Raw genomic sequence first — 144,179 nt, forward strand, 5'->3', positions numbered from 1 at the left:
AGAAAACAATTTGGTGAAGCGCTCCGTCATACTGAAGCTGCCCTGTGCCAAACTGTAAACAGCATTGACAGGAACTGAAGTGACAGTTTGGAGGTTATTTCCATAGTATGCGAGTGACACCTCCATCAGGGCGACAGAATCATTTACTCCCTCTCCTGATGAAGAAACAGGCCACCTGCCTATATATATAAATTAGGCCCTTATTCAGAAAAATATTCTACAAAATATGTTTCCTATCAGAATTTTTACTTACTGTTAGATCTGTTATTCTTGGTGTGGTATTGCCCCAGAATTTGTGCCTTCACCCCCTATTTTTGCTGAAAATGTTTATGTTCGCCTAAGCACAGTTTACTCCTGCTAACCAGTGGAAATTTGGTTTTGCTCTCTTCGTTAGACATGGTAAACTTAGTATACACCTAATTGGCACAATAAAGTACTTCTACGTTCCAAATATATATGCTACTACATGTACCCAGGGCCTGCAATTAAAATGCTACTAGTGGGCTTTCGCACTCATTGTGCCACCGACTAAAGAAGGCCTGACACTCCAACCTGCAATGCAACTTTAAACTGAAATTTTGACCTGTCCAAATAAACTTTTTGCCAGGTCTAAACTAGGCCTGGGCGAAAATTTCGTTCAGTTCGTGGAAATTGCGATAATTTGACATTTTCGCGTTCCGCGGAGAGCGCAAAAATGTCAAAATTTTCGGTTTCCACAGCTTGGCGATAATTTGTTTTTTGCTCGCGCTGTAAAATAATACATTCTCGCGCGCGCGCGATCGCCTTACCTGAATCCCTGCGTTCGCCGACAAGTTTTCTTGATCCGGTCGCGTTCTCCATGAGATGCATTGTTTTTAGCCATTTGCGCTGTCTCGCGACAGTTTGCGCCCGCAGTGACGTCATGCGTCGCGCGATCACGTCTTTCTTCTCGCGATCATGCACCGCGAGACAACTCAAAACAAGATGGCCGCGCCCGCAAGCAACCACATGGGTAAGTTGGCGACCCGCAACCATGCAGAAAATCTCGCGAACATGCGGGAAAAAAACTTCCGCATCTTCGCGATATTTCCGCTTGTTTGCGATAATTTTAAACATTTTCGCGATAATTTGCGAAAGTTAAATTCACAAATTCCGCCCACCCCTAGTCTAAACCTTTCATTTTAATACTTTTAATACCTATGTCACCCCTAAGGTAGGGCATAACAGTTCATGGGGCAGGGTGCATTGTATTTATAAATTAGGGCATATGTTCCTAAGTTCACATGTCCTTGCAGTGAATAACTCCTAAAGTTGTTTGTCACTGTTCCAAGGTTATCTCTCTCCTAGGCTAAAACTGTTATATATTTATACATATTATGTTAATTGATAACTTCAGTTTGGGAATGGCTATAGAAATGCTTCTTCTACTCACTTGAATTTTACATTTGAAATGCTCTTCAATTGTAATACCTGATTTTTAAGTTACCATTCTAAAAATGCATCTTTTATAAAGTTGCACGTTTTCTACCTAAACAAAATGTGCCTTTCTGCCAGTGTCCAGAGTCACATTACTGTAAATGGCTCTCCAGTGGTTTGTTGTGTATACCTTCCAGAAATGGAAGGCTTTGACAGGGTGACTGGGGAGGAGTTGTGCCCAGCCCTGATTACACTTCATAGGACCCTGCCTGCAGCACACACAAAGAAACCTGACACCTGCCTGCCCTTTCCTTTGCCACCCTAGACCATTTGGAGTGAAACACATGAGAAGGGGAACAACTGACCAGAACCAGTTTAGGAGTAGGCTAGGTGTTGCCCACACCACTCAAGGGCTGGTTCTAGGTATAAATGTGGCACCTTCAGAGTCCGTGGAATATTCATATATAAGGACTGCCTTGCTGACTGAAGAAGGAAGACTGGACCTACTTGCCTTGAACCCAGGATCCCGAGAAGTAACTCAGTTGCCTGACCTCCTGTTTGAGCTACAGGGACACAACAAGCTTTCAGAAGATTTCCTTGCACCTTCACAGCTGACCAGCACCACTTGTTCCTACTTGGGCCAAGCTGCAGGTCTCTGCTAGAGTGAGTCCTGATTCCCAAGAGGTGCCCCCAGGTACTGGGGTCATGGCTGGCATCAACTTGCACTCTTCTTGTCTCTAAACTATGATAAACGTGAAATTCTAGAGATTGTGGGCTCAATGTGACCGCGAGCAGAGCCTCCACACCAAGAGACCATCTGCATAAGGTATGACTGTTGCGCCTCCGACCAACGTAAAGCTCAATTGACACCCTGTTCTTTCCGCCAAAACAGCAACCACCTGTGTCAACCGCACATGGTCCTTGCTCTGATAATGGACTTGGACCCCGGCGCATGCTGACAAAAAGCTCCCGCAGAGGCTCTCCATGTGGACTTCAACTATTAGATGGTAAAACTCATCACCAAGACTAACCTGATCCCTGTATCGGACTTGTGCTCCACCGTGGTTGGCCTGAATTTGTGACTTTGACCCGTCCAGAGTGACCAGATACCCATGAGTAGCACTTTGTGCTTTTGGCATTATTGTCACTGAGAACATTGGACAGTAATAACTTCAATTCTAATGATTGGATTTTTTTCATTTTGTTGTTATTGTGCGTATTACATTTTACTCAATTTGTATTGTATAATGCTTTCACTTTATTACTGTTTGAGTGCTGCATAAATACTTTACACACTGCCTGTAAGTTAAGTCTGACTGCTTTTGTGCCTTGCTACTAGAGGGTTAAGCACGGCTTAATTTAGAGAATTTTGTGGTTCACCCTGACAAGGACTGTGTTCATGAAAAGAGTGGGTCTTCTACCTTTCTGACCTAATAACCCAGTTACTTACATCAACAGATAAAACTATGCAAAGGTGATGAACATTACAACGTTATGTAGTTGTAATGTCTTTGCCTTTGCAAAGCTTTGTTGACAGAAATAGAATTTTCTCCCCTATAGTTTCCACTTCCGAAGCAGAGACACTTAGAATAATGCAGAAGAAAAGAAAGTATTAAAAGCAAGTTTTGGCTATAAAATATGCTTATAGACATTGAGCGTGAATATACTGTTTATTACACTACCAAATGTAATACCATATTGTGATGTGCATGTGTGGTGCTTTCAGAACTTCGGAGAAGAGTTCTTCCATGAACCATGGCCTGAATTTCCAACAACATGCAGTTTATATCACCAAGAGTTGGACGTGGGATCACTTTCGAGGAGGGAGAGCATGCTGTCATTTATAAATTATGTGAAAGAGTAGGGTGACCACCTCCCCCCATTTCTATGGACACTGTTTCCAGTTCTGAATTAATTTATGATAATGCATTCTGTGTGTTGTAGTCTGGTCGACTTCTAAATAACTAATTAGACTAACACACCTGAAATCAGTGATGTGTTGGTGAAATGTTTAGAACTAGAGACAGAGCATGTGATGACCTGGAGTGAGGTGGTCACCATATGTGACTCTGTGTGATCTTAGTGTCACTGCTTAGCAGTCAGAGCACAGTAAACAGGCAAAGGATTTATTTGAGTGCACGTCACAATCGACATCATACCTACAAAGCCTAGTACTTCTGGAGTTACATTTATTAATAATTTTAAATTCGAACGATTCAATATAGCCATGTGATTTTGAAATTTCCCACTCAGGATCAAGACGGATACAATATTAAACGGTATACTTTATCGGAGAAATGGAAATCCACTTGACCTGTTCTGCAGGAGCCTTATGTTCTAGGCTGGTGGTCCTTCATTGTTTACTTTCACCTTCATACTTCGCAGTCGAGTAACTCTTGCGCTGGACTTGCACTGGACGAGGTAGGCAACATTTGTGGATTTGAAGGTGAAATCCCCATTTAGTATATAGAGGATTCGTTTTTGCCTTCTGTGATGGATGTTCGAATATGCTGCCCCATTAGCCTCCAACCCACCTGATTACGAGTGCCCTGGGCTATTGTTACAGTCGGCCCAGTGTATTCTGATCAATGCACAGACTCCTATTTGCACAAGAATTGGAATTACAGGTTTTGTAGTAATTACAGCATTCTCTATATTTTTCTGAAAGGTACATTTCAGCAGGTGAAGTCTGTTGATTTTTATTGAGGAAAGCTTCTGGAAATTAAGGTATTTGCGTATTTTGGTATATAAAGCACCAAAATACGCAATCTATGTCCCATTTTTAAAGGCAGAGCTTGAAAAAGGAGTTAAGAGCACTCTTATTAAATTTCAATCCCTGTGGTATAGGATTTCAAAACGCGTGATAATTATCACATCCATGACGGGTCAAACCGAATGAGGGCCCTGGCGTCAGATGTGCTAATTATCGCACCTGCTAAAACATAAAACCAAGGGGTATATTCACAAGAACGTGTGCTAAACATCACCAAAAAATGCAACTTTACACATTGCAGCCTATCGTGGGAAAATGACCCTGTGTCAGCATGGAATTCACAACAAGGCGGTACCATGCGATAGTCTGCCTAAACCGCGGACAATTTCCGCGATACAACCACCTCGATGGAGATAAAAAGACAAACTACAACACCAAAAAACCTGCAATGGGCCAAAGCGCAATGAGCAAATCAGCAATAAGCAGCGCCAGACCTGCACCACACACCAGGCCGGCGGGAGAAATCACCATAAAAGTAGAAAAAACACAAACTGACCAACACCCAAGCACCATGGAGGCAGCTGGAGCAGGTGCAGAGGATGAGCGCAACCCCACAAGCACCCTGGATGACCAGCCCAAGACCTCGGGGACAGGGAAGGGAAAGGAAAAGAAGAAGAGGAAAACAAAGCTCAGTCCGCAAGCGAACAGGATCATAGTCACGGAGGTGATGGAACACCATCAACAACTGTTCGTCACCTCCAATGTGTCATTGGGCACCAAAACTGGTATATGGCGGGACATAGTGGACAAGGTGAATGCCGTCGGAGAGCACAAGAGGACAATGGACGAGGGCAAGAGGTGATCGAATGACATCAAGCGGAAGACCAAGGAGAAACTCGCAGCCAACCAGAAGGCAGCAATACAGACTGGAGGTGGGGGCCCAGCGCCACAGCTCGAGCTGGATGAGATGGAGGAGCTGGTGTCGACAGTCATCAGTGTGGATACTGTGGCCGGGTGGGGGGATGGGTGGAGATGGCCACGATGGCACACATGCACAATCAAGCAGAGCACAGTGCACACCCTCAATGACTCTGGGTCATCGCCCAGATCCATAGACTGTCACAATGTACAATGTCATGCTGTCTGAATGTCAACATGTCCCATGAGGCTACATACATGTGGACACATTGGAATACATCATCTCCCCTTCACATTTCAGGGCCAGCGTCAACACCCCCTGCAGAGCAATCCCAGCCACTCTTCACTGATGATGAGAAGGACAACCCCAGCATCGACACCCACGCCCTCCTAGACATCATTGACATCATCCGCGACTCACCTCCAGGATCAGGGCTGACCAGCTGCATCGAGGAGACCCCACCCACCACCCACACCACCTAGCAGGAGGCACCCACCGCCCCGCCAGTCTCCCAAGACCCCCAGGATCAACACATGGTCTTCCAACGCCGTGTCCTGGAGGCCCAGAGGGAGACTGCTGAGCAGGTGCGGGTGGGGTTCGACCTCATGGCTACCAAACTGGACGCCATCCATGGGTGTCTAGACCCGATCCATGGCCTCCAACGAGCCCTGACTGACATCTCTGGAGTCCTGACGCAGAGAGAAGAACACCTATCCGCTCAGACGGGGTCCAGCGATAGCAGCCGTGAGCTGGCACACATGCAGAGGTTCATTGAGGACATGGTGCATATGGAGGCGGAAAGGATGGCAGCCACCGCTGTACATCAGCAAAATGTAGCTGGGATCTACCATGCCCTGCAGATCATCATCATGGCATTGCTGCCACAAGGCATGGCGCAGATGAATGCTGCTGCCCCCAAACCATCCACATCTCCGCCCCCTGATGTGTCAGTGCCCCACAGTGCGGCAGGCGTATCCACTCCGGGTCCTGATGTGTCACTGCCACACAGTGCAGCCGACAACCCTCCTCTGGCCCCTGATGTGTTAGTGGCACACAGTGCCCAGACGGTACTACAACACCCACAGGTGGGGCAGAGCACACATCCAGGGACGAGGACATGTATGGGCTTGTGATCAGGAGGCACTAGCTTTCATTTCCGCCACCTGAACTTGTTCCTGCTTGGTGCCGCACATGGCCCCATGACCTTCCACTGACCCCCGATACCCTCAAAGGCAATCACCTTGGACAGCGACATGGACTGCCATATCCTATTTGATGACCAATGACACGGTGACCAGACTGCGGACTATACCCTTCCTCTTCAGCAGTACTTGTCATCCCCGGATGGACTCTGGCTGGCCCTCCAGGGGCCCATATTGTGTAGTGTGCTCGGAATTGCCCTGCACCGCTCCAGCTGCAGGACTGCACTGGATGTGCAATAAACATCCAGTGACGCACTGCTGTGTTATGTCTTTCATCATTCATGTATGAATGATGAATGTGTGGGATGCCAGTCAGAGGGTGCTACATTGCATATTGTGTACCGGGTCCCGTGAAACTACAACAGAGACACACGCATCAGTCACTTCCATGTCCGGACATGGACTGAACCGCGCCCATATCCCATGAGTCACTGTTGCAAGCCCTGCGCTGGTCCGGCATACGGCAGGCCGGACCACTCCTCTTGCGCTCCGAGGGGGGCCCTCATTGCTACCCATCGCAGGCGTACTCGCTGGTGGTGTGCAGGTCACTGGTCTAGTTTTCAGCATGTCACAGCCACTCCCTGAGGGCAGGTTTTCATGCACACCACACCCATCCGGCAAAGGCGTCACAGGCCATGTGACTCCGCCAACATAAGGGGCCGATGACGTCACATTCCCCTCTGTCGGTGGTGATTGGCTAACGGATGCTCCATGGTTCTCAATCATAAAGGGCCCATGAGTTGTTGCGCACAGGGTTAGTGGCACGCGAGGCCTTGCGGCCGTCACAGGCCTACCACCACGTGGTGCTGATTGGGGTTGCACAGGGTTAGTGGCACCTGGAGCATTGCGTCCGGCACAGGCACCCCACCACGGGACGGTGACTTTGGGTGCACTGAGTTAGGGGCACCTTGAGCTGCTGAGCAGGTGTGCAGCCTGCGATGATGCCCCGTCCCGGCAGTCTGGACAGCTCAGGTTTTGTGTGCCCTGCTGGACCGCAGTATAGGCCAGAGCCAGTGGGCAGCGCGGGCCTAGCACCATGTGGCGTCGCTTCCGGGATCACAGAGTTGGTGGCACCTATTGGGCTGAGCGGGTGTGCAGCCTGCGATGAGGCCGGGTGCACTGGTATGTCCTCTGTCATGGAGTAATCAAGACCCAGCACCAAACCTGGGACCTGGTGGCCTGCGGAGTGGGGCAGCATGGTGTGGAGTGTGCCATGTCCGTGGGCCCCGGGCTTGTGGCTTGCAGCGGCATGTGGTGGGACTTCCTGTCTGCACGCTGGTGGCGGAAGGTGAGCAGTGCGGCTTGGGTGTGCATGGGTGGGCATGCTCCGATGGGCGGCGGGAGGGGCTGGGGTGCCTCTGTCTGGGTGTGGATGGGCGGGCAGGTGATGTTGTCTTGTGCAATTGTGTGTACTTTGTCAATCATGTATCTGGACTCTGTTTCAGATGACGGGTCTGTCTCAGATGTGTGACCTAATGAACTGCACTACATGCCGGCAAGTGGTCAGGAGACACACCGGTGGCAGCAGGTGAGCAGTGTGGCCTGGGTGCGCAGGGGCGGCACTCTCTCACTTTCTCTCCCCCTCTCTTCTTCTCTCTCTCTCTCCCCCTCTCTTCTTCTCTCTCTCTCTCCCCCTCTCTTCTTCTTTCTCTCTCCCCCTCTCTTCTTCTCTCTCTCCCCCTCTCTTCTCTCTCTCTCTCTCTCTTCTTCTCTCTCCCCCTCTCTTCTTCTCTCTCTCTCCGCCTCTCGTCTTCTCTCTCTCTCTCTCCCCCTCTCTTCTTCTCTCTCGCTCTCTCTCTCTCTCTCTCTCTCTCTCTCTCTCTTCCTCTCTCTCCCCTTTGCTCTCTCTCTGTCCTTTGATGTGCGCAGGACACACCTTCTCATCATGATTTTTGTCTTGCAGGCTGTGACCTACGGATTGGCCCGAAGGGAGCCGCAATGTGTCTTCATTTCATTTCAGTGTTCATTTTAATAAAGTTTGATTTGTTGCTTCGGAAATGAATGTGTGATGCTCATTTTTGTGACGACACATGCATGTCACCAGTTGTGATTCTGTGTCATCATGCGGATTATTTTGTATGCATTTGGGTGTAGCTGATGTGGCATGTCTTTGGTCGGGGGTGCTGGGGATGGGGGGTCCTGTGGGTGGTTGTGGCAGGTGTTGTTTTCCTTTCGGCCCTCCGGGACGCATTTTCAGTTGCCCGGGTGCATTTGTTGTTCTTCAGGTGTGGCTCTGGGCTGGTCTCTCTTTTGTGGTCCAGGCTGTGGTCTGACTTAGCACCAGGTCAGAGCAGGTGTTATTTTCCTGGTGCTAACCCGCCTTATCGCCTATTTCATGTTCTTATCGCAGTTCTGGCTGTTCGTTGTGAATGTTGTGGAGTGGTGTTGTCATGGCTTTTGGCACTGGAACGCCTACTCTGCATCTCATTAGCGATGGTTGCGGGGGTCATCGGCGCGATGTTTTTTGCGGCTGCTATCGCAGGTAAACTGGTGCTGTGGGCTGTTAACACCAGCTTGTGATTGGGTGATACGTTTATCGCAACTTTTCGCTGTGATAAAGTGCCATTGACTCAACGATAGATCCTTGTGAATATGGCCCCAAGTTATTTGGAGTTTATTGGGTAAGACAATTATTGTTTATTTTGCCCTTCAAATGGGACATGCCATGCAGATACTGGTGAACACTACATCAAAATCTGCATGTCCTGGAATTCATCGGACATGTTTGACCTGACAAATTTGGTGGAGGGGGGAAACTTTAATGCATCACTTATAATTGCAATCCCTGTACAAGCAGGTACTTGCACAAGTTTCGCAATTTAACAGGGCCCATGTAATCAGCCAAACATGTGGGAAGGAAATACATTTCTAGGTATTTGTTAATTTCTAGTATGGGGAATTAAACATACCAATGATTTCTGAATACGTGTAAGGTGAATTTGAAATTAGAATTCATCAGAAATGGATGGTTATATCATGTTAAAAGATACACATACTGTGGAAATGAAGCCTTTTTTACGATAGGTAGATTAAAACTGCGTTTACCGAGATTCATTACTGAACATGGTGGTGTTTGATGAGAATGTCTGTATGTATTCATAAAATGAATTCCAAGAAAGAGAATTCGAGTAAATTCAGCTTTTTGCTAAAAATACCATCTGCTTCTAAAACGTGCACCATATTGAATGTACACACTTAGCTACAATAAAGGCAGTGTATATTATGTGAGGAGAATGGTGTTGTACTTTCTAACTGTGGCAGAACCAAGCAATGTCTAAGAACCTCTATAGAAATGCGGAGCACTTCTCTATGCTATAATTACCATTTTCAGGAAACTCTGTCCTGATCATTATACTTTTTATACAATATAGTTAGAAGAAAGAACGCCTTTGTCATTTTCTCTTTCAAGCATGTTCAGCTATATATAGCCTTCAATTATCCTTCACATTACACATTAAAAGTGTGTTTAAAAGAATTTTTATGAGATGAAGAAAAGGTCCTCTAGCATGTAAAAAGGCAACATGGCAATGAGCTGTGTGTAAAATGAAAGACGTCAGAAACACGTGCTGGAGCAGTGCTTACGTCGGGAGTTGCCTGAGCCCTCTCTCTGGCATTTTTAAGTCACCATTTTTGGTCTGGCCTAGAGACAGCTTGAGCTGCCAGCAAGAATGTTCACATAAAGAGATATACATTAAGAAACCAAATATCACATTGGGGAGAATTATGCCACCCACATTCAAGCATTGCTTCCAGTGTCATTGAAAATTGGAATCACCCACGTCAGCAAGCAAAAAGTGAGCCTTGGGCCTTCTTTTTTCAACCATTGGCATTATGTCAATGTCATTCACAGGTAAGACATTCTGGGCCTCATTTATGAGGCCCGTTGCGCCATCGGAACGTCACTTTTTGTGACGTTCCGTGGCGCAGAAGCCTGCGTGATATTTATCAGGCAGCACTGAGCCACTTTTTGTGGCTTAATGCTGCCTCATAAATATCAGTCCCTTTAACGCAGTGTTATGCGTTAAAGAGGCCTGCAATGGGTGTTGCTGGGGGCGTTCCGAGCAACATCCATGGCCTTTGACACTGCCCCAGATTTACGAGAAATCGTAAATCTGAGGCAGAGCCAAAAGCTTTCGCCTTCCCAGGGGAGGCGTAAGGGAGGCGCAACGGGGAGAAATATCTTTATTTCTCCTCGTTTTTCCTTTTTCTATGTGTGCTGCATTCTGCAGCACCCATACAAAGAGGAAAAACCTCTTGTGATTATTTTTGTACAGAAAGGTTTCCCTTCCTGTACAAAAATATTCATCCCCGCAACGCAGGCACCCTTGCACCATGGTGCAGAGGTGCCTGCGTTGGCGCAGGCAGCCCATTGTGCGCCGGCGCATGGGAAAAGGACAGGAATGCGCCGCATTTTATAGATACGGCGCATCCCTGCCCTTTTCTTTTGCCGTAGGGAAGCGCAGCAGGAAGGCCTGCTGCGCTTCCCTACGGCAATACCTCATAAATCTGCTCCTCTGTGTTTGGAGGGACAGCCGATGGTCAGTTCTGGTAGTTTGCTTATTTACCTGTGAGTGGGCCTCGGAAAGTAGGGCGTTGCAAAATGTTAAGGCCCGTCGTACACTCTCCCTAGAACACCACTAAGAAAACTGTAGAGTGAGGCAGAAAAGAAATGGATTAATAGAAGTAAAATGATCCAGCTGTTTAGGACGAGGAACCCACACCCACCAATAGTGCCATCCTTCATCAATAGGTCCCCTCCTCATTTGGAACAGGCATCACACCTGTGCAAAGTGTAGGAGCTCTCAGTGAGGTATTTTAATGACAGTCTAGGTGGGCTGTGGCTAATATATGATCATTCAGTATAATTATGTGAGGGTAATCCAATCAGCCCTGTATTCACGTTGCACCAGCAATATTAAAAAATAAAGGCATTTGGAATCAGGGGGGAAAATAATCGATGCCTATTTCAGCTGCTTAACATGTTTTGCCACAACCATGAGTCAAGAAGTGGTTTGGGGCTTTATTCAGGACCAGACGAACCCTAATGTCAGGCAACACATTATGTTAAGTAGTCACAGTGTGTTGTGGAGGGGTTAGTCAGGTTTCTTTCCAAGTATAGTCAGGATATGAAAGAGGCATATAATTGTGATTCAAATTACCATTTGCAAAATATATCCAAAAGGTAGTGGAAAACATGACATTGTTATTCAGAGACTTTCTGTAATCCTAGAATCAGCAAGGAAAACTAACACAACAAAGTCACATAAGGGAGACGATGTTGTCTTTCCAAAGAAATAGCATGCACCCAAGTATTCCACAGCAAACAACACATGGCTTGAAGAAAACATACTTTTGCGGGTTAAAAACTAATATAGACCTGTCTCACAACTACCCTTATGAGTCTTTAGGCCTCATAAGGGTAGTTGTGACACTTCCTTGTAGTCCAACACTGCAGAAAAATATAAAAGTATGGTTTTCACGGTGAAAAAGTTGAGAATGGTCTAGTAGGATTTGATTTCAATCAGTTATCCTCAAAAACACCTCAAGTGGTGCTCACAGGAAAGATAGACCCCTAGAAATGCAAACTAATAAAGAAAATCGGTATGTGGGTGTAATATCTACTATACGCCCCCGGAGAGGGCTTCTAAGGTAAGAGCTGGGTTTTCCAATCTCACATTCCTAAATAAGGTTTGCTCATATTCGAGCAGGCAATGTTTACCTAGACATGTGCATCACCTAAGATGTAATTGGCACTGCTTTCCTTTTTGACCAGTCAACCTATATCCAAAGTAGGTTAGATTACCACATGTAAAGTGCATTCTATTAAAAGCACCCCTAGATCATGATTGAATAAGCTAAGGGTCCATGTGTAAAGACAGTAGTCAATCAAAGTGACACGCACTACAGGTGTTGGCATGTTAAAGGTTGTGGGTATGTAATGAAGATGCTGATGGTCCCCGTACTAGAAGGGATGCTGTATGTCAGAGATGCCACCTGTGAACTAAATCCTAATGGCCATGATGCTAGTCTCCATAAAAATCCAACCCCACGATTAGAGTTACTTATATCACAGTGCATAGGGAATTTTATGGAAATGCCAGGTGTCCCTGCACTAGGCAGGAAGAGTATACTTACTTCAGCAAAATCTGGTGCATCTGTACCTAATTCTGCCTTCTCCCTCCTTGTTCATCATTTAATGTCACCCCTTACTGCTGTAAATGGGCATGTAGCCCACAGCAACACATGCGTGTAATGTCATAGACACGCTCGCAAAACGTGACATGCAAAATTACATCAGTCAAAAACACCCATAGATGTAGCATATGTACATAGGTGATATTTCATCTTCCTACATAAGGAATACCGCGGAGTGGATCATTTGACTTTCTATTCATCCTCTTCTTCTCAGGCTAACTCTACTGTTCTGTTTTTGAAGGGGTGAGCACCCTCAGTAAAATGAGTCTGGAGACAGCAAACACCAGGCTCATCACAAAGAGGGGTGAGCACCCTCAGTACAATGAGTCTGGAGACAGCAAACACCAGGCTCATCACAAAGAGGGGTGAGCACCCTCAGTAAAATGAGTCTGGAGACAGCAAACACCAGGCTCATCACAAAGAGGGGTGAGCACCCTCAGTACAATGAGTCTGGAGACAGCAAACACCAGGCTCATCACAAAGAGGGGTGAGCACCCTCAGTACAATGAGTCTGGAGACAGCAAACACCAGGCTCATCACAAAGAGGGGTGAGCACCCTCAGTACAATGAGTCTGGAGACAGCAAACACCATGCTCATCACAAAGAGGGGTGAGCACCCTCAGTACAATGAGTCTGGAGACAGCAAACACCAGGCTCATCACAAAGAGGGGTGAGCACCCTCAGTACAATGAGTCTGGAGACAGCAAACACCAGGCTCATCACAAAGAGGGGTGAGCACCCTCAGTAAAATGAGTCTGGAGACAGCAAACACCAGGCTCATCACAAAGAGCCTCTCCAATGAGCTGCTGTGTGTGGGATGCGGGAACAAACTAATTGTGTACGTACATTTCATTGTTGTGACATTATCGCACAGGTATTTCCTAAGTGGGCTACAATTTCATTGCTCAACATTTGTAATTTCATTATACATAATTTAATTTAATGAAAAAGTATAAAAGAAATGTAATATGGGTAATATTTTTTAGGAAAGGGTTGGGGTAGGGATAAGGGGTTTGGGAAAGTGGATAAGTGTAAGAGGTTGGAGGTTTAGGGTAAGGGAAATGGATGTAAGTGATCAAGTGTAGTGGGTTAAGGGTAAGGCAAATGGAGGAAGGAAGCAAATGTAAGCTGTAAGGGCTAAAGATATGAAGGTAAGGAGGTAAGAGGGTAAGGTGGTATGGTTAAGGGTAAGGTATTAGGGATAGGGGTTTAAGCTTAAAGGGTTAAGGGTAAGGGTTTAAGGGTCAGAGGTAAATGGTGTAACTTTTAGCGGTAAGTACAACAGGTTATGGGTAACGGGATTAATGGTACGAATAAAGAGTGGAGGGGCAGTGGGTAGGAGATAAGGGGATAAGTATTAAGGGAACAGATAAGGGATTGATGGAAATAGTAAAGAAGAAGAGTGTGAGTTGAAAGGATAAGTGTAGGGGGTTATGGGTGTAAAGATGAAGGTTAGGGTTAGGGTAAGGGATTAAGGTTAAAGGACTAAAGGTAAAGGGTTAAGGATTGGGGTAAGTGATTAAGGGTACAAAGGTACGGGTGTAGTTTTGAGTGGCTAAGTGTAAGAGGTATTGGTAAGGTTAACGGTTTGAGCCTCAAGGCTACAAGTATAAGGGATTAAGGCTATGGATCTGAGGGGTAATAGGTGAAATGTGTAAATATAATATGGTAAGAGGTTAAGGGAAAAGCAGGTTTTAAAAATCTTTAGGGGTTAAGGGTAATAGAACAAAGGGTTAAGGGTATAATGTGTAAAGGGTTTAGTTTGAATGTGTTACGGTTAAGGGGTAAGTACTTAAGTGTGTACTGGTAAGGAGATAAGAAGTCAATGGTAAAGTACATGGGTTTAGGGGTTAAAGGTAAGAGTATGAGCTAAGGTAACTAGATCAGGGATTAAGGGTGTAAATATAAGATGATAAAGGTTAGTGGATAAGGGTACAGGTGAAAGGGCAAGTTGTAAGGGAAGGGTAGTGATTAGAGGTTAAAGGTGTCAAGGTAATCTTCTATGAGAGAGGTTATAGATTTATGGGTAAGGTTAATCGGTTAATGATAAGGGGTAATAGCTAATAGTTTAAGAGTAGGAAATCAAGGGGTTAGATGTAAGGGGCAATAGGTTAAGGGTGTAAATTTAAGGAGTAAGTGTAAGAGGTTATGAGTGAGAGGTTAATGGTAAGGTTGAGAGTTTAAGTGTTTAAGGGGAAAAGGTTTAAAGGTGTGATAGCAAGGGGATAGAGGTTGCATATGAAGGCAAGGAGGTAAAGGCTGAAGGTTGAAGGCAAAGGTGCAGGGGACAAGGGGTTAAACGTGAAAGGTAAGGGTATACATGTAAAGGGCTGAGTAATTAAGTTTGTAAAGGCAAAGGTGTTTAGGCTATGGGTAAGTTGATGGTCAAGGGGTTGGAGTGAGGGTAAATGTTTTATGGTAAAGGATTACACGTAAGAGGTTAAAGGGCAAGGCAGTAAGAGATTAAGGTTATAAAGATGAGTGATTAAGAGTAATGGGTTAAGAGTAAGAGGAGTTAGGTAAGGTTACTCATTTCCATGCAGGAGCGGACTGCGCATCTAGAGCATGGGTCCTCCACTGGAGGCCTGTTTCTTGAGATGCTCATCATTCCCAGCTCTCAAAAGATTGCAGCATGGTTCGGTTGCTGGAAACAGCATTCAGCCATTACACCTACAGGCAAGACTATGTTAGTTTATGTTAAACAGCTGTGCTACACCAAGACTTCGATGCACTAAATGGTGCACAGGGGCTGTATAATTAAAGCAGCTATGCAGCTTTCAGAGGTGCAGTTTATGATGGCAGCATGCATGTGCAATGTGCTTCCATGCACTTCTGCTTGCCTCTGCTTCTGGTGTTCTTCTAGGTGAGTGATCTGAGTATCAGGACTAGGTGATGATCGAGACATGCGATATACCATACCCACAAACCACAGCACAAAAAACGAATCAGCTTTTCTTGTGTATAAAATGCAACGAATGATAATATTTGAAGTACCAACTTTTTTTTGCAAAAATGTATTATCCTCTTCAGACTTGTATTTCGGTGTGAACTTGTATTGCTTCGAAGAAGTCTTCTACAACGACATTACATTAAGCTAAAGCTTCTGGTCAGTTTGATGCCTTTTATGCATGGGATGTGAAGCATTCACTCGTGCTGTCTTGATGTGATGATGTGGCAGAGGGCACAGCTGGTACTCAGTTCTCCCTTCTCCCTCCCAGATCCGGCTCCTCCTGAGCCCTCCTTCTGCAGGTCTTGGAGGCTGACTCCGTCTGACACCCATGGGCTTTACTGCTACTGGTAGACGCACCTGCCGACTCTTGCTGCCATTGCTGGTAGCCACAGACATTCTACTGATACAGGGACGTGTAGTGTGCACAATACAGTGAAATGCAGCAATGCAACAATATTACGCAATGCAACACCAGCTCTGTTAGAATACTTATTTTGGAGTAATATTGGAAATTAATGTAATTTTTGTATTCTCTCCTGCTATGTGATGCGTCAGATTGTAGGATTGGTGTAATCTGCCTACATCCACTCATCTATTCATACACTTCCCAATCATTTCACAATTCATCCACATACTTACATGTTCGTCAATGAAAATACCCATTGTGGCACTGGCTGACTCGTGAATTATCTAGGCACTCAGTCAAACAATCCATCCATCCTTCCTTCCTTCCTTCCTTCCTTCCTTCCTTCCTTCCTTCCTTCCTTCCTTCCTTCCTTCCTTCCTTCCTTCCTTCCTTCCTTCCTTCCTTCCTTCCTTCCTTCCTTCCTTCCTTCCTTCCTTCCTTCCTTCCTTCCTTCCTTCCTTCCTTCCTTCCTTCCTTCCTTCCTTCCTTCCTTCCTTCCTTCCTTCCTTCCTTCCTTCCTTCCTTCCTTCCTTCCTTCCTTCCTCCCTCCCTCCCTCCCTTCCTTCCTTCCTTCCTCGAGTCACGCATCCAGCATTTGAGAAATCATCACATCCCTTACCTCACCTTTCAGCACTATCTAAACCGCTGTATGTGCCATTGCAGTTCGTATCTTCAGAATTTTTCAGAGCCCCTGCTCTGGGACACATTCCTTTACCGGCTCAGAACCAGACCCTCCCTTGAAAACAACTCTGTGTGTCTGCCCACTGCTTCTGACCTTATGTGGTCGCCTGCAATAACAAAGGCATTGTTTATTTTGTACACATTTCTGCAGGCCTTAGTGACTCCTGTACTGCAAAGTGTAAGTCTGGGTCTCTTTATCGAACCATGACAAAACATCAAAGGCGCTGTTTGTATCTACTGTCTTATCTTTCATCTCATATCGCCGCTATGCATACCTCTCTAATAGAAGGAGTACTTATTGACAATTTCAGAGGAAATGTGTAAGTGAGAAAATGTGGTCACTTTTCACACTGTCAAATTAGCCTCTTTTATCTGACTCTCAGTGTATGATGGGCTAGATTCAAAAGGAAGAAGTTGTCTCATGGCAGAAAAGTAAGAGAGCCTTTCTGTCTCGACAGTTCATAAGGAGGCATTCCTGGCTTCACCATTGGTCCTACCGTAGAGTGGGTCTACAAATATTTTTTTTATTCTGCCTTTAATAATATTTCCTCAAAGTTCTTTTTAAGTGTAAACCACGCACAAATTAGATATGTTTTGTAAGAAATTGATCGCTTCATTGCATGCTACGTATGACTATTATCAAAACAATCCCTGTATTGAGACTTTATGCCCATTAATTGAATGCTGTAATATAAAAAACACTCATCTAAATCTTAAATTTTTTACTTATGACGTCATCTAAGCAGAAATTCTCACCTCTTGATAAGGGTGATATTATTTACGAGATGCACCGCAACCTCTTTTCACTCTGTCCTATGACACATCAGTCTCTGGTAGGTGTTTCAATAACACTTCCATCATCAAGGGGTTAGAGTCTCTTGCATTGTCCTAAGTTTGGTATATCCCCAATTGTCCCTTCTGAGTCAACAATTCTCAGCAGGACTGAAAAATACTTACTTTACCTTAGTATCTTTCAAGGTGATATGGAACTTACATAATGATGAGAAACCTTATTCCCTATTGCGGATTTTTTTTTTGTGTGAACTGTGCCTTACCATTGATCAGTAATGGGGTATATTGTATTCATGCACTGCACTCGCTCTTAATAGCCCATCATTTATCAGACCTACCTGACTTATCACCAGTCAACACCGGGCATCCACTTGAGACATTGGCACTAATTAGGATCCTGTCGGCCCACCCAAAAGTCTTTGCTTATGGGCTCTACCTCCTATTAGCTGCTATACGCTACTTTTGCTGAGCATGATTATTTGCATCAATATTGTGGTTTGAAGAGTAAAGAGTTGCATAAAATGCTAAAAGCCGAAATAACCCTTGTGAGAGTCGCAAGGAGAAAACACACTGCATCACATACTGAATGTATTCCAGAAAAGTTAGTTCCATCCTTATGTTTAATGGCAAGCACTTTTCCTATATTCCCATGCTCATATTTATTGGGTTTAGTGAACATGATTTCTGAGGAAAGTTATTAAGATGCTTGGTCTTTCATACAAGTTCCACACTTTAGGAGCTCACAGAAAAGAAGCCAGTCTCTAGTGTCCATGCACCAATATTAGCAGCATCGGCATTTTCATGATGGTGGAGCTCTTCTCAAAAGCTTTCATTCTCTGCTTATTTTGATTTCCCATATCGGCCATTGTGAACCCTCAAATATGGGCCTTCAGTACATCCCTCACCACAACAAGGATTATTGTGAGAAATCGATCGAGTACTTTAAACTATGCTGACCCTATACGTTGGGTCATTTCACAATGAACACTGAAAATTCCATCATCAAGGAGGAATACCTAAATCAGCAAGACCAATATCTCCTGTAATCAGTGCATAGCTAGAAATAATAATGGGAGGAATTGAGGTGGTCAGAACAGAGCAAATAGCCAATATGAATATGTAGGTGATGGAGGCAGGAAAATAAGGTATATTTCAAATAATTGCCAAACTGTCAGAGATTGATCAGTCCTTGAGTATCCATTAGAGCTCTAATAGTTTGCCTAATATGAAACATTCTACCCCTCGCTTTAATGTTTTGCCTATAGAAGGGTAAAGTGGACAGCCTATAGAGGGGTAAAGTGGACAGTTAAAGTCTTGAACGATAACAATGAGATCAAACCCCATCGCAAGCACCTCAAACTGCTTCAAGAATATGGAAGGCTCACCGGAATAAGGCAATAGAATTAAGCTAATAAGAATCGTTAATGAGACACTCAAATATGAAAAATAATGCATCTTCCATGAGTTGTTTAATTGTTCTGGAAATCAGCATCTGGGTTGTACCTACTTATTTCAGTTGTAAGTTTCAAACTTTTTATTAAAGTCCTTCATCTTCCACCACACAGTCTTCAATTTGAGGGTAGCTGAAAACTAGTAAATAAGATTCTGGCTTAACTTCTCATTTTAAAAATGTACTCCCACCAGAAATTGAAAAAGGAAAAGAAAAACTGTTGGTTTTTTCTTTTTCAATATCTTTTAACAGTGTGTGACTATAGGTAACCCTTCCCTCCTGTTTTGAAGGCTCATGGGGCATTATCTGGGCGATATAAGAGTACGTGAAGAGCCTAAACTTTGGAGGCTTCTTTATCTGTCACTAAACTGTTTTTGAAGGAGAGATATATTTAACAGATACTCTCAGTTATACTTATCATATGGATACGCACACCACGTGGTCCTTAAATATAGAGTGTGTGCTTTATGTTTTGTGTGTGTATGTTTTTGTATTGTCCATCTCGCCTGGCATAACACAGCACTGACTACCAATTACAATGGATAAAAATAAGAAAAATATATCACAGAAATATATCACTTTTCTTTACAGGTCAACATCACATATGGTGAAGTTTTTAACTCTATTTTCATTCTTCCAGAACCCATTCAGCAATATACCTACTGGGGTATAGTATACTGTGTATGTTAAATTTATGTGCACCACTTAGTTAGGATTATATGTAAATACACAGTTGTTTTGATTTGAGTGTAGAAGGGATCTCTTCTAGGTCCTGATGAGAAGCCAGGGGAGGGCTTCAAAACATGTCAACACAGGAGTCACTGCTCATTAAAGCATAGTATCTCCATCTCATTCCCCACTTTTAACGATACCAGCTCAAAGAAACATTAACATTTATTTTTTCCACTGAGCCAGGTATTTTTAAATTTTTCACCATTAACTCACTTCTGACCCTTCCACTCACACTTCTACACCACACATAGTATTGTTTTTCATAACCAGTGCTCCCACGTAGTCGTAGGTCACAGCACACCCGTCCCGCAGCAGGGCAGGAAGACGCAGATGATGAAGCATGCCACCAAGGGTCCTTTTGGTGGGTGAGGGGTATTTAAAACAAAGCTGTGTGCTTTCCACCATTGTAGGAGACACACGTAGTCTGGAGGAACACTTCTATACTTTCCCATAAGGGTGGATCCCTTTGTTTTTTGACAATATAACTTGAGGAGGACCTATCAACCTCTTCTGCTCTTTTGAGCATTACCTCGTCACTCCCTTCTTGTGTTACGGTGGTAAGCTCCATATAGGCAGACATCCCTGGCAGAGCCTCTAGGAAAGGAGGGAAGAAAACAAAGGTATGTAGGGGAGACACATAGTTTCAGTGGCTTGGTTCAGATTAAACCTTCTCTGCATCTCATCTGGTAACCTGTGAACCCATGAGATATATGGGCCAGATTGAGTATCATAGAGTAATATAGTATGATACCTTTAAATCTTACAGTCAGAGTTCACTTACCAGTGTAAGCTCAAATGGAGCTATGTAGACCAGAAAAGAGTATTGTGACACCTTGCATAATCAGAGTACAGCTGGAAAACTCATAGGAGAAAGGGGATATGCACATTTTAAACACAGCCAACACACTACTTGAACATAGTGTCAGGCTCAGGAGAACCAGGCTTGGCTAATGACCTTTAGTTCTATGTGAGTGGATGGCCAAGGTCCTCATGGTGTCCATCTGCCCGAGCTATGGGTGACCCTTCCGGTGGCCATGATGTCACCAATGCTAGAAAGAGCCTGAGCAGATGGTGCCTTCCAGAAAAAGCCCCTGTTTGGAGGAAAAAGTCAACCTGCCAAAACTGCTCAATTGGTTTTAGTGCTGTAGATGAAAATGGAACATGGGTGATAGCTGAAGCAGGTGCTGGACAGGGAACAATTAGAAACTGCAGGACTATAACCAGGACTCAGGAAACAGCTAGGCAATGAAGAAACTCTCAATAAAACTCACAAAGCATTGTAATGCAAGGCAGTTCTGATCTCCCTATATACATAAAATTGCAGTAAATTACATCAAAAAAGGCAAAACTATGATTGTTTGTGAAGATACCTTTGAGAGACTATGCATAGCTGCCATATTGGACTGGGCAGATACACACTCCTCCTTAGGAATTCTGGAAGAAAGAAACACTGAGAACATGGAGGTATGCAAGGACTCACCTAGGATTAAGCCCTCCAGGGTCAGAGTGAGGACGCGAGGACAACACCGGTGAACCAGTCGCCATGAGGAAAGAAAACAAGAAGAGCATGACGGCCTTCCAGAGTTCCCCACACCGCTTCTACGCGAGTAGCGTCACATGCCCGCCGAGCCTGCATTTGAAGTTGGTGTTGGGTTTGATCGTGTCACCACAGTATGCCTCCCCTGAAGCCCCAGGCTTCTCAGAAAAGAACCAAAAAAAGCCCCAGCCAGGAGTTGGGAATGATCTGAGGACAAATCCTTCCACGATCTTTCACTGGGAGGATAGCCTTTCCAGTGAATCAGGAACTAGAGACTATTTGTAAAAAAACAAAGTCACAAATCCCTGGACCTCAAACTCAGCCAAAACCAGAGAAGGCCTGGAAAAAATACCATGGAAAGGATCCTCCTTAAATGGTTTAAGTTGGGAAAGTGAAACTCCGAATGGACCTTCCAATGCAGTTTTAGTTGGATGTGAAAGTATACTATATTTATGACTTTAAGAATCTTAAAAGGGCCAAAAAACCGAAGTTTGCATTCATAGTGAGAGGGATGTGACAACCAAAATGTATTCCCAACCTGATAATCTGCTGCGGAAATGCAGAGTGTGTCAGAAAATGACTTCATCTTCGAATTAGTCTTGTGAAGATTGAGTGAAATCTTACGTTTGATTGTCTGTAACCACCTAAAGCAGCTGAAAGCAGCAGAAAACAGGACAGGGTCCTTCAAAGTAGAGGGAAAGAACATAGAATGCAAACAATGAAGACAAACACATGAAGACATCTTAGTGGCTCGACGGACTGAGTTGTTATAAGATAAAAATGCTGGGAGTAAGAAAGATGACCAGTCAGTCTATGTAGAAATACAAAAACATTGGTGATACTGCCCTTACCCCTGGTAGACACCTTCAGTCTGGTCATTGGACTGAGGATTAAAGTCAGATGACAAGGCAACTTCAATTGGAAGGGATTCACATATTGACTTCCAGCTATGGGAAAAAAAACTCTGCACCTCAATCAAATACAATAACCTGGCGAAGCACTTGTAAATGAGAAATCTCTTGCAAGAATATGCGTCCCAAGTCTCTGGCACTGGGCAATTTTTTAAGGTGGTAAAATATGCCATTTTAGAGCAGGAATCAACTGTCACCATGATGACTTGATTTTCGCCAGATGGGGGTAGGGCTACAATGAAGTCAGTAGAGATTAAATTGACTATGACCTAAGTGACGTATTAAACGTTATTAAAAATCCTTAGCATTTAGTGCAGAAAATACTCATCTATGGCATAGAAAGTTAAAATGTCACCTGGACCGCATCACTTATTGTGCCTCCCACTAGTGTGAGAAGGGAAAACATGGCCCTTGGACTACTATTGTAGCCCAATTGCTGTAGTGTAAAACCTGCAGTGTGATCTGTTTAAATAAACCTGTTCTTTTTTTTTTTTTACATATTTTATTGAGTTTCATAATGCAACAAAGGCCATTATCAAGTATATATCTGTTAACAACACATGAATCACGCATTTTTTTCATAAATCAGTACATCATATGATTATTTATAAATGCCTTATGGGCACCATACATTTGTGACAGCGATAACAGGTGTAGCGTTACATACATTGTATTATATTATCGGCATTAATAAGGCCCTCCCACCCTCCTCCCTCAACTAATAACAATGTGATAGCATCCCACCCCCACCCACTCACCCTCCGGACTCGTGTCATGTGCTGACGCTAGTTTCCTGGTTCATGTCCCCGACCTATGTAATCCAGTAACTTGAATGAGGAATTCGTAAACTCCCACCTTCGTTATTCCGACTCTGTAGTCGGATCACTCCTTATCTGCACCCATAGAGGCATTAAGCAGTGCATTGATATGTAATCCATTTTAATTCGTGGGAAGGTCCGTGGCTATAAATCCCTTCAGTAACGCATTCCATTCCAGCGAGATAGGATTCTTTCTTAAACCCCTGTTTTCTTCCCTTTTAACCTCCGTACCTTCAGCTCTACCCCATCTGAAAACTTCCTCATGCCAGGCCTGTATTGTAGGGGCTTTTGCAGCCTTCCATCTCATCCTGATTGCTCTTTTGACCAGGATTAGTGCCATGTTGACAACCATTATTCTTATGTTTGGGGCCTAGTCCCAATATACAATATTCAAAGGTATCTCTATTCCTCCCCGGGGCTATGTCATGCAATATTTTGTGCACCGTTGCCCAAAAGTGGGATAATCGTGGGCAGACCCATATCATACATTCGGAGGCAGCGAGCCTCGTCGTCTGCTACGGGAGATTCCGGTTTACGCGAGCAGATTTAACCAAAAGAAATTTTACCCTCGAACGCGGGCCACTTAAGGGAGCGAGAGAAGTAATCTCTTTCAAATCAATATATTCTAAGCTACTTTTATCTTTGCTCTCCGAATTTGGTTCTGTGAAACCCGATCATTGACCTAAATAAATGGCACTGTTGACACACCAGTTGGTACTTGAATGTGTCACGACTTCCGGATGATCCCTGACTCCCTGCTGTTGATACCATTTTGTGACTGATCCTGAATGCTTTGGGATTACATTTATTCTGAAGTCACCTTTTGGAATCTACAAATGATACTGACGAGATATAAAAGAAAACTTTAATCAATTTAATGCCTGCCTATCTTGACATAGCCTAACATATCAAACGATATTGAGTTGTCACCGATTGGATATGACATCAGCGCCCTGAGGAAGGAAGACTCCGAAACGCGCGTCGGCGCATTCTGTGTCATTTTTATGTTTTCCTAAGTCTTTTGTAAATTGTATCTTCTGTTCTGTATAGCATTTTGTGTCATTTTTATGTTTTCCCAAACTTTTGGTAAATTGTATTTTCTGTTTTGTATAACTGCACTGAATTGTCTACCTATGTGTATATAATAATGATTGTTTTGAGTTTTTTATGTTATGCGTAGTCCCTTTGACAATTGTATCGCTTCGTCTTCCCTAGTTTGACTATGTTCTTGAATGGAAAAATGAAATGAGCTATATAAAAAGAAAAAATTGACATCCAATTCTATATATTTTTATAATAAAATACAAAAAAAGAATGTTTTAGTAGACTTTCTGTTCTCTGTGGGATAGGTTGATTATTTCTCCTATAGGGGTTTGTGTGTAGTTGCTTGAATTGTATTTACCCTGGGACTCTGCCCCGCTATACTTTTTTGAGTACAGGGACCCTCTTTAGTATATATTGTCCAGACCCATATCATATGCAATAAGCCAGCATTTGATGTGTGACAGCGAGGGCATGAATCCTTCATGTCCAGAAGCATTCCGGGTAGTTTATGGGGGGTCAAATAGGCTCGATGCACCACCTTTTATTGGTTACATTTAAATGTAGTGATTTCGAGATACCTTCTTTGGGTACTCTAGTATTACTCCCCACTCCTTATCCGTCAGTTCTCGTCCTATGTCCCCATTCCATTTGTCTTTAAGGACCTGCAGAGAGGTGGTAGCATGCGTTCGTATCCCCCTGTACAACCATTTAGTAAGGTGTCTCCCAGTGCCCATTACATATAACATGTGTACTAACTCGTGTATTGGAGGTTCATTTCCGTCCAGTGCCCAAGTATTCCTAATACGTCTACTAAGGCTTGCGTGGAGCAGATACAACGTGTTGGGGACACCTTGCTCTCTTACAAATGAGTCATGATTCATTAGCGTGTTATCTGCAAATAGCATCCCCACAGTAGTTACTCCATCATCCATCCATTTGGATATACATCTGCTGGTAATTATCCTAGTCGGTGTGGGGAGCCCCAGTAGTGGTATATTGGGAGTGTTGGGGCGCAGCCTGTTTGTGTAACAGATCGCCTTTCTCCAGTATGTCAAGGCCACCTTTAATAGCGATGATGTTGTCGTTGGGGGCCTACTATTTGGTAACAACAGCTTATGTAATTCTCCTCTGTCCCACTCTAGTGTGGTCATCCCTATTTCTTGCAGGTGGCGGCCTGCTATCCAATACGACAGCCATTGTATTTGACTAGCGTAACAGTAGGCTTTAAAATCTGGGACACCCAGCCCTCCTTTATCCGTGACCAACTGGAGTTTGGACAATCCTATACGTCTGCGCCCCTGCCCCCAGATCAACTCTACCAATAATGTATCTATCTGCTTGAACACTTGTGCGGGTATGAAGATTGGTAAATTTGTAAAAAAATATAATAGTGTTCGGAGCATGACCGTTTTAGAGATGGCTACTGTACCTGTTACCGATAGTGGTAGGGAGGTCCAAAACGCTATCTAAGTTTTTAGTGATGTAAGCGCCCTGGTCAAGTTACCATCCAATAGATCTTTAGCTTCCCTATAAATGTGTATCCCTAAGTATCGGAACGTGACTGCAGCCGTGGGGAACATCCAGTTGCCAAAGCGGAGGGGGTGTATTTGTGTTGTATCCGTAAAGTAACATCCATACGATTTGGATTCATTGATCGATAACCCTGATAGTGTTTGGAATGTATGGAATATTGTGGGAATAGGCTTATTATCTCCCTGAAGGTTGTTAAGTATGATATAATCTGCATATGCAGAGATAACATGTGTGTTAGCCCCATCATTGATCCCTTTGTCTACTGCTACTGTCCGTAGTTTAATGGCCAGCGGTTCTAATGCTAGTATGAAGAGCAAGGGCGATAATGGGCATCCTTGCCTAGTACCTCTCGCTATTCTGTACTGTTGGGAGACGTGGGCTCCCGTGTGGGCACGCACTGTTATATTAGTGTATAGGAGATTTACCCATCTCACATATTCATTCGGGATACCAAACCTCTCAAGGGTTCGCAGCATAAATTCCAGTGGAGAAAGTCAAAAGCATGTCTTAGGTCAAGGGACACGCACCCCATCTTGGCGTTATCACTGGACGCTCCTGTCAATACTTGGTGTAACCTTTTAATGTTGAGGGCTGTACTCCGTCTAGGTACAAACCCGCACTGGTCTATAGGTATCAAATTTGGTACGTATGGAAGAACCCTATTTGTTAGAATTTTACTTAGTATTTTATAGTCCGTATTTAGTAGTGAGAGAGGGCGGTAACCTGCCATGTCTCTGGGGTCCCTTCCTGGTTTCGGAAGGAATGCCACTAGTGCTTGTAGCATGGTAGGCGGAAGGGAGCCGGATTCCAATGAAACTTCCAATTATGCTGAATATGCTTCGTAAAACTCTACCAGCAGTCCGTCTATGCCAGGTGTTTTGTTACAGGGGAGATCTTTGATGGCTGCTCTAATTTCAGCTTTCGTTTTAGGTTTAGCTAAATCTTTTTAATGGTCAGCCGTCAGTTGGGGAAATCTGAGTCCGTCCATAAAGGATTCGTACTCTTCATCTAGGAGCTCCGCAGAAGGTGCTTATAGTGTCTTGTAATAGCTCTTAAATGCTGTGTTTATGTCAAATTGCGAGTGTACTGATGTTCCCTCTTGGGTAACCACCTCTGCAATAGGAGTCGCTTTTGGCGCATTCCTCGTAATCCTTGCTAGGAGAGTTCCCACCCTGTCCACTTCAGCATGCTGCTTCTGTGTGTACGTGTGGTAGTCTATAATGCGGAGCTGCTCAAGGAGTTTTGCGTGTCGTATGTAAGCCTCTTGCAGTTCCTGTTTGTGTGTATCGCCCAGAGCTGCTTCCTGTTCTAGCTTACTCAATCGGTCTTCTAATTCTCGAAGCTCTATGTCCAGGGTCAAACTAGACCCCACTCTTGTGCTAATCGCTACCCCTCATATCACTTTTTTAAAGACCTCCTTCTCCAGTTGCCGTGAACTAGCAGTTCCCATGTTTTCCGTGAAATAATTAGTGATGGTAGTGGACAGTGTGTCGTGGAAAATAGGGTCCCCAAGTAGCAAAGGCTGCAACTTCCAGGTCGGACCGGTGTGGGGATTTTCCCCCAAGAGAAAGTAACCTCTAAAGGGTTGTGATCAGACAATGTTTTACCCAAATAAGTAGTGTTGACCACATTTGGTAGCAAATGTATTGAGCAAAATACTCTGTCAATGCGTGTGTGTAACCTGTGTGGTGGGGAATAAAATGTATGTATTCTTTACTGACCGGATTACGTTCCCGCCACACATCACACATGATCCAGCCCTCTGCCCAGCCCTTCAGAGCCTCCGCCTGTTTTTTACATCTCGTTCCCTGTAGTAGTGGGTATGAGTGATCCAGGTCCACATCCAGTACTGTATTGAAGTCCCCTCCCAGGAACCAAGGATATGCATCCCATCCCATTAGTGCAATATTAAGTATTCCAAGAATTTATCTTGCTTTGTGTTGGGGGCATAAATGCTACCCAGCACTATGCGTTCTCTGTCCAGGGTACCATGTAGTAAAACATATCTGCCATTAGAGTCTATTCTTTGCTCAAGTAATACGAAAGGGGTGCCACTTCTAATCCAGATTGCAGCCCCACAGGCGAATGCAGAGTAAGATGCATTCAACAATTGACCTCTCCACTTCTTCCTCAATTTAAGAGCCTCGGAAGGGGTGAGGTGAGACTCCTGCAAGAAGGCAATGTGGGTTTTTCTCCTATTAAGTTGGGCATATATTCTATGTCTCTTATGCACCGATCCTAGGCCTCTAACGTTCCAGGACATGCATGTGTATTTACCAGACGTAGCCATGTAGTATTGGATGATCTGACCTTCGGAGCACCCCCACCCCCAAGTTGTGACTAGGTAAGCACACAATCATGAATGAGTCTGCTTCTATACTAACCCTGAAAACACCCAATACCCCCATGTAACAATAGATGACCAAACAAGAATAACATGTTCAACGTGAACCTTATGCATATGATAACATAGTACAGTTGCCAAGGGGGAGGTGGCAACCGCCAATCTGTGAATGTGCATTTCAGAATACACTTGTCCTAAATAAAGAAAAAACATTGCTATTTGACAAGCCCGGGCACCATCATGTGACAATTATAAACTACATTGTGACCATCCGTAAACATGTGCAATATTTCTAATCTCATCTGCGCTGCCAGGACCGCTGCACTCATTAAGCTCATTAAACTGGTGTTTCAGCACACTTATTCGTTTGCAGTCTGTGGGGTAATGGAAGGGAATAGCGCCAAACTGTTCTCAGAGTCTGATCGATTCAGCTATGGAGTTCTCATCTTGTTCGTCCAGCGCCGCCGCTGCCAGTATAGCTGATTTTAGACTTTCCGATATCTGCTCTGGAGAAGGGTTCGGTTTTGGAGTAGCGCAAGCCTTCCGGTCTCTACCCGTCACGTTTCTCCCAGTCCTCCGGGGGTTACCTTGTTTTTGCTGGTGCGCTTGTGATGAGCCCTGTGATAGGGTGTCTTCCCCCCATTCGCTTCTTCTGGAATGTCGAAAAAGAGTGCCTTCTGCTCATAGAGAACCTTCAAATGGGCAGGGAACAAGAGAGCATAATTTAAATAATGAGCTTGAAGTTTCTTTTTTACATTCTGGAATGTGGCTCTCTGTTTCTGAAGTCCGGACACAGTGAGACATGTTTATTTTAAAATTGAATTGGTGAGTTTTCTCTTGCAGCGCGAAGTAGCGTATCACGGTCTTTGTAATTCAATATGCTCGTTATTATCAGTCTAGGTGGTGTACCAGGGACAGGAGGCCGAGTCGGTATTTTAACCGCTCTCTCTACACTGTACAGGTCCGTGAGGCCCACTGGTGCAATGTGTTCGTGCAACCAACACTCTGTAAACTGAGTAGGGTTTGGGCCTTCGCTTTGTTCTGGTATTCCAATAATTCTCACGTTATTGCGTCAGTACCGACCCTCCGCATCATCGACTCAGTCCTGCAGTCCCGCTAGTTGGCGCTGTAGCTGCTCAATTTGAGTTGTATTCACTTTGTGCTGTGGTACTATTTCAATTGGCCACATCTTATTACTCTTTACAGTCTCCGCCATTTTAATCTGATCGGCTTTCAGTAGCGTAAAGCTCGTGGTGAGGGCGCTTACCTGTTGTTCTATTGCTGTACGGGAATCACGCACTTCTTTTAGAATTAAATCCAATTTATCCATTGGGGTTCCCTGTGCTGTTGGCGGGACAAAGTCCTTTTCAGAGCACTGTGTCAGTTTATTTTGCATTGTGGTTTCAGGTCCTCCTGACATGAGGTGTTCTGGTTGCTTACCCCTGGTGCATCCCCTTCCTCACTCCACCTTAAGCCTTGATCTGATCAGGCACAGGGCAATTCACTGCGTGTTGCTCTTAACTTGTGTCCACTATCTCTAAAAGACAGGCCCTCCACATATCAGTGATCCATACTCCAGCACGCTTCTTTGTAAGAGGCAATGTTTGCACGCAGGCCCCACCTTTTTATGTTTCTGGCAGTCAGGATGACTCAGGCCGTGGTTTAGTCCAGGCTGTGTAGTGCTCAGCGTGTCTGCAATAAGATGTATATAGGCAGGCCTGTAGCATATAGCAGTGATAGGGGCTCACTCTAGTACTTTCTAACGTAGTACTGCTGTAATATGGAGCTGCACTATTTGTCTGCTCAACAGTGTGAATGGTTGCTCCGGCAATCACTATCTTCTCCTCCATGTGCAGCCTTAGTATTGCAGTCGGCAAGTAATACTTGCCGCAGCTGCTCCGGTCTCCCCACCGCTTTGAAAGGTGGGCCCCTCTGCGGTAGTCTCACTCGTGGCTCGTAGTCTGTCGCTGCCTCTCCCCCATCCCGGACAGCGGCTATTGTGGTTTTGTTGCATGCCCCAGCACCTCTGAGAGCCTTTGCATGCTATTAAAAGCTCAGATGGCCAAGCAAGGACAGGATTATTGAGGGGATTCAGGGCCTGGCTCAGAGCTCAGCTATCCTGCGTCCACCATGCTTGGCGGTTGGCCACGCCCCCTAAATAAACCTGTTCTAACAGATAAAAAACACTCTTTTAAATATTAGTAAGTCACCCTAGTGTAAGCCTTGTACTTCACAAGAAAGGGTGAATAGTAGCACAGCATTTAAATGTTTGGCATGTGGAAAATTGATATGTTACTGTGCTACGTCCTACTGTGACAAGGTCCAAATTGCAATTTTTACTATACATGCACAGCTATTGTCAGTAGAAAACCAGAGTGCAGATTAAAATATGAATTCTTGTAACTTTGGAAAGTGACCAGGTGGAAAAGTGAGAGACTATTTTTAATAGTTATTAAACATCCAATTCAAGGGTGTAATCAGAATTTTAATAAATATTAAGAACAAGTATGTTTTAGAAGGTTAGCCTTTAACTGCCTGAGTTTTCAGGAGGCCAGTTTGCCTCAGATCTTCAGCTAGTGCTCAACCTGAGTGAGGTGGGTAAATTTCTCTCAGGAGCTGAGGTTATTCACAATGGACATCTATGACTCCTCTGAGCTCAATCGAAAATGACTCCTGTTGACACCCTAGTGTCCAGTCCTACATGGTAGGCCTGTCTGAAGCACATGTTAAAGCGTGCCCTCTTCAAAGAGAGCAAGACAGGTTTTTAGGACAATTCTTTAGTATTCCCTGCTTGGTTGCTGAAGGACCAGATTTTGTCCAACCAGACATCTGTCTCTGGGTTTTGGTGTGGGTACAGTGCCTACTTCAAACTGGATTTTAGTATTAAATCTAAAAGGACACTAATTTTAATATACTACACTCCCCACTCACAAACCCTATCTCAGAGCCCAATCTTATTGTGGCCAGAGACCTTTGCCATCTTGGATTTGCCATGATACATTGCGGTTTAGGTCTTTTTTGCAGCTGAGAAAAGAGGAACTAGTGCAAAGGTAGGTAAGTCAGGGCCTGGAAACCTTAACTGCACTGATCAGAGAGGAACTAGTAGTGTCATATGGTTTACCCCAACCACATTGGGAGAAACATACAAGTTGGACCCTCATCCAGCCTTCTCCCAAACTCTGCTGGGCTTGTGCAAGGATGGCAGGAACTCTGAAACTGCTGCACTCAGCATCTGTGACATTTGAGAAGGACCTAAAGAATTTGGACCCCTTCTACTTAAAATGCAAAGACAGAAATGTCTCCAAGAATCATAAGGCTGATCTCCTGGATGGCTCGTGGAAAATGAATGAGCCAAAGAGGACAGTGAAGATTCCCAGCTGACAAGTGGAAAATGACCCTGGACTAGACTTTGCTATTGCCCTTTTCCCCGACACCCTGAGAGTCTCAAAGTTCTCCCCTGAGGCCCTGGTGACCTTAGATGTGTACTCCTTTGGTTGTTTGGGCACTTCAGAGCTTTAAGAAGACCATCAGTGAAAAATATTCAACTGGCAGTTCCATGGCATCAGATGAAATTTCAGGTTGTTCAATGATGAGAAGAGTTTTTCCTTAAAAAAACAGCAAAGCCCCTTTCCAGATTGGGACTTAGAAACGTTTTTTAAACTTCCCTACTTAAAGGCCCTAGAGGGGCTGATCTACTTATACCTGACCAGGACCCCACTGCGGTCGACCTCAAATTGCACTTAGGTCCCAGTCTACCACGAAAATTGGCCAGAGTTTACGTGTTGCACTGCTTGGTGCTATCTTCTCCTAAACGTTTAAAGAAAATTATCTCTCCTGTTCCCCTTATTGGATTTTTGTCATTTTGGTGTGATTTTGTTCAACAAATGTTATGCTATTTCTTTGAACTGGATCGGATTTGTATTGTTTTCTGATTTCAACTTTTTAATTGTTTTTGGTACTTCTACATGCTTTACACATTTTCTCTAAGTTAAGTCTGTCTATCCTGTGCCAGAGCCACCATGCTTTTATCTCAGGTTTAAATTACTGAAACTTTTTATTGGACCTAACGTGATAATATTTTATTACTTGTGGTGGACACCAATACACCCCAACTAATAAACAAGAGTGGGTGTAGTTTGCGCAGTTTTGCTACGCGGAACTTCACAAAGTGACAAAAAAAGTCATGAAGTTCCGCAAGTGGCGGAGTGCAGTGCGAACTGCAGTTTGCACTGATATTCTTGCCGCTTGGGTGGAAATTCTACCTGAGCGGCACCTCGCGCTCGCTAAGTTAATGTTCATGAGCGCGAGTGGGGAAAAAACTCTGCTGCTCTACGTGGTGCAGAGTTTTCTGCACTCCGCGAGCTCCGTGGAGCACAGAGTGCAGAAAACTCCACAAACTCTGCAAACAGAGCGGAGTTCAATGCTCAGGCCTATTAATAAACCACTTTTTTACAGTTTTTATTGGTCATCTGCCTTTTATGTAAATTCTCTTGTTATTATGTATCTATTTGTATAGTGAGGTCATTTGAGCACTGAGCAATTGAAATTTCCCAAATTGTGACACAGATTTACTAACATTTTGCATCGGGTTCGGTCACTTTCATGACACTGCTCTGATGCAAAATGTTAGATTTGGTCTATTGGGTGGAGCATTGGCATTCCCATTCACGCATACATTTTGAGGCATACCCATATTTATTAAAATCTGTAAATCTGGGTTTGATCCAAACTAGTGCGTCTACCTGAGGCTGTCATAACAAGGAGAAATATCTTTATTTCTTCTTGTGACTTCCTCTTTCTATGCATGATGCATTATGCATAACGCATAAAAAGAAGACATTGCCTCTTAGGACTGTTTTTGTACTGGAAAGTATCCCTTCCTGTACATCAACAATCCTGCCTGTAACTCAGGCACCCTTGCACCATGGCATGTGGGTGCCTACCTTTGAGTTAGACAGTATAATTCGCACCAGTGCAAGGAGGAAACACACAAGTGTGTCATATATTTGAGTAAATATGACACATTTATGCTTTCTTCGTTTAAACAACTAAATGTGTACTGATTCTTTAAATGAAAACAGCTACTGTAAACAAAAAAGCATTTATTGTTGTTGTTATGAAATGATAAAAATCAGTACAATTGGTTAATTGTGTTTAATTAGAGCACAGTCACATCGTCATCAGATTATGGGTGATGGGCAAGTTTTCTGAAGGTCTATAAGATCAGCCCTATTTACATATGTAGAGGCTTTTCCTGGCATTCCCAAACAGGAAGAGATTTTGTCAGAACATCTGTTCTAAATAGGGAAGAAGGTTTAAGAATCTTTCACTAATGGACCAATGTAAGTTGTGCTGTTGGCAAAAGGTTTCCACTGCTGGAGCCAGGCTCCACTGTTGGAATCTTGGCAGGGTACACCAACTCAGAGGGTCTTTACTGCACCTGTCAAGGGGTGGTGGAAGACATTACAATTCAGAGGTTATCTCTGCTTGACAGAAGCTATCGCCGTGGTAGTTTTTGTGAAGTTTGTGCACGGAAACTGCCTTATAGACAGCCATTCACCAAACATTTAATTTTTCAGAAAAAATCTCTCATAGCTAAAAAATATAAAAAATGAATACCCTCAATGCTCAAACTGATTCTAAAATGGCCTTGGTCAGAGGAAGAGGATAACAATCCCAGATTCTTATTTTTTTTTAATCTATTAATTATCACAGGGACTCAATTCTTTAGATTTTTGGGAACAAAAACAGGGATGCCCCTGCAGATGAGGTGGGCCGAGTAACTAACCCATTTATAAGAGTTTTCTTTAATTATTGCCTTAGGACCCCCTTCTTGTGCTCTGACAAAGAATACATCCATCCAAAGGAAATAATCATTCTAGGAACAATGGGAATCAAGCAGTCAAATTCCCTGTACTTGGTAAGAGACAGAGTAGTTGGGTTTTGTAAAACATTCAGAAAATATTTGTAGTGTTTAGGTACAGCAGAGGTTGTGGTATTCATGGAACAGTTTCTGGCTCTGCTGCAGGCTTTATTATTTCTTCTCCATAAGGAGACCAATGAGAACCTTCAGAATAATAGTTGTCTTTAAAAAACTGGGAAGACAAGGATGGAGTTTGAGTTTATTAGCTTCTATACAGATGCCATTGCTACAACACTGAAACCCCAAAAATCATTGCATAAGTGGGAGAGGCAACCAAATCAAAGGTGACCATCTCCTTGTGATAACTCAGTGAGAATTTAAGTGGAGCTATCATAAGGTCTACATCTCAACAAATAATATAGATCCATTTACTATCTAAACTTGTTCTGGTATAGTTTTCTTCTGAGTTGGAATTTGCAAATTTTGAATACCATTTAAATTATTATACATGCCCACGGCTCTTGAATCAAGAAGAACAGAAACAGCCTCTCCTAAAATCAAGCAGAAGTGTATCTGAAGAATGAATAAATGGATGATGAATTCCTCTAAAGAGCTAGATTACCCTAAATTATGGATGTTGGTATTACCCATCTTGTCTACCCTTGCAAAGGAAGGGACTTGACGTTTCACAGAACATTTGAAGGCCTGATTAAACTATCTCAAATGAGGTGGCCTTGGATCTGACAGTATAAACGAAGACCAGGCTCATGTCTTTGATCTTTCCCAGACTCAGATAAAGGACCCATGGTAAACCAAATGCACACAGGTTCCTACTGAGATGTTAAACTCGGTCATGGACACTTCCACAGCCCTAACCCCGCCTCACATCCACCCGGTATATGCCTCTTTGTGTTCTGCTATTTCAACCCCCTCTCCTGATAGTCTTCCAGGCAGATCACACTATGACGACTCAGATTACTGTAACCTTCCAAGCCCCATCCCTAGCCCAAACCCCCTCCCCCTCCCCTACGCCTAGTCCAAACAATAAGCGCACTATCCACACCAGACCCCAGACTCAATAAAATCTTACCTTCACTGCAACAATTCAAAGATGACCTCCAAATTCTACGGGACTTGATTTTACATCAACCTATGATTAGACAACATGATAAGGACTCTAGTATCAACCTCCACAGTAACCGCTCCCCATACCCCCACCAGTTAATTTTACGATCCCCGAGGCATCCCCTCCCAAGATGGAGAACAGTACCTTACCCCAATGCGACAACCCGACCGGTCCGAAGGAAGAATCCTCTATCGTCCAACGATATACACTTCCTACTCCGCTCTTATGATCTCCTTTATCCCACCTATAACACAGAGTACTCAAACAAGACTCATAAACATTCCCTATTCCAAACCATCCCCTCTAATTCACACAGAGCTCCAAAACACAAAACTAGCGGTATAACCAAAGACAATCTGACGTGAGTCCCCCTCACACAGGAACCTATAACCCCGTCAAGTCATGTCTCAAATGTATACTTCTAAACTGTAGATCTTCCTCAAGACATGCGGCTGATATAGCTGATCTCATACATACTCACTCAATCACGAACCTGACCTCCTAATTCTGACCGAAACATGGTTAAATGAGTCGTCTACGCCTATCCTTGACATACTGGTTCCCCCAAACCATGACATCACCAAATTAGATAGATTCGATAGACCAGGAGGCGGTATTGCCTGCAAACATTGGAACAGTCTCTCAGTGAACAGCTTACATTCACTGGCATTATCCTCATGTGAATACCTCTGTATAGAGATCTCAAGTAACAACAAACCAGTCTCTTCACTGCACACATTCTACCACCTTCCAGGTGTAAACGTCACCTTCATCAAACAATTCATGGATATTGTGACTACAAATACTGAACAACAAAATACCCAAATATACCTTGGAGATCTCAACCTCCATTGGAATGACCTTAATGATTCTGCAGTAATAGTCTCAAAGCATTCCTCTCGGACCTTGACCTTACCCAAATCTGCAACAGCCCCACACATATCAAGGGCTCAATCCTAGATTTGGTTATTTTGAATGCTGAATCCATTCATTGAAACGATCCTCCCCGGTGATTGGTCTGACCACTATTCCATTACATTCTTCATTAATGAATTAGTGAAATTATACCCAGCACCACCTAAAGACCTAAAATATGGAAGAGGAACCTAAAAAATGCCAGCACTGACTTACTCACATCCTCTAGTGCTAACCTCTTGCTTCCCCCTGAAGGCCTATCTGATGTTCAAGCTCTGACAAACAACTACTTTAACTCTATGACCACAGTATTAGACACAGCCGCTCCGTTACAACTGAAGAGGCTCTCCACAAAATATTCAAAACCATGGTACCACGGTAGACTCAATGAGGAAAGACGATCCCTAAGACTAATTGAACACGATGGAGATCATCATCTTCCCTTGACCACCTTAAGCTGTTAAGAGCCACCAGAAACTCCTACTATAGAAAGATCAGACGATCAAAAGCAGACATTTTCAGAAACCAATTAGACCAAGCCAAGAATCGACCCAAAAAACTATGTGTACTAGTGAGAACACAATCTAATGGCTTATCTCACCCCTTCCTCCCGCAAGCTAGACCAGGCGCACTACCCAGCTGCGAAGAATTTGTCTCCTTCACTAAGAAGACAGAAAACATGAAGATCGACTTAATGCCTTAGTAACTCATACTGACACTCATAGAGGACATTTCCTCTCCGCCTCCAGCAAGCCTAATCGTATGCACACCTAAGTTTGCCCTCAAAAACAACGCCGCATGGTCCTCCTTCAAAACTTACAGTGAAGATGCAATATTAAAAGAGCTCATGGCTTTGAACCCCTCCAACCACTTCACAGATCCTCTTCCCACAAATTACCTAAAAGACTTCATACCGCTGCTACTGCCACTTTGGACCAAGATTATCAATACCTCTCTACTTCAAGGAATCATTCCAGAAATCCTTAAATCAGGGCAGGTGTCCCCCATCATAAAGAAACAAACGGCAGACCTTTCGGACTTAAATTATTACCGCCCGATCTCCAACATCCCAACTCTGGCTAAACTCTTAGAAAAATGTGTACACATCTAGCTGGGCAACCACACAGACAATTCCAACCTGTTCAACCAATACCAATCCAGCTTTCGTGCAGGGCACAGTACAGTACTGAATCGGCCATGACCCACATAGTAGATGACGCACTTAAAATCCTAGACCAAAATGAAGCCTGTCTGCTAATCCTGCTCGACCTATCTTCGTCTTTTGACTCCGTCAAACATGACAATCTGCTAGACCTTCTGAAGTATAGAATGGACTTATCAGGGTCAGTACTAAATTGGTTCACCTCTTTCCTCCAAAACAGATCCCAAAGATTCAAGGTTAATCAATCCTTGTCCATGGCCGTTCCAGTCACATTAGGAGTCCCGTAGGGTTAATCCCTCTCACCTACACTTTTCAACCCATTCATGGAACCTCTCACCAGAATTCTCAGCTCCCCAAACATCCATTATCATATGTACGCAGACGATACACAGCTATACTTAAAGATCAATTCTCTGGAAAACATACAACCGTTCCTTCTCTGGAATCGCTCCTAGGGTATAAAATGCACTGCCCCCAGAAACCAGAGTGAATCCCTCTACTGCCTCTTTAAAAAAAGAAGTAAAATCTCTTCTCATGACTAATTTCTCATGAACAATGTACTTATCCCTCATAACGGCTGCTTGTATTGTAGGACATAACTATGACATACAGTGTTCTTTTGTTCAACTACCTTCCCATGTAAATCGCTCTGATACCCGCAAGGGTCATTTTCGCGCTATATAAAACCTTCAAAATAAAATAAATAGGGTCATATGTTGGCTTGACTCATTGGAAGGCCCGAGACTGATAACGAGGTTCTGCATTTATGCCACTTTGATCTTTAGTCTTGAAGCATATGTTTGATCATCAAGGCTTAATCTAAAAATTCGAAAATTGTAGAAGGGATACTGGTTTGAGCAAGCTCATCCTTGGTTTCTTTAACCTCTCTGAAATTAGGTTATTTAGGATGACTCAGTTCCAATAGTTTCTGCAGCCTAGTTTCAAAATTGGGTAATGTCAGTCGGGCCATCCAGGGTTCCATCGGAAATATCACAGAGAGTTTCTTAGGCAAAAAAATGCGATCAATCCTTTCAACCATCCTTCCGAATTTCTGAAGTTTGTTATTTAAAGAGTGAATTTTTTATTACATTAGTGATATGATTTACTGTTTATAAATCAATAGCATGTATCTGTGATAAATGAAGGAATATCCATATATCTACCAACAGAGGCCCAACCCCAAAACTGGCCCATCACAAAGAACAAAGATGTTACACCATCCTCTTTCTATGCATCTTTTTATTTTTATGGAAGCTATATATAAAAGAGGTACAGAACACTCTTTCTTCACTGATAGCCAAACCATGGGAAGGAAAAATAGGACACAGGAGTTTTTTTCACAAAATGAAACTGTCATTTGCTGACTTTAGAGGTCATTGTTCATTAGAAGGTTTATGCTGTGCTTGACCATTTGATTGAATTAGTTCCCCTTATTTATCACAAGTCACCACTCAGTAACAAGGCCAAAATGTCAGTGTCCTTGATTGTCAGTATGTGCGTTGCACACTCAATTTTTGTTTGTTACATTTGTTGGCACATCAGATACAATACGTCTGCGAGTTGCTTTTCATCATAGCAGACATTGCATTATGTAACCCTGAATCGAGTATGTAGAGTTCATCTTCATATTCAGAAGGAGTATCACTCACTACACTTCAGATATCTGAAAAGTCACCCTCATCTGCTAGAGCATCTTTGGAGCCTGGCAATTTTTTCAGGATAACATATTTATTAATTTTGAATATCCTCCAAATTTTGAGGTGAGAGACAAGTCCATCCGGCCATGACAAAGGCTCTGGATGCACTGAAAACCCACTCAGAGGATACACTGATTGTGAGAAGGTGGCCTGATATCTGCTGTCCACTAGTTCTAGTGGGCACCTTGTATCAGTCCAAACAACCCCTTATGGTGATAGGTTAAAGGCAACCTTTATTGAAATCTATCCTAGTGGTAGATATAGAGAGCAGCCTTCGGGCTACGTCTTGAAGGAATGTAAAGCAGCTTGATTTACCAGTCTATAATCTCATGAATGATCAAATGAAAGGACAACCACACCAGGTATATATTTTAAATATATGTATTTAGGTTAACACACACCCCTCTAGTCTCTTTATGAGACTGGAGTTCGAAGTACTTAAGTTACAAAATAGCAATCATCAGTAATAGCACAAATACACGTTTGGGCCCTAGGGGCGTATCAAACCATATACCAAAAAAAGTGGTATAAGAACCACGACTGGAATAGACACTAGGTCGATAGCCTGTAGAATCGCTGGGACCCCAAGGAACCACCCAAGGTAGTGACACAGGGGACCCACGGGGACTGTATGCAGTGTGAAAACACAACCACGGGTTCCCGTTATCTTCTATGGGCAATGTCGCGGTTGGAAATTTAAAGATTAGGGACACTTCTAATCGAGTCAGGACCAAACCCTTTTGGACTTAAGAAGTTCTAGGGCTAGCACCCACGAGAGCACCGGAATACTCGAGTTACCTCACCCAGGGAAGCCGGGTGCATAGGTGTCTTTTGGTGTTTGGTCGCGTCATCGATTTCAATGGGAGCCTGCAAAGAACTGCTGTTGCCGTGAAGAGGAGAAGTGTCCGAAGAGACCCAAGCCTGGATCTAGGAGGGAAGGAACCTGAAAGCAGAGGGGACAGAGTCTGGGTCAATTGCCAGTAACTGAGGGCAGGATGGACCAATGCTCACAGATGTCGGGTGCTTCAGGTGAGTTAATGGGTGTCTTGACTCTTCAGCCATGAGGTCCAGGAGGCGTCAACGAAGTCCACTAGCCGGATTCGAGCTGTCCCATAAAGTCTGTCGAGTGCTGCAGTGTCAGCAACCAGAATGGACCCAACAAGCCTTGGCAACGGCAAGTCATTGGAATTTAGAGAAAGGACTGCGGTGCAGACCAGCAAGGTCTGAGGGACTCACTCAGCAAGGGTAAGTCAGGGCACATCTGGAGCAACCAGGTAAGCCCAATTAGAAAAGGAGTTGCCTTCATGGGGACCTGCCAGCCAACGGGCTAGTGATCGCGAAGGAGCCTCAAGCGGTCGCACTTGAAGCTGGCCCATGGGTCACTCGTGGAGTGGAGGCCAACAATCTTCGGTGCCGGAGGTGCTCAAGGCTGGGGCTACTCGGAGCCCAAAGCACAACTTTGAGGAGGACCAGGAAGATAGTGTTGCTGCAAAAGTTCACGGTGTCCAGGGGCCATGGTTCCACATCACCCACGATAGCCACGGGCCTCAGCTTTGCTGTGGACTCAGGGTAGCCTCAGGAAAGTCTGGCAATCCACCACTGGGGATGCAGAGACTTCGGCATCCGGCAGGAGCTTCAGAATTGCAGACCGGTCAGTTGCTTCTTTGGTGCCTGCCAAGCAGGGGAGTCACTCCTTGACCCCAAGGGAGATCTCTTCAGTCTTCTAGTCAGGATAGAACGTCGAAGGTCCAGGATGTACATTGCAGAGTTTCATCCAGGGTAATCTAAAGTCCTAGGGACTGGATTCCTATACTTATAGTAAGTTTAGGGGATGCACTAACTCTAAGGCCCCACCTATGGGTGGGCTTGGAAAGAGGGGTGGTTACACCCATTTCCTTTGTCCAGTTTCATGCCAGAGCAGGGGTAGGTAGCCCCTGCAACCGGTTTGAACTGGACTATGCACAGGGACAGCAAACGTGCCCCCAGTGCAGGACTTCAAAGCACCAGAGAGTGCTCCCGCCCAGCCCCAATGCACATCTGCCTGTCTGGGGAGGTGGTTACACCTCCCTTCATCAGGAAACCTATTGTCCAGGCCTCCCCTGCCAGAGTTTCGGTCAGCAGCAGGAGGCCAGACCTGTGTCTGTGGCAGAGGCATCCATTTTGTGATGCCATGCCTCAGAAAAGTCCTACCGGGTTTGACCAATGTGAACATGTCTTTCCCTCTAGAAGGGTGGAATGCTACCCCCGCCGCCAGAACTGGCGGGGGGGGGGGTAGTATTCCAAAGCGTTTGACACCAAACACGACATGTTTTGATGCAGCCATTCCAAAGTTAGCATTTACCGCGAGGTTATAATGCACTTAAGAATATATGGTATGGCTGTATCACAGAACAGCCATAAGGAAGGATTTCCGAAAGCTGCAGATGGGCTCAGCTCATGCTTGGGCACCCTCTCACATAAAACCAAGCATTTTGCCTTCAGGATTTTCAAGGCCTGCCATAGGAGTGGCTTATAGGTTTATATGTGTCTGTATAAGGGTAGTGATATAGACAGCCTATACCACAGTAAGGGGTGCAAGCACACCCTTACCCAGGCTGCAGTAGCAGACCTGGGGTGCCATTTTGGAGTGCTTCACAGGGGTGGCATAATACATGCTTCAGCCCCTGGTAGGCCTCTGAGGTACCTATGCCCTAGGTACGTAGTATACCATATACAAGGGGCTTATAAGGCACTCCAGAAACCAATTAGATATGTACCTAATGTACATCGAAACCATTTTAGAGAGGAAGCAACTAGGCTGTGGTCCTGATTAGCACGGCCACAGCCAGACTAAGGTAGAAAAACAGTGAAACACCAGCAAAAAGTGGGGGTACCCATGTGAAGCAGATCCTACTCTCCTACACTGATTATTGGACATACTAGATATTTTACTTCCAGCCTCATTAGTTCTGAACACTTTTCACTTTTTCCATGCCAGTAGACAAATGGCTCTTCAACAAATGGAAATTATTTTGGGCATGCAAGTACCAAGCACTCCAAAAATATATTTCCTATTGTGATACTTGATATTTGCTACTTTTGAGCTTCCTTCATGTGCTTAGGTGATTTAATTCCAGGAACTGCCAAAAACGAACCCAACACAAAGGATGGTTCTAGTGATGCTACTAGTGACTGTTTTATCGCAAAAGGTGTGATTTATTATAGTGTGTGTGGTGGGTCCTACTTATTCTGCATGCTGCTGGAGCCACCAGCATGCACTCAAGAAGTTGGTGAAGACAGCACTTTAGTTCTTTTTCACCCTCAAAGTTGCAATGTTTAATCTTCTAGTTGAACACCTTTCTTGGCCATCAAATTTTTAGACTTGGTAACATCCACCGCTCCAAAAGTAATAAAAGTCGACAGATGAGGAATTAAGCTGTTAATTATTTCTTAACATTGACAAATGTTCCTTCCACCTTCCTCAAATGGACCAACAACAAGTGCAACAATGAGATAGCTTGGCTCATGGTGCAATCTTCCTTGCTGACTTCCTGGATCGAAATCTCAAAAAGTGTGAGCATTTTAAAAAAGGAACACAGATCATTTATAGACTTGCACTGCTCACACATGCATTGCAGCATGTACAAGGTGGAGTTCCAATGGGTGCAAACCTCTTGTTTTAGAGTTTTACAGAGATATGGATAATGAACCAAATGATCCTTATGCACTTGCTGGCTTGAAGTGAATGTCTGAAATGCGTGCAAATCATCCTTCAGGTGAAAAGTAAGTTGTGAATGATTTCTTCCCTCTTGAGGAAGTCCTGTACCATCAGGTTGGTACAATGGGCTAAAAAGAGCAATCTGAAGTATCTTCAATCTACCATGACTTTGACAATGACATTTCAGTGGCGATGATTTCAATCATGAGACCCCTGGGTTGAAGCCATTTGTAGACTTTAATATTGGATGTTTCCAGGAGGTTGTCAGAGGTGAGGGCTTTGTCAATGGAGAACATTGTAACTTTTTATGCTACCCAACACCTTTGAAAGCATCAGCACTGAAGAAACATGTTAATCACATGTAAACGGTTGCTTAACAACTGGTCCATGCACTTATCGTAAGATGGCTGCAATGCACACTACTCTCCTTCATTGCTTTAGCAACTAATCACAGCACTTCCACCACAAATTCCAGAAACTCCTTTCATTCTACCAAAGAAAAGAGGAGGAGGTCAAATGCCAACATTTTGGGCAGTTGCCTATTGTAAAAATGGACCAGTGTAATAGGTTCAATGGTACAGTATTTTCTTGATGAACATAGAAGTCATTGTGCTTGTTTTTTTATGGTGAAGTTGATGATAATCTCAACATAAGAGACTTCTGAGGGTGGTAGGATGCTTGCACTCTTTAGAGTGACAGTGATAATATCCCTCACTTCCTTCTGCCAAGCAAAGGTTATTGCTATTGATATACACATGCTATGAGGGATATGGCTGCTTGTCTTTGCCACATATTTTTCCTTGTAATAATGTACTTCTCTAAGTTTGGGTTCTTCTGTCTCAGGGACACCACTATTTTTAGGTGCTATTCTCATAAGACTATATGTCTGTTTTACAAGTGGGCCTCTTGGTCCAAGTTGCAAGATTCCCACCTGGGGTCCCACAATTCACTGATTTGCAGCAAACTCTGAAATTTCCAATGTATAATATGTTATGTTATGCAGATTTGTAATGTGCAATCTCCACCGGCAGACACATATACCTCATTCAGCCTAATTTTAAAGAAGCCAAAGTCTGAAGATCTTGAGAAGGATTTGCTTAGGCCAGTCTGGGACGCTGGTGGGGTTTGTTGATGCTGTTTTTTGGTGGCACACTAAAGTATACAAAAAGGTGACTGATGGAATGCATGAATTAATATCAGCCACTGGAAATTATTTGGGCAACATCCCACTCTATCGTTGTTTCGCTCACCATGCCACATTTGGACCCAGCCACATGCAAATCAGTCTTGACCCTGCTCCAGTAGGAACAGTGCAGCCCAAACTGCAGGCAAGGTCCTCCCTGAACAGGGACACCTTGATGGGGAGCTGAAAGCCACTGGAACAGCGACAAGGGCTGCTCCAATATTGACTTATACAACTTTGTATGGGGTTATGAGTCATACTTTGCATTTTGCAGTTTCAGTGTTATATCCTCATAGTGTTATTGTATGTTGCCCAGTCTAGCTGTCTCCTAGCTGCTCAGCCAGAGTGAGAGATGGTATTGGAATGTTAGTGTGAGTGTGATGTATGGAATGCTTGGTTGCAGCGGCGTCACTACGGGGGTGCGGGGGGTGCGGACCGCACCGGGTGACACCCTCACATGGGGTGACACCAAGGGGCGTAACACAGGCCCCCCGCAGCCCCCGTAGTGCATGCTCCAGGGGGCCCCCTCATTACATTGCTCGGGTCGGGAGTCGGGCCGGACGTAGTATAGAGTCGAACAGTTCAGTTAAAATGCCTCTGCAGAGGCATGTTAACTGAACTGTTAGCGCCGTTTTCTATTTAGAGGGTGTTTGCGTCACTGTTGTCCTCTGCAAATTGGCTGACTGAAGCAGCGGTAGCTGCGCGTGCCGTGGCAGAACTGTTCATTGACGTCACAAGAGGGGCCCAATGGCTACTCCTGAGACAGGCACGAGCGTGCGCACTCTGCGCAGGTTTAATATTAAGTTGGCTGCTGGACTGGGAGGCAATAATGGCAGCGCTGATCACGGTGCATCTGGGCCCAGCAGAACTAGAGCCCTCGGGCTCATCATTAATTCTGTTGTGTTGGCGCTGGGGCCGTATCTGCAGACTTACACGTGCCACTAGCTGCCAACTCTACAGGTAGCATGGTTTGGCAGCACCCATCGGGTCGGAACTTAACGGACACTAGGCACCGCGCTGGTATTAAGGTGATTTAAGTAGATACATCTTAATTTGCAAAGCTGTTGCTCTGCTCTCTATATTTTTTAATAGCTTGTTTAACTGAAAATATTGCTATATTGTGTGCTAAAGCTCTGTGTTAAATGAAATGTTATCCTCTGATACTGGGTTGAACTATAATTAGTGTCTAACGCCCTTAATCTATTGACTTTTTTCCAAATTCGGTCCGAGCGAACATTTTCTGTGTAGAAACGCACAAATTCTGACAGTACCGGCTTCTTTCGCCTCCTGCTCCTGCCTCCGATTAGCTTTATATTTTCTAGTTTCAGCTTTTTCCTCGGGACACTGTTCCCCTTTTACGGCCTGTTAGCCTTTGGAATATTCCCTATGGTTGACTTCAGAGCCATATTTAAATATCCATTTATTCAGTAGATTTTTACTTGATTTTTTTACGTGGCTCGACCTCTAGAAGGTAACTATGGATGGCTGTACTTTGTCAATGGAGCACGAATACAATCAATTAAGAGCTAATACGTTGTTAATGACTACAAGTAGTGTTCGCCGTGTTTGCAAGTATTTTAGTTTTAAAAGCACCTGCTGCCGCCTTCCTTTCCTCCATAAATAATCATACAAGAATAAAAATGTCACGCTAACTCTGTGATTAATGTTCTTGCTGGAATGTGCTAATTTTGTCTAGTGGAAGTTCTGACTGATTATAAAGCAAAGGGTTAATATGCTTGCTGCTAAGTACGTGCTCCATGCAGATCAGGAGTGCATATAATGTAAATAGGTCAGTGCTTTGTTCCAAAGATACTTTTTAGGTCTCGCAGACCTGCGTTGCTTTGCATATATATTTTAAGATCGTCTTAAGAGTTTCTCGTTGGGGGGCGTGGCTTCGGCGTCTTCGGTGATGGCCGCCGATTTCGGGAGCTCCGCAGTACCGTGACACAGTTCACCCTCTCCAGGATATTTTCGCTCCTTTTCGGAGCGCGGAAAGGACATATATCAGCGTCGGAAGTGTATCCTGATGCAGCGCAATATTTTTTCCACCGTTTGGTGAGCTCCTAACAGGTTTTTCTCCTCAAAACGGCTGAAATGCATTCACGGCCGCCATTTTGTTTTCATTTTTCAGGCGTTTTTCACATTTCCTGATATTTTACCTCAGAAGTTGCATATTATCGCCTGAAATGTCTACTTATCCAGAATTTTTTCTACTGCCTCATTGATTTCCAGTGGTAGGATGTGCTTGGGTCTTCGTATTTGATCATTCCAGCTGTGTTATTTATTTACCTCAAGTTATTTTGCTCCGCGTCTGGTTCTGGTCTTGTGGGCTAATACTCCTTTTACCAGATTCCATACCTCTACCAACTTGCCGTGTGTTACAATACTCTCTGGGTCTGACTCTTTTGAAGCCGTCATCAGCATTTCTGCGTCTAACACATTTCTATACTATGGCGGCAACTCGGACCAGCCGTAAAGAGGCGCCACAGCCCGCTGGTGCCTCTTTAGAGGACTTCAACCCTTTTACTATATTGCCAGAAACTACAGATGAAGCTCTCAGCGACCCTATGGCCATAAAAAACGCCTCTTCGTCTACGACTCGTTTGGGCTCCAAACAGGGGTCTAAAATTCCATCTTCTGCTCCCCTCACCCCTAGGAAGAGAGGGATAGCGAATCCTCCATCTCCCACTGGCTCTTCTACACCTCTTTCAATGGAACTTCTTCTTGAGGAGATTCGTGCCCTCAAACCCTATATGGAGGAAACCAACACCCGTTTGCTGAGATTAGAAGATAACTGGTCTCACACTGAACAGCGGGTGGAGGGTCTGGAGAAACGTGTTGATGCTGTTAAGGTGTTTGCTGACAAGGTTCCTCTTATCCATAAAGATGTTGAACGTCTTCAGCAGCAAGTTGAACAATTGGAAAATCGTAATAGGCGTAACAACCTGCGAATTTATGGTTTGGCGGAAGGTCTGGAGGGTTCTAACGCCATATCCTATTTTCAGTCATTCCTTCCGACTCTTCTTGGCCTTCCGGAATCTCCTCCATTAAATATTCAGCGTGCACATCGTTTGGGCCAGAGTCCCCGTTCTTCATCTCCATCAACAAAACCCAGAGGAGTAATATTGTACTTTCTGGAATATACGGATTTACTTAAGGTTTTACAAGCAGCCAAACAACGGGGAAAAATTTCCTGGAACGGTTCCAACCTCTTCTTCGCTCAGGATTATGCCAAAATAACTGCTGACCGTCGAAAAAAGTTTTTAGATATGAGACCAGCTCTACGCAGTTTGAATGCACGTTACGGCTTATTCCATCCCTCTTAACAACAGAACCACCAACTATGAGGATCCAGCTGTCCTGCAACAATTTTTGGACTCTTGTAAAGGAATTTCCATGGATATCTCTAACCCATGATATGTCGTGTAGTGTTTGTTGTGTTTTTACCCGTTAATGTACACTTCGTGTGTATCAGTCATTTCGTAAGTTTTTGATGTCATTATCACTTATCACATTAATTGTTATTTTATTTTATTTCTTCTTTGCCAGGTTGTGGTTTCCGTGCCCCCCTACATAATATTCTACGTTTCGCCTGGATGGTGTTTCTCTGTGTACTTCGCGTCCTGCGTCCTCCCGTCTGACGTGTGGCCTTCCCCTTATGGCTCCACCTACCCCGTTACTCTTGTTCTTTTGTGGTATGTTTTTCTGTTATTGTACTGTTTTATTAATTGTGAGCTTTAATTTGTTCCTCTGTTCTCTATTTCTTTCTCTCTTTCCCTCCTTTCTCCTCATTCCTCTGTTCTTCTCTATCTTTGGTTGTCCTTTTATATTTCTTATATGTCTACAATGTTTCTCTTATTCTCACTCTCTTTTTTCTACACTGTTTCCTGATCTTCTCTGTTTCTCACTGCTATTTTTCCACAATAAGAAGTTGCTTTCTTGTTTTGTTGTGTTTTTTGAACACTTTGGTCTTTATGCACAATATATTCTTTTACGAACCATTTTGAATATGTTTAATTAAGATCTATTATGTCGTTAAACATTATATCTTGGAATGTTAAAGGCTTGGGTTCTCCTATCAAACGCCAACGAGTTTTATCTCATATTGCAAACTTAAAAGGTGATATTGTTCTTCTACAAGAAATTCATATTCCAGACACTGAGGTAACTAAATTGAGACGATGTTGGGTGGGCAATGTTTTCGCATCACCAGGTTCTGGAAAACGCAATGGCGTTGCTATTCTCTGTCATAAACGCTTAGATGTTCAGCTCATAAGTCAAGATAATGATTCAGAGGGTAGATGGGTTGTGGTCTCTTTACTGATTAACAAGATTCCTTTCACCATTTTTAATGTTTATGCCCCCACTTCCCCAGATAAATTGTTTTGGCCTCAAATTCTCTCCCGTTTAATGCAATGTACTGATGATTATTTAATTTTTGGGGGGGTATGCAATATGATTGTGGATCCCTTTATTGACAGGAATTCCAGCTCCAGGTTTGTCCCGTCTTCTATGCATTCTCAATTTATGTCTGCTATTTCTCAAAGAGCTCTTGTAGACTCCTGGAGGCTTTGTCACCCCACACTACAAGAGTATACTTACTACTCTCCTGCCCACTCCTCCCAATCCCGAATAGATAATCTTTTTATTTCTAAACCTCTTCTTCAACACATTTCTCATTCGGACATAGGTTCTATCCTACTCTCTGATCATGCTCCAGTTTCCTTGAATTTAGATTTACTTCCTCCCACTAAAGGAAATAGACGCTGGAGATTCAATAACTCTCTTCTTTTAGATCCTAAGTTCCCGCCAGCCTTTCTCGAATTCGCTTCTTTATTCTTTAAAGAAAATGAATCCCCTCAATTATCTCCTCAACTTGTATGGGATTCCTTTAAGGCTGCTTCTAGGGATTTTATTATATCCTTTGTTGGTCGAAAAAAACGTGCAGCTTTTCTTTCCTCTCAAGCACTTACTTCCCAAATCAAAAATCTGGAACATCTTTATTACTCATCGAAAAGTCAGTCTACCTTGAAAGAATTAATTAATGCTAAACTCTCTTTCAATAAGATTTCTACTGATTCTGCAAATTTATATTTACTCAAGTCTAGTGCTAAATTTTATAGTGCGCAGAACAAATCTGGCAACCTTCTTATATCTCAAGATCAAAAAGGAACGTACTAAAATCAATTCTATTGTATCCTCTACTAATGCTGTGCTTCATAAAGACGAAGACATTCTTTTGGAGTTTTCTAATTTCTATAAATCCCTATACACCCCTGAATCTACTCCTCTTTTATCTGATATTGATCAATATTTAGCTTCCATTCCTCCACCTCCTTCTTTAGATATTGATTTCTCTGTTTTAGAGTCTGATATCCAGACCAAGGATATTCTTACTGCTATTCAGTCACTTAAAAAGGGAAAGGTGCCAGGTCCTGATGGTTTTACCATAGAATTTTATATCCACTTTTCCAAATTACTTATCCCTAAATTACTCAATTTATTCTTGTTTTTTATATCTTCCCGAAAATCGGAAGGTTCTTTTCAAGAGGCTTTGATTTGCCTTCTTCCAAAAGAGGGTAAAGACCATACATTATGTAAGAACTATAGACCCATCTCTTTAATCAATCTAGATTATAAGATCTTTGCAAAGATCCTTGCACTTCGTTTGGATAATATTTTACCTCATTTAATTGGCAAAGAACAATGTGGCTTCATTAAAGGTCGTCATCTCTCAGACAACACCAGCCTCTTTTTCAATGTCCTTAGTAAATCTCAATCCCATAAGTCTTCGTTAGCAGCTGTAGCTGTGGATGCTGAAAAAGCTTTTGATAGGGTTAATTGGCAGTTTATTTTTTCGACTCTTACTTGGTTTGGTTTTGGCCCTAAATTTTTATCCTATATTTCTTTACTTTATTCTTTTCCGAGATCGTTTATTTTAGCTAATGGCCTTGTTTCTTCCTCTTTCCCACTTCTCCGTGGTGTCAGACAAGGGTGTCCTCTTTCTCCCCTTTTATTTATTTTGACGTTAGAACCCTTTTTATCTAAAATCCGGATGAACGAAAATATTACTGGCTTCCCCTATAGGGACAAGCACTTAAAGATCTCGGCGTACGCTGATGATATTCTTTTATTTCTTTCTAACCCTCAGACCTCTCTACCGGCTTTTCTTTCAGAAGTTTCTTCTTTTTCTTCTGTTTCAGGTTATAAACTTAATGTGGATAAATGTGAAATTCTTCCATTAAATAAATATTGTTTTCATGCTGATTTTGTATCTTCTTCTTTCCACTGGAACTCTTCCAAAATTAAATATTTAGGTTTATGGTTCACCCTTTCTATTAAGGAAACTGTATCGCTCAATCTTAAAAACCTCCAATCGACTTTAATTAGTTCCACAACGAGATGGCATCCCTTGTTTTTATCTTGGTGGGGTAGATTGGATTCTATAAAAATGATGTTGGTCCCTATCATCTTATTTTTCTTATCTAATCTGCCTGTTAACATCCCTAAATCTTGTTACAAACAAATATATACTATTTTATCAACATTTTTGTGGCAGAACAAAAAGTCTAGGATGTCCTTTTCCAAACTTAAACAGCCTAAAAATTTGGGTGGGGTTAATTTCCCTGATTTTGCATTATACCATACTTCTTTCTTTCTTAAGAATTCTTCTTCCCTACTATCTCAAAATACGACTGATTTGTTATCATTGCCTCTGTGGGTAGATATTGAATCCTCTTTCATTTACCCTTTCTCATTTGATGATTTTTTATCCATATCGAATACTCCTCAGAAATTCTCCTTTCCTATTCTTAAACATATTCGTAAAACTCTTCATCCTCTTATGCTAGATGGTTTCGATGATCGTACCTATTTCTTACAATCACCGATTTGGTATAATACCCGTATTAAGATCAAGAATCGGACCCTTTTTTGGAAGGAATGGTTCAATCTTGGTCTTAAATGGACTCATCAACTTTTCATAGGTGATACTTGCATTCCTTTCCGTATATTGCAACAACGCTTCTCTCTTCCCTCCTCATTTCTTTCTAAATACAAATTACTGTCCTCAGCTGCCCAAAGTTCCTATGATAAGCTTCCGGCTTCCTCCACACAGATTTTTTCTTCTCCTGTTACGATTTCTTTTTTGAAATCGAACCCCTCAGCCTCTCAAATTTACAATAAATTGAGACACACTAATCAAACTCGAGACAAATCTGCAGTTGAAACTAATTGGGAATCCGACTTATGCACTTCCTTTTCCACGTCAGTATGGGATAACATCTGGATTAAGATAAGGAAATCTTCTAGAGCAGCAAATACTACACAAACATTATTTTTTATATACAATAGACTATTGATTACTCCAGTCAAATTACATCAGATTAACCCTAGCTCTCCCTCTACATGTTGGTCATGCCCAGCTCCTGTTGCGGACCTCAAACATATGTTGTTTACTTGCCCAGTCATTCATCAATTTTGGATTAAAGTTTGGCAACAAATTAACAAAATATTTCACACTCATATCCCCTTTTCCTTCTCTCACATTTTTCTAGGTAGTGTTGCAGAAGTTGGGCCCTCATCCACTTCCCTTAATACTCTTATTATTGACTTACTCATTGCTGTTGCCTTTCAACAAATCACTAAGTCGTGGAAAAATGCTTCTAATGTCTCTTTTCAAGCCTGGTGGTATGGCGTTTGTTATAACCATAGGTTAGATCGAGCTTATGTTTACCCGATTACTCTGGCTATTAAACGTGACTTGTTATGGCTTCCTGTTACCAACTTTTTAGATCTATCTGCTCAATCATTGCCATCCCATGTTACTGCCATAGAAGAAGTTTCCAAGCCTCCTTAAATTAAGTTTAATTCTATTAAGGTAACTTAAATGTTGTTCTATTTTATATATACTCTCAATATATAAGTGAATTTGTGGTAGTGAGTTCATTACAATGTACCTGTTATACTTGGTGTATAATATTGTTCTATGGTATTGTTATAGGAATTATATATATTTTTCCTTTTCTCTCCTTCCCCCCCCTCTTCTCCCCTCTTTTCTTTTTCTCTCCCCTTAGTATATATAGTTTATTTTCTATTGATATTAATTCTATATGCTAGATTGTATTATTGATGTATCTATTGCTTATTTTCAATATACTTTCTTTAAACTCAAAAAAAGAGTTTCTCGTTGCTCAAATGGGTGTCGTTTCTGATAATTGTATGTTTCCCTTGTCTTCATTGCTTGATTTTGCTCGTGAGAAAGTGTCACTTATAGTCATTTAAATGTCACTCATAATTCCACTGAAATTTTGACAATGTCACACATAGCAATCTGAAACCTTGACAGTTATGCAGAGAGCTCCTGATTGAGTTGGGAGGCGGCGGTTTCTGGGAGTGGGCAGAGGGGCTCCGCCCTTCCAATTAATTAATGTACGATATGTATGGTAATTATAAAAGCAATTACCATCCTATTTTAAAGTATATCAAAAGCTTTGTTGGACGTCAGGCTAAGTCATCACAGCGCGACGTCTTGGAAAGGGAGGGGTTGCAGCATTTGGAAAATGGCCTGATGTCAGAGCGGTCATGTGCTCTAAACAGTTACACGGCACATGCTTCTGTGCCTTGTGTTTTCTGTTTAGAGCTGTAATTGAGAGACGATTTCTGGAGTTGCAGCTGGGCCTCGTTGAAAGGAAGTACCGTGGACTGTTCTGATGAGACACCAACACCTGGCAACATGACTACAAGTGACGGGTGACTGCTTTTAGTCCTCCTTGGGTAATGGAGTGTCTGCATCACTTTCCCTCCCTAAACCCCTTCCTGTCTTCCTTTACCCTACTGCCCTTGGCCTGGCCTCTCTCCTTTAACCTCTATTTCCTCTCGAGTAGCAGCAGTGGGGACGATTCATTTCACTACTTTAAATTAAGTGCTTTAACTGAAGTGTCATTGAGCACGTCTCCTGCGCTGTAACCCCAAAGCCTGGCAGACAGTGTGCCTAAATTCTGCCTGAAAGAAATGCAAATGTAGCCTACTAGTTAATCTCCAAAGGGGAAGGGAAACATCTGAAAATGTAAAGGATGCTTGGGAGTTAGTAAGTGTACTGGCTTTAGTTGATCAAAGGTTTGTGATGGCAAATTCTTTTTGAGTGGTAGTGCAAAGAGTTAACAAGTGAGCTGTGCAGTGAGTGTTTGTATTAGCATAGTGTTGAAGGGATAGTAATGTAAAAAAAAAATTACGTACAGTCTCAGTATTATTAAAATATATATTTTGGAAACACCATTTTATCCTAACCTTTTAAGCATTTTGTAGCAGTATATATTCTATTGCGTGTACTGCAAGTTTAAAAAAGTGAATTACATAATCTCAGTGCTTTCTGTCACAGACTGACCTTGTGGCACTAGAAATGCACAAGTAACTATTCTCCACTGCACTAAGATGTAATTCTGTGGCTCTCTGCTTACACACAGACCTCTGCAGTGTATTAACTAATAGACTTTGATAATGTACTACAGTGCATTTGCCACTATCATTTAAAAAAAAAAAAAAAATCATTTAAGTTGCAAGTTATTTTATGTGTAGCTACCTGACGGTAAAGCTATCATAATATTTTGGCTTTTTTAGCCACACCTGTTGTACTTCTGGTATTTTGAACGAACATATTTAAAAGGGCACGCATACGTAATAATGAAGAAAATTGAGTTTTGGTAAAATAAAATATTGGCCTAAGATCACACCATTTAAGTGGGGTAGCCGTGATTTATCAATATTTTCTGGTTTCGCTTTGTACAAATCGGCCACTAAAAGAGTATCTATTTGTCATTCATTACGTTAAGGCTTTGTTTTCAACCTCTTTTTGCAGTTTTTATATACCGCAAACTCGACCCGAAGTAATAGAGCGCTTTATGAGCATCAGTTACATTACACAAGGTCACATTTATTTTTTATAGTCACATGTGAAATTAACTGATATGCCCAGAAATGCAGACAATTCAAGTAAGAATTAAACCTGGTTCCCCAGTTCCTAAATAGGCAGCCCTGGCCGTAACATCACATCCTGGGTGCAGAAAGGTTGGAGTCTGAAGCCAGTATTAGAACTCTGGGCCTGATTCAGACAGGGCCTCCACACTGTATGGGGCTTTGGAGCTCGAATTTGGAACTGTAAGGCACATCGAAGGTTCACAACTAAAAGTCTTTGTAAATATAGGACCTACATTTACAAACGTTACTAAGGATTCTGTATGGTCCCGGTATTTGCCAACTGTGTCCACTGGCAGACTTGGAGCGGAGGAGGTCCATGCGGTAAGTCGTGAGGGGGTGACACCATGAGTTACCCGCACCAGGTGACACCAACCCTAGTGACGCCACTGCTTGGTTGCCTGTGTGGATGAGTGGTGACAGTTGGAAATGGACTGAACAGCAGGCAGGCTGCTCCTGGTGGGACTGGAGTAGGGGCTGGTGCAATGGATTCACCTGGTTTTAAGACTGATGTATATAGCAACTTGGAACTAATAAAGAAACCTACAAAACTCTTCCTGGCTACCAGTACTAAGATACAACATTCTGCTATTATTAAAATATAAGAGTAGAATGTATGGGCTGGTGAAATTTTCCAAAGGTTATTTAATCTCAAGCATCATGCATATGCCATCCAAATCATTGCAGTAGGATGTAATACACTAACAAAAATACTGACACATCTTTCATGTTTGTGAGGGGGTTCAAAATCCAACTAAATAGAATTCAGGACATTCAATTTTATAAATTGTTGTGAATAGAAGCAACATAAATCACATTTTGCACTAAAGCTTGGGCTTGATTTTTGTAGATGGGTTACTTTTTCACAACATGACCTGTATATTATAAGACAATGCATTTCTAATAAGGGAGACAAAGTATCTATCGCACCTTCAAAATTCAAAATCAGGGCATAAAGTAGGTCCTTTGTTTATGCTTAGCAGCAATTCCAATGCCAAATGTGACAGATATTCAATCCTTTCATGTGAATTTACATATAAGGCACTCATAAGTTCAATAAGGCAGACAGCTCATTTGTGACACAGTAACAATATCTTTAAAATACAAATGCAGCATGGTGATCTAAGTGTATTTATAACTTTGCAAGATGTCATATGTGGTACAGAAGGATTATGCCAGCTAATCTAATTCCGACCTGGCCTTTCATCAAGTAGTTCCTCAGACTAGGGGTGGGCGGAATTTGCGAAATTCACTTTCGCAAATTATCGCGAAAATGTTAAAAATCTCTGCAAACACGTGGAAATATCGCGAAGATGCGGAAGTTTTTTTCCCGCCCGTTCGCGGTATTTTCTGCGTGGTCGCGGCTCGCCAACTTACCTATGCGGTTGCTCGCGGGCGCGGCCATCTTGTTTTCACTTGTCTCGCGGTGCATGATCGCGAGAAGAAAGACGTGATCGCGTGTCGAATGACGTTACTGCGGGCGCGAACTGTCGCGAGACAGCGCAAATGGTTACCAACAATCCAACACCTCGTGGAGAACGCGACCAGATCGGGAAAACTTGTCGGCGAACGCGGGGATTCAGGTAAGGCGATCGTGCGCACGCGAGAATGTATTATTTTACAGCGCGAGCAAGCAAAAACGTCCGGAAAAATGCGGATTGCCAAAATTTTGATATTTTCGCGCTCTCCGCGGAACGCAAACATGTCAAATTATCGCAATTTCCGCGAGCGGAACGGATTTTTAGCCCAGGCCTACCTCAGACTCATAGTCCTATATCACACAGAAAAAGTGGCCAAAATGTCCATTAGCATATTAATCATAATGCTTTGGGAGATTTGTAATTAACTGTATAATATATCACTTGGATAAGTCCTCTTGGCCATGGCGTCAGCTTCTAAGTTGTCAAAGGCATTCAGGAGCATGCCAAGTGTCTGAACAAATGGTTGTTAAAAAAAGAGTTGGCCTTGGCCTTCACATAAAGCTCTTTTTTATTTCTGAAAATGTCTATATAGTCATTGAAGTTTGAAAACAGATATATCTGGATGTAAATGTCCAATGAGTATGCACCATAAATGCAATGTTACAAACAGTGCCAACAGAGGCTTCCCTCTTGTCGTGCTCTTACCACTATCTAGGGCTAGATTACCTGTCCCACCAGAAGGGGGCCCCTGAGGGGAACAATCAACTTGGATGGGAAGATGCAATGGACTGCGTAAGACTGCTGGCACTGTTCAAAGTCATAAGCTCTGGTTATTAACCTGCCCCCCTGCTTCTAGCCCCCACGTGATTGTTTTGTCAGGAATTCCAATGGTGCATGAGGGCCAGAAACACAAATGCATGAGGACCTCACCAACAAATGTTTACATTGATTAATCAGAAATAAAAACTTTTATACCAAAATGGCACATAATATACTCTTTACATGTAGGGTTGGGTGGATTGGGCCAGGCTGGGCAGCTCACCCCTGGGATTTGTTATCATTGATTTTAAAGATCCTTATCTGGTTTGAACGGTGATGAGTGATAAGGTGCAGATGCAGGGAGGAGTGTCAAAAATTGTTCTTTTGCCCTTGGGTTACTTTTCTAAACCAGGATTACTCACCAGGCAGGCTCATTCCCTGCTGCTGTTAGGGCTTGAGTCTAGTTCAAAACATCCCTCAAATGGCTTGCAATGTCACAATGGGTTTTAGGATATACCAGTCCATAATCGCTTTGCTACGTTGGAGGAAGTTGATTGACTAATCCACGATGAGGGGTTAGAGTGTACCTACCCTTTTGCAGGGCTAAGGCCCCACTGTCTTGGTATAATGGAGGGTGGAAGTAAGACAAACATACCCAACCCATCGTTTAATAAGAGGGCCATAGACAACCAATGTGCTCATGAGCGGTTCTTTGACTCAGAATAGGTCTTCCTTACTAACAAACAGTTGCTCCACAAACTGACAACCTTATTTTTTTGGTTTAAACATGTTTTTATTGATTTTAGTTTACCAAGTACAACAGGTGGTATATATATGCAGATTTACAGCCATACAGAAGGTCATTTGCCTTTAGCGGGGCATGTGTTTCCCTTCGGGTTGGCATGCATACGGGTATATCTGACATGTTAAGGGCATCGCTCACGCAGGAGCGAGATTAGTGCATGTTACGGATTATATACAGTACAGCTCAGCAGTAGAGTGTTAAACATTCCACAGTATAGAAAGTCTTTCCCTATTCATTCATCTTGGGCGTCTAAACAGATGGCATTTGTAAGAACAAAGAAAACCATAACAACAGCAGCATTACCCGGTGTATATACATTTATCCCCCTCACCCCGCCTACACACCCCCCTCCCAGCATCCACCATCCACTTAGTGATTGTGCCTGTGCACCAGCTACAACAATTTCTGCTTGTAGTCACAACCAATGGGTAGAGCCAGCTGGAATATCACGGCAGTGCGCTAGTGGGAGACACGTCCCCCCTCGCATGTCCAGCACCAGTTCTCTCGGGACGCCCCCCTGGCCCCTCCACCTCCATCTGTTGCAGCACGCCGAGCATTCTTTCCCAATGGATCACTATGGGTTCTTTCCGCAGCCCCAGCGTTTCTTGCCTCAGGATGGCGAGTCCCTCCACCTTAGCCCATGCCAGAAGCAAAAAGCGCAAGGCCCGCGCATGCGGTGGGTCTTGCGCCTTCCACTGCCTTGTTATGAGACGCTTAACAAGCACTAGTCCCAGATCTAGGAACCAGGACGTCACCTTTTCAGCGGGGGTTCTCTTGAAGTGATGCAGCAGATGCACCAGCCACGCCAGTGGCACAGTGTGACCTGTGCAGACCTGTAACAGTCTATTAATTGTGTGCCAGTATGCAGCGAGCCTAGGGCAAGTCCATAACATGTGCAACAACTCCGCCCCTTGTTCACGACACCTGGGACACATTGCATCATTGCGATTAAAATACCTGTTGATTAGCGCAGGCGTGAGATATGCCCTATGAACTATGAACAACTGTATTTGGCAGAACCTCATATTTCTGGGAACACGCACCGGACTCTTGAGTATCCTCTCCCACTCCTTACCCGCTAGTTGCCGCCCCAAATCTATTTCCCATTTGTGGCGGAGTGGGTCCAGGTTAAATGCCGTGTGGGTGTGAAGCGACTCCGCGAACCAGCGGATAAGGTGCCGACCTCTCCCCATAACGTGCAGATACAGTGTGGTGAGGTGCTGATTGGGCTCCGTGGTCATATCCCCCCATTTGGCGGTCAGTTTCACCACTAAAGAGCGGTGCGCAAGGAACTGCCCTGGTGGAAGTCCCTCTTCTGCCACCAAGAATTCATATGGCATGAGCGTGCCATCCCGATATAGATCTTCGAGGGTTAGTATATCAGCTGCACGTCATTCTGCAATTGTAGTAGACAAAAGCACCCCAGCCCCGCTAGGGGACCCCTCCAGTGGCACCGCAGGCGCAAATGGAACAACAGCCCTGGTGAGATACAGAACCCTGCAGTAACATTTGTACACCACTGCTAATAGGAGCGGCGTCGGCGACTTAGCTGTGGCAGCAGAATGGAAAAGTCTGGTTATTTGTTCCAGCGAGTAGGGCAGCAGCGCAGTTGCCGTGTCTCCCAGACCCGGGTCCGCCAGCCAGCGGGCTATCCATTGTAGTTGTGCTGCAAGGTAGTAGTGTTCGAAACAGGGCGCAGATAGGCCTCCCTGATAAGCTGGCAGATACAGCTTCGCCTGTGCCAGTCTATGCCGAGCGTTGCCCCAGATAAAGTTTCTCAGCAATTTAGTGAGTGCGGTGAAAAAGGTTGCAGGTACATACAAAGGCAAATTAGCAAAGTAGTACAGGAGTCGGGGAAGCATGACCATTTTGGCTAGCGCTACCCTACCAGTGATTGTCAGCGGTAGTGTGCTCCAGAAGCGTACCTGCAATTTGATCGCCATTACAGCCTTTCCCAGGTTTCCATTGAACAGGTCTTTGGGCTGGTGGTATATCTGTATCCCCAGGTAGCGGCAGGTGCACTCTCTCCACTGCACTCGCGTACCACCAAGAGTGTACCCCAGGTCAAGGTTGCCCTCCCCAAACGCATAGATGCAGGACTTGCCAGCATTCACTTGGAGTCCCGAAACAGTAGCAAAAGTCTGCAGTATGTGCGCCAGCCGATCAGGTATGTTCCCTATGTCCCTCACATAAACCAGCAGTTTGCCAGCATACAGCGACACTTGATGCACTGCATCCCCCAGTGGTATTTCTTCCCCCAATGTTGCATGTATCGCCACCGCTAAAGGCTCTATCACCAGCGCAAATAGCAGAGGGGATAAGGGACACCCCTGTCTGGTGCCCCGGCACACTGGTATAGCATCGGATACATATGGGCCCAGCCGTACTCAGACTGTGGGGTTTTTGTACAAGAGATCGACCATCTGGAGGAACCCCGCACCCAGGACGTATTTCAGCAGCACCACCGATAGGTAGCTCAATTCTAAGCAATCAAATGCTTTTTCTAGGACTACGATGAGACACGCAAACTGCCACCCTTATGACAATATCTACAGATGTACTATCAGCCATTTCTGAGATGGATGTGTTATTGTCTAGTGAAGAGAATTCGTCTGAGGTTGCAAGCATTCACTCAGCTTTCTTTGAGACTATGAGGCAGCACTTCACAGCCCCGCCTGTGAAATCGAAAAACAAGCCATTTGATCCCTCTAACTAGTCCAATAAAAGTTACAGGAAAGCTAGGTCTGAATAAAAAAAGCCATTAAGCAAAAATAACTAGGCACAATAAGCACCCTGAGGTAAGCTTGCAGGGAAACCCAGTACCAGGCCAGGAGACTCTGAGAGGAAAAAAGATGGCAAGACTTAAAAGATGCCTGCAAAGGGAAAAATTCAAATACATTCTGGGATTTGGTTAGTGGTGTGGGTAATAAGGCTGTACTTCAAAGCAGATAACACAATTGCACTGACTGCCTGGATCAACCACTTCAAAACCCTTTACTCGAATGATTCCCAGACAGAGCCAATGGCTTCTTTACCAATAATCATCCCTATTAGCCAACAAAACATGTTTGACTAGGGCAAGATCCGCACCTCTATCGATACATTTGTGTGCAACAAAGCATCAGGCCCATCTGCATCCCAGGAGACTTATTCAAATAAGAATTGGGCAAAATCCATTTTAGTGTTGGCACACCATATTGCCAGGGGTGTGCCTATCCCTGCCTCATAGAAGTTTGCCAATTAACATAAACGGGGCCAGGGACTCTCCCACCAATATAGGCCTATCAGCCTAATTGATGCAATACAAAAAGCATTTTGCTGTGCATTTCTTGCCAAAGTTCAAGATTGGATCAAGGAACAGGACATTCTATCACCATATCAAGCAGGCTTTAGGGCCAAAACAAGCACCTGGCCACGCCTTTCGTTGTATGCTTATATACTGGAAAACTGTTTTAATTTGAAAGAGCAGTCTCTATGTTGTGTTTATTCACCTAAAGGGTGCCTTTGACCTAGTCCCGTGCCAAATATTTTGGTGTGTGTTACATGACATGGGAATGCCATGTGACATACTCTAAAATTATTTGCCTGCATGAAGGCAACCATGGCAGTCATTCGGTGGGGTGAGCAGGGACAAAAACGGTCACAAAAGGTGTCCTTCAGGGCTGTGTGTTAGCACCTACATTGTTTTCCTTGTTCCTTAACGATATAGTTAATTCTCTCTCTATTGGCAAACACAAAATATCTATGATCCTCTTTGCGGACGATACACTATTGGTAGCAAAAACACCTGGAGGACGACAGTTTCTACTTAATCGCTTTGAAGAATTTTGTCAGGTTCATGCGTTAGTGATTAATACCTCCAAGACGAAGTTCATGACTATAAATCTGCACAGGTCTTACAGAGGGGAGCTTCTTCTGGGGTCGAGGTCCGTGAGAGAGTGGAGACCTTTGATTACCTAGTTATTAAATTAGCAAAAAACATGTCATGGCAACCCGATGTCGATAAAATGGGCATTAAGCATAGGCAAATTGTTGGAGCACTGATAACTGAGCATAAAGCTTCCTCGCAAACCAGTAGCAACCGCACTTCAGATATGCAACATGAATGCTGTAGGGTCAGCATGGTAAGGGACAGAGTTTTGGGGCTTTTCAAGCATTGCAGAATTGACTTGGTCAAAACACAAATTCCGAAATCTTGTCCATCTGCTGCCCAGTACCCCGCTGTTCCCTCTGAAACTTGGGAGGGTATATTCTCAAGAACGTGTGATAACCATTCCAAAAGTTACTTAACGCAGCCTCCAACATCGCAGTCTATCGCCGGAAACTTACGCCGTGTTAACCAAGTATTCACAACACGGGGTGCCATGCGAAAGTCACCAGATTACGCGTCAAATGGTTGTGTTAAAATCAACGCCATGCCGCAAAAATGCGAAACACGAACGCAAAAAAAGATGCGATGAGGCCAAGCGCGATCCAAAAAAATGCAAAAACCAGCGGCAGGCATGCAAATCCAACGCGTCTGGTGGGAAAATGCACTATAAAAGCAGAACAAGAAAAACACACCAGAAACAATCCAAAGTGCGTAGCAATATGAATGCACCCTGACCAAGCGCAGAGGCCAACGCAAACCCCACAAGCCCCACAGACCACCAGCAAGGTACAACGAGGCCGGGGAAGGCCAGGGAGAAGAGGGAGAGGAAGACGGGGTGCAGCCCGCAGGAAAACAAGACCAGCGTTACTGAGATGACAGAACACTACCATCAACAGACCCACAATCAGACTACCTGGAATGCAGCCGGAGTGTTGAGGAGGCCAATGGAGGAGGCCAAGAGGCACAGGCATGACATGAAAACTCAAACCAGGCACCAAGACGCCGCCAACAGGAAGGCAGCAACGGCGACAGGAGGTGGGAGTCCTGTGCCAAAAGAGGAGCAAGAGGAAATGGAGGCCAGTCATCAGTGTGGAGACGGTGCAAGGAGGTGGGAGTAAGGACACAGCCGAGAGGACCTGACAACAGTGTCTAAGTCCCATCAGGGACCACGTACACCCCACAAGGAGACCCACACGGCGACAAAAAAACATGCAGATGCACATTTCCAGCACAGAACCACGCCCAGGGGCACGCTCATATCAGTCACACACCCATGTTGGCTCTGTGTACAACGGCCCAGTACACCCCTCTTATCGTATAAAAGTGGCTGACGACAAAGCGACACGTCCAAGCTCCGACCTGCAGCCTGCGGTGACATGTCTGCGTCCACTGTACACAGCACAATGCAATGTCGTAGGGCCCTCATGCATACAACAAGACCACAGGGTCACACACATATATCATGTAGAACTGGCTACGGGCATGTGCGCCCGGCCCCTTTATTGGCAGGGCCACATGTACAGTGCTGGCAACAACTTGAACAGTGGACACCAGTGCAATGGAAACAGAAAACACCTGCATAATAAGAGTCAACTGCTGAGTAACATGGAGGGAGCCGGAGCAAGGACAGAGGTCACCCAACATGCCAACAGAAGTGTCCGTGAGTTGCAGTGCACTGAGGTTGGGGCACCAGAGATGAGCACACTCATGTGAAGAAATTGCTAGAATTGTGTCCCTTCGGGTTGTTCCTGGTGCAGCTGCAGGGGGGGTGTCACACCTGCATTATCTTCCTCATCGTTGTCCCTGGTCTCCCACACTGCCTGAGGCGGCATTGCTGCGTGAGCTCTCCACAGCACATAACCAAAACAGTAATGGAAGATGATCCGTGGTGCACTGAGTTAGTGCCACCTGGAGTGCTGAGCAGGGGAACAGGCAGGAGATGGCATCCACAACATGTGCGAGCAAATCCATCAATCTACCAGTATGACCGTTTTGGCACTGGTAGTTGGCGTTTTGAGTTGGTCCTTGCCGTGGTGGCATGTGCCTCCTGCAGTGATGCCATGCCCGGGCCGGTCAAGACTCGATTTGACATGTGGGTCCTGGTGTGCCACAGTTGAGGCCGAAAGCAGCGGACAGCGCAGGGCCACAAACACATGGCGTTGATGACCCGAAGGCCATTGCCTCAGAGGCCAGCCAAGATTTCAGAAGAAGGGGTCCTGGACCTGACCAGCACAGTGTTAGTGGCCCCAGATGCACAGCGGCCGGCAGAGGAACCCCGCCATGGGACAGTGTCTTGTGGTGCAGTCAGATGGGCCACGCGAGCTGAGCGGGTCCTCATCAATGTCCGAGGTGTATGTGGCGGAGGGTTGCGGGGAACAGTGGAAGGTGTCCTCCAGGGCATGATGCAGAGGTTTGATGTTATCCGGAAGCAGCAAATGGGGGAGTAGAATGCGACAGCCTCGCTGCCAACACCAATTGGACATCAGCCACATGAGGATGAAAACTAACCCCTAGTCCATGGACTCAGCCGCCACCAAAGTTCAACCAGAGAGTGTCCATGAATGTTGGGGAACAGACTAAGTGGCACCGGTGGTGGGAGGGTATGCAGTCTGCGCTGATGCCGGTACAGTGATATGAACTCCGCCATTACTAAATCAAGTTTCTGTGACCTACTGGATCGCAGTGTAGGCCAGAGACTGCGGTCAGCAGTGACCCACAGCCACATGTCGTTGGCTCGTGATGCACAGAGTTAGTGACACCAGGGCAGTTGTCGGTAGTGTTCGATCACCTCCGTAATGATGATCCTATTCCCTCCGGACTGCAACACGTCATCCTCTTACGCCTCTCCTTGCATGCAATGGTATGTGTTCTGGCTTTGAATGATCGATGTCCAGTTCCAATTCAGTGACCTACTTGTGTGCAGCGTAGGCTGAGGGGAGTAGACTGCTTAGGCCCACAGACACGTGAGGTTGTACTGCTATGCACAGACTTGGTGGCACCACATCGAAGGGAGTATAGTGACATACACTCTGCCTTAAATTTGAATTTGAATACGGATTTATAAAGCGCGTAGCTACCCTGGGGCGTCCCAGCGCTGTCAGTCGACCTATTGTTCCGGAGGGGGGGAAGAGGAGGTGAAGAATTATGGGAAGAGCCATGTTTTAAGTTGCCTACGGAAGGCAATTTGGTTGTGTTCTCTTCGGATGGAAAGTGGAAGGGAGTTCCACAGTTTTGGAGCATTGTAGGAGAACAATCGCCCCCCAGAGCGGGCCTTTTTTATTCTGGGGACGCTGGCCAGGGAGAGGGAGTCTGATCTGAGTTGTCTGTTAGACTGATGGGGTTTGACGAGGCTTCTCAGGATCGGCGGGCCTCTGCCTTGCATTATTTTGTGTGAAATGCAAAGGGTCTTAAAGGTGATCCTTTCCTTAATCTGGAGCCAGTGTAGGCTTTTGAGGGCCGGTTTGGCGGAGCATCTGGATGTGGTCCCGGTTAGGAGTCTGGCAGCCGCGTTTTGGGCGTATTGCAGTCTGTTAATGACCGATGCAGGGGCCCCTAGATAAAGGGCGTTTCCGTAATCTAGTCTGGAGTTCACCAGCCCCTGCATGAGCAATTTCCTGGACTGGAAGGGGATCAAGTGGAGGTTTAAATAGTGTTCACTGTCATGGTGTAATCAAGACTCAGTTCCAAATGTGTGACCTACTTGTCCGTAGTCTAGGCCGAAGGCAGTAGTCAGCAGGGGACACCAGACATGTGTCGTAGAAATGCCATGCACAGAGTTTGTGGCACCACATCAAAGGGAGTACACTGACATAGGACCTGCAATGAACATATGTAGTCTGTCATCGTGTAATCAAGACTCAGTTCCAAATGTGTGACCTACTTGACCGTAGTGTAGGCCAGGTGCAGCAGTAGAGTACGTCAACGAGAAAGGAGTAAAGTGGGCTTGTGTCGTGGAGGCCGTGATGGTCTGAGAGGTTGCCAGGGTCGCGGGCCTCGGGCTTGGAGCTTGCGCCGGCACATGGTGGGCCCCCCTTGCAACACACCGGTGTCGACAGGTGATCAGTGTGGCCTGACTGCGCAGGGGCATGCCTGACGAGTTTGGGGTCCAGCGGGCCGGGGTACGGCAGGCGCACAGGATCACAGGCAACTCCGCTCAGGAGGACGGTGTAGGCCTCGTGGCGGGGTGAAAGGCACCGCCCTGGCAGAGACATTGGGCATACCGGAAGAGGACCATGTCTAGGGCTACGTGCTTTTTATTCACACCCCTACGCTGGCCTGGCGTATGCCGGGCCATCCCACGCTTATGCGGGGGACTTAACAGGCAACATTTCCGTGTACACCCCACTGGCTGGGGTGACATGGTTGCATCCACTGTACACTACACTCCATACACCAGCGGTGTATGCCGCCATGGATATGGGTGTGTTCTGCATACTGCGATCTGTCCAGCACATCACCGCCACTGTGCTGGTTTGGGGGAATGCTGGATTTTGGGCGTATGCGAGTGTTTGGGGATATTAGAGTATTTGGGGATATGGCCAGTTTTATGGGTTTTATGTGCCAGGGCCCTGTGAATGGTGGAAGGATGGTGTTAAAGGGAGAAATTGGGGTGGGAAGTGGAATGAAGTCAAGGCTTACTATGGGGTCAGGTGGTGGAATGGGGTCAGTGCCTTGGATGTGGGACGGGTAGAATGGTAACAGGAGGGAATAGGGGCAGATAGAGGCATAGGGGCAAGTGGAGCGAAGCACTGGCAGCACTAGAAGACAGAAAGTTGTGCTGCACACATGGATAGAGCAAATTGCCTGCTAAGATTGTTTATTTGCAGGAAGGTGTCCCTACCTGCACATAAACAATCGCCTCTGTAGCAAAGGCACCCTAGCAAAATGGCGCTAGGGTGCCTGCGTTGGCTCTACGCAGCTTTTTTAGAACCAGCGCTAGGGGAAATGCAAGGGAGTGCCATATTTTGATAAATATGGTGCTTCCCTGTGCTTAAAAATTGTCAGAGTGCGGCGTTCCTAATTTTGGAATAACACCTCGCTCCGACATTTGATTGTAAACATCCCCCTTTGTTGTTGCACATCCTCCCCCACCCTGCTGCTAAATAGTGCCCCAGGCCTTGGAGTAGCAGGGTCATGTTCTTTGAGTAGGTTTTGTCTTTTCTGTGGGAATGTTTTATCTATGTATTTTTATTTATTAGTGTCTATTTATTTCCCTCCAACACAGCGGTGGAGGATGAACCGACATGTGTCTGTCACCAGAAAGTATAATCTAAATACGGTGGATGGTTTATTGGCTTTCCATTGGTTCATTTGCCATGGTTAGAGTAGAACTTTGTTGACAGGGAAAGACAAATGTGGTGGAGTCGGGGACCTGCTGACGAACTTTCGCCCTTCACCTAGCGATGCTCTAAATCAGAGAGAGACAGACCTCCATGGCTCCAGACGGGTAGACAGACATGTATTTGACTGCCTGTAGGTATCATCCAAACTCTAAATCAGACACTAGCCTTCTGTTACTGAATATTAATCAACCTTTCTCTTTCCAGCTTCTTGTTATTCCTGCCACATCATCTCCAATTAACAAGCATTTACACCTTTTACATTCCGCCAATAAGTCCCTGACTCCCAGCTATGCCAATTGCCAATAGGTATTTTTTTTAAATCTACCAATGAAATAGACTAACAGCTCAACTGCTGCATCCTTTATTCTATGTATTCTTTTTATTCAAATCAGGATTTGATTGACAGGCGTGGCATCAATAAATTAGAATCTTGGACCGTTCAAACATCGACACGATATTAATAAAGGTTATATTTCTATTTTTCTGCTGTGTGCTCATTTCATGTAATTATTTAGCTTCTCCAGCAGGTCTCTGAGCATTGCACCAGTCGCCAAAGCAACATTAACAATTTAAGCGCAGGGTCCTCCATTCTAATAAAATTCTAATTCGTTATAAATGAAGTTGTTGTACTATACACAGCTTGCATCAGAGATGTCAGAGGAAATGAAGTCAATCGAAGGAAACGCAATTAGGATTGTGACACAGATATGCAATCTAAAATGTAAAACACTCCCCTGCTGTTAAAACAAAATGCTACTCATTTTGAAATCTGAAGCAAACTGATTGGACTAACTTTCTGGGCTGGAACATGATGTCTGTGGAATTGCTTTGTTCCAATGAACTATCCAGCTGTCTACTGGGGCTAATGAAATGGGAATATTCTTTATGTTCATTAAGTATTAGTCACTTGTTCACTTTACCAGTATTTGGAAGAATGTGTGCTGGGGTACTGGAGGTGTATTACTATTAGAATAATGTACACATTTATTCATAACAGATCTAAAGTGAGAGGTACTATATACTGCTCCCACTGCTGCTGCACAGATTGAGCCTGTTGCAAAGACTGGCATTTCCTCTTCAGAACCGCCACTGCACGAAGCATCCTTAGTGCAAGACATTGCATCTCTCGTCAACGGCAGCCTTGATGATGATGCCAGACTCTGCATCATAGCCTCGCAGCTCCTCAGAAACTGACTACACAACACATCCTTGACACCAAACTTCACATCGCATGTCTTGAATGACGGATCCTTGGTGACGCTGCAGGACCTAGCATCACAGCCTCACTGCACCTCGGAACCTACTCAGCAATTAAGTTAAGTGACGCACCTTCGACGCAGATCCTAACAACGCTGTGGAAACCAGGATGTAAGGCAGTTTGTTCAGCAAGCCTCACTGCTTTGCTGTAGCTAGCCAATGCTGCATTGTGGTTGGGCTTAACTTGTGACTTTGTCTGGTCCGAAGCGTCCAGTTATCCACAGTTGGTGCTTTGTGCTTTCCTTCACTATTTTTACTAAAATCTTTAAAGTTGCATATCTCCTGTTCTAGTGATTGAATATTTGTTGTTCTGATCTTGGGATTCTTTTTGTGTGGTGTTTTCACTTTATTACTGTTTGAAGTGCTCTGTCAGCCTCTGTGGACCCTACGGAACTGAGACATCTTCTCTGTTGCATAGTGCAAGCCCGGTCACAACCGTAGCATCGCTGCTGCTGCACAGATCGAACCCATCATAAAGACTATCATTGCCTCCACAGCCTGCAGCCTCTTCAGAATCGCCACTGCAAGACGCATCCTCAGTAGAAGTCCTCACATCTCTCATCAACAGCTGGCTTGATGATGATGTCAGACTCCGCATCACAGACTTGCAGCTCTTCAGAAACCGACAGCATAACGCATCGTCTCTGCCAGAATTCACATCTCAAGCCCTCATCAGCAGATCCTCGGCGCCAACGTAGGACCTCGCATTACAGCCTCACTGCACCTCGGCACCAACTCAACGCTTCAGCTACTTGACGCATCTTCGATGAAGATACTCGCAATGCTGTGCAAGCCAGGATTTAGGGTACTTTGTTCAGCAGGCCTAATTGGGTCCCTGTGCCTGCCCATACTCCATTGCAGTCGACTTGGAATTGTGACTTTGTCCCAATCCGAAGCAACCAGGTATCCATAGTTGATGCTTTATGCTTTAGGTCACTATATATACTGAAATCATTAAAGTTGCATATCTCCAGTTCTACTGATTAAATATTCGCTGTTTTGATCTTGCTTCATTTATTTAAAATTACTCTAATCTTTTTAATATGGTGCAGGATTCTTTTGGCGTCACACAAATACTTTACACATTGCCTCTGAATTAAGCCTGACTGTTCTTTGCCAAAATGTGAGTAAGGGTTAATTTGGAGTTTGCTTGTGTCTTACCCTGACAAGTTTAATGGATTGTGGTTGCTGCTTTACCAGGGCTCACACCCCAGTCAGCTAACAAGCCAATTTGTGATATTGTTGATCAGCAGTGAAGATTAGGGCATGTGTTTGTAAAGTGCCATACCGTGATTTTGTGTACACTACCATCACATATCTAAGACCAATTCAAGGGTAAATTCTCCTGGGTTGGCCTTTTTTCTTTTTTCAATATCCTCTCCCTGACTGTTGTGTCTGAAACCATACCTGCAAGAATGGAGTTTGAGCTGGCCAGCATGGATGCCTACACCGTGTCCCAGTTCGAGGAGTTCTGCAAGGAGAGTGGACTTCCAGCTAACAGCACCACCTGGAAAGTGGAGTTGCAAAAGGTGCTGAGGGCCTGGGTGGAAGTCCACCAGTCATTGGTTGAAGCTGTAGAGGGAGATGATGAGAAGGAAGGGCAGGGAGAGGACCGTCCTGTGATACCAACTGAAGTTGAAGGGGATGACTTGACCTCTGAAGTGTATCTCTCGGCAAGGTGAGAGAAAAGTGTATCTTCCTGAGGCATGTTGCTGGAGAAGCCAGTGAACAGGAAGGTGGGGAAGGAATTGCTACTACAGATGGCCTAGTTGAGAATAGAATAGAAGAACCTGGCCATTGAAGCACAGGAAAAGAAACTGGCCAGGAAGACTGAGAGAGAAGACTTAGAGAAGTAAAATATATGATTGGCTCATGAACTGAGTCTCAGGGAGCTTGACATCAAGGCCAGGCAGGCATGGTCTAGCAGTGATGGTGGCAGCATTTCTACAGTACCGTCTGGAGACAAAAGTTCAGGTGTCTGTGGGGATGACATTGACAAGTGGTTTGAAGTGCATGAAGTTCCTTTGCAGGTGCATAGGATCCCTGAGGCGGATTAGGGGGCTAGCCTCTGGAGGCACATCCCTAGTAAGAGGTAGTGTTTCTTACTGGCCCCCAAAAAAGGGAGAAAGGGTGAGGAATCACCCCATGAAGAAAAACCTAGCCATAAATTAGGGCCTTACCCCAGAAAAGTACATGCAGAAGATTAAAGACAGCCAGAAGCTGCCCCAAAACTCCTGGGCAGATTATGTGGACCTATTTAGCAAGGCACTGGATAGTTGGGTGAAGGGCAGTGAAGTAAAGGATTATCAGGGGTTGTACTATTTGATTGTGAGAGACACATGGTCAGCCTTTGATTTGCAGATCTGCATTAGCACCATATTGACAGTAAGCTCCCTGACCCCAGGGAACTTGCTAAGGAGGCAGAATACTGGATCAGCACCAGGATCCACAAGAAAGTATCTGGGGAGTTCATCACAAGAGTGGGCACAGTCCTCACCAGAAAAAAGAGGGGGCACAAGCATAAAAGCAAGGAGTTCCCTAAAGGACCCCAACCAGCTCTAAGGTTTAGTACTCCTAATTTGCGCCTGATCAGAGGCAGAAATGGTTCCCTGTTAGTAAATCCTCAAGGAGGGAGCCCCCTATGCACTATGAATGTCAACACGATGCCAAGTGTCCCATGTGAGCACAACCCTTCACTAGTGGGCAGACACCGGGTTTGGTTAGTGGAAAGCTTGGGGAGGATATTGACCCAGATAGTGTGGGGGATAGCATACAGGTTACTCTAGTGTGAATCTGGGTTACCCTGGATGATGGAGAGATGGTGCAGAGAGCTCACATGCCTAGTAACACTGAGAAATACAGGCAGTGGGTCATCATTAATTGGCATAGGATGGAGTCAAGTGATGACTTCAAAAAGGTAGTCCCTAATGCATTTCACCAGGTTATTGTAGCCGACAACCATGACAGCCACTACCCAATGGCTCTGGTTTCCCTTGAGTGAGTGGGTTCCAGGTTCCTTGAGTGTAGATGTGAGTCCATCCATGGCTTTGTATTGTCGGCTTTGCAATAACCTCGAGCACAACACCTGGAAGGAAGTTGAGCTCAGTTGGCACTTGGAGATGTTAGGGTTGCCTGAGTGGGTGTGCCTGACCACATGGTCCATGGCCGCCCAAGAGGGTAGTCAGGAGGACCAAGAGCCTAGAAGGAGGACCCAGGTCACTGCCAAAAAGAGGACAGGCAAGGGGCATAGGAAACCCACCCCTGAAACTCGCATCGGTCCAGGAGGAGGCTGAGACTGAGCATAGGACACTTCCTACAGAGTAGGACACTGCCACTGTAGGGAACCTACCTCAACTGACCAACTGGCAGAAGGAATGGGGTTCCATCAAGGAGGAGTTCTGCAAGGCACATATTTAGTGTCCTACCTTTCAGAGCCTACAATGGCAGCCTGAGGCCCAGGCAGCTGGTGATCACCTGATTTACTAGGAGAATGGTCTCCTGTATAGTGAGTCTAAGCTTCCTGAGCCCTGAGCCCAGTGCAACCCATATGTTGGTGGTCCCCCAGTCCCACAGGGCCTTGCTACTGGCTCCTGATGTTCCCTTTGCAGATCATCTAGGGCTTAACAAGACCTTTGAAAGACTTGTCATCGACTTCTATTGGCCCTGAATAAAAATTAACTCAGATGCGTTCGGCAGGCCATGCCCTACCTGCCAGGCACTGGCAAGTCGGGAGGGAAGTGCAAGGCTCCCCTGCAATCCTTCACTGTCATTGGCACTCCCTTTGAATGGGTGGGCATCTACCTTGTTGGGCCTCTGGAACATAAGACTTCTCCTCGCAATAGGTTCATCTTGGTTTTCATGGACTATGCCACTCGATACCCAGAGGCTATATCTCTGAGGTTAGTGACTGCACCCACAGTGACTAGGGCACTGATTGGGATCTTTATCTTTATGGCGTTCCCAAAGGTGGTGGCATCTGAATGTGGTACCACTTTCATGTCAGCCTTCCTGAAGGCTATGTAGAAGGAGTGTGGACCCCAAACTAACAGGTATGTTGAGAGGTTCAACAAGACCCTCAATTGCATGATCATGGGCATATCAGAGCCCTTTAGGCAGAAGTGGGATGTCCTCTTGCCTTGCCTTTTGTTTGCCTGCAGATAGGTACCACACAAGGGGTTTGGCTTCAGCCCCTTTGAGCTTCTGTACGGGAACCTGTGAGAGGATCTCTCAGTCTGGTGAAGGAGGGTTGGAAGCAAGCTCCCAGGAAGGCACCAAAGGATGTGGTTAGCTACATTCTGGAACTCCATACCCAGATAAAATGCTTTTGGAAGAAAGCTCAAGAGAATCTAGAAGACAATCAAGAGGTTATGAAAAGGTGGTATGACCAGAAGGCCACTCTGGTCGAATTTCAGCCTGGTCAAAAAGTGTGAGTGATGACAAAAAGTGTGAGTGATGGAGCCCTTGGAGCCCTGAGACCTGCAGGACCTCTGATCTGGGCTCTATGAGGTGAAAAAGTACAACAGTGAGGTCACCTACCAGGTGGCCCTCAAAACCCCCAGTAAATTGTTTTAGTGATTGCACATCAATCGCCTCAAACCCCACTTCAATAGAGGGTATCAGCCTCTCCCCTACACTAACACTAGATCAAGAGAGAGACTGCCGCCAGTTGTTGGAGCAGTTTGCCTCTCTCTTCTCCCTTACTTCTATATTAATACTAGGCCAGCATGCCCCTGAAGAGTAGGATCTACAGACTATTTTATAAGGTGACAGCTAGCATTACGGAGAAAGTCTCCAAAATGCTCAATTAGGGGCTATTGAACCCTCACACAGCCCTTGGTCCAACCCAGTGGTGTTTGTCCCCAAGGCTGCTCCCCCAGGTGCCACCCCAGATTTTAGGTTCTGTGTAGATTACCAGGGGCTCAATGCAGTCACCAAGACTAATGTACAGCCCAAACCCAGAGCTGATGGACTCATAGATCAGTTAGGAGCTGCCAAGTTCCTCTGCACATTTTATTTAACATCTGGGTACTGGCAGATTGCATTGACCAAGAGGGCCAAAGAGATGTCTATATTCTCTATCCCAGAAATACACTTACAGTACTTGGTAATGCCCTTTGGGTTGAAGTACGCCCCTGTCACCTTCCAGAGGTTGGCCAATAAGGTCCTGGCTGGATTGGAGAACTTCAGTGCCACCTATCTAGATGACATTGCAGTCTTAATTTCTAACTGGGAGGACCACCTGTGCTACCTCAGGGAAGTGCTGCAGGCCTTGCAGATGACAGGCCTGACCATCAACACTAGTAAGTGGCAGATAGGGCAGGGTTCAGTGGTTTACTTGGCACACCAAGTGGGAAGAGGCAAGGTGCAGCTTTTTCAGCCCAAGAATAAAACCATCTTTTCTTGGGAGACTCTCAAGAACCAGACATAGAGCCTTCTTAGACTTCACTTGTTATTTCAGGGGATTCGCCAAGGGTAATGACACTGATGTTGTGCCATTGACAGAGTTGACTTTTAAGAAGCACCCCAGACAGGTGATCTGGACAGAGGCATGCCAGAATGCATTTGATACCCCAAAGGAGGCCATGTGCACAGGGCTCGTATTGACTTCTCCAAATAATTCACAAGCCTCAGAGCATGGAATAGGGGCTGTGCTGTCACAGCTGAATGAGGAAGGCATGGATCAACCAGAAGCCTTCATCATAAGAGGTTACTTCCCTGGGAACAGAGGTGGAGTGCAATAGAAAGGGAAACCGTTGGAGCAGTCTGGGCACTGGAGAAGTTGAGACTTTTTGGTGCTACCGTCCGGGTTCAAACAGACCACAGGTCCCTCAGATGGCTATTGCAGATGAGGGGTGAAAATCCCAAAGTGTAGAGATGGTCCATCTCCCTACAAGGAATAGACTTTATGGTGGAACTTCATTCTGGAACAAACAACATCAATGGTGATGGTCTCTCTTGAAGTGAAGAGGACTCCCTAGGGGGTGGGTAGTTCTCCTTACATTCAGCTGAGGGGCACAAGTGTTAGACCTGGCATCTGTGGTTTAGTTTATCCACTAACGTTTTCCTTTAACCCTCTTGTTTGCTGACTCCATTTTTGATGACTTTAGGACTCTAAGCACTTCACCACTGCTAAGCAGTCCTATAGTGGTTGTGCTCTCCCATTTACACATCGCAGAATTGGGTTAGACCCAATTGGCACATTTAATGTTCATGTAAGTCCCCAGTAAAGTGGCATTACCTGTGCCCAGGGACCGTAAATCAAACACTCATGGGCGTGCAGCACTGATTGTGCCTCCCACTTAAGTAGTGCGTTAAACATCTTACAGGCCTGCCATTGTTGCCTCCGTGCAGTTTTAAACTGCCATTTCAAACTGGCAAAATACATGTTTGCCAGACCCAAACTGGCGCAAGGATTCTGTTTAGAAACATAACTGTGCCTGGAATCATAGCACATCAGTATGTATGGACCTAGTCACCATACCATCGCAGAACCTATGGGACAAATCCAGACTAACTCATAGTGCTTCACCTGACCTCCTAGCCTTCCAGAGTGACAGGTAAGTTAGCACCCCAGAACACAACACTCTTAACCCGCTCAGGGGTTGCAGTATCATGTCATCACCTTCTTCTCTCACTCATATGTGCCCACAATAAGCAGAAAAGAGACAGAGAAAGATTACAATATTTATTGAAACTATTGTGGTCTATCATGACACAACTGTGCTGCAATTAGAAAACATATGCAAGTCAGTAATGTGATTGGCATGATTAATAGACTGTACACAATAAAAAGCTCTTCATAGCAAATTACAAATCTGCCTATGCCTATCCTCACTTTGGAAACAAAGTGATGTATTAGAGATCTCTGGGATTAGTGCCATACCCCTTACCTGACAGTCACAATCAGTTAGTATACATCTCAGATGCACAGCTCTCTCATCTCAGGACCTTTTCTCTGCAAGCATTACTCCTTTCTATCTTCAGAGCGACAAGTCTCAGCTTAAATGATAAGAATTGACTTGTTCGAAAACAGCATCTGGATTTCTCTATTTGATCTAGGTGTTAGTGTCCGACAACAGAGAAAAACAAGACAGAATGTTGTTTGACCTTGAATGAAATGTTCAGACTGAATACCAGCAGAAGAACTGAATAATAGAACATGTGCAGCCTATTTCAAAAATAACAGTGTGGCAGAAAATCAAGCGTGTTACTTTGTATCACGTTCAAAGCAAAAATGGCCTACTACATGTGAAATTAGGCTAAAGTAGAGGAGAAATTACAGTGGGCCTTACAAAGAACCCATGACACTCCCCCCTTTGGTTGGGATAGTTGTGCACTGACTAAAATGATAAAGGGTTAAGGCACAAGAGGTGCTGAAAGAGGCAAAAGGGGTGCAGAAAGAGGCAAGAGAAGTGCAGAAAGAAGCAACAAAGGTGCCGAAAGAGTCCAAACAAGTGCCGAAGCAGGCAAGAAAGGTACAAAAAGGGGGAACAGGGGTGCAGGGTACAGAAAGAGGCATACAGAAATTTGCAAGAGAGGTGCAATAAGAAGCAAGAGCAGTGCAGAAAGAAGCACAAGAAGTGCAGAAAGAAGCAAGAGAAGTGGACCAAAAAGGAAGAGGGGTGCAGAAATAGGCAAGACGGATGCAGAAATTTCCAAAAGAGGTGTAGTGCCGAAATAACCAACAGAGGTACAAAAAGAGTCTTATGACATATTGATACAATGTGATAATGCCCTGCTCAACTTGTTCATGTAAATCAATAAACTATGTTTACAAAAATGACATATTGATCCATGCAGTACCATTTGCTTCTTTAGAATCTTAGGGTTCACCACTGGCATGCTTGCTGCAGGGAGTGGAGACATATGCTGTGTGGGCACATATGCGCTGTGAAATGCCAGTCTGTCTTCAGGTCCCTCTGACCCATGTCGTGAGCCTTGTAAACCATTGCAGAAGCCTGTCCTGCGGTAATGTCACTTGCAAAGCATCTACATGCATTGTACCTATGAGCTCGGGGACAAGATGGCATGACTTCCAAAATGTTTAGAGTTAGGTACAAAACAAGCAGGAGAATTAATAAAAATATATCTAATGAGAATAAAACAGGAACATATAGAAAAGGCAAGGGGGTATGAGGAGGCTGACAGTTGGAGTGTTTGAAAAAAGGCAAGTAAAGTAGAAAACAGAGAAGATAAACACATAGAAAATGGGAAAAGATGGGCAGAGGGGCAGGAGGGGAAAAGAGACCGATTGGTCAACTGTCACTAAAGGAAGGCAGAAAAGATTAAGATAGAAAATGAGAAAAGACACACAGAAACAAAGGTAACAAGGGAAACATGCTGATAAAAAATTAAAATCACAACAAAGAGACGGTTACAGTGAGCTATGGCTAAAGTGGAGGCAGGCAGATAGAAAAAAAGGCAAAAGGATGAACAAATATTCAGACGGACAGGTGCCACGCAGCAAAGAGACACAGGAAGGCAGATAAAAGGTAGAGAAAAGCTAGCTATGGAAAAAGTAAAAGCAAACAGAGAATGACAACAAGGGAGGCAGACAGTTAAAGAATGGATACACACAAGTAAACCAAGAGGGGAAAATGAAGAAAGGCAGGATAAGGGACAGATACAATAATATTAAAAAAATAGGCAGTTAAAAAAGCCAACAAAGTAGGTTTAACCAGGCAGACAGACAAATGAAAAAAATTATGAAAGACAGACTGTAAAGTAAAACAACCATTAAGCAGTAGGACAGAGAATGGGCATGCGGCACACAGACGTGAAAGGGTAAAAAACAAATTTGGCAAAAGACAAATGGAATGACAAGCGGATGGGAACTCAGACAAAAAATGGCAACCACACATTCGGGCATCCATGCACAGCTTGAGCATAGGAGAGTCGGGCAGACAGAAGGAAATCAAAAAAAGCAGATAGAAAATGTCGAAAAGACAAGCGCTACTGATGCTGTGCAGTGGATGATGAAAGGGGGAAGATAGAACAGATGAAAGACTTAAAAAGCAGAAGACAGGCTTCTAGATAGAGGGGAGGGCAAATAGAAAAATACATAGATTGAAAAACATTTGCAGCTAGTCGATGGCAGACGGACAGATACTTTCATAAAAGGGTAATGGAGTGAAACCGAAAGCTAGAAAAAACGTACATTTTGCAAAGAATGAACGAGTTGTGTGTAAAACACCAAATGCACACTCTACTCTCAATTCACTATGGAGGCAGAAATTTAGAATACAAAACTTTATCGAAAATAATTAAAAGCCCCTGTTGAAAAAAATGCTGTATAGCAAAAAGTGTGGGTGTTTCTTTTGCCTTCTGCTTCTTTGATGCAGGCATGGTGTGCCTTCTGTTCCATGCACATACTGACCCCGGATATTTTTTAGCTTCTGCCACAAAAAGAATGCAAAAGTTCTTAATGTGCGTAATATCTATATAGTTGCACATATATGTAGGCCATGGTTTCTTCGAAATGATTAACAATCTTAGCATACAAAGGGTTCTATGGAACTGTATGGTATACTGATAGATGTAATGTCCTTCCGAGCAGCTGTTATTGTGTGGCGTGAGACGATGCGCCGATAGTGCAGGTGTATTGCCATGTGACACGTATCACATGGTGCGTGCCAACGAAGGGGGCAGCTTGGGAAAAATCAGTGAGTTTAGGTGCGGTCGAAACTACCGTGAGTTAGGGGGAAAATATAGTTAAAAAAATTAAACACTTTAAATGAAAAACAACATCCACAGAATAGTGAAAGCAGTACCCACAGAGTAGTACAAGGGGTCGGAAATACAGTGGGAAATAAAAATTGGATAGCCGCTCTGTAAGTTAAAGAGGGAGTTTGTGCCTAACATGTCAATAAATTATTGCACAAAACATAGGGTACAGATGACTTCATCGTCGCATATGACATTTAGCTAAACCATGGGCTGTCTTCATTTAATATTTACATTTTTAATGTATTGAGCCATATAAGGGGCATTCTATATATAATAAATGCCCTTTAAGGCTTAGTATGAGACATACATTTTTTTTTTTAAAGATGAAAAGAGGAGGCAATTCGGGCTAGTTCCCAAGTTTCAGATTAAGAGCAGTATATGTAACTCACGCCCCCGCAATGCACTGCTGATAATGTCACATATTCACATATTACATCACTCATGACATGGTTAGTGACATCACTGATGACATCTCAAATGACATCTCAAATGACATCACTGATGACATCATCCACTTAATCTCTGATGCACCTAGTCACGCCCTAATATAACTTTTTATACACCCACTCTAAAATACAGACTACCATTCTCGAAACCATAGACACACCAATACCAGTTAGTACATACCCACTCACTGACTCATAGGTCTACACACACATCCACTCATTCACCCATACAGTCACTCTTATAAGCAGTCACTCATAAATACAGCCACTATTATATGCACTCATACACCCATACAGATACTCACACATCGCCACTTACCCATAGAGTTACTCACACACCTAGCCAGTCACCCAAAGAGTCAATCACAATGCAATTTACTCACCTATACAGTTATACACACACCACCTCACTTATTCACACCTACTCTCTTATACAATCACTGACACAAGCACACACTCATCCATACATCCACTCTCACAATCACTCACTTTCACATACCGTCACTTATATACTCCAACACTCACATATACTGCCATTCACATATGCAGTTACTCAAACATATACCACTGAGACATCCATTCACTCACCAACACAGCCATATGCTCACTCACTCACCCATACAGCCCCTTGCAGATGCACTCATGAACCATACAGCCAGTGACTACCCACTCACACATCCATGCAGGTAGTCACACAACACACATACACTCAGGCACCCATACAGGTACTCAGACAATCAATCAATAACCCATATAGACAAATATGTACCTATTCACCAACCCATGCAGCCACTTACGCATCAACTGACAGACTGATACAGACATTCACACAGATTAGTCACTCACCCATACATTCACCCAGACACATATAATCATTCACTTATACAGTCAGTCACACACTGACTGAATCATCATATATATATCACATTCTTTAACTTTTTAGAAACATTCACAGTCACTGGATGATGTCATCAGTGATATCATAAATGATGTCATTTGAGATGTCATCAGTGATGTCATCAGTGATGTCACTGTCCATGTCATGAGTGAAGTAATATGTGCCGTCATCAGCAGTGCATTGCGGGGGCGTGAGTTATAGTTAGCTCTGCTAACTATGATGGCTGAATTTCTCCGGTTTTGTACGAGTGAAATGTCATACTAACTATAACGTCCCTGAAACCTTTTTTTTTTTAGTGAATATCAAAGGTTTTTTAAATGCTAATTTCTAACTCTAACGTTCCTGAAACTTGTGTTTTTTTCAGTGAATTTTATATATATATATATATATATATATTTATATATATATATATATATATATATATATATATATATGTGTATTTAATGTTCTCTCACTCTTACAAGGAAGGAATCATCACTCAGGTTGTAGTTTGGAAGTATTTAATCTGTAAAGGACGCGATCCACGCTTTTTGGCTCGTCCGAACCTTGATAATGATACAAGACGTCATTGTAGCTTCCTTAGTTAAATGTGCAAATGCCTCCAGTTGCCAACATTAACATAGGACTACATATTACTTTAATCCAAAAAGCTGGCGGCCATATTGGCCTGGTCACGAAGTGAAAATTCAGGAATTGATACAAAAAAGAAAAGAAAACAAGAGTTAATATGCACACAATGTCATTTCAGCATATCTTGCCCTGTGACCGCCATACCTGTATGTTCGTCAATGTGACTTATTCATAATAAACATACTTAGGATTGCAAACATCAACATAAACAATGGACTACACATTACTTTAAAGTGAAAGGCTATCGGCCATATTGATCTGGGCATGTTGCATATTATAATGGTCCTAACACGAAAGGGGTGTTAATATACACACACTATCCCTAAATAAAGTTTTAGTGATTATAGTTGTATTCCAATCACAGCTCATTTGAGATGTCCTGAGTAATGTCATGAGTGATGTAACTGACCAAGTCATGAATGATGTAATGTCTGAGGTCATTAGCAGTACATTGAGGGGGCGTAAGTTATAGTTAGCTCGGGTAACTATAACTGCTGAATTTCACTGGTTGTGTATGAGTGAAATCTGAGTCTAACTCTAACGTCCATGTGATCTTTGTTTTTTTCAGCACATTTTTAGTTTTTTTAACATTAAGTAAGATGCCTATCACAATGGATGGTGGGGGGCTGGAAGCAGGGCCTGGCCTGGTAATGTGCTGCCCCCACCCAAGCTTGCTGCTCCTGCCTCCCCTCCTCCTAGCCATCCATTGTCCAAGTCCATGTCCCTGCTCCCTTAGTACAGCCCTGTGTGGCTGTTGTTTTGCCACTGGCCTTCCCGCCTTCTCTGAACAGTTAGCTTGCTGCCCCATCCACCTCATCCCTATCCTCTGTTGTCTGAATCCATGCACTAGCCTCCTCCCTCCTGCCATGCCTGGTCTGATGTGCTGCCACTGCCCTCCAATTAGCATGATGATCCCAGTCCACTCCACCTGCCCTCCATTGTCCAATTCTATGCCCCATCATTGACCTCCTGCTTAGCTTCTGTGCTCAGCCTGCTGCCCTTCAATGTCTGTGGGCAATGCCCTGGTCCATCCTTTTTGCCCACCATGTTACATGGACCTGCCCCTCCTATCTACTCTGAGTGTTCTGTTGAGCTGCCACTCCCCTCCCACCTGCCTAGCATTGTCAGATGACTGTAACCTGTCCCTGCCACCTCCACCTTGCCTGTCCACGTTCCATGCCCCTATCCCCTTCCTCTTGTCTTCCATGGTCCATTTTACAGTCACCCTTCTGCCTTCCCTGCTCTGTCGTGCTGCAACTACTCCTCCTGCCTGCGTGGTCTGTTGTGAGGCCCCTTCCCCTGAACTCTTTTGTCTGTGCCCAGCTCCTACCCCTCCCTTCTATCTCTGGTCCTTTGTGCATGCCCCCTCCTTCTTGCCCATCATAGCGATTGTGCTGCTACTAACCCTCCTGCTTGCCATGCATAGTCTTCTGTGCTGCTACGGTCCCTCCCACCTTCCCTGTGTGGTCAGCTAGCTGCCCCTGACCCCCTCCCAACACTCCTCCATGTGTATGCTATTATAGTCTCACTGTTGCTCTCCATGGTGTGTCTTGCTTCTAGTGCCCATCCTGCCTGACCTCCATGGTCAACTTGCTGCTCCTGCCCTGTCCCCTTGCCCCCTGCCCTCTGTTTTCCATGTGCAGACCCCTATTCCCTCCCTCCTGGCTTGTCTGTTCCATTGTAATACCCCTGATCCCTCCCTCCTGCCCTTAATGGTCTGTTATGCTGCCGCTTTCTCTCCTGTCTGTCCATTATGGTCAGCTAGCTGCCATTGCATTTTTCCCCTCTGTTCTCTGTTGTCCATGAGCATGGTCCTGTCCCCTCCCTATTGCTTTCTATGGATTGTTGTGCTGCACTCCCGTCCCGCATGCCCTGTGTGGTGTATTGTGCTGCTGCAAACCCTGATGCCTGCCCTGTAAGGTCAGTTTGGTGCACCTCTCCATGTCCCTCCTGTCCTCTGTTAACCGAGTCCCTGTCCCTACCCCAAATCCTCCTGCCTTCCATAATCCAATGTACCGTACTTGCTAACATTTTGAACTTGGTAAGAGGAAGATTTTGAATAAAAACTGGGGTATTGATTGTCCACATTGACTTACATTGAAAAAGAGGAGATTGTAGACAGGAGACAGATCAAATAAAGCCCATTTGGGCTTTAAAACATTGGGTGTTTCCTGGCTGAATCTGGTCTGTTGGTATGTATGGTTGCACTACCACTGCCCCTTCCTTCTGCCCACAATGGTCTATTATATTACCATAGCCTCTCTTGCCTGTCCTGTATTGTTTGTTTGTCGCCCCTGCCCCCCTTTCCACTGCCCTCCATAGTCTGTTGTGCTGCCACTGCCCTTCCAGCCTGCCCAGTGTGGTCAAATTGTTGCCTCTGCACCCTCCTACCTGTCTTCAATTTTCTGAGTCCGTGCCCCTGGCCTCTGCCTCTCAACAGTATCCTAATGAACAACTAGATTGCTAACATTCTATATTTATTACAAAAGTGTGGTACGCCTGACTTCATCTTGATGTAATCAAAACGGTAATACCTAGAGCATTTCCTCTCAAAATTACATAGATTAGAGTGTCTTATTTGCATCAAAATTATGGTTAGTGCTCTAAAAAACTAAAACAAGGACATATTTTCTGAGTTTTAAAATAGCGACAAAGCACTTTTAAATTATTTGTTATCTTTATGTTTTTTTATCCAGTTGACCACTTGATTAAATGTTGCACTTAGGGGAGAGGGTGTGGTGTTACTTCCAGAGCTGCAAACTTTGGAACTGAGGAACCAGGTTGGAGTTCTGTGATTCTGGTGAGATCACTCAATCTCCCCATGTCTACAACCAAAATGAACTTGTCCTTGTGTGATGTAACCAATGCTCATGTAAAGCACTCCAATACCTGACCAGTCTGCACTATATAAAACTGCAAAGACACACAAAATAAGTGTGTTGCACACTTCTGCCACTGGGCTACATGTGGGCTGCATCTGGGTGATATTTGTGCAACATTCGGGCTCTTTTATCTCTGGTGCCATCTTGGGAGATTTATGTGTTAGGAAGTTTCCTAATTTCCTCATTTACTTCAGTCTCCTCAGTAGGAAATGCTTTCAGTTTTTTACTTTGATTCCATCAAGAAGGCATTCAGATGTGTCACACATTTGCCTATAAATTCTGAATGTTAGCAATCTAGTTGCTCATTAGATCACTGTATTAAAGCTACTGCTCACCAGGGAAGTCTGCTGCTGGTATTGAAAGTGCATGTTTCAGTCTGCATGTCAGACTTTTTTAATGAAATAGAAGAGGATTTGAGAAGTCAGTCAAAATGTGCCCTCCTTTTTCTTTCTGCAGCACTAGTCATAATTTCTATGGCAAAGTGAACCCCTCCTTTTCTTCCTTTTTAAATTAAATGTTTTAAGAGTTACCACTTTATTCCAATCAAGATGGCTTCAGGTGTTCAATACGTTTGTCATAAGTAAGACTGTTAGCACTCTAGTTGTTCTTTAGAACACTCTGTGAAGTGCTGTAGAACACAAAGAAATCAACTGACAGTTTCTACCCTTGTTGGATGTACATGTTTACTGAGAATGTCAGACTTCATTCTCACATGACTGAGAAAGATAATATGCTCTCATTTAGCTTCTAGATCACCTTCCAAACCTCTGTGGGAAAAGTATGAGAAAATAGTTTTCTCTCAAACATGATTCATGATATCCCAGCAGAAGACTTTTTCACAGGGTAAAATCACCTTAGAACACAACATAATTCCTAAAAGTATTATGGTACCATCAACAAATGATTTATAATGTAACAAAAGTCTTATCGCCCTTTATACGTTCTCCTTTTGGTGACCATCAAAACCTTCCATTCACTGCTATGCTTTCTAATGGGGTGCTATCATGTATATTGGTCCCAAGATGGCTGCCAACATTTCTTGGATGAAGCCCCGGGGACTGCCAACTCCCCGGGGCTCTAAATATTCCACGGTCCCCAACGAAGAGGGCCAGCCCCAGGGGATGGGGTTCCCAGGGCTACAAGTGGCCCATGAGGGGGGCACATGGCCATCCTACCCAAAATTGTATTTAAAAATTTGTTTTTTTTTTAAAACAAAGGCCGTCCCCGGGGGACGGGGTCCCTGGGGCCATAAGTGGCCTGAGGAGGGGGCTTGTGTTTTAAAAAAAAATAAAATAAAAAATAACCTGTGTGGGGGGCTCGAGCCCCCCCCATGCCCCGGGGACTGCAACCTCCCAGGCGCTAAAAAATATATTTGGGGGGTCCGTGACGGACCCCCCAGCCCTGGGGATCACCACCTCCCCAGGGCTTTTGAAATGTTGGGAGGTGGGCCGCGCAGCCCCCTCCTGGAGCCCTTGATGGCCCTGGGAACCGCCACCCCCCCCCAGGGCCGGCTCCTGCAGTGTCCCGGGGTGCCCACCCCCGGGACACTGTAGATTGCTATGGCAGGGCAGGAGCCTCGCAGCTACCGCCCTGCCATTGCAAACTTGGTTTGGATTTTAAAAGAGAGAGCAGGGAAACCTGCTCTCTCTTTCAAAATGCAAACCAAATTGCTTTTCCACACGGGAGCTGCATCTTAGCAGCTTGCCATGTGGAAAAGCAATGCCGGCTCCCGAGGAACGCGGGGAGCCGGCAGGACTGTGGGGGGATTGGGGACCCCTCCATGGTCCCCAACGAAGAGGGCCAGCCCCAGGGGATGGGGTCCCCAGGGCTACAAGTGGCCCGGGTGGGGGACAACGCAGCCCCCCTCCAAACAAAATTAAATTATAAAAAAAGGCCATGCCCCGTGGGATGGGGTCCCCGAGACCGACTAAGGCCTTGGGCGGGGGGCCACGCGGCCCCCTTCCAAATGTTTTTATTTAAAAAAAATATATATATTAGGGGCCAGGCCCTGGGGGATGGGGTCCCCAGGGCCGATACATTAGAAAAAGAATGGGGGCCACACAGCCCCTTCTTAAAAAAATAAAAATAAAACACCGGCATCGCACCGGAGGCCACGCCCTCTCCTTGCAGCACTCTGCAAACGCGCCCCCTTGCGCGTTTGCAGATGGGGAATGAATTCCCCTTGAATACTGGGGGTCCCTGGGGGCCAACTATCCCACCAGGAACCTCCATAATGCGCCAAGGGGCTGCATTGCAGAGAGGTGTTCTGAGGCCTCTCCCTTTTTACACCTCTCTGCAACGCAGCTCTGTGGCGCTTACTGGAGGTACCTAGTGGGCTAGTTTGAGCCTAGGGACCCTCAGGATTCAAATGAACTTAATCTCCCAACTTAAAACAGTCACAGGACGTGTTTACACAGTGGTGAAGGGAGGGGCGGGGCCTTATGTGACATGTGCAAACACGCCCTGTGACGCGTTTTAAGTTGGGGAAATAATTCCCCTTCAATCCTGAGGGCCCCTGGGGGCCAACTAGTCCACCAGGTGCTTCCAGTAAGCGCCACTGCGCTGCGTTGCAGAGAGGTGGTCCAGGCTGTGCCCATTTTTACACCTCTTTGCAACGCAGCTCTCTGGTACTAACTGGAGATCCTGGTGGGCTACTTGTACCCAAGGGACACTCAGGATTCAAGGGGACTTTATCCACCAAATTAAAACAGCCACAGGGCATGTTTACACACGTCAGCTCAGCCCCCTCTCCCTTCACCAGTGTGCAAACGCGCCCTGTGGCGCGTTTTAAGAGGAAGTTTTAATCCCCCTGCCCTATTATATACTTGGGGCTTACAGAGGAGGTCATGCTAATAACAGGGTTACCCCAACGCATAGTGTTCCCTAGTGTATGTAGATGTTTTAACTGTATGCTAAGTGTCTTTTAGCATAGCACTGGCTCTAGGACTGGTTAGTCAGAGTCAGTTGCCACCAGTACCGATCTGAAAAAGTTGTGGGTACAGGATGATTTTGCAACAAGGTCTCTTCTGCTCCTCTGTTAGTTCTTTCTGCTTGTCTTCCTTCTTCTTGTACTTTTCTTCGTCTCTGAGGACTTCTGTTGCTTCTTTCTGCATTTCTTTTTCTTCTTTCTGTGTGTTTTTTCTTCTTTCTTCACATGTCCTACCTCTGTAAGCATAGTTAAAAACTAGCATTTAAAACACCTTAGAAATTAACTGAGAAAACATAGGTTTCAGGCACGTTATAGTTACAAATTAGCATTTAAAAAACCATTGAAATTCACTGAATAAACCATAGGTTTCAAGCACGTTATAGTTAGGCATAAGCATTTAAAAAACCTTAGAAATTCACTGAAAAAAACATAGGTTTCAGGGGCGTTATAGTTAGTTGGACATTTCACTTGTACAAAACCATAGAAATTCCCCCGTTATAGTTAGTTCAGCTAACTATAACTCGCGCGCCGGCAATCCACTGCTGATGACGTCACATTTTACATCACTCATGACATGGTCGGTGACATCACTCATGACATCACTGATGACATCTCAAATGACATCATCCTTGTGATAGAGTGGCAGACCTCCTCTCACCCTAATATAACGTTTGATAGACATACTCAAAAATAGAAACTAACATTTTCAAAACAATGGACATACCAATACCACTTACAACACAACTATTTAGTAATTCCAAGATCTACACATACATCCACTTATTCACCAACAGTGCCTATACTGTCACTAATACATGTACTCACTCATCATATGTACTCATACACCTATACATCCTGTTACACACCGCCACTCATCCATAGAGTTACTCACACACATAGTCACACATGCAAACAAAGTATCAAACATCCATTTACTTGCATATACAGTTATACACACACTACCACACTTACTTCTACAGAAACTTACATATACTTTCTCTCTTAAACAATCACTGATAGAAACACCTACTTATCTGTACAGGAACTCTTCCAATCTCTCACTCTCACATATATTCACTTATATACACCAATACTCACATATACTAGTTTGAAACATATGTAGTTACTCATAAAGACACTATTGAGACAGTCATTCACTCACTAACAAACCCATACACACACTCATCCACCTATACAGTCCTGCACACATGCTGTCTTCAACACATACAAACAGTGAGTCACTCATTTATGCATCTATGCACTAATTAATACTCCCCACCGAACCATACAGACACTCAGACACTCATACTGATACTCAGTAAACCAACTAATAAACCATTTAGACACTCATGTAGCTACTCACCAACCCTTGCAGCCACTTATGCACAAAGTGAGAGACTGATACAGATATTTACATATTTAAACATTACTCACTAACCCATGTATTCACTAAGATACACGCAATCAGTCAGTTATACAATCAATTTTACAAAAAAAATCATCCATTTAGACACTTATATACCCATTTATTCTTCCATCGACCTTGAGATATACATATATAACACATATTTAAATTTCAGAAAAACACACATTCACGGGATGATGTCATCAGTGATGTCATCAGAGATGTAATTTGAGATGTCATCAGTGATGTCATGAGTGATGTCACTGACCATGTCATGAGTGATGTAATATGTGACGTCATCAGCAGTGCATTGCGGGTGCGCGAGTTATAGTTAGCTGAACTAACTATAACGGGGAAATTTCTATGGTTTTGTACGAGTGAAATGCCCAACTAACTATAACGCCCCTGAAACCTATGGTTTTTTCAGTGAATATATATATATATATATATATATATATATATATATATATATATATATATATATATATATATCACTTCAACTCCTGTTTCACACACTCGTTTTACCGCTGCAGGTAGAAGCCCAGACCACGATTCGGTGCTTGAAATATATTTATTTGTCCGCTCACAAGTATAACACAGCCATTACGCGTTTCGAGCCCGTAGGCCCTTGATCACATGACGCTAACAACCGTCTCACCTGGGCTTTTAACCATTTTTTTCTCTGTTTTTTTTAAAGTGCATTTTTTTCTTTTTAAAGTGACAAAGTGCTTTATAACATCACCAATGGTATCTTGTTATGCAACGGTGGTAGACATAGAAGCGTTCCTCAATGGTTGAACCAGTGTCAACATAAATAAATAAATATCCATTGTAATAAAATCACTGTTTGCAATAAATATATAAATTTGTATAAATATATAAAAACTGTCAATGAATCTACATACAATAAATAAATTACAAATAGAAATAGCATAAAATATCTTGTGGCAGTTCCATTGTTGTGATATTGTTTTGTGTCTGACATAGTGTCTCAATTACAACAAATGTTCATAAATGGAGCTGTATAGGTAACACCCACTGTGAGATTAATTTTGTTCAGAGAGTTTGTAATCTCTGTGCCTCTATCATAATTTAAATAAATTGATCAATTGGTGACGTTAAATGTGTGTGTAGTGATATGTGTTTTTTATGTGTACCTATACCACCTAATACTAACCCAAAAGGTGTGACTGTGATAAAATACAAGGGGACAGCTGCATACAATATTAATAAACAAAATATTACTTAATTGTTTGTTTGTTTACAGATTTTGTTCAATTTTAAGATTATTGAAATATATAATTTGGATCTATAGACAGGTATATAGATCCTCCGTACCATTGAGGCCAACAGGTTGTTTACTATCCATTTGTAAAATATACCTAGTTTCCAACTTTCTCAAGGCCCTTTCTCTGTTACCTCCTCTTTTGTTGTGTGGCACGCTGTCAATCAGAAAGTATTTTAAACCATTAGGATCTCCATTATGAGATTCTTCAAAATGGCGTGCTACGGGGTAAGTGTGATCTTTGTTCTTTATAGCTCTCATGTGCTGAAGTATCCTCTTGTGGCCCTGAAGAACCGTGCTTCCAACGTATTGAAGGCCACAAGGACACTCCAGCACATAGATCACATATTCTGTTTTGCATGTCAAGAACCTATGTATGGGAATTTCTTTGTCACTAAAAGGTGTTCTATAGGACATTTTGTTTTCTCCATACTGGCATGCTTTGCACAATATGCATTTGAAAAAGCCTGTGCGTTGGTTTAACCAAGTAGTTTTTTTACATTCCCAAGGATCATTGTGGACTAATTCGTCTCTCATTGAGGGTCCTTTATTATATGTGATTGCTGGTTTACTTGATAAGACATGGCCAATGATGGGATCACTTAATACAAGTGGCCAATTGTTTTTGATAATTTTGTTAATGGCTCTAGCTTGTTTGCTATATTCCATTATAAATCTGAATGTTTCCACGTTGTGAGCAGCTTTTTGTTGAGTGGGGCTATCAATGATAGTGCCAAAGTTTGATATTGGTGTTGACTATATGTTCATGTTCTTTATGGAGGGCCAGCTCCTCCCACCAACCCATGTGTAAACATGCGTAGCTGGGGGAGAAGCTGGCCCCCATCGCAACACCCCGTAATTGTTGATACAGGGTGTTTCTGTACATAAAGACAGAACTCTGTCATATCTTTAAGCATTTTGTTGTGATTTGAACATTGTGAGGGTCTCTGGTTAAGGTAGTGTTGTAATGCCTTAATGCCATCTTGGTGATTGATAGAAGTATAGAGTGAGGAGACATCTAATGTGATTAAAAAATAGTCAACGTTCCATGGAAAATCCTTAATTTTGGATAGAAAGTCCCCTGTGTCACGAATATAAGATGGTAACTGTTGCACAAAGTTTTGGAGAAAATAGTCTACATATATAGATGTTCGTTCCAACAGACTATTTCTCGCCGAGATGATAGGTCTTCCCGGTGTTTTTTTTGGATCTTTGTGTATTTTTGGGATAAAGTATATAATAGGGGTTGTTGGATGGTCGTTGCGAAGATAGGAATATTCGTCTTGTGTCAATAGTCCTGCGTTTTTCCAGGCAGTCAGTTTCATCCTGTAAGTATTGTAGGTATTTCTGAGGGTTAATTGATCACTTTTACGATAACAATTGTTATCTTGCAGTTGTCTCATAGCCTCATTGTTGTAATCGATTTTATTCCATAGGACTAGGTTTCCACCTTTGTCTGAATTACGAATGACAATATCAGGATTGTTTTTTAATTTTTTCATTAGTACATGATATTGAATTTCGGTCTTGTTTTTCTTAGTCCTTGCGATTCTTTGTACTCTATGATTGAGTTTTTTTATTTCCCCAACCACATTTTCATGGAAGATTTCAATTCCATCCCGAGGCATTATTGGATTAAAAGTAGAGGTTGGTTTGAACATCGTTTTAGTCATTTGTAAATCCTTGTTGGTGTTTGATGTCTGATGATCTTTAGAGTATTGAGTTGACGTCATATTCTCATCTAGTAAAGTTTGCAATATATTCAACATGGGTATGTCCGCATTTGTTACGTCGATGGGTGGAGATTTTGATGACCCAAGTTCCTGTTGTTAATTGCCTCCTGTCTCTAATGGTTTCTGTGACATGAAGTGTTTTTTAAGTTTTAATTTACGTATGCTGCGATATATATCCATGCGTGTTGAGGCATAATCGAAAGTACTTTCAGGACAAAATGATAGTCCTAGGGATAGTAGTTGTTCTTCAGCTTTGGTTAGGTCTATGTTGGCCAAATTCATTATTGTTGGACTTATTGTCGATTTTGCCTTCTCCAGTTTCTGCGTGTCATTCCTCTCTTTTTGGGAGCATTTAAGTTTTGCTGCTCGCCTCTCTCTGCGTTTGGTGGTTGGTGTTTTCCGTAGGAATTCTCTTGATTTCTGGGGCGCAGCGTTTGTCTGCGTTCTCTGCATAAAAAATCTACTTCTTCTACCAGAGAAATTTGTGTATGCGTTTGCCTCATGGTGAGACCCCCGACTTCTGGTTCTGATTCGCTTTCTATCGCAGAGCTGAGATCAGAGTTGGAGAATGTTCCCGTTCTGTTAGTACTAACTCCTTCATTTGATTTGACATTTTGTGTCGTACCATATTTGGATGCCTTGATAGAATCAAATTTTCTTGCAAATGTGAAAATACGACCACATTCATAGTCCATACGATCTCTGTGAAACTTAAATGCCTTTCTTTCGCGGATAATTTCCTCTTCTTTTTTTAATCTTTTTGTCATTTCTTCTTTTAATTTATTCAATTCTTCATTCTGTCCCATTGTATTTAATTCTGCGTTGAGCATAACAATTTCTTCTTGTAATTTTATACGATCCTTTTCCGCATATTTCACCAGAATCAGAACTAATTTCCTTGATGAGTCTAGATTGGTCTCGGCCCATTCCCTCATCATCTCGGGGTCAGGGTTCTCGTAACTGGGAGCTGTTAAAATCCGTAGGCCTCTTGGTATTCTTCCTACATCCAAATATCGTTGTAGAGATTTCGCCTCCCACCATTTACTTTGTTCTGATTTCATCTTTTTCTCCAAGATCTTAACTTTTTCTCTCAAACTGATGTTTTTTGTCACTTCAGTTGCATTCTGGGCGATTGAGTGCATGATGGGCATTTTAGAGTCATCAAACATATCTGCTGCAGCTGCCTCTCTGTCTTTTAGCGCGTCTGCTGACATGATGAAATGTTAACTTGGAGCTTGGACTAACTGTGAAAGTAAGTTTTAGTTAACACACAAAAAGTCTCCACTGGATCTGTGGAGGAGGGAACAAGAGGCATAGGGGTACTAGGAGCTGGCAGCCTCCACTATAACTGTTTACCACAAGAAGCCGCTCCTAGTGTGATAACCCAAACGAGTTACAGGAACGTCGTAGGTGTGGGCATCTCACAAAAAATTACGGACTGGTCTCACACACCACCTGGTGTCATGCTTCATCATTGACCAGTCCTCGCCCTCTAAAACCTTCGTTTGATAGAGGGCGGGCATACACTTGACGACAAGGATGCACTTTCTAAATGACTGAGTGGGGGCCCGTGAAACTGTGAGTGAGGTTAAAAATCATTATAGTGGTCAAAAAGTGATTTTTAATGTGATTGACAACTATATGATATTAAAAATTATGTGTGACGGTGCATGGGGTAGTTAGTGTCCCCTAACCGTCTTATGTGTGGTCAACATGTTTCTGCCGGAATGGCCCTGTTGGGTCCGTGGCATTCATCAGGACCAAATTATGAATGAGGGCTCCGTTCTTACCAGGTGTTGGTAAGACGCTACCACTGTGTGAGTGTAGCATAGGCCACACTTCACTTCCTATGATGCTTCCAAAGGTGAAGCCTATGAGAAAAAGTGAGAAACAAGATTTATTTAGAACTTGTTGAATTAGACGTACCTGTAAACGAAAGGGAGAGAGAAGAAATACAATGCATGCATTGAACTCTAAGAGTGAATAAAGTGTTTGTGACTTTGTGACACTCTATTTGTGTACACTTTTGTGAACAATTTCAGCCTGGGATCAGTAAATACTGCTGCCAAACTTACCCTAATTGGTTGGACAACTTGTCCCAAGGGGGGAGGAGGGACGGGGGTAATCCACCGTTTTGTCACTTCTGTTGGAAGAAAAACACAGAACCTAGGTCTTCATTCAAACTTCAGATAAAATGCCGCACAGACAGAGAGAAGGGTCTCTACAAAAGATCTATCATTGAGCGAATCCCAACAGAAATGGTGGGAAACATAGTAAGTAAAATGCTTTTATCGTGAGGGTTAAGTTGCACAATAATACACTCACACGCTCATTAGTCATTCGCACCACCCGTACTCTTACTGTGACACGAAGCAGAATGTTCCTGTGTCCTAGGCGTCCGCTCGATCCTCCCGATTGCGAGGAATGGAGGGAGCGGGCGCCGTCTTAAATATGCAGTTTGATTGTATTAATTGGACGCAGAACAGAAAACAGGTGCGGGGATCCCGGTGTCAGGAGAGCGCCGAGCCTGTACTTAAGATGGCGGTAGTGGCGTAAATGAAAGGGGAAGCCTCATTCGTTGAAAGCCTGGGGGTTTGTGTCAGCCGTCCAGTTGTAATCGAAGGATCAGAAAAGGAAGCCGGTCATAGGGCGTGCCTATGCCTGTCTGAGGAGTTCCGTGAAACAGGAACGATTTTATTGGTGGTGAGGCTGGCCAGACGAGGGTTGTGATAGGTCTGTGCTTTACTGAATAGGAATACTTAAGGTGTTTTCGCAATTTTGGTCACGCGTCAGAAGTTGACACGGAGACGCCAAATAAAACGAGTTTATGCTAAGGCAGAAAATGCACCTTGATTATCTAGAACGATCTTGGGCTAAATAAAAAATAAAAAATAAAAAAACGTACGCTCAGTTGTGTCCCGATTTTTTAAATTAAGTGGTGGCACATATGGGCTAATGCAGAGTTATAAGTTGTTATACAAAATATAATGTGACTCAAAAACTAGAGAGTTTTTTATATAATGTTTCCTTCCTGAGACACATATCTTTCTTGCTGCCCCATCGTGCATTGGCATGGTGCAGAGTATCTGTGAGTAGAGCGAGAAACATTTCTCCAGATAAACAAAGATACATTTGGCTAGCTCTGGCCGCTTTTCAACATCTATAGGGAGATATATCGTGACAATACAAGGCTACAGTGTCGTGATATACTTATATGTGTCCAAATGAGCAGTTTGTATTGTATGTTGAGGCAAGGTTCTGTTTGCAAACCGGGTCAAGAAAGGAAAAATAAAAAAGGTGTATGGTTTGGTAGTTGTACTGTCTAAATGGCTTATATCCAAATCATATCCCCTTTCATCAATTTGTTAGCTGCAGCCATGGAATGTCATCGTTAAGACCTTTTTCATGAGAGCGTAGGCGGTACACCCAACGTTGTTCTCTCACATGGAGAGCTTTTGTGAGATCAAATTTCTTTTTCTTCATGACCTCCAGGATAGTCCACCGTAGATCTGAGTCTGTATGGTTTTTCTCGGTGAAATGTCGTGTTAGCTTGGTGTTAGACACCAAGCTAACACGACATTTCACTGAGAAAAACCATACATGTCGTCACGCACTCGTTTTACCGCTGCAGGTAGGAGCCCAGACCACGATTCGGTGCTTGAAATATATTTATTTGTCCGCTCACAAGTATAACACAGCCATTACGCGTTTCGAGCCCGTAGGCCCTTGATCACATGACGCTAACAACCGTCTCACCTGGGCTTTTAACCATTTTTTTCTCTGTTTTTTTCAAAGTGCTTTTCTTTCTTTTTAAAGTGACAAAGTGCTTTATAACATCACCAATGGTATCTTGTTATGCAACGGTGGTAGACATAGAAGCGTTCCTCAATGGTTGAACCAGTGTCAACATAAATAAATAAATATCCATTGTAATAAAATCACTGTTTGCAATAAATATATAAATATGTATAAATATATAAAAACTGTCAATGAATCTACATACAATAAATAAATTACAAATATCTGTCAAGGGTGTGTACTTGCCCCATTACTCTTTACTTCACCCATTTGGCATCGAGCACCGCTGATGTTCCAAAGATAAATGGCCTCCCTTGTCCAATCAGCGTTGTTCTATGGGACAACGCTGTCCTACTGGCCTGCACTCCCAGGCTTTGGGTACGTTAGGTCATGCTTTTGTGAACTTTATGGCTAGTCGTGGCATATTGAATAATTTTTCCAAATCATTCATAATGACGTGCGGCCCAAAGTGAATGCGGATTTCGAAAATTGCAGTTGGCCTAGATACCCTACTAAGCACAAATACTTTTGCGAATTTAGGTGTCGCTTTTAGCTTGTCAGGTTTTTGGGCACCAAATATTTCACAATGCAGGTCAAAGTTGTCTAGGTCAAAGGGCTCGCTTCTTATTCTGTCATGTCCCTCTAGCAGGTGGTCACTGGTCCCGTTGTTTCAAATCTATGCTGCACAATGTGCCCTAAGAGCTTCTTATGGGGAGGGAGTTTGGGTAATTACTGCTTGCACGGCCATACAGAGGGAGCAAAATCTCTTCTGGAGGGGAATTTTGGCTGTTGCCATATCTTCTTCACACTTAATTTGTCACAATGAGTGGGGCTTAACTTATTAAACTAATTTTATTCCCATTTATTGTGACTTTCCATCCGACGGACCGAGAAAGCATCATTAACAAGAGCTATCATTGCTGATTGCAGTCATGCGACATGGGCTTTACCGTCCCCTAGTTGGTATATGATAAAGAGTCATTTGATGGGATAGGACTGTCTCATGTATTTTCTGACTCCACAAAGATGGGAAAGGTGTCCTTACACCCAAAAGGGACAGGGTCAGTTATACTCAAAACGAGAACAAGTCTTCTTCGTGTCACTTACTCTAGTTTCACATCTAGTAAGGTGAATCATTGCACTCTCATTCAAGCTCAAAATATACTTATCTACATTCACTCCATAGTCTACACACTGAACATCATTATATGTAAAAATGTTTCATTTATTTAAATTTAAATTATCTTAAAATATATAGTCACTGTGATAATTTGTACCTATCTCACTCCCATATACTGTTTTATCATGCACGCCATAAACTGTCAAAAGGCCCTCAGTGGAGGTGCTTGGAATACATTTGAAGAGAAAATTGATATCAACAGCTGTGGACATTACTCATTTTGCTTGGCATTATGAAATAACTCTATTGGCAAGATGTAGGTTAGGTTCCTTTAGCTGATTAATATGTTTCCCGTTTGGCCAATACTCCTCAGCAGCCATTGGTACCTGTCCATGTGATGAGCAATCTAGCCAAACCTTATTACATTTTGTATTTTTCTGTCGATACTATTTGCCATCCAGAAGGAGGTTTCTATTAAATTTGTGACGTAGATATAAATTCTCCAAGTGCAAAGCTGCCCTACTTTTTTTTATTGCAACTCAACGATTGTGACACGTTACTCCGTTAGTTTTTTAAAGAGCATTTTAGCACAAAGAAAGAGCATGCTGTTTTAACAATAATGTAGATATATTTCTTCACATAATGAATTGCAGGTTTCCTATCATGATGTGAATATTGATCTATGCACTTTAAATTTCAAATCATGCTGATAGCTCCACCTTGAGCTTTTGAAGTAATATCCAGCACTTTAAATGCAAGTTATCAAAGGTTTCGTATCGTGATCGTGGAAGGACAGGTGTGTTTTGCAAAGTTCTATTTTTCTTTGGCTTCGCCCCTGCTGTCTCTTTAAGAGGCGGTGGCTGCAGTGCTGGCGCTCTGAGAATGTGAATTCAGAGATGTAGGTCAGGTCACCTGCCACTCACGTGGAGGCTTCCATCTCTACATTTTCAGCTGGTGACAACGTTTCGCGGAAGCTCTCCTGTCGCGTGAATATTGATGAGAGAGGACTGACGAGTCAGCCCAGTGCTAAGAACAGGACAGCAGATCCGTACGAAGGCACGGAGCAATGAGACCGGTCCAGTACCATCTGCCTTGTCACGCGCTCGGCATCCCAGGGCTGCCTGTGTTCAACGGTGCCACTAACGTGAATTCTCATGCAGGCCATTAATGACCAGAAATGCATGTAAAGCACGGCCGCCAGGCTGCCCTTGCTTGTTATCAAGCACACCGCAGCGTTTCTCCCTACCCCTTTCGGATCTACAGACACTTGATACATTTATTAGAATTTCAAAGCATTGGATTCTCATACAGATGCTGCATGCGTTCAACAAGTGGTGTACCACACCAGAATATATTATTCAATAGAAGGTATTTGCATAAATATATTAAAAACATTTCCTTTTTGCAGATGTTCTTAGAAAGCTCCCTGAAAAACTCTTTGGGAGTTAGATTTATTATTTTGAGATGTCTTTGTTGTGAAACTACAATTTACTCAGAAGACAAAATATCCAATTGGACCTGACGCGGGATTGATGTGCTGCCTTTTGAAAGCTGTGCAATATGCCGCAGCCCAAGGCAGCTCATCATTTACATCCAGATTGGAATATTTGGGGAAATGAAAGTCTCTGGAGGCTCTCTTTCAACTTTTTCCTTCTCGGTTTTGGAACCATGTGACGCTATAAGATTATTTCAGTGAAAGGATTTTGATTTAAATGAAAAATTTCTGGTGCTGGGACAACCCGTTGGGAGTCCACGGGAGAATCACGCACTACAAAAATGATCTGAAGACATTTACGACCGCTCAGCCTTAGACTGATTCTCACTTATTTATTTTTTATCTTCGACAGGGTCAGTTTTGCCTACAGGACACATAGGCAGTGCCGGAGCTGCTGCTCTGACAGGTCAGCTTTGTGAGTGTGCCGCTTTTTGGGAGGTTTGTGAACCTGCTTTACCGCCTTGTGGGCCGTTTTTTACCATTGATTTCCTTAAAGAAATAAAACGAATTTCAGCTTACATTGCTCCGGTCGGCCGTGAGCCAGAGTTTACTACCCCCCACCCTGCCCATCCCCCACCCCGCCTCACCGCCCCAAGGCAGTCCCTCCACGGGCCCGCTACTGTTAAAGACTACTGTCCGTCATATTCGATGCGCCAACGTTTAATTGCTCCAGCCGGCGGCTTTTGAACAGAGCTTTGGGCACTGGCATTCTTTCTTTCACAAATTAAGCACTGGCCTGCAACAAGCACCAACGCATGCAGGACAATTACCTCACAGAACACCTATACAGCTTGTCTTTACAGGTTAAAACTGTCCTGATTTTTAAATGTGGGCCAGTTTTTTTACCTATCTGATTTGCTAATAGGTGCCACTTGCATTTTGGTACCCAGCTCTATTTTCTATCCCATTACAACCATGATCTTAGACGCAAAGACACTGCAATTTTCTCTTTCAAAAGCTTTGTTGGGCTGAGAACACTATTATGGAAACATGAAGTGCATCAACTGTGAAAATAACAAGTATTGGCAAAGCCAATAGGTCTTACCGATGTGAGAACTACTGGCTTTTCCAAGTGGCATATTGTAGAATGGCATAGAGGACAGTGACGTAGAGTAGATTGATATAGGGTGGAGGAAATTGGCATAGAGTAGAGTGGCATAGAATAGAGTGCCAGAGAGCACCGTAGGGTGGCATTGTGTGGACTGCAGTGAGGTGGAGTGGAGGGGCGGAGACTGAAATAGAGTGACATAGAGTGCAGTGGCATAGGTGAGAGTAGGGTGGAGTAGACTGGTATAGAATGGAGTGGTGTAGAAAGCAGTGATGCAGAGTTGTATGGAGTACAGTGATATAGAGTTGCATAGAGTAGAGTGGCATAGAGTGGGGTTGAACAGAGTATAGTGGTTTAGAGTAGAGTGGCACAGAGTACAGTGGAGTGGCGTAAGGTAAAATGGCATAGGGTAGAGTGAAGTAGACTACAGCGGTGTAGAGAAGAGGAGTGCAGTGTCATGGATTCATATAGAGTTTCATAGACTGGAACATAGTGGAGTAGACTGGAGTAAAGGGGAGTGGATTAGAGTGGGGTGGAGAGCCATGGAGCGGAATGGAGTGGGGTAAACTGGGATGGAGAGGAGTGGCATGGAGTGGAGAGGCATAGAGCAATGACGAGTGGAGTGACACAGAGAAGAGTGGAGTCGCCTAGAGTAGAGTGGCATAGACTGGATTGGTGTAGAGTATAGTGGCATAGAGGGTCTTTAATGGCCTTTAGGGTAATTGTCAACATTGCTAAGTTAGCATGAGCTCTGCTGCCATGATGCTGCTTTTGTGCATGTTACTACATGACTTTATTTTGCAAGACTCTGTTTGTGTCTTTAACATGAGAACCGTCTACTTTCTGTGTTCTCTGCCTTTTCCCGGAGTTTAGTCTGAACACGGTGTGCAAGGTCGATAAACAATGGCTCTTGTTATTCTGTGCTGATCAGTCTCTAGCACCAAGACAAAGCATGCTAACACAGCTGCGGCTGTTGAAAACTCGTGTTTTGATTTTATGGGGATGCATGTTGGTTTAACACACACTTGGAGAGGGATCTTTCGAGGAAGAAGAGCCATGCAGTTCCTATCATGTAGAAATACCATCTAGGCACTAAGGTATGGGGTCTGCGGACAAGGCCCAGAGATCTTCTTTTATATAATAAAACTTCTTCTTACCAAGAGTAGGGTGGTTAGGTCTCATAGTCCTTAATCCACTGTCTACTTGCTACAATGCTAACTATCTTAGGTTTATGCGTGTTGCTGCTGGTAGTGGCATTTTGAACTATAACAGTGGCTCTGTCCGGTCTTATTGTGGACAGGTACAAGTGAGTGGGCGAAAGGGTACGCCTTGCTACCACAATTCATGAGAGAGTCGGGAGTGTTGTGTTCTGGGGTGTCTAATCATTTGCATCTTCTTGATTGTGTAGGAGAGCGAGTGAGACACTGTAGCTAGTCGGTCCTGGGATTTTGAGTACTGAGGTGGTATGAAGGCTTAGCACCTATACACAGAGGTCCCGTATTCCTGCGCATAATTCTGTGTATGTGCAGAATCCCTGCAACAAGGGGGTGGCATAGAGTGGCATGGAATGGAGTGTTGTATAGCAGCGTAGGGTGGTATATATTAGAGTGGCACAGAATGGCATTGAGTGGAATAGAGTGCGGTGGTGTAGAGTAGCGTAGAGTAGAGTGGAGTGGTGTGGCATTGAGTAGAGTGGCATAGAGTAGAGTGGCACAGAGTGGCATAGAGTAAAATGGCAAAGAGTTCGTGGAGTAGAGTAGAGTGGCATACAGTAGAGTGGAGTGACATACAGTGGAGTGGCGTAGAGTAAAGAGGTGTAAAGTAAAGTGGTGTAGAGTGAAGTAAAGTAGTATAGAGTGACAGAGAGTAGAGAACTGTTGAATGCCATAGAATGGCGTTGTGTGGAGTGGAGTGGCTTGGATTAGAGGGGTGTTGAGTGGAGTGGCATAAACTGGAGTGGAGTGGCATTGAATGGTGTAGAGTAAAGAAGCAGAGGGCAGATTGGTATAGAGTGATTGGTGTAGACTGGAGTGGTGTAGAGTGGCATAGAGTAGAGTGGAGTGGTGTAAGGTGGAGTGGCATAGAGTAGAGTTGCATAGACTGGAGTGGTGTAGACTAGAGCGTCATAGAGTAGAGTGGTATAGAGTAGAGTGGAGTGGCATGCATTGGTATAGAGTCGCTTAGACTGGAGTATAGTGGAGTAGAGTGGAGTAAAAGAGAGTGGAGTAGAGTGACATAGAGTGGAGTGGAGTGGAATGTAGTGGCACGGCGTAAAATGGCATGGATTAGAGTCCCCTGGAGTGGAGAGGTGTAGAGTGATGTAGAGTGGAGTGGCATAGAGTAGAGTAGGATGGCCAAGAGTAGAGTGGCATAGACCGGTGTGGTGAATAGTGTAGTGGCTTAGAGTAAAGTGGAGTAGAGTGCAGGAGAGTGGAATTTTGTGGAGTGGTGTGGCATGGAAAGGCATAGAGAGGAGTGTTGTTGAGTGGCATTGGAGTGGAGAGGTGTAGAATGATGAAGAGCGGAGTGGCATAGAGTAGAGTGGGATGGCCTAGAGTAGAGTGGCATAGACTGGTGTGGTGAAAAGTATAGTGGCTTAGAGTGGAGTGGAGTAGTGCACAGTAGAGTGGCATTGTGTGGAGTGGTGTGGCATTGAATGGCATAGAATGGAGTATTGTAGAGTGGCATTGGGTGATGTAGAGTAGAATAGCACAGAATGGCATATAGTTTAATGGAGGGAGGTGGAGTAGGGTCGAGTAGTGCAGAGTAGAGTGGTGTGGAGTAGGGTGGGATAGAGTGGGTGCAGTAGACTAGCGCAAAGTAGAGTGGAATACAGTAGAGTGGAGTGGCAAAGAGTGGAGTAGCATAGAGTATAGTGGCGTAGAGTAAAGTGGTATAAAGTAAAGTGGAATAGACTGGATAAATGTGGCATAGAGGGTCAGAAAGTAGAGTACCGTAGAGTGCCAGAGAGTAGCATGGAGTGGAACGGAGTGGATTGGAGTGGAGTGGCATGCAGTGACAGGGTGCAGAGTGGCGTGGAGTGGAGCAGCATAGAATGGAGTGGCTTACAGTGACCTTAACTGGAGTGGAGTGCCAGTGACTGGAGTGGAATAGAGTGGTATAGAGTAAAGTGGCATATAGTAGATTGGTATAGAGTGAGTGGTGTAGAATAGAGTGGTGTAGAGTGGCACATAGAGAAGATTGGTGTAGAGTGGCGTAGAGTAGAGCGGCACAAAGTGGGGTGGAATAGAGTAGAGTGGCATGAAGTAGAATGGCAAAAAGTAGAGTGGAGTGGCAATCATTGAGTGACATAGAGTAAAGTGGTGTCAACTAGAGCAGCATAGAGTGGGGGAGAGTAGGCCCGGGAGGTAAATTCCGCTCTGCTTACAGAGTTTGCATAATTCAGGCACTATGCAGAATTCCTGAATTCCGCCTTCTTGGCATGAAGCAGAGTTTATTTTCAGTTTGTGCGCTCGAGGATTGTTATGGTGCTCGTTTACGAGTAAAATATGAAATAGAGAAACCTCTATACTGGCCTATTCGATTGTAGGAATGACCCAAAAGGGTTCTAGATTACTAACCAAACCTACTGCATATCATACAACATAACATGTGATTTTAAACATCAATTTATTAATCTTTTTGTAGACATTTTTTTGTTTTATATAACTTCATGTGCATATATACAGAGATTATATATCACAAGCGATCTGATTAATTTTCGCACTATATCTTATTGTGAATGCTTAATACACTAATTTTACAAAAGACATCCTATACATATAAAAACATGCTATCTAATAACCCTTCATTCAAAACTACTTTCATACTCACACATACTTCCATTCATATCTAACATTTTCAAAACATGCTATTTGAGAAGAGAAAATTAAAGAAAAAAGAAAAAAGAGAAAAGAAAAGGGGGGACCCTAAGTTTGGTCTCAAAGATATCGTCCGGTGGACTTAATCATTCATTTCTTAGAACCATCATTACTGGGGGTAGAGATCTCCAACTCCACTTTTTCTTGAAACAATTCACGGTCTACGCGCGTTTCAATGGAAGACCACCTTCTTCAGGACCCAAAAGAATGTGTTTACATACATTTAAAAAGTTTTTCTCAGGATGTCTGTGAAAAAAAGGAAATAATGACATTTAGCAGAAGGTATGGTTGTGTATTTAATTTGCAAAAGGAGATACTTCCTAATATTTACATGCAACCTTCTATGACTCATCGCTTTACTGCTTATGGTGCTCAGATAGCGGTGGGTGTTACCAAATGTTATAGTGGATTTATTTTCCAATAGAAGATGTATTCAAAGGGTGAGAAAAACAAAAGGTTCCCATTTCGGGTGGAGATAAAAAGATCGAGGAAAAGTGAGTTGAAACTAGTGAAAAAGATTACAACCTTCACCCAGAGTTAGAGTTGAATTTAGAAGTAAGACATGCTACAATAGATAGAAATTCATTTTCGCTAACCTTAGAGAGGGATGTAAGACCACATATAATCTTTACAGGTAACTTTCTATATTATATTTGAGAAGTGTAGGGTTCTGGAAGACAAAGACATATTTCCGTAGAAACAGTTATTTTTGTACCCAAGATAGCAAGGTTTAGGTAGAGAGATTTTTTATACATAGGGACTGTACCTCCAGCAGCTGTGCGGAGGAAGTCTGATTAAATAATTTCCAGGCCAGGTTTCAGTAGGTCAAAGGGCAGACAGCTGCAAACATGATAAAATAAATGTATATATCATGTGAGCATGAGTTATATCTGTCAGAAAAATTGTTATTAGTCTTCTTCCGTTGTTATTTACCCCTGGTAGGCAGAAAGCCTCCTTCCTTAGAGCAGATCTGAATTGCAAGGTCTCTCGGTAATATTCTAAATTTCAAACAGTGGTGCTGTATAAAATGATCTTCTTTTGTATTTTTTCGTTATTCCAGCTTGTACTATTTAAGGAAGAAAGAAGAAGAAATATCCCGAGTTTGAGATAGAGATAAGTCTCAATCTGTTAATATTTCCTAACACGGTCATGTCTATGTGCTAATTACGATGTTTAATGGATCCTAAGGAGAGATATATATTCTAATGAGTTTAAGACAAATTGTCACACGCCTAATCTGGATCGGCATAGGCATATTATTAAAAGTGTGCTTATATGGATGCAAATTAGCTGAGCAAAGAACCACTTGAAAAAATATATATGCGTGGATGTAGCACTTCTATGTAGTATCGACATTTAGAAAGGAAGGCCTGCTCTAAAGAACTCTGAGCAATAATGGAAGACCTACATTGTACCCATTAGTGGCACTTATTCTACATGATGTTTGCATACGGAAGGTTCAGAGGAATGCTGAAGTTGAAAACTCAAGAGCAAAGAGTGGTCACAGTGTCTACTTACTGAACGCACGTAGCACAAAGGTTCAATGAGCAACTAAGAGGTGTCTATCTATGGGGCCTCCCGATAGTCATGAGCGTCGTTTTAAGAAGAGAAACAAACACTAGGGCACACTGGGTCTAGGACCAGTTGCTGTAATGAATCACCATACCTGTCTCAATGGATCTCCAGCCGCTAGCCGTTGTTAAACTTGCCAAAGAGATCCGGGTAGTTTGAAGTGTTTTTTTATATACACAGGTCTCGCGTGAGTGTGAGTGACTGAAACCGGAAATCGCGATGTCATATACATAATGAGCCAGTTAGGGCGCCATCTTAAAGAGGTAACGGGTAAGCCCTCAAGCATTGCAACATGCTTTAATTACATCGCGTGAGTGTGGCCACAGCCAAAACTCGTGATATGTGTTATCCAAACTCACAGTGTTTGTGTCCTAATATGAAGCCCCTCGAATGGTTAAAGCGAGGGAGGTGCCATATTAAGATGGTAAACGTCTCATACTAAATATACGTAAGGGTACGAATTTGCAATTTCCTACATTAAGCTGTTCCCTATCTATTTATTAGCATTAAACTTGCATGCAGCAATAGTAGGGATCTTTGGAGTATCTGACAGTATGATAAGGATAGAAATGCTGACAAAAAGCTATCAGAGATGCAGAAATGCGCGCCATGATGGAATGATGAAAGTGCCATATTGGTCAATTATAAGGGGACTCGTGTTCAATATCCTACCCGTTCTTTAATATTAATGTTACATAAAAAAATGCTAGAAGTCTTTAGAGGACCCCGCAATTTTATAAAGATGGAATTAGGTATCTATTCCAACCAAAGGATGTATCTGATAGAAAGTCTTAAGAGGCATAAGCTCTTACATGGAGGTATAGGTCAGTCTAAAAATTAGACTAAGGTCCATCTTTAACGTCTACTGTTTATGTGATAATCCAGGTGATATCTTCATTTAGACCTCTATGCTCTGTATCACAGTGGAAGATCCAAAAAGTCTCCCTATTTTTTCACACTTTAGTAGTGTCTTGGCCTGGTTTATGAATTATTTTTTCTAAGATCAGCCATTTGAGATCATGCTCACCATGATTTTGATCCATAAAGTGTTTTATCATGGGTGCTTGTGTTTTGCGCGTTCTGATGGCCGATTTATGCTCTGATAGTTTTATGCGAAATTCTCTACTAGTTTCACCTATATATCCAAGGCCACAAGGGCAGAGGATAAGATAGATTACGTTGTGGCTTCTGCAATTAGTGTGGCATTTAAGCCTACCTTTTTTGGTGCCATAAGACCATTTTTTTGTAGTGATGGCTGTTGGACATGCATGACACGTTCCACATCTGAGATTTTCCAAAATCTCTGGTAATCCATCAACTGTGCTTTGTTCCAGGAAGCTGGTAGTTTGTTTCATTCTACTATGAACTAGTTTGTCTCTTAGGTTAGGGTTTCTTCTGAAGGCCACTATAGGTTTTTTAAGTGCCACACTGTTTTCATCAGTGTTTAGAATTTTCCAGTTTTTATTTAGGATTTGCTGTATCTTATTGTTATAGCATGTGTGATTAATCCAACTGTTTTTTCTCCCTTCCAATGATCTCGATTGTAGTACTTGACACGTTTCATAGATTGTTTGATCAAGCATTTGGGATAGCCTCTGAGTAGTAGTCTACTCTTTAGTTGTTCTGCATGTCTCATGAAGTCCTGCATATTGGTGCAATTCCGCCTGATTCTAAGAAATTCCACATAGGGAGTTGAATCTTTTTGACATAAGGGGTGGTAGCTAGCATGTTGTAGGACTGTGTTTTTGGCAGTTGGTTTTCTGTACAGACTGACCTCAATATTCTTTTCTCCACTTTTAATCCAGATGTTCAAAAACTCTTCTTTGTCTTGCGAGTATTTAGCAGTGAATTTAAGATTACACTTACTGTGATTAAGCCTTTCAATAAACTGGTTTAGGTTCACCTCATCTCTTGTCCACACAAAGAATATATCGTCTATAAACCTGTGCCATGTTGTTATATTCTCATAGAAGGGGGCCATTTCATTGTAGATGTGCTTTAGTTCGAACTCTCCCATATATGTATTGGCTACACTCGGTGCACATGAAGCACCCATGCTGGTACCTTGTGTTTGTTTATATAGCTTCTCCTTGAATTCAAAGTAGTTATGATGTAGTACTATGTCTAAACATTCTAGAATGAAAGTATTTGGTCTCTCACCAGGTACTCTGTCTAGGAGGGCTGCCACTGCCTCCATAGCTAGATCCTGGGGTATGTTCATGTAAAGAGATTCTATATCTAAGGTCACGAGAAATTGAGTTTCTCGATTAAACGGTGCATGTTCCACAGTTGATATCATGTGACCTGTATCCCTGATGTATGATTGATATAGTTTAGTGAGAGGACTTAGAAATGAGTCTACATATTGAGAAAGTGGCTCAGTGCAAGAATTAATAGATGAAATTATGTAACATTAATATTAAAGAACAGGTAGGATATTGAACATGAGTCCCCTTATAATTGACCAATATGGCACTGTCACCATTCCATTATGGCGCGCATTTCTGCATCTTTGATTGCTTTTTGTCAGCATTTCTATCCTTATCATACTGTCAGATACTCCAAAGATCCCTACTATTGCTGCATGCAAGTTTAATGCTAATAAATAGATAGGGAACAGCTTAATGTAAACAAATAGGTAGGAAATTGCAAATTCGTATCCTTACGTATATTGGTAAACGTATATATTAGACGTTTACCATCTTAATATGGTGCCCACTTTTGCATCCTTGTAAGGTTTTTGTCAGTAACTGGGCGATCTTTGAAAATGTAAACACTGGCACCTTGTGCTTATTGCACGGAGAATATTTAGACACCTCCCCTGCTACCTCGCTTTAACCATTGGAGGGGTATCATATTAGGACACAAACAGGGCGCTCGGCGGCGATTGATCCACTGTGATTTTGGATAACACATATCGCGAGTTCTGGCTGTGGCCACACTCACGCGATGTAATTAAAGCATGATCCAATGCTTGAGGGATTTCCCGTTACCTCTTTAAGATGGCGCCCTAACTGGCTCATTATGTATATGACATCGCGATTTCCGGTTTCAGTCACTCACACTCACGCGAGACCTGCGTATATAAAAAAACACTTCAAACTACCCGGATCTCTTCGGCAAGTTTAACAACGGCTAGCGGCAGGCGATCCATTGAGACAGGTATGGTGATTCATTACAGCAACTGGTCCTAGACCCAGTGTGCCCTAGTGTTTGTTTCTCTTCTTTAAACGACGCTCGTGACTATCAGGGGGCCCCATAGATCGACACCTCTTAGTTGCTCATTGAACCTTTGTGCTACGTGCGTTCAGTAAGTAGACACTGTGACCACTCTTTGCTCCTGAGTTTTCAACTTCAGCATTCCTCTGAACCTTCCATATGCAAACATCATGTAGAATAAGTGCCACTAATGGGTACAATGTAGGTCTTCCATTATTGCTCAGCGTTATTTAGCGTCGGCCTTCCTTTCTAAATGTCGATACTACATAGAAGTGCTACATCCCCACATATATATTTTTTCAAGTGGTTCTTTGCTCAGCTAATTTGCATCCATATAAGCGCACTTTTAATAATATGCCTATGCCGATACAGATTAGGCGTGTGAGTCAGTGTAACAATTTGTCATAAACTCATTAGAATATTTATCTCTCCTTGGGATCCATTAAACCTCGTAATTAGCACATAGACATGACTGTGTTAGGAAATATAAACAGATTGAGACTTGTCTGTATCTCAAACTCGGGATATTTATTCTTCTTTCTTCCTTAAATAGTACAAGCTGGAATAATGAAAAAATACAAAAGAAGATCATTTTATACAGCACCACTGTTTGAAATTAAGAATATTACCGAGAGACCGTGCAATTCAGATCTGCTCTAAGGAAGGAGGCTTTCTGCCTACCAGGGGTAAATAACAACGGAAGAAGACTAATAACAATTTTTCTGACAGATATCACTCATGCTCATATGATTTATAAATGTATTTTATTATGTTTGCAGCTGTCTGCCCTTTGACCTACTGAAACCTGGCCTGGAAATTATTTAATCAGATTTCCTCCGTACTGCTGCTGGAGGTACAGCCCCTATGTATAAAAAATCTCTCTACCTAAACCTTGCTATCTTGGGTACAAAAATAACTGTTTCTACGGAAATATGTCTTTCTCTTCCAGAACCTTACACTTCTCAAATATAATATAGAAGGTTACCTGTAAAGATTATATGGGGTCTTACATCCCTCTCTAAGGTTAGCGAAAATGAATTTCTATATATTGTAGCAGGTCTTACTTCTAAATTCAACTCTAACTCTGGGTGAAGGTTGTAATCTTTATCACTAGTTTCAACTCATTTTTCCTTGATCTTTTTATCTCCACCTGAAATGGGAACCTTTTGTTTTTCTCACCCTTTGAATACATCTTATATTGGAAAATAAATCCACTATAACATTTGCTACCACCCACCGCTATCTGAGCACCATAAGCAGTAAAGAGATGAGTCGTAAAAGGTTGCATGTAAATATTAGGAAGTATCTCCTTTTGCAAATTAAATACATAACCATACCTCCTGCTAAATGTCATTATTTCCTTTTTTTCACAGACATCCTGAGAAAAACTTTTTAAATGTATGTCAACACATTCTTTTCGGTCCTGAAGAAGGTGGTCTTCCACTGAAACGCGCGTAGACCGCGAATTGTTTCAAGAAAAAGTGGAGTTGGAGATCTGTACCCCCAGTAATGATGGTTCTAAGAAATGAATGATTAAACCCACCGGACGATATCTTTGAGACCAAACTTAGGGTCCCCCCTTTTCTTTTCTCTTTTTTCTTTTTTCTTTAATTTTCTCTTCTTAAATAGCATGTTTTGAAAATGTTAGATATGAATGGAAGTATGTGTGAGTATGAAAGTAGTTTTGAATGAAGGGTTATTAGATAGCATGTTTTTATATGTATAGGATGTCTTTAGTAAAATTAGTGTATTAAGCATTCACAATAAGATATAGTGCGAAAATTAATCAGATCGCTTGTGATATATAATCTCTGTATATATGCATATGAAGTTATATAAAACAAAAAAATGTCTACAAAAAGATTAATAAATTGATGTTTAAAATCACATGTTATGTTGTATGATATGCAGTAGGTTTGGTTAGTAATCTAGAACCCTTTTGGGTCATTCCTACAATCGAATAGGCCAGTATAGAGGTTTCTCTATTTCATATTTGCTTCGACTCCCTCCTCTAAGGCCTCAAACTACTTTAGGGAGTGCCTTCTTGCCCTTTCTTACTATTAGCTCGTTTACGAGTGCCACAATACTCTTGGGCTGCTAGTGAGTGCGCGCAAGACTACATGCCTACTCGCATGGCTTTTGGCCAATCACAGTCATTTACACACCACTCGAGTTGCTTTTGTGCTTGAGAAGCAGCTAATGAGGTTTTTGGAGTAGATTTCTTTTCCCAATGGACCTTGTGAGTTGTTTTTCTGAACCAGAGGCCATTTTTTAAAAACAACATTTTCCCAAAAGGAAGGAAGGGCCCTAGAGATTTCAATTTCCACTTTCTGTCCATCAGGCTCCTCCCAGTGCCTTGTCCATCTCCTGGCCACTTTTAATTTGGATTTGGAGCTAGAAGGATCACCCTCCTTGTCTGCTGCATATAAACGATTGGATTTAAGGACTTTATATTTGAGATTTCACAAGCAAGTACAAAAACTCTTGTATAAGGGTGTTGTTCATTTGATAGAGGGCATGCACCAGTATTTATTTGTACTTGTATTTGATTTTTCAAAGTTATTATAGTGGGTGGCTTGCATTTTTAGTAAGGGCCAAGTTATATTTTTGCATTTAATTTTTTTACTTTTGTAAAGGAGCAATCTTTCACAGTTCAGTACATTTGATCAAATTTTGATAAATTTGCAGTATTTATTTTACTATGTACAGTAGTCTGCCAAGGGTCCATCCTGCCGGCCAAGGCCAATGCTAGTCATGGGTGTTTCAAACACCTGTTTCTGTGGTATATGTTGTTTTAAAACATCATTCAGAGCTGGGGTGGCATTTGATGAAATTAAAAATGCTGCGATTTTCTGTTTTTCATTTTTGCGCATCCAGCTAGTGTGCCATTGCCATAGGTTTGCAGGTGTTCTTTCTTCCCTATGCCTCCTTTCTTGCTGCTTTTGTTTGCCCATGTGGCTGGCAACCATTTTGTGCATCCACCCAGTGTGCTTTTGCCTTAGGCTTGCATGTGTTCTTTGTTCCCTATGCCTCCTTGCTTGCTGCTGTTATTTGAACATATGGCACTGGCTGGCAGCCATTCTGTGCATCTAGCCAGTGTGCCTTTGCCATAGATTTGCATGGATGGATGTGATATCAGTTTCATAATATGCTTAGTGATCATTGTAGTATATTTATTAAGAATCTAGGGGGTGATTACGATGACGGGCAGACTCAAGTCTGCCTGCCATCGTAGCGGTGCCTGGGACCAGCCACCTTTAAGGTGGTGGTCCTGCACCGCGAATTATGATGTGACCGCCACTGTGGCGGTCACATCATGCTAGCTTAACATTGCGGTGGGTGCTGCTGGCTACAGCACCCACCTCAATGCTAAAACAGCATGTTGTGCGTTTCCCTGCACTATGTGGCAGACACCACGCAGTGCCTGCCACTTAGTGCAGGGAAATGTTGGTGGGTACCATGGGTACCCCCCTGTGCACCACCACCTTCCCAACACAAGGGGTGCCCGCAACGTGCTCCTGAAACCAATCCCCGCCAGCCTTTCAATGGCGGTTTACCCGCCACGGAAAGGTTAGCTGCGGCCAACATTGTAATTTGACGGACGGTGCCTGCTAGGCACCGCCACCATTATACAGATGCTGACCACTCCGCCAGGCAATCAGTACGATTGCCTGTGGTGTAAGCGTGGCGGACCGTATTTGTAACCTCCGCGGTCTGACAGCGGTTCCCCACACCATCGCAATTTGGCGGGGGAGGGAAATTGCTGTGAGATGGGGTAGGGCCCGCCACCACACGGCTGTGTTCCACCATCGTAATCCCCCCCATAGTTTTAATGAATAGTGCTTATACATTAAATGCATTTTTTGCATTGTTTTTTATTCAGCACCTCCTTCCCCACAATAGTGTTCTTTTCATTCTTCCATATAAACACTGGCAATTTTTTTTTTTTAAGTGTCATTTTTCTTTTATCTTTTTAATTAATTATTTTCTTTTATTTTTTTTAAATAATTACTTTAATTTTTTTATTTTGTATGTCACTTTTAAATTACATTTTGTTTTAAATTTCTTTGTAATTTTTTTTATTTTTGTTTGCAGTTTTCCTCTGCCGATCCATCCATCAATCTATCCATCCATCTACCATAGGTGCAGATTCGCGCAACAAAATTCTGTGTTTTAGGTATGATTCTTTTTCCTCCTGAACACCCTGACTGCATGGATTCAGCAGACACATCAGCATCATTTTATTTTTTTAATGATTATTCTAATTACCCCTGGACCACATTGCATGCCATAAGTGCACAATAACCTCCATTTTTTAAAAGATTATTCCATTTTCTCATTCAGTTCCCTGAGTGCCACAGGTGTCTTCTTTGGAATAAATGAGCATAAAGAAAAGAACTCTATCTGCATATTATCTGTTACCCAGATGGGGAATTAAATTTTAGGGTATGGTGGTGTGGATTGACTTTAAAGTGGTTATATTACATAAGTAGCCAACCACACTAATATTGCCTTTGTCTGTAAAAAAACTGCAACAATGCAACATTTCACTAAGCGTTTTTCTTGTTTGTTTGCTTTTAGGTACACAAGAGAATAAGAGACATCACCTGCAGTACTGCCAAACAAAAGGCCTGAGAGTGATGTAAGACAACAGTCCTCCAATCTCTTCCGCTTGTGCAGCTTAGTGCCACGGCCAACTGTGAGCTTTTAGATGGCCCCAGAAAGTTGCTCCCTAGAAAGTAGTCAATGAAAAGTAGCAGCTTTCCACCAGTGACATGTTGGCCGAAAACATTTTTGGACATTGTCATGTGCCTGCCGCACCTGACTCTGGGGAGCAGGCTAGGTGCAGCACTCCTGCATCAACAGTACAACCACAACCTAAGCCCAAGACCATGTGTGTCAGTGAGGCCGCCACTGTAATCATGGCAATCTCGGCAAGCAGTGACATTGAATTTGATTTGTCCCTTTTGCAATGTACTACCAAATCATATCAGGGAACAGAGCAAAGTGGACAGCAGCCGCAACCAGCAACGGTACATCTTGATGATGTTGGAGCAGGACTGGAGGTCGAGCTTCCTGCCGACCAGGAACCTCCTCTTTTAGAATCATTGTCTCACAGTCCTCTGGCAAAGAAAAGGAAGAGTACTACTCCACCATCTTCTTTAAGCACCACTCCAGATGATGATGATAGGGATGTGGTATGGACCCCACCAGTGTCCGGGAGATGCCAGGAGAGGCAAGGGAAAAGAAAAGGTCATGAAAGCCTTAGAAGTATGGAAGGAGATGAGGAGGATGATGATAATGAGCTAGTCATTGTGAAACATGACACAGAGGAGCCCGACCTTACTATTCAACGTGCTCTGATGAATGTGGATCGCGCATACCTTGATTGCTGTTTTGCTGCCTGTTACTTTTCGAGCCTGCCGTGAGGGGAACGGCTTGTGTTGGGGTCACCTCAGTCCTGCCTCTTTGCCTCCGATATTGCCTCTGCCACCATTGCCGTGAGGGGAACGGCCCTGGGAAGACTACATCCCCCAGAGACTACAGCGCCCGGCGTGCACTGCACACGTCATCCTACCGCGCCCGGGTCCTACTTCAGGCCCTCAGCAGTCTTGCAGCACGGGACGCGCGCATACCTTGCCCGTCTCTGACCGAATTTGACTGGGCTGGGCCACACCTCTAACGCTGCTGCTGTGGCTGTATACTTAAGGTAGAAGGGCGCATTTACATTGATTGGAGTCGCAAGTGCTTATTATATCTCATTGTCCTGCTCTACAGGTCATTATTTCATACTGTAATTATTCTACATTGGTGGTATAAAATATTAACATCTAACTGACCCCATTTAGGTTACCTACTATATTGGTCTTAGTGTTGTGTATATAGCATATGATGGCGACTAAAGGGAAACGTACCGGTGGGTGTGGGTCTGTGACCGGTACTCTTGACCATTTCATTACTAGAGCTGTATCAGTTCTAGAGCATGAACTTGCTATTACTGAGCGACGCCTGTCCACAGAGCTAGTACAAGCCAGACGCTCATCCTTAGAAATTCTGGCATTGGCAAAATCTCCTTTGAATCTAGCGGGCCAGGATAAAGGTGATTTAGTTCCACGGGAGAACCCTGGGGTTAGTACCTCTATATCGCAGATCTGTAGAGAAGTGAGTGATGTTCCTGGTGATTCAGGCGACATTGCCATAACAACACGCAGCCCCCCCGATACTACTAAATCTGTTTTAACCTACCCGCAGACAAGGGCTAGCAGAAAAGCTGCAAATCCTCCCAACCCTAAGAGGAAAAGAGTAGGGATGTCCCAGGGAGGGAGAAAGGCCAAACACCCTAATGTTACGGAAAATCCTCCAACAGGGGTGATTCAGGACGATGATCATTTATCACCAGGTGAGAATGCTACTAGGCACATAGATCAGCCCCAATCGAGCAATATGATTCCCCAGATAGAGAAAATGGTCCGTTCTCTGCTACTACCACTGATGGAAAGGGTTAAGTTGGTTAGTGAAAAGGTCGATCGACTAGAACAAACTGTCTTAGACAATTTTTGCTCACTTAAAAACGTCATCAAACTAGCTACTAAGGAAAGGGATAATCTTTTAGGGGTGCCTTCTACTCTTCCCACTCTCCCGCTGGTATCTTCTGACTATGAAGCAATGCCTGGGGTTACTCCTGAGGTTGCTCTCCCCAAGGCTCAGGTTATTGACAATTCTATTAATCAACGTGTTGACCGTGAGGGGGATAACCCTACGATTGTGTGTAGTACCAATGCTGGAAAAAAGCGCGAGAACAAGGGAAGGATTTTGGAATCTGGGGCTAAAAACAGTACATTGTCCAGGGCTCACATACATTTGCCCCCTGCTTCTACTCCCTATGTAGCCGTACTGACAGGAGTCCCGGAATTAAAAGAAGGTGTAATGGAATCCTATCAGCAATTGAAAAACAAAGTCACCTTCTGGCTAAATAGGAACAGACCGATCCCGAATTATTTGGACGGAAAGATCCTTTTTGCTAGAAGGGTTAGCTGGGTAGGCCCAAGACCCAAAGATGTTCCTGGGGACTCCATTATTGTCAACTTTGGAGATAGTCGCATAGTGCATTATATCTGTGACTCTCGACTGGCTTGTGACCAGTCAAAAATTGGGGTACACGATCTAGGGTATTTTTACAATTTCAATCCCAATATTCCTGCAGGATTTAGTTCAGTTTTGAAAAATTGGGAAGCGAATGACCTGTGCTACCCAGTAGCTCTTGCCTGACCGGTATCTGGGACGCCGTTCCTTATTGCATCCCCTAATCCAAGCATTCCAGCCGGAGAGCCTAAGTTTAATGAAAATGTATATTATTCCCCCGTTAATGGGATGGCTGAGATAGTAGATGTACTAACCCCCGAACTGTCCGGGGAAATGCAAAGTGGACGTGAGCAGTCTTGTGCTGACCCTGCACATGTTCATGGCCAAGGATGGGAGGGGGGATCAATGGTTTCCTGGAATATTGCAGGCTTAAAGTCAAAAATGGACTCCCCGGAATGGTTAGCTTATATAGGCGACTTTGATGTCTGCCTCTTCCAGGAAACCTGGTCCTGTGAGCCCCAGTTTTTGCAAGGCTTCTTGAATTTTTATGTCCCCGCAACCCAGGGTCCTAGGGGGCGTCCAATGGGAGGCCTGGTAACTTGGGTTCGACAGGATGTATTCCCAGAAGCTTGTGCAATATTAACTAGGTCTGAGGATATCCAACTAGTCAGGGTATCACTTGGGATCCTGGGTGACCTGGATATCTACAACTTGTATTTGAGAGACCCCAATAGGACGGGCTCCCAGGTTTTGGCTCACTTAGTTTCCCTTATAGACCAGTACTCGGGTGAGAGGCGAGTGCTCGTCGTTGGGGATCTGAATATTACCTTCGAACCACTTTTAGACCCTGACTCTGGGTGGGGTGTTGACCCTGTGGAAGATCAATTGTGGGGGGTACCTGTGCTTGATCTCAGTCCAATAAAAAGGTGGACTGAGATTATTGTCCAGGTTAATGCTCTCTGCTATGAGTACGGTCTGAGGGCCTTGAATGGGAGGACGCCAGGTGATAAACAAGGGGCGATGACATTTGATAACGGTCGACACTCCAGTAGGATTGATTATGTTTTATGTAGCTTGAAACTATGGCAATCTGTTCTAGATATGGTTGTTGAGGCTAGAGCTGAGAGTGACCATAACCCTATCTGTGTAACACACCGATGGTGGTCTAGTAATCGCCTACTAGCCGGGGAGACGGATCCGAGCCTGCCTGAGGTAATTTCAACAAACGATATGCGTAGACTTAAGTGGGGCGAGCTCGAGCATAGCATCCTGGCTATCGCCGATATAGACAAGAAATTAGCTGATTCCATCGTTGAGCTCGAGGGTATGCTAAATTATGTGCCAAGCAGTGTCGAAGTCACTGAATCCCATGATAAGTTGTTTGCCGAAATAGGCTCGTATTTTATGAAGCCTATGAGGAACAAGAATAAGGCTTCAACTAAGAGAAATAGATGGTATGACAACGCTTGCAGAGAATCTAGGGCCAACCTGGTGATAGCTCTGTCTAATGGAGGAAAGGATTGTGTCCGTTTCGCCAGACTAACATACAAAAAAGCTGTAAGAATGGCCAAAAAGAACTGGGACGAACAACGTTGGCTTGATTTAAAAAGCGCTTGTCATACTAGAGACTCCCGATTATTTTGGAACATTCTTAAGTGGGACAGAGGTGGGCGGCCTGATAGTCCTTCCAATTATGTCTCACAGGTGGAGTGGTTCCATTATTTTAAACCCCAATATGCCTGCAATTTCTCGTTTAATTTTGCATGGGCGCCAAATTATGCTTTTTTTTCCCAGGGTCCCTTTTGCATCCAAGACGCTAAAGGGGCCCTGGGTTCAGTCACCAGTGGACGTGCCCCTGGCCAGGATAGGGTCCCTTCGGATGTTTTTCTCCATGATAAAGATAATTGGAGTAAGTACATAACCCTACTGGCTAATGCTGTGGCTGTAGGCGCACCAGTTCCTAAATCATGGAGGGGGGCTGTCATCATCCCTGTATTTAAGAAGGGTGATAGGACGCTCCCAGGAAACTATAGGCCAATTAGCCTTATTGATTCTATCCAGAAGGTGGTAGGGAGGATGGTCCTGAACCAAATTCAAGAGTGGATCGATGATAACAACATCTTGTCACCCTTCCAAGCAGGTTTTCGCAAATTAACCAGCACAGTGGACCAAGTCTTTTGCTTTGTCCAGCTCCATTGGAGGGTGGTGACATTGGGAAAGGGCAGTCTCTACGCAGCTTTTGTTGATTTAAGAGCTGCCTTTGACCTTGTTCCCCGCCACCGGTTGTGGGCAGTTCTCGAGAGGCTAGGTCTCCCCAAAGAAATTTTGACATTGGTTATGCGATTGCACAAGTCCAATTACGCTAGGATACAGTGGGGTGGGGCAGGTGAGGACACCCCTGAGTTCCCGGTCGAGCGTGGTGTGCGACAAGGTTGTACTATGGCACCCACGCTCTTCTCTCTCTATATTAATGGGATAGTTGACCTCATGCTTTCTGTTAATACCGATGCTCCAAGGTTGGCTGGTGTTTCCATTCCCATATTAATGTTTGCAGATGATACGCTTATCGTATCTAGAACATCTAATGGTCTGCAAAAAGCCCTCCGCCTGTTTGATGATTTTTGCCTCGATCATGGTTTGGAGGTCAATGTGGCAAAAACAAAATTCATGGCCTTCAACCATCATAGTAGCTTCCGAGGGAAAAGAGTGTCCATGAATGGGCAATCTCTAGAAATGGTAACCAACTTTACGTATCTTGGTATGCAAATTTCAAGTAGCAATAACTGGCGTAAGCATCTTGAAATGGCCTCCCTGCGATTTAAACAGCTAACTGGTGCCCTGAGTAGGGAATTTAATAGGTCATTCACAAAACCAATAAGCCCGGTATTGCAAGTTTATGAAGCGAAGGCCCTAAACTCTGTGCTCTACGGGGCGGAGCTCTGGGGTTTTGATCAGCTGGCTACTTTGACCAGTGTGGAGCATAAATTTTTTCGAAGCATAACTGGTCTTCCCCAGAGCACCCCTCTGATCCCACTTAGGTATGATCTGGGCAGGAGGTCTATTAAGGATATTGCAAGGCTCCGTCCGGTTTTATACTGGCGGAGACTTTGGACTACTCCTGAACTTTCCCACTATGCTAATGGCCTTATGGACATTATAAAAACCGATGTCTTTCATAAAATTGAGTGGCTGAAGAACTTACATGCGTCTTTAAAAGACATGGGTATGGAGGGGTTATGGAATGACCCAGCGGCTGCCCAGTTTCCATCAAAAAGTTCTCTTAAAATAGCGTACTGGGAAAGAATAGATTCCCAGGTATTGAGTAGAGCTACAGGGATGTCCGGTAACTTCCTCGAGTCCAAAGACTCCCCTAGTCTTGAATTATACTGGGATCTGGTCACTAATGTGGGTGATAGAAAACTCTACTTTCAGTTTTGAGCTGGCTCCTTGCCTCTTAGATTTTTGACTGGAAGGTGGGCTAGGAAATCGGAATTGCAGTGCCCTGCATGCGGGGCTGTAATAGAATCAACTCCCCACTTCCTGTTTGCCTGTCCGGCATTTACTATCCCAAGGCGTGTTTGGCTTTCCCCCATGTGCAAGACTCTTGGCACAAGGAGCTGCGCTGTGGCATTGCTTATTCTGCGCACTAGCTCTTCAACAATAGTCTCTGTCGCATTGGCAAAATATTTGGGCTGGGCATGGGCATTGCGGAGAAAAGCAATTAAGTGTACCCTTGATGGTCTTTAATGAATTCAGCGTCTGGCTTCGCCTTTTAATTCTTGAATTAGGGATAATTTAAAAGAATCTTTTATTATTATTATATGTCAGTCCATCGATATGTTTAATGTATTTTTTAAATGTATTTTAACGTATTTATTGAAATTTATGTTTTATGTACTATGTTTGTGTCTTTTATGATTGTTTTAAATCGAATAAAGACTGATGATGATGATGATGAGATAGCACTGCTAGCTCCCATATTTGCAAAGCCCCAGCAGAGAACTGCACTAACAACTACCTCAGTAAAAGTATGCACTGCAGAAAGGCAGTCAGCGATACGCCCATCCAGTTCTTCTTCAGGCTTTGACAGTGGCACAGCAAAAGTACTTCTCCCCAGTTTGGGAGTTTTTAATGGATAGCACACATGAGGAGCACATTGTAGTATGCAGGATTTGTAACACCCATATTAGTTAAGGAAAGCTTGATTCACATTATTGTACTGGAGGCCAAATGACTAATTTGAAAAAACACCATGCAATCTGGTTGGAGGAGCACCTGAAAACATTTGCTGAACATAGTTGGGGTGGGGAAGGTGAGGAGAGCCGGGGAACATCAGCTACAAGTGCAATGACTGTGGTTGGTGATGATGAGGAAGAAGAGCGTGACATCCTCACACAAAGCAGTCCGGAAAACAGCAGTGCACCAGCAGAATCACCCACCTCAGCGACTTCACAGTGGCACAAGAAGACTCACAGTGAGATGGAGACATCACACAATAAAGTGACTGCCAGACCATGGCGGGCACTGTGTCAATCACCACCTACTTCTCAAATGTCACCTGCATCAGCGGCCCCAGTAAAAAAGTACTGGCTACTTTTATTGGCATGTTTAGGCTGGAGGGCCGTTTGACTGCAACCACCCAATAGCACTTTTGTGCAACGGGAATCTGGCAACAGTGTTAACACTGGACCTCCTCCCTTTTTCTTTTGTGGAAGGAGTCACGTTATTAGAATTTGTGGCAGCCACCTTCCTGAAATGGAAGGTTCCAAGTGGGACCTATTTTCAAGAGTTGCTGCTCCAGTGCTGTATCACGATGTGCTGCAATTGATTGGACGAGCTTTGCAGCAAAGTGTTGTTCACACTATCCACCTGATGACAGACGTGGATCAGTTATCAGGTGACTGATTACATCTGCATCAATGCACACTGAATCTCTTCTGCAGGGTTAAAGCTAATGATATCTTCAGGTATTGGCCCTGAAGAAAGTTTTAAGAGGATTAGGCAGCATGCAACAGTGGCCATGTTCACCATGGAGAAATCACATATAGCTGTAAGCCTCTTAGATGAATTTAAGAGCAAGGTGTATCAATGGCTGTGACCCAGAGGTCTCAGAATTGGATTTGTTGCCACATTCAATGGAAGTAACATAGTCACAGCAATGGCAGATGGTGGCTATTTCAGGGTCCTGTGTTTGGCCCATTTCATCAACCTGATGTGCAAGACTTTTTCAAAAAGAAGGCATAGTCAGTAGCGTACTGATCACCTGCAGAAGAATGTGCACTAATTTCATCCATTCTTTTAAAGCCCATAAGCAGTTGCGGATTATTCAGTGTGATAATAGAGTGCCAGTTAAAGCCCTGATGCAAGAGGTGCCAACACATTGGAACTCGACTTATTGCATGCTGCAACGTCTGTATAATCAGTACAAACAGATCAATGACTATGTCATTCAAAGAAGATGGGAATGCCTGACACAGATGCTACTCCCTTTTTTAGGTTTTTACATGGGAAGTTAGCAAGGAAGAAAGTACAATGGGACAAGCTATCCTGTTGTTGCATCTGCTACAGGACCAGCTAAAGAAGGTGTCAGAAAGGTTCGCTCTCGCAGGTGTGAGCAAAAACATAGAAGTGTGTGCTTTGGTGGAGAGCTTACTCTTTCAATTTTCTCCCAAAGCAAGACTGCAAGAAAACATAATCTTGATCCATGGTACAAAAAATAATCGCATCCTCTGTCATTCCTTTTTCTGAAGGGGATACTTCAAACTACAAGAGGTGGAATGTTAAGGAAGCCCGAAACCTGGAAGAACAACAAATGGAATTTAGAGTCCCACCCCGCAGTTCTGGGGTGCCTCCTTCAACTTCCAGAGAGGGCAGTCTTGTCTCACAGCAGCCAACAACACCATCAACCAGAACACCAGCAACAACAGGGCTTCAGTCCAGTGCAGAGGTGATGGCAAAAGACATTGAGCAAGTGTCAGCACCAATAACCATCCAGAGGATTTTCCAGGAGTATCTGGATGATCCAAAATAGGTCTATGTGAATCAAAACCCATTGATGTATTGGTATGGGAAGATGCGTCAATGGCCAAAGCCCGGCAGGCTGGCAATAAAGTATCTGGCCCGTCCTGAAGCGCAGTGTGTAGGCTGAGCATCTGTTCAGTACAGCTGGTCCAGTTGTTACAGTGAGAAGGACCAGTCTCTTGCCTCAAAACGTGAAGAGATTGACTATGATCAAAATGAACCAACATTTCATACCAAACAATTACACCATTCCCGAAACAGCAGAGAAGGAGGAGGATTGGTCAGAATCAAGTGTGTTAGCTGACCAACTTCTGAGTGACCACCTGAATTTTAGGACAAACTCTACTTCCCAGACTGAGTATGCCAGTGACACCATAGAATTATTTTTATTATTTCTTGTTGAACTTCTTTCCTTGCAAAAGCAAAAGTAGCTTGTGGAACATTAAGTTTGTATCAGAATTATACTTCCCTTCCATTTTTTGTCACATATATTGTTTGATTGAAGTTGGACCAGTGTGCAATAAACAAGCCTACACAATTTCTTCATAACATTTTAGACAATGCCTGCCTCTCTCACATGCCTATCCTTTTTTGATTCAATTAAAAGGGCTTCCCCAGAAGATCGTTGATTCACAAGAGTACCAATACCAAATTCCAATGAGTTGCCTGTGATAAAGATACAATTGTGAACCTACTACCTAACCTACCCATGCTTGGATTGGAAGAACTAATTACAACTATTGTAACAGCGAGTGAGTGACTGTGAGTGATGATTGATGATTCATGTGGTGGCAGACAGTGGGGGAGGGTGTTCAACTGTAATTAGTAAACTTGATTAAGATGATTTGCAAGGTTTGGGGCCTGAATTATATAATATCATTTTTCCTGGAGGTGAATTGCCTTTACAAACTTACTTAGCAAAAATTAACCTGTATGGTCCACCTCTATGATCCTTTTTTTCATCACCTAGAATGGCTGCCCCAGAAGATCATCTGATTTATAAGCCTGCCAAATTTTAATGTGTTGCTTGCATCAAAAGAGGAGATATAATTTTCTACCTACCACCTTGCTTGGATTGGAACAGGTAACTATTGCACCAATAAGTGATATACTATTGAGTTATTGCAAGTGATGATTGATGATTCATGTAGTGGCAGACAGTGAGGGAGGGTGTTCAACTATAATTTGTAAACTTGATTGATATGATTTGCAAAGTTTTGGGCCTGAATGATTGTTGATCATTTTCCGGGTGGTGATTGGCCCTTTCACACTTAGCCATATTTACTTGCAGGGTCCACTCCTTTTTTCTGGTTCTTCAGAGACCAGACCTGTCACTTTAGTTGACAAACAAAGCCCTATACAAAATACTGCAATTCTGTTTCTTTATGTGATCTTCAACAGCAGTTCATTACACATCTATCTTGTTGGGGTCGGGACTAGGACGGAGTTACTGAGAGTCTGGAGGAGGATGGAAGAACTCAGGGCGGCACTACCTCATGAACAGCTAAAAGACTTTGAGGACTAGTACTCAGCTATGAGGAACGGAGAGAGGTACGTTGATTTGGGAAATGCTGCAGAGTGTTTGTGCTGCACTGGTGACAAAAGTGAAACTCCGAGACCTCTTGAATTTTGCTCTTCCTCTGAGTCTTCTTTGTACGCTACTCATGAAGCTTATCTTCCTTCTGTTCTTCTCCTTGACTCTACATTACAATACAGTTTTTGTTTTAGAATCCACAGACCTTCTCATCTCCTGGACAAACAAAAGGTGAAAGCTGAGCTCAACACTCCTGCTTATCTAACGGGCCAGTCAGATAGGCACCCTAGAGTGATGGATATTCCAGAGGAAAATGCAGATGAAATGAAATTTAAATTTATAACACGTGATACTACCTGATGGTGTCTAGAATCCTGATTTCAAACTACATAGCAGCTCAAAGATACTGAGCGACAACCCCAATCTTATTCCTGTTTTAATGTTTTTTAAATAACCATTAAGTAACTATTGCTTCACCTCTTTTTTAAATAATCACGTTTTTAACAGTTTACGAAAGGGGGGGGGAGATCCACAGCCTAGCCATACCTGCTACAAAAACTTCTACCCCCCCCCCCAAAATGTTATTTTAACCCTGGAAATAACCTGATTAAAAGAGGAGGAGGAGGATCGAAGCTGCCTTTTTAGAGCACCACCTACTTTTGAGAACTGGGTTAGTTCATTCCTCCATAATTCGAGTTTTTTCAAACCCCAAAGATCGAACATTTAGATATCTGATAACCTGAGATCAGGGGCAGAAGGACTAATTGCACTGCATTTAACTATACTGTGTCATACTCATTCCTTCGTTTTCCTCTACAACAGATTGATGACAATGATATGCTGCTCATCGCCCTGATAATTATTGTCCTTGTGTAGTGTTTTTCTTTGTAACACCTTTCCTCAAATTTCCTTTCCCATCCATTCAAGAAACCCCTAACCCTCTTCCCTCGGGCTGTGTGATTTATTGAGATGTGACTTAATTTACACCATAAATTGATTAAACACTTGGTGGGGCAGATGTGGTGAAAGAGACACTAACTCACTGCGGGATTTTATATCACCTATGCAATAGCCCACACTGACCCCATCATTTACCCACCCGCGCAAAATAGCCATTCATATTTTAGAAAAAGGAGAACATCAGCCATCACCATCATCAGGCCTTGTGTTGTGTAAATGCTTTACCTTGTACACTGCAGACTTTGAGTCCACTTTTCATGACTCAAGGATTTCGAAACATTAGTTTTAATTAAATATTACCTCCCCATTGCTCAGAAGTTACTACTATTGCTTTTTTTTATTTTATTATATCACCATCAGTTATTCTTTGTTCTGTTATATGGTAGTAATTGTTTGTAAAGCTATGATATAATTTATAACTCACTAACTGAGTGTTAGTATGGCCATTCAGTTGCCTGTGATGGATAATCCTTCCGATTAATACTACAGTTGGAGATTACCTGTGTGGGAGTGGGACTTTGCTTGTGAAGTTGTGATGTCTTCCCCGTTATTGCTTCACCTCTATTCAGGTAAGTGAATTATGGAGTGAAGTGAACTAGTTAAGTTAGTAAGTAAGCAACTAACTGATACTGCAAATAAGTAATCATGTATGTAGGAAGTTGTAGGCAATAAAGGTCATGACTCATGGCAGCATCCCCCCAAGGTAGTTATAGAGGTATATATAACTAAATATAACTAACTAACCAGTATACATTTGTATAAGCAGATACAAAAAACAGGGTACATAAAAAGGCAGCTGTGCAAACTAAAATTAAAACCCAAATAAATTACTTGAGGCATAAAATGTTCCCCTTAATTTTTTTACACAAATACCCACCCTCTCTATCCACAGCAGGCCCACCTCTCCCCAAACAAATTGACCCATCCCCGACCATTGTCCAGTCAAAAGTCAGAGGAAAAAACACCCAGTCTCAACTCCATTCTCACCCTCTCCACCCACAACAAGTGCCTCCTACCAAAAACAAAAATGTTAAAAAGGGCTAATAAAGGGCATTTTCCATTTGAGTCTGGAGCTGGTCCAGTCTTCACTCAATCCTGCCCATCCGGCTCTCTATTGGCCTGTCCAGATGGTTCGGCCGCTGCAGGAAGCGCCGCAGAAATGTCCTCTCAAAATCAGAGCAGGAGGGGCTGGAGGGAGAGCATTGTGATGTGGAGTGGGGTGAAAAGACAGCATGCAAGTGGAATAATGAAAGAGAATAAAGGGGAGAGAGCAAGCAAAGAAACACAGGCACTCCTATGGAGTGGTAAGGAGCAAAGAAGCAAAGAGTCCCTTTAAGTATGCCTTGAAAGGATAAACTCATTCATTCAGATGACTATCGGGACAAAATACTGAAAATAAACAAACGCTGTGTGAGCCATTGAATCAAAAGCAGGCGACTTTGATAGACAGCAAAACCATCCAATAATGAGAAGGAGTGATGACCCTGACTCTTCTCTGCGTACATGTAACTTACTGCCAGCAGTGAGATAAAACTGTGTATAGCCAAGACCAACAAATCAGACAGTTGAACAACCATCTGCAGTTATTGTGATGGGAGCCGGAACTAACTGTTCAAATTTGCCACTTATAGGTTTCAAAGAAGTGTAAATGGAACTGTCACAGAGGCTAACAGTTAGTCATTTTAAGCATTTCAACAGTTAGCCACTAACTGTTGAAATGCTTAAAATTACAAAATGGAGAAAATACACTGGCAGTACAAAAAAACTCTTTCAATGATCATGTCCCATGAACTTTATTCTGGATAATTGGTACCAGAATGACAAAATACTCACATATGAAGCAGAATTTGCACAAGCGTAAGAGAGTATTGAACAACGGAATAGTTGTCCAGTCAGCAATATCATTATGGGGAAAATGTATAGTGATTAGATGTATCTCTTGATAACTGGAAATGAATAATTAAGACAAATCCTACTAATTTAATTTTCTGACACTTCAAACATTTCAATTTCTATGTTTAAAGAATTCCTTTTATATCCAACCAACCTGCACACAAGTACTAACTACTCTGTCATCCTTCCACACGGATGGTCTAGTCACCTTACCACCAACAATGCTTGTGGCATTGGCATTCAATATCGATTAACTTGCTTCTTGCAGGTTGACTGACCATTGCATTTCCCTCATTGTGGCCACCTGTACACTCTTAGAGATCATTGTGTTTACACCGTCCATCTCAAAAAGAACATAATTAAATCAGCTATAACCAATAAAAAGCTGTAAGGAAGTGGTTTATTAGTTGGTGTGAATTGTGGTTCACAACAAGCGATAAAGTCATTTTTTGTTATATCCAGTTTCAGTAATTTAAACTTGAGCTTAAACCCCAGCTATTGTATATAACAGAAAGACTTAATGTTGAAAAAATGTGTAAGCATTAAGAAATACCAAAACAGTTACAATGTCAAAAATGCAACACAATAAAAATCCTATTCCACTTTTTTCAGAAAGTCAAAATCCTTCTGGTGGGCAAGCCAGTAGGCTGGATCAAAGGAATTAGTCACCAAGTCAGATAGGGTTTGGATTGAAGGAGGACCCGCTGAAAATGTTGGATCTGTCAGGAAAAGCTCAGCGTGGAAGAAATTCAAATTTCAAACCCAAAGAAATCCTCTCACAAACCAAATACATTTGGCACTGTCGCCTTGTCCAGATTTTTACGTTTGGACATCAGGCCTTATTACGATTTTGTCGGTCCGTGAACCACCGTACCCGCAGTCGCAGCCCGACTGCCACGAACTCGGTGTTGGGGCTGTTTTTGAAGCTGTCAATGAGTGTGGTGTATTTGGTGACTTTCATTTGTTGATGGTAGCAACTGAGGGCAAATTCATACGTACTCCTATCTGTGTCATTCTGATTTTATCTCTATTAGCATCCAGCTCACTTGCAGTGGAGTTTGGTAAGCCTGAGCTCTTCAGTGTACCAGCTTGCTTGTGGTTTAGTTCTCATGGCTTTGTTTTTAACAGGGCCCAGGTTATTTGCACTGGTGGTGATCCAGGTGTTAAAGATGAAGAATGATTAAGGGAGGTTGTTGTTGTGTCCATCTTGGTGGTGTAGGAGTTTGAAAAACTAGCAGGATTCTGAGATCTTGTTCCAATCCTGTCATAAAAATATTTCTAATGGTGTTTGCGGTGGAATAAAATGGGTATGCTGAAGTTGATGAGGGTGTGGTCAGGCCAGGTGATTGGTGTTGGTTTCTCTACTGTGATGGTGCTGAAGTTGGAGAAGATGGGGTCTAGTAGTCTAGTATGCATGAGGCAGCGTGTGCAGGGGCTTCCATTTACCGGGTGACAGGTCCTCGTGGTGGTTAGTCGTGTTGGGATAGGTGAGGTCCTCCAGGTGGTTGTTGAGGTCTCCAAGTTGGTGCTGGAGTTGAGGATCAGGGGCGATGAAGTACAAAATGGTGCTGCCGAAGGTGACTCATGATCCAGGTGAGTGGTAGACAAGGATGCACTCAAGGAGTAGTTGGCAGTGATGAGGAGTTTAAAGATGAACTGTTGCTGATGATGCTTTTCGAGTACCATTGGATGGATTCTTTAAAGATGCCAGTGATTTTGCCTGTAGGTTTGTTTGTTCTGTCCTGTCTTGCATTATTTTATCCGGGGGATGGTGATGAGGAAGGCTAACACGGGAGTTAGCCAGGTTTCAATTAGGATGAGCACGTCCAGTGAGTAGTTGTGTAGCAAAGGTGGGAGGATCGATGTGAAATACCAGGTGGAGAAGGAGAACCCATCTTCAGAGTTGGGCAGCGAGGCTGAGCACCAGTGCTGGGAGATGAGACTGGGATTCATGGCAAGGAGGGTCACATTGGAGGAGTTGTGGGGGGAAGATGGATGGGAGGAGTACCAAGGGTCCGGCACTGAATGTGTGCAGGGGCAGGGGAAGATGGATTTGCTTTTGGAATGCCTTTGACGCGCTAATGGCACACCCGCTGTTTGTCCACACTGCTGCCTTTATTAATTGAAGGCAATTTTGGCAGGAAATCAGAGATGTCACTTTATCTGCAGATGGATGGATATCTTATCTGTATTATATTCCTGGACCCTAGGTAATTAATAATTCTTTTACAATATGAAAACAAACTCTACCAACATTTCTCTTAAATTGCATTTCTTGTGCATACTATCATTGTTTTTTCCAAATTGCATTATCCTATTATGAAAACTTGACTTATTTTCGCACTATTTGTCTTAAAACTGTCTTCTGAATTTTAGAGCTTTGTTGTGTGGACAAACAATTTCATCCGATTTTTTAAATTGTCTCTTTGTGATGTGTCATGTAGAGATTGTGTCCTGGTGATTTTTTTGATTTTTCCATTTCTTTAAAAAAAGTTGAAGCATCTCTTCTCAGCTTGTTTGAAAAAGCCTTCTTATATGGACAATTGACAAATCAGTAGATTTTCAGTGTTTTGGATTTTTCCGACCTGTAAAATTTCGAAATAAGCCTGTGCAAAATCATCATCAATACGAATGATCTTCATTAACCCTCAGAGAAACGTATACCTTTGATTGCATAGTGACATTCTTGAAGGTATATGCTGACTGGAAAAAAAGGCCCAAGTAAGGCTGACAGCTGAGAGGAGCTGTTTGTTGATATCTCAATGTAATAGGAGCTTGGTAATGGACGGTTTATATATGAAGTTGCTATTATTCTAGATGCTATTTGAGGCACAGTTTTAAAAAAATCCGTATTATTTGTTTCTAACCAGAAACGGAGGTTATATTAAAGAAAAAGTAACACATATTCATAAAACGTGTGCAACACTCATTTCATTTTTGGGTTTATCGGGAGAACATTGTGTGCACCTGGATATTCCAGAAATGAATTGTAAAATTGTGTATGGTTGGCACACGTAACCATTAGAACCATCTATCTGTATACAATATCCTCAAAAGCTTATGTATTTTCTGAATCTTTCATCCTGAGCGAAAACAGCCATTGTTGCCTGTTTATTAGCTATGTTAAGATTCTCAAACAGGTGGAGCACACACAGACGTCTTCCTCATGTTTTGCTCCATTGGAGATATCGTCCTCCTGCAAGCTTGTAAAGCCTTTTGCAATATACCGAGAGCTTGATGCAACTTCATTGGCTGCTATTGACACTACTTTCAAAGGCCTAGTAATAAGTTCCAGGGATTCCACAACAACAGGGTAGGAATGGGAACACTAAGGGCAGCACACTGGCCCATTCTGCACTGCAGTGCACACCTAAGTGTGATGAATCGGCTGTTTTCAGCCCCCTGCCTATATTTCACTGTGCCATGGTAGCTGGTCAACCATTCAAAGGGTGGCAGAGATCACTAAGGACTTAGCCTACAAGAGAGCTAGCGGTCCACTTGCTGTAATTATTGAAAATGAAAATCAAAACCACAAGAAGTAAAGCAAATCGTTTATTCCTGCAATCATTCTGGAATAACAAGACTATGAGCCTGATTTAGATTTTGGCGGATGGGTTACTCCATCACAACAATGACCAGCCTTTACAACAAGGTTGGTCCCCCGCATCTGACGTCGCCATGCGTTACTTTAGCACCCAAGTCGTTACAATGACTTGCTGTAGGAGGCGCATTGTTGAACCAGTGGTGGATTATTAAGTCGAACACCTTCCCTACTGTTGCGTAGACTGGAGTTGAAATAATAATTTATACTATTCCAAAGTCCAGCACCCCCTAAAGCAAATAGTTATAATGACTTGTGTGATAATGAAGCACGCGGTAACGTCGCCCATGGGTACTGACTGTATGGTAAAGGCGTGTGGGGTAAATATCCGGATGACAGATATCCTGTCCACCAAAATATAAACCCCATAGGATATTATTGGATTTATATTTTGGTGGCCGGGAAATCAATTTCCGTTGTGACAGAGTAACCTGTCCACCAAAATCTAAATCAGGCACTATGTCAAAGAAAAAAAGGAAGCAAAATGAGATTTGGACGAAAATGCCTCACCCACTCTTTGTGGCATATTTCATCATCGGCCAGTCCGTCCCACAAAGTTAAGATGTGTGCTCCTCACTGCCGAGCTCTGAAATTCAGATCAATCAATCAAACATTTGTAAAGTGCACTAATCACCGTGAGGGTCTCAAGGCGCTGGGGGGGTGCAGCTATTTATCGAACAGTCAGGTCTTGAGGAGTCTCCTGAAGGTCAGCAGATCCTGGGTCTGTCGCTCCCTTGCCCACTCTTGCCTCCATGGGGCACTGCAGCAGTGCAGGACCTCCTGGCCATTCCCAGTGCTGCACACTCAATACCCCCCTCCCGCCTCCTATCTGTGGCGCTCCGTGTCAGGGCCATGGACGATATCATGGTGGGTCGCTCACAAATAGCTGCCACTGCACAACCTGCTGGAGGCTCAGATAATCCCCTTGCACTGCCTCCAGCTGCAAGTGATTGCACAGACTGTTATTATTCCCCCTAACCCGCCCTGACACCTGTGACTACCCAACAACAAGGTCGGCACTGAACTGTCTGGAAGCACTACTGACTGCTGCACACTTACAGCTTTCTCGTCCTCTTCATCCATTGTGTGCTAAGTGACTACTGCTGCCTGGATACCTGTACCTATACCTGTACCTATACCTGTTACCCACTGGGACAAGCCTCTGTCTGAGTCACTGTTGCCCACCTTGAAGCACCTCCTGGTGAGAGCTGCTGCATGGGTGCTTCTGGACCCACTAGTCTGCTCATGCTGCAATGTCCGAGTTGCCCTCAGGTGCTAGCAAGCAGGCCCTTGAAATCAGTGTCTGGGTCCCCTCCCAGCCTTGAGTTCATCCATGTACCACACAGCAATTGGGCACCTGCATTTGGGCACCCTAACCGCCGTCTACTGTAGACACAACGACCGGCATCCCTACCTCTGTGGAACCTTCTGATAGCCCCTCATCCCTAGACAAATTAGACATCATCCTGCATGCTGTGGAGAAGACTTAGACATCCCTGTTAAACACCCAAACTTCCTTGGAGAATAAAATAGATAGCATGGTGTCGGACCTCACTCTGCTACATGCCGCAGACCTCGGTAAGCTTTCTGACAAGGTCTGCACCATGGAACAAACTATGTCCGAACTTCAACCAAAATCCAAGGAGATGTAGTCCTCCATACAGGTGCTGGTGAATTGTGTGCACACTCTGTAATGTAGGGCAGAAGATATGGAGGGCCATTCGCAATGCAATAATGTCTGCGTGGTGGGCCTTCCTGAGGGAGCTGAGGGACTAAACATGTGGAACATGTTGAATGCTGGCTACGTGACCGGCTCCCAGCTACTACCCATCACAGTTCTTCTCAATTGAATGGGACCACAGCGTCTCAACTCGGATGCCGTCACCTGGCTCCAACCCCAGACCAATTCTTTTTCACCTGCTTCACTTTCGAGACCGTGACTCCATTTTCTGTGAGAACTAGAAGCTTCCTTATATTATCTTTGACAATACCTTCATTATGTTATTCCCAGACTACACAGTGGTGGTGCAGTGTCAACGGAAACCCTTTTTGGCCTTTAAACATTGCCTCCGTGACCTGGATCTGCGGTTCTCCCTCCTGTTTTGTGCGCATCTACGTGTTGTAGCTGAAGGGAAGACGTGCCTCTTTGAATCTCCAGGAAACATCTGGGAATGGCTGGAGGCACCAGGACTTGCATCATCTCACTTATCTTCATGGCCCCACTGGAAGTCACCATCACGGGTGCAGCCAGCTGGCACAGCACTTCCCCAGACCAAAGCCGGCTCCTGACTTGAAAGAGGTCAGATAGGAAAAAAGACAAGCTCTCCAATTGACTGCAGAGATAAGCGTAGCTAACCAAGATTCAAGCCATGATGCTGATTCCACAAAGTCCTCATTTTATGATGGTTCACCTGCCACATGGCCATCTGGAATAGATTTGATGATTCATCCAGATGTCATTCCACAGACGTTCAACAACATTATCTGACCTGCACTTTGAAAAGCACGGCAACCTGTAGATATATTCTCCAAGTACTGCAAATCATCATGTGCTACCCTGTCGCTCACTTAATCCTTGCTTCTTTTGCAGCTGGCAAGTGAGCACAGTGCCCCATTCTCCTTCACTATGTGCTGTTGACATTAAGCCGGTCCTTTATGCCATGACATGGAATCTGCCAGAGGCGTCAATCACTCAATGCTGACTGGCACATACACATTTTCTCTGTAAGGGGTGCACCATCTTTCACTGATACACCTCCCCCTCACACACTCTTTGCTGAATCTGATACACATTGGTCAGCAGTTTGGGCGAGAACTTGTTTTTTTCTCTGCTCTCATAGCATTTAATGGTTTTCCTTGGTATCATTTCTGGTTACATCCCTTTGTTCTACGCAGCCCAACTGACGCGCAACCTCATACACTACCAACATTACCTATGCGCTAGCCTACCACCTCATACACATTGGCTGCCTTTCCTACACTCACCAGCCGACAGCATGTCACACCCTAGCTTTGTTACCTGGAATGTGTGAGGAATGCGCACCCTGTAATGCTGTATACTCCTACCTCAAGCACCATTCTACGCATGTCACTCTTTTACAGGAGACATACTTAACGCTCACTGAAGCAGCGCTGGTGTGAACAGGTGTATACTACAAACTTCTCCTCCTATGCCAAAGGAGTGCTGATCTGGGTCAAGCCAGAGGTCCCTTTCATGGCAGAGGAGGTGGTAATAGATGCGAAGGGCCGCAAAGATCTCATAAAGGGATGATTGGATGGCTGACACATCCTCATTGGCAACATATACGCACCTGATACAAAACAGATCCTGTTCCTCTGCAGTCTGTCTGGGACACTCTCCCATTGGAGTGAAGTTCTGTGGCTTACAGGGGGACTTCAGCTGTGTCCTGAACACTGAACTTGATTGATCCTTCCCTCTGCTGCTCTGCACGTCTATTACTTCTAACACCCAGGCGCTACATGACTGGCTTCGGCATTGGCAAATCGTAGACATCTGATGCCAATGCAACATTCTTATGAAGGTGTACTCCTTCGTTTCCTCACCACACCAATCAGAATTTATCAATTTGTTGGCACAGCCAACTTATTGCTCTCCATTACATAAACTGACTACTTGGGCCATACCCACTCCTACCATAATCCCTAATGCCTGCAGCGCACATGTAAGATGGGCCCTCCCACCATCTCCACCTGGTGCTTGCAAACAGTGGCACTTGAAGACCCTCCTATTTGTGCTTCATTTACCGCTGCTATTGAGGATCACCTTGAGCTTAATCACGAGTCAGCGACCAATAGATTGATTGAGTGGGATGCGTTTAAAGTGGCAATCAGAGGCCACAGCTTAGTAGTGACCTGGAATATGCACACACAACCTGACAAATACATATCCCAGATTGAACATATGCTCCTACATCTCAAGACCCAGTCATCTTAGAACGCAGTAAACTTTTGTCACCTGCTGAAGGCACAGAGAGAACACGCATCACTGTTGGAACACCTGGGCTGCCTAAATTATGTGCCACACTTTGTCAGAACTCACACCACTGCTGACAAATCTGTCTCATTGTTGGTATGGCTGATACGTTCGGATCAATCCAGACATTCCATCATGACATTACATTCCACCACTGGCCTCCTGCTTTACACACAGCACAACATAGACCACAAACTGACCAGCCACTATACCTCGCTATATCAGTCAACATCCACTGCTACCTCGCATGACTTTGACAACTTCTTTTCCACTATACACTTGCCCCCCATCATGCTAGACCAGTGGGTGAGCTTGATGACCCTAACACACTCTTTGAAATATGAAGATCGACCAGAACCCTCGCCGCAGCCAAGACCCTTGGCCCAGAAGGCCTACCTGTCTAAATACAAGGCCTATGCTTCGTTCTTTGCTCTCTGCCTGCAAACACTGTATGAAGAGGCCTTATCAGCTTCATGCCTCCCCACTTCCCTTCACAAAGCGCTGCTAATATCTCTTCCTAAGCCTGACAAAGATCATACAGAACTGGGCTCATACTGGCCCTTGGTGCTGCTCAACACAGACTACAAATTACTGGCTAAAATCCTGGCCAACAGGCTGGCACCCCTGGTCCTGGCCATGGGCCATTCAGACCAGAATGGATTTGTACCAGCTCCTAATACATCTTTAAACTTGCAGTGTTTCTTATGTGTTTTGAGAGATGCTCCGGCTTGGTGGCCCCAGGCTGGAAGCCTGGTCCTGGACTTATGAAAGGCCTTTAACTCTCTGTAGTGGGTTTTTCCATTTGAAATGCTACCACGTTACGGCATTGGGAGCTACTTTATATGGCTGGTCAAGTGACTATACACTCACCTACTAGCCAATGTCAAGACAGGTCTTCTGGTCTTGGAACTGATGCAGTTACACAGGAACCCACCAAGTATACTAGCTCTCCCCACTGCTCTTCTCCCTAGTGATAGAGCCACTGGTGTTTGCCCTTTGCAAGAGGAGTGGTGACTGGGGCATTTCCCTGTGTGATGGGACTTTACTCCATCTTTCGTTATGCATATAATCTACTTATTTACCTAAAGGACATATATTCAATCCCCGAAACAATTGCCCTGGTGCCTGACCGATTCACGGACCTTTCCGGCCTAAGGGTCCACTGGGCTAAGCCCTGCCTGTTTCCTACCACTCCTGTGTTATCGGACCCACATTTCACCTTCAAGGAGATCCATGTGGCTTGGCAGCCCACCACATTCCGTTATCTGGGCATTCAAGTGTACTGTTCACCCTCTGACCTATTGAATGGTAATCTCACACGAGCCAATACACCTTTGCGGGCACAAATGGATTTTTGGAAGACCCTACCTTTGTCAGCAATGGGGCAATTATCCCTCCTTAAAATGGTCATCCTCCCATGCCTCCTCTATTACTTTCCCAACCTCCCCTCTATATTCCAACACCCTTCTTTTGTTCCCTTGAGAAGCTAATGAGTGAATTCATATGGAATAAATCTTTCTGCAGGGTGGCGCTATTAAAATTATACCTACCCACAGACCAGAGTGGGCTTGCAGTACTAAATTTTTTAACTCTACTACCTTGCACCCCAACTCAAATGGACAGATAAGTGGACACAGTAACAACAAGACCTTCTTGATGTCTGCAGGACACCCTTCATCTGTTTCACATGAGCAACAACACCTGATCCCTTACTCTTGGGAGTGGCATATTGCTACTTTCACCAATGTCTATACCTATCAAGAATGGCTAAATCCTATGCCCCAACAATGGTTCTCCTTGGCACACCCCAAAGTCAGATCACCACTTCGTCGGCAGAACTTACCAACTGCCACGAGGTAGGCCTTCACAACCTGGGAGACCTCAACCGAGATGGAAGTCTCCCACCATGTGATTCCTTGATGGAAGTAGGTCTACCTCTGGGCCATTTCCTCCTATACAACTCCCTGATCTCAGCGTTGGGGACAGGGAGGATTGACATGGCACAGGAGCACCCAACACACCTCACTCTACAGTAACTTGACGTGATGAGAATGGGTAAGTACCTGATCCATTGGTTTGCCCACTTGCTACGGATCCACACTGCAATGCAGTTCATGCCCCTCCATTGCAGGTGGGAAGACGATCTCAATCGTCCCTGCACAAAGAATGGGTTACCTTGCTGGAAAGCCAAGGTCCTTATTCCCCGCTACCCCCCTTTTCGACTTATCCAACTTTACATTGTACACATAGCATATCTCACCCCGACCAAAATAAACATATACTTTCAGAGCACGGAAGCCGCCTGTTCCTATTGTCACTTGGTCGATGCTTACTTCCTCCATATGCTATAGACATGCCCGTCCCTGCAGCAATACTGACAGGGATGGCCTGTCCGTCTGTACAGGGCGCCCGGTTCTGCATACATGGGAAGCATGTCATCTAGGCCTTTACCACAGGGGAAGGAAACAAAGGGTCACATCCCAATTCCTTGACCTTGGGTTCCTGAAAGCCAAGCTCATCACCCATCACTGGAAATCACATGAACCCCCAGCTCAGAGCATGGGCCCAGGTGGAGAGTGTCACCCTACATCAAGAGGACAGTCTAGGGTTATGCAAATATCCAATAACGACCAACTGGGATACCATCCTGGTCAATCTACAAGTTGCCACTCAACATACCCCTGATGCCCACATGAGCTTACTAACAGATAAGGAGGAGGCAACAGATACCTACACCGATACATAATCAAAAGATACACAAGGGGAACACACCTCTCTCTGCACACTATGTTCCAGTATCCTGGCTTGCTGTTTCATCTAGGTGGAAGACGTCTTCACTTGCTTAAGCACAATGTGTGTGGCTATTGGGAGGGGGTGGAAGGGATGTCTGTGGTTTCTTTGATAGTTGTTATTTATATTTTATGTTTGGTAAGCCTGTTTATTTCTTAATGCATGTATGGCTACCTCTAGGAGATGCTATGTCTGTTCTGCATCTTTGCTCCTGAACAGGTACCTGCACTCTGATAAACTCTTACAGACTGTTGCATGGTCAGTTGTCTACAACATGATATGTACCTGCTGTGTATGATTACTGTACACCATGTCACTAAGATCCCAGAGCACTGTAATGAAATACTTTACCTCTTGCTACTAATGTGTAAAAAGTAAAACATTAATTAACAGTTTAAAAAAAATAAGAGTTACTCTAGCTTCAGGAGACTTGCCCCTATTTGTAGCTACTCCTCTATCAAAAAGAGGTATCCTCCTCACTGCCAGTGATGCAAAAGTTAACTTGTGTGTTGCCAACCTGTTTCTAGCCTCCTCCATGATGGCCAATGCAAGCAAGGTGGCCACTAATAGCACAACGCCAAGCTTTCTGTTCCTGGGGGGGCAGTCATTGGTTCCAGGCATGGCGTTGTTAACAGACAGCTAGGGAAATGTATTCAGGAAGGCAAAACATTTACAGAAAACCATTGTAATGGCTTTCTGGATGCTCAAATTGTACTCACCATCTAAACAAAGAAAGAAGTGACTCTAACAGATGTCAAGCCCCTGGGAAAGATATTTAAAGAAGTTGAAAGCAGATGGGTAACTGAGTCTAAATAGCCTTCTAAACACCCTCTTCAAACAGGATATATTTTTTTTACCAAATATTCAACATTACTGTTCAACTAAATTTACTAACAGGATGTCATCATCATAGAAAGGGAGCATCTTTCACCCCGTGTTTAAGAATGGCAGTCAATTGTCACCTTCAAATTATAGGCTAATTGCTCTAATCAATGTTGAAGCTAAATATTACACTTCCTGCCTACTTCAAGACCTTCAATCTGAGAAAAAATGAATTCTAAAAACACTAGCAGGAGTCCGAGCAGGTATGGGGACAACTAAAAAATTGTTATTAATAATCAAACTAGCCAAAAAAGAAATTCAACAAAAAATACATTTATTTACACATTTTGTCCACCTCAATTTTGCTTTTGATAGAGTGCCTCAAGTCACCTCTCGGCAAAAGTGGCGGAATAGGGCCTCCCCGTAAAACTGCTAAACTAAGTCATTGCTCTGTACAGCGATGCATGGGCTCAGGTCAAGGTCGGACACGTGAGTCAAGTAATAGCAAAAAATCAAACAAAGCATTTTACTGAAGCAGGCATGCTTCGAAGCCCCCACCCAATTCTATATCGATCTTACTGATCTGGACAAGTGTTTGGCAGAAGTTAAGAGCTTTTTTTAAAAGATTAGCAAGAGAGAAAATCGACTACTTACAATATGCAGATTGCATAGTCATTGTGAGTCAGACTCATATTGCCCCACAGAGGTTATTCAACGCATTGGTAGAATAAATAGAGCAACAAGACATAGAGATGAATTTAACCAAAAAACAAATTGCACACCTTGTTGACACAGAGTATAAAACATTCATTTGGCGTACAAAGGGCAAACACATAGATGTAGTATCGTCCTACAAGTACCTTGGCATACACATGGAATGCCAACTGACTGTCAAACACCTTCTAGCCTCCTTTCAGACTGATAACGTGGAAATCTCAGGGTAATCTCGCTTTGGAAATTTAGAAAGTGTGGCACCATTACCTTTAATTACCATTACGCTTGTTTCTGCTTGAGGGGATGGATCTTGGCCACTTTGTTTTGGCCAGAAAAGCTCTGTTATAAACATGGGCAAGTAATCAAATGCAAATAAACATTTTAGTCAATAATGAGAGTTGTAAGTAGTTTTAAAGGGATTTATGTTCCAAACAAAATTTAAGATTCTCTGACTCTTCATTTATTAGTGAGATATCAATCAGGTTACAGAATTGATAACAGAAAAATAAAGTTAGCACAGAGCATATCAAAAATTGCATACAGCAAGTTCCATAAAGGAAAGAATCCCTATTCAATGAAAATAAGGCACAAATTATGACAGTCAAAACTCATGAAGAGTTCAAGTTAAATAAGAGTAGGATTAGTATGAAGCTAAATCAATAATTAATAATTGCAGAATCTCCCATAAAGAAAAATAAAGCTTAGAGCAAATACGCCTTGGCAAAGCCAATTAGTCAAAGCATAAAGCTTGGGAATTTTAATAAAAGTCAGAATGGAACAAAACCTGCATCTAATCTGCCTTTGTCTGCCTCAGTTCTGCTCTCCATTAAGGTCTGCCCTCTCCTTCCCTGCATCTGCAAATCACATCTGCTCTGCTCTCTCCAGTTCTGCATCGAAGTCTGAATCTCCTCTGCAGCCTCACATCTCTAATTCTGTCTGCAAGGGTTCAATACGCCTAAACTAGGAACGTGTTTATATAAAAAAATAATGTTACAAAGTATGTGGCATGATTTTCATTCTTCATCCAACTGGAATCCAGCATTCTCACAGAGGACACCTGCACTCCTCTGCTCTCTGCATACGTCATCTAACAGACAGACGAAAATCCTTCCCACTGCATTCTGCATCTTATTTAATATAACTCGATCTCCCAACCTTCCTTTAAAGAAACATTTTATTTTTAACTAAACACGTTACATTAGATGCAAAAGAACTTATTTGTTAAGCAGGAAACATGGAACATAACATGATAATGCACTTTTGAAATCAGTGTGTTTATTATTCTCTCTAAAGCAAAGAATTAAATGAGGCTTTGTTCAAACATGCTGTTGATTATGCCAATGCGTTCTTCTTTCGCACAGCGACATCCCTTTGCTTATCTCCAAGGTGAACTGGAACTTACAGAGCAAGAGCTGAATCATGTACTGTTTCTGTGTTTCTACAATATTAAATGGTGTGTTAATTCTAATGTAATTTATATTCAACGAATGCACATTTAACATTTTTGCAAGTTAAAATCACATTTCCATAGTGAGGACAAAATCTAAACTAGTCATTTTAAAAACAAGCTATAAATTAATGAATTAATTCCGACTGCCCAAGTCACACTCTCCAGCTCAAGTTCAACTGAAATTCAGGCAAAACAATTAAGAAATAGAAAGTATGAACGCCTTTGTCAAGATCTGTTGATCATTTCATGCTGCGGAGAGTGAGTCTCTGAGCGACTTATGCTGGAAAGTGATAGAGGCACTGATGGGAAAAAATGAAACAATCATGGGAGGCCAATTGTAGTCGTCGATGGAAGGCGTTGAAATCAGAGAAGTGTGGGCCGTTCCCATGGCAAGAATGGCCTTCTTCCGGATAAGCAATGCAGCGGCAAAAGTCCTGTCACAACTGAAGGACAAATCCTTTTTTGCAATGAAATTCTATGCTTGAACAGTCATCAACACTTATCAGAAGCTGAAGCCCCAAGCATATCTGACAACTCACTTTTAACTGACTTTAAAATATCACTTCATGATGTTTTGTTTTGTCCAATTTGATACAAAGGATCTTATACCATCTTAGAGGATTGCCCAACCAAGTCAAACTGTGGTTTATGTGGCTACAACCAAGAATCAATCACCCACATACTCTGCACTTTTCCAGCTCTTCTAAAACAAAGAAGAAACTTATTCAGACCAATGCTTTTGCAACTGCGAATCCATACCTGCAGGCCCGCTTTCTTCGCCTGGGTGAGCGGAGCCTCAATTCCCCTAGCTTGTTAGGGTACAAAATTCCTGAGCCTGGTGAAGATGTTGCTGGGCGGCTCACAGTACTCTGAGCAAAACTCATTGGGACAACCTGATGGATGACTTATTGCACAAAGCACCTGCACCAGTATTCTTACCAATGAACTAATAGAGAGTTTAGTACTAATTTTGTAATGGTTTTTATTAACTACGCAATAAAATGTACTCACTATTCAGTCTCTGGAGCAGTTCTAAAACAGGTTACTCTCAGACAGAATACAATAAACTTTCCATAGTTACTTACCCACTAAATGTATTAAACATCTATTTTGGCCAACAAGTTATTTTTGCCACTAAGAGAAAAAAATAAGCCAAAATAGTATAATGTGATTTTTATTCCTAACTAGGCCTGTTCATGGTAAATGTATCTTTTTCCAAACAGTGACAGACAGCTTCTCGCAACTTTATATATTAGGCAGCCAGCCCTTTGGCATTTGAAAGCAAATTTTAAGGGTGATTTAGGTAATATTTGAAAGTAGGATTTTCCACATGGCACAGACACTTTTGTTGCTACATGACACTGCAATGCTTTTAAATTTCTGCTCAGCTAGAGCACAATGATGTTTTTGCTGTATATGTGGATGGTGTATATACGCACTGCATCACACATCTAATATTTAAATTAGACACCATTAGTACATTTTCTGTGCCTTTTACTATGGCCTTACTGCAAAGGTACATAACCCGATAGCAGTGAATGACAGTTACTTTACAGCATAAAAAAGTCCCATACAAAAGTGGTTATGCAGTAAATGTGTCAGGCCTACAACCAAGAACGAATTTGTGTTTTTTACTGGTAGCAACTCTGCCAAACCATGGCTTTATGAGAAAACTGTCAAAAACGAGCTGGTAGCTCCAATTCTGTTGGCCAAACTCCTATTCATAATCATCATATGTGTTTATTTGTAGGGTTCATGTTCACGGAGAATCTTCACACTTTAACAACCACTAGGCAATAAGTTATAAGATACAAAAAGATATCAAGATGAGAAAATCAATATTGTTTGTATGGCTATCTCGAAATTAGCATAGCCAATATTATGGTAAAAATGCACATCGATCACATTACAGCAACTGAGAAAGCACACACCAGAATGGAACAATTTGGTGAAAACAGATACAAACAAATGCTTATATATCATATTACAGTAGTCTATTTGTCACAACAATCCTGCTGAGCCAATCCTGGCATGAATTTCTTCAGGTAGAAAAGGAAGAATCTTCCCAACCAAATGCACCATAGGAAAAACACAAAGATAAAGTAACAATAATTTGCTCATTTGAGTGCTTCTCAGCAAACAACACATTCAAGGAGTTACCTAATTAGTAGGAGTGCAGGAGATGCCAAGCTGTAGTGGCTCATGACAACAGTTCTTATTCCAATACCGATTAAGCTTTATTACTCACCACCTTGAGAAATGTCATGCTCTCATTCATTTGTGAATGCTCAGAAGGCTCTTGTTGAGATTGTTTAGAAAGCCAAAGTCTTTCTGTTTCAGACAGATGATAACCTTTGCATTACTAGTTTAGGACAAGGAAGAACAACCTTAGGATCTGATGAGCTGATTAAAAGGCAAGGCATTAAAAAGTATGAATGACAGAAATGGCCCTTGCAGAACTTCACACTGCACCTTGAAGCTGTCTGACTGAAACCATACCACATATTTCTTTCTCCGTGATCCTAGAATGGTCAACCACATCAAACAAGATGGATAAAACAATACATATGATAATCCTTCATCATAGATGTTTCTTAATTTGTTGAGAACAAAAGCTAATGCTTTTTATCTAATAGTGCTGCATCAAACTTAGCTGTTAAGAGTGTAGAATCTCTGACCCCTTGAGGTAGGTAAAAAACTGGATATCACCATTTCTAGATGTTTGTTCAGCACTGGAGGAAGAGTGATGGGTTCATAATATTCTGTAAACATGCAGTATTTATTAGCCTTCTGACGTAGAGGAGCCATAACTTCAGATCTCCAATCAATCAATCAATCAAACAATCAGGAGTATGTATAGCATGGCTACTCACCCGTGAGAGTCTTAAAGTGGTGAGTGGGTGTTGCTGATCTGTCTTGGTGTGGTGGTTCAGTCAAAGAGCCAGGTCTTTAGGACCTTCCTGAATTGCGTCAGCGACATGGATTGCCTGAGGCGAAGGGGCAGGGTTCCAGGTCTTGGTGGCAAGATAGGAGAAAGATCTTGCTCCAGTTCTGGTCTTGTGGATCTGTGGGACTAAGGCCATGGCGAGATGGGCGGAGTGGAGTTGTCTGGTGGGTATTTGGAATGCGAGTCAGTGGGTCAGATATTTTGTAGGCAGGTGGGAAGAGCTTGGAGGTGATTATCTTGTTAATTGGGAGCCAGTGGTGTTATGAGGCTACAGCGGGGATGTCGGGGAAACCTTTCTTAAATTGAACTTTGCTGAAATCAGGACGGACGCCCTCATTCCTGCTTTCACTCAACCCACACCTTCTGCAACTTACCGCAGCAGCTTGCAGGACCCGCTGCGCGGGTCCCGCTTCGCGGGTGAAGTCAGCGGGTGTTACCAGCGGGTGTCATCAGCGCCTCGGGACCTGTTGGGGCCAGGATCGTGAGGGGGGCCTTTGGAGTTGAGCAGGGCTGCGAGCTGTGTCGCAGGGACTCCATCACCCAGGAGTTCCTGCTTGACTGACCCACAACACCTGGGCCGCTCTCCCTGCTTGACACGCCCCCTAACCTTCTCAGTATTTAGTTGGCCCACTGAACCGCAGCGCGGGAGCGCGCGGGAGCGCCCGGGGCGAAGCCCAGGCAAAGGGCGGGCCGTCTGAGGCCGTCCTAGGACGAACGAGGACGGGCCGGGCTCACCCTCTTTCTTCTTGAGCCTTGAAGTATTAATTTTTAACTGCTGTGTTTTATCCTTTTATAAAGAAGTCCCATGATGGCCTTATGCTCTAGAAAAGGTAGGCAGGTTACTATGAAAATGAGTAATGTTAAAGCAAGCGGAACCCTGGATGATTTTATAATTCGGGCAACTGGGATTTTGGAAAAAGAAATCGCATTTACTGAAAAGTGATTATCATTAGACTTGGTATCTGGGAAACGTTCCTCATTAGGACGTATTGGTTCGATAACTACGCCTGAACAAAGTATTGTAATTGACCCTGTAGTCAGCTTAAATCCCCCTACTAATCCTGTTTCTGTTTCTCAACTAACATGTTCTAACGACATGGTTGATGATCTAAATGCAGACTGTAATTTGAGTCTTATAGTGCCCATATCAGCACAACCTCAGGTTTTAGAATCCGATTCTGTAGTAATTGAAACTACAAAAACTAGTAAACGGAAAAGAGGAGGGGGTCATAATGGGGGTAGTAGAGCTAAAATATCTAAAATCAATGCTCTCCGAGTTGTGGCCAAACCTGCGAAACAAAGGGGAACTTTATCCGGGGATGTTATACCCATAAACCATTCTTGTTCAAATGATGAACTGCTTCTTAACATTGAAAAGCTGGTTAAAACTCTTTTGATGCCTTTATTGGAAAAAACCCAAATAATAAATTTGAAATTGGACCAATTAGAACACCTTATATCAGTTAACACGCACTCCCTTGACACATTGGCTAAGAATAGTAAGGCCATTGAGATTTCGGGGGATAAATTTACTGCTATAAAGAAAGTGGGTCCAATAAAGCCAATAGGGGTGTTACAAATGGCTACAATTGCTGATCCTGCTAAAGCAGTTTCACAAACAGCTTCAAAGAATACCACTTTGATAGATGGTGGTCAGCAAAAGCCTGCAGCGGTTGCTGCACCTGCACCAAAGCCATCGGTACCTAAGCAGGTGGTTACTACCAGGCCTAAGGTAACATCACAACAGGGTCCTACAAATCAGGGGGAAAAAGCTCCACCAAAGCGGACAGTCTGTGTAAATCTACCTCCTGACTCCGCCCCTTTTACAGCAATTTTGCCGGGAGTGCCAGGGGTCAGACCTAATCAAATGGAATCAAATAGGGATCTTAGAAATAAAGTAATTTTTTCGCTCAATAAAAACAGACCACTTCCCCCTGCCTCTAGGACAGAAATATTAAATGTTAGAAGGGTCCCTTGGGTGGGTCCAAGTGATAAAGACCTGGAGGGGGATTGCATTCTTATAAATTTTAGGGATAATTGGGTTAAGGACTTTATTTGTCGTGAACCTAGGTTTGGTAGATTGGGGGATATACAATGTATAGGTTTAGAATATTTTTACCCCAATCTAAAGCATGTTACTTTCCATCCACCCCAGAAGTACCCTAGAATGCGACTCCAGGGTGAGGAATATCTTGGGTGGATACCAAATAATATTCCTCTGAGAAACCGTTTTGACACATTGATGGGGATGGAGGGGATAGACTGACTACCAACTAGCCAAAAGCCCGTTAAGCTATGTGGTGAAATGGGTAGTCCTCTAGTGGAACATAACAGTGAAAGATTGAGGGGTAATGCCAATAAGGTGGCATCAATTTGTATTGCACCGACTGAAAATTCTGTTGAGGCAGAGGTTTGTGATATTGTAAACAGTGTGTCAGATTTGCCTGCCCCCAGGTTTGATATGGCCATGTATATAGATCGACCAGGTGATTCACCAAGGAAAACAGGGTTTCGGTTGATTTCGTGGAACATCGCAGGTTTCTCTAGGAGGTTACAGGATGAAGCTTAGCTGGATTATGTTGCAAGCCATGATATCATGTGCCTCCAAGAGACATATAGTAGAACTGACCAGGATTTTGACGGATTCCAATCATTTAACGTATTAGCTGTGCCATCACAGGCAGGCAGAGCTAAAGGTGGGATAATGACCGCTATTACTCTCAAATGGAATAATTTAATAATCTCTAAAATAGTAGATACTCCCTGGTATCAATTACTTTTGCTAGAATCTCTGTTTCCCGTGCCCCTGCTGCTGATTAATTGGTATTACAATGTTTTTGATAACCATGACACAGCAGTAATTGTGAGTTTGCAGGAGGCTATATCCAAGGTGCATAGTGATCTACCCTTGTTATTTACTATATGGGTTGGCGATTTGAATTGTACCCTGTGTAAATTTGGTGGTTCAAATGTGTGTGGTTTGGTGGACCTAAATGAGCACCCTATCCAGCATTTTAAGCATACACCTCAGGGTGATGCGTTAAATAATATTATTGTAATTAATGACTTATGTATAATGGAATCATGTGTTGCCCCAAATTTACTTCCCATACCAACCTTTCAGGGTGCTAGTGGATCTATGAGTGTTATTGATTTTATTTTTGTGTCCAGTAGCTATTTACATTTTATTGATAAATTTGAGACGCATGCAAATCCGGGAAGCGATCATAATCCTTTTATCTTAACTTTGTGCCCCCCCGTTGTAACAAGGCATCCAATCTGGGACCAACCTGTAAGATATAATAGGAATCAAGGTGTTACCATGAAGTGGGAGAAAGTAGATGTAATTGGGCTGGAGACGGAGATTTTAAGTGCTAATAGTTCTGTAATTAAGTCTTGTCTGTCACCAACCACAGACCCTGAAAATGTAATTATGAATTTCGAAATTCTGTGTGGGAATGTGGCAGAGCATCTTAAAAAACCAATGGTTAATAGACAGTCCAATGGCTTTAAATGGTTTGATGCTGTGTGTTCTGCAACCCAAAAATCACTAAAAAGGGCTTTGCAACAAAAACCAAGGAATAAGGAGCTGGTAAGAACTGCGAGAAGCGCATATAGAGAGGCAATTAGAAAACAGAAGCTGGATTTAAAAACCTTAGCTTGGGACGACCTAGAAAAAGCCTCAGAGTTAAAAGACAGTAGGCTTTTTTGGGAAGTGGTAAATCGTCCCTTATTTTCTAGTGATGGCAAGGAAAATATGGTGATGCAGATAACGGGTGAGACATGGGAAGCCCACTTTGGGAACATTTTTAATACTAAATTAGTATCCCTCTTAGGCTTGCAGGATGATACAAAGGATGTGGACTTCCCTCTTACAGCTTCCTTGCTTAGCTCGTCGCTTACTCTTCGGGAAGTTGAAGATGCCCTGAGGAAAGGCGTACCACTAAAAGCCCCTGGCCCTGATGCGGTGCCGTAGGATCTTTTCAAACATAATACTGTCCTATGGGCCCCTTTGTTATTGAATGTATTCAAAGCAGCTATTGTCGGTCGCATTCCCCTATCCTGGAAGGAGGCAGTGGTGGTGCCTATTTTCAAAAAAGGTGACAAGCGCGACCCACGATGCTATCGCCCAATATCATTAATTGATGCATCAAGGATAATTTTGGCCAGATTGGAGACGTGGGCAGACTCCGTGGGCCTAATTGTGAACTCTCAATATGGGTTCAGGAAAGGGAAAGGGAACAACCGAACAGTGTCTAAATCTGGCACTAATTATGGGTAAGTACATGAAGGCCAGGGGTTTTTCTATCCACCTGGCCTTCATGGATTTATCCAGTGCCTTTGACACTGTTTGTAGGAATAAACTATGGCGGATGATGGAGGACATGGGTTTTGAAGAACCTTTGGTTACCCTGCTCCGCAGACTACATGCGGCTACAACTGTGACAATAAGATTCGGGCCAGGGGGGGAAAAAACAAAATCTATCCCCTCAACTGAGGGTGTACGACAAGGCTGTATATTAGCGCCTTTTCTGTTTTTAGTTTATACTAATGGCCTGGAAAAGTTCTTGTTGGAACATTGTTTGGATTTCCCGAAGGTGAACGGCGAGAAGATACCTATGTTTTCTTATGCCGATGATACGGTATTAATGACCCTTACAGCGAATAGTATGCAGACCTGTTTGGAAGCATTTCATAACTTTATGCTGGACCTGGACCTAAAGGTAAACTTTTCAAAATCTTTTGCAATGGTCTGTGGCCCTAAAGGGACAAAAACCCGTAAGTTCATGGTAACTAATTCTACCATTGACAAAGTTGTTAATTTCAATTACTTGGGAAATTTATTTAACAACAGACTGAGCTGGGTCCCTTTGATGAAGGCGCGTGTGCAATGTACCAGTAGATCTATAGAGGGTTTATTTCGTTTTTGTAGTAAATTGGGACAAAAATCTGTCCCACATTTAAAAACCTTGTATAGAGCAAAATGCCTATCTGTGGCCACCTACGGGGCAGGGGTCTGGGGTATAGAAAGCCCAGCCATGATCCAGGTCATGGAAAATAAATTTTTAAAACGTTTATTGTCAATTCCATCAGGTGCATCTAACAGTTTTTGCCACACTGAGATGGGAATGGAATATGTGACTGACATCATCCGCGTTTCCCCTTTATTATTATGGGGTAAAATATGGTTATCGGAAGACCTTCAGCTCTCCAAAGATATCCTGGAGGACTGCAAAAACCTTGAACATGCAATGCAGATCCCATGGCTTTCATATGTTAGTAATACTTTGCATAGAATTGGTTTGGGTCACTTTTATGATAACCCCCGAAAAAATGCAGGGGGACATAAAAACTCTGATTAAAACAAGTTATCATAAAAGTTTAAGTATGTTACACTCAGACCAGCCAACAAATTGTTTGGGTAAATTGCAGTATCAATTTTATTTAACATTTACTACTATTGTGCAATGGCGCTTTTACCTAACAAGGTTTAGGTTAAACACTCTTCATTTTCTTTTTGCCTTTCCAAAACAAGGGGGTTGGTGTGAGAGGCTGCCCCCTTGTTTTTGCGATAACAAAACTAGTCAGAGTACTATTCATGTTGTCCTTT

Source organism: Triturus cristatus, chromosome 9 (genome assembly GCF_964204655.1).
Source record: "Triturus cristatus chromosome 9, aTriCri1.1, whole genome shotgun sequence".
Taxonomy (NCBI): domain Eukaryota; kingdom Metazoa; phylum Chordata; class Amphibia; order Caudata; family Salamandridae; genus Triturus; species Triturus cristatus.